The sequence below is a fragment of the Oncorhynchus tshawytscha genome, linkage group LG07 (genome assembly GCF_018296145.1).
Source record: "Oncorhynchus tshawytscha isolate Ot180627B linkage group LG07, Otsh_v2.0, whole genome shotgun sequence".
Lineage (NCBI taxonomy): Eukaryota > Metazoa > Chordata > Actinopteri > Salmoniformes > Salmonidae > Oncorhynchus > Oncorhynchus tshawytscha.
The window spans coordinates 15982606-16110723 of NC_056435.1; the positions used below are offsets into that span (position 1 = coordinate 15982606).

General features: G+C 41.5%; 1 protein-coding gene across 1 annotated transcript; it reads left to right on the top strand.

Annotated features, from left to right (window-relative positions):
* The first annotated feature begins 1540 nt into the window (after positions 1–1540).
* LOC112219913 (zinc finger protein 804A-like) lies at positions 1541–62277 on the top strand. The gene is made up of 5 exons (XM_042325001.1): positions 1541–1723; positions 50405–50548; positions 58745–58875; positions 59553–60619; positions 61982–62277. The coding sequence occupies exons 1-5, from the start codon at positions 1613–1615 to the stop codon at positions 62275–62277; spliced, it is 1749 nt and encodes a 582-aa protein (XP_042180935.1). The 5' UTR covers positions 1541–1612.
* Positions 62278–128118: the final 65841 nt, after the last annotated feature.

The window sequence follows — 128118 nt, forward strand, 5'->3', positions numbered from 1 at the left end:
CCACGCTGCCCGTTGGTCCAGTTAATTCGACAGCCGTGACACATCTGGAGAAATTGCAAAGAGCCACATCAAATAACAGAAATACTCATCCTAAACTTTGAAGAAAGATACATGTTTTACATAGAATTAAAGATAAACTTGTTCTTAATGCAACCGCTGTGTCAGATTTCAAAAAGCTTTACGGCAAAAGCACAATATTCATTAATCTGAGAACAGTGTTCAGCCACAAAAGCAAGCCTAACAGTTACCCGCCAAATTGGGGAGTCAACGGAAGTCATAAATAACATTATAAATCTTCACTTACCTTTGCTGATCTTCGTCGGAATGCACTCCCAGGACTCCCACTTCCAATCAATCCTTAGGGTATTTTTATAATAAATCTTCAATAATATTCCAACTGGAGCAGAATACCTCACCACTGTGATTGACCCAAACTTAAGGAAAGCTTTGACTATGTACAGACTCAGTGTATATAGCCTTGCTATATAGAAAAGCCGCCGCAGGCAAGAGAGAGAGAAGACAAGCTACTGCCCACAAAATGAGTTTGAAACTGAGCTGCACTTCCTAACCTCCTGCCAAACGTATGACCATATTAGAGACATATATTTCCCTCAGATTACACAGATCCACAACGAATTTGAAAACAATCCAAATTTGATAAACTCCCATATCTATTGGGTGAAATACCACAGTGTGCCATCACAGCAGAACGTTTTGTGACCTGTTGCCACAAGAAAAGGGCAACCAGTGAAGAACAAACACCATGGTAAATACAACCCATATTTATGTTTATTTTCCCTTTTGTACTTTAATTAAAACCTTTAACCATTTGCACACCCTTACAACACTGTATAAATACATAATGACATTTGAAATGTATTTATTATTTTGGAACTTCTGTGAGTGTAATGTTTACTGCTCATTTTTGTTTATTTCACTTTTCTATATTATCTACTTCATTTGCTTTGGCAATGTTAACATTTGTTTCCCATGCCAATAAAGCACCTTGAATTGATTTGAGAGATAGCACCTGATTGGCCGGGAAGCGCAGGCTGAGCTGGGAATGTAGGAGAGGTAGCTAGAGTGTGTGACGGCCCCTTCTCCTCCCAGCCCTGGCCATCAGAGTAGAGGGCTCTCAGCCATTGGCTCAGCTCAGCAACACCAAACGCTGTATAAAGGCATGCCTGTCGCCACAGTTTGTGGAAACATCCTCTCCCCAGCAGATGCTCGCCGACCGAGCCGGAGAATGAGCACCTCAGCAAGAGATGAATGAGGAAAAGAGAGCACGCTGCCGTAGAGAACATGAGAGAGAGAACAGAGAAATAAAGAGATAGTGTGTGAGAGGAACACAGAAGCCCAGAGTGTCTGATCCTTATGTTTTGATGGGCTGCAGAGTTTGGAGAGTCTCCCCTTGCTGTGACGAGAGAATCTGAAAAAGCCCTCCCACCCTCTCCATCCGCATCTGGACAGCCCTGACTCTCACGCCTTACTGAGTCCATCCTATGCGTTCTGTGATTAGTAAAGTTGTTTACATCCGCACACTTTACTTTACTTTTTTTCTCTCGCTTTACCAGACAGTGTGCATTTTGCACATGGAAGCCACTGGCCTCCAATGGCTTGTTACTACATTGTCATCAGCTCCACACACCTCAGCAATGGACACTTCAGGAACATCAAGGGAGTTTTCCGGGGTCCCCTCAATAAGAATGGCAGCAAGAACTTGGTAAGGCATGCACCATCTCATAAACCTCTGAACAAGACAACATTTAACATTTAACTAATGTTGCATTAGGTACCATATGTATGCATTTATGAAAATATGTGCTATATAGAATCCTGTTTGATTGTGGGCTGAGGAAGCAGGGTATTAGTAATGACAACAGTGATAAAGCGTTACATATTACAGAATATCAGCTCTGTAAAAGAGATGAAACACACACACACACACACACACACACACACACACACACACACAAGCCTCCCTGTGTCCAAACCACGGGCCACTTCTTTATCACAAATTATATTATACATGACAATGATAACAATGATACGGCAGCAGCCCTGCAGTGTAATTTAATTACAGTAAATTTGTGGATTCCTGGAAGGAAAAAGCCTTGCAAAGCTTTCAAGGCACTATTGAAAATGCACACATTCCCTTGTTCCGTTTCTTTCTCTCTCTAGTCCGGATTTATACCTTCGCTAAGGCACTCCGGGGGCTTTCCCGGCGGAGGAGCCTCCGCTCTAAAGAAGTGGAATCATATTAGATGAGATATTGATGCACTCACTGTGAGGCTATGAGAGACCACTGCTTAGTAGGAACCCTGTTCCCAGGGTTAAATAGACTAATGCAGTTGGTGTGTTGGGCCTCGTCGCCATCAAACAGCAATAGATTGTCTCCAGTCAACTGGAAAGCAAAAGGGTACCCAATCCTCCCTCAGCAGACTCACTCTATCCATTTGACAGCACCTTGTCCATATAACAGTAAGGATCCCAAATTTACCATATGCCAGTGGTTTCATTCTAAACATGTGGAATCAATGTGACTGCTAAGAAGCCACCTCAATGCGGTGGATAAGGACTCTGATTCTGAGCCACTCGGTAAGACTTAGTGATATATCCTGTAATTAGAGCTATGCTACTCTCACTTTGCTACCCTCGCTAAGAATCATCTCACTTACACTTCACTAGATTATGTATTTAGATATGCAAAGCAATAACTTCACTTGTTGCTCTAGCTGTGAATTATATTCTATCCAGGCTATTTATTTAACGGCCTGATTTGCAGATCCTACCTTGTATTTACCTTGTGTTTCATGCTACATTATAGTACATGTACGCTACATTATTTGAGTAGTGACATGTTAGTGACATGACTGCTATTCGGGTCAGGTCCCAAGTCCATCCGGATCCAGCCATATATACAGTTGAAGTCGAAAGTTGACATACAGGTTGGAGTCATTAAAAATCGTTTTTAAACCATTCTACAAATTTCTTGTTAACAAACTATAGTTTTGGCAAGTCGGTTAGGACATCTACATTGTGGATGACACAAGTCATTTTTCCAATAATTGTTTACAGACAAATTATTTCACTTATAATTCACTGTATCACAATTCCAGTGGGTCAGAAGTTTACATACACTAAGTTGACTGTGGCTTTAAACAGCTTGAAAATTCCATTAAATTATGTCATGGCTTTAGAAGCTTCTGATAGGCTAATTGACATCATTTGAGTCTATTGGAGGTGTACCTGTGGATTTATTTCAAGGCCTACCTTCAAACTCATTGCCTCTTTGCTTGACAAAAGAAATCAGCCAATACCTCAGAAAAAAATTGTAGACCTCCACATCCTTGGGAGCAATTTCCAAATGCCTGAAGGTACCACGTTCATCTGTACAAACAATAGTACGCAAGTATAAACACCATTGGGCCACGCTGCCGTCATACCACTCAGGAAGGAGACGCGTTCTGTCTCCTAGAGATGAACGTACTTTGGTGTGAAAAGTGCAAATCAATCCCATAACAACAGCAACGGAACTTGGGAAGACGCTGGAGGAAACAGGTACAAAAGTGTCTATATCCACAATAAAACGAGTCCTATATGAACATAACCAGAAAGGCCTCTCAGCAAGGTAGAAGCCACTGCTCCGAAACCGCCATAAAAAATCCAGACAACGGTTTGCAGCGTCACAAAGATCTTACTTTTTGGAGAAATTTCCTCTGGTCTGATGAAACAAATGTAGAACTGTTTGGCCATAACAACCATCGTTATGATTGAAGGAAAAGGGGGAGGCTTGCAGGCCGAAAACACCATCCTAACCGATTAAATGTCAGGAAGTGTGAAAAACTGAGTTGAAATGTATTTGGCTAAGGTGTATGTAAACTTTTGACTTCAACTGTAAATACTGCTAAAAAAAGCTACAGGTAAATTCATTCATTGTAGCTGAGATCAGACCAGTGCTAGTGCACCTTGCACTCTAAGGGAAAACTCAGTCTCAGCATCCCAGTGCAGCACCACTCTAAAGGCCCCAAACTGTTATCATTAACATAAAATTATATTTTATGCAGTGTAACTGCTGAGCTTCTGAACACTTACCAGAGTCTGTGCTCACAGAGAGTGGCTGAGGGGCACCTAACAGCTGATGTGAGAACTGTGTTCATGAGGAGCGGTGCTCCGTCGCACAGCTCTTTTCAATGTACAATCTCTACAAATAATGCAATTTATTTAACGCAAAATGGCTACAGGACTTGTTTTGGCTTTAGTGGTATACCATCGCTGCCTGAGGCTAAATTATTGATATGTATATTTCCTTTATATAACAGTTATTTCATTGACATATATGGCTTCCAATAATAAAAAACTAAGCTTCTCATATCAACAAATATAAACATTACTTGTGATTATGGTATTTTACTTGGTTCATAATAGGGTTGGGCGAAAGCTAGATTTTCACAGTCATTACCGTCCTTCTCTCATCCCGGGATTTATGGTATTACCGGCTTAGTACACAAGGGGGAGCCATTCAAATGTTTTAAGCCCATTGGGCGTCTATTACCGGAACAAAATTAGCTAAAGTAATAGCGAATTTCCATGGAGGCTGCTAGCTAAATATGCTAACTAGCGCAAACAGATTTGTTCAGTTGTTGCAAAGTCAGGCAGTCCAGCTCATAAAGTTATACATACAGTGCCTTGCGAAAGTATTCGGCCCCCTTGAACTTTGCGACCTTTTGTAACATTTCAGGCTTCAAACATAAAGATATAAAACTGTATTTTTTTGTGAAGAATCAACAACAAGTGGGACACAATCATGAAGTGGAACGACATTTATTGGATATTTCAAACTTTTTTAACAAATCAAAAACTGAAAAATTGGGCGTGCAAAATTATTTAGCCCCCTTAAGTTAATACTTTGTAGCGCCACCTTTTGCTGCGATTACAGCTGTAAGTCGCTTGGGGTATGTCTCTATCAGTTTTGCACATCGAGAGGCTGAAATTTTTTCCCATTCCTCCTTGCAAAACAGCTCGAGCTCAGTGAGGTTGGATGGAGAGCATTTGTGAACAGCAGTTTTCAGTTCTTTCCACAGATTCTCGATTGGATTCAGGTCTGGACTTTGACTTGGCCATTCTAACACCTGGATATGTTTATTTTTGAACCATTCCATTGTAGATTTTGCTTTATGTTTTGGATCATTGTCTTGTTGGAAGACAAATCTCCGTCCCAGTCTCAGGTCTTTTGCAGACTCCATCAGGTTTTCTTCCAGAATGGTCCTGTATTTGGCTCCATCCATCTTCCCATCAATTTTAACTATCTTCCCTGTCCCTGCTGAAGAAAAGCAGGTCCAAACCATGATGCTGCCACCACCATGTTTGACAGTGGGGATGTTGTGTTCAGGGTGATGGGCTGTGTTGCTTTTACGCCAAACATAACGTTTTGCATTGTTGCCAAAAAGTTCAATTTTGGTTTCATCTGACCAGAGCACCTTCTTCCACATGTTTGGTGTGTCTCCCAGGTGGCTTGTGGCAAACTTTAAACAACACTTTTTATGGATATCTTTAAGAAATGGCTTTCTTCTTGCCACTCTTCCATAAAGGCCAGATTTGTGCAATATACGACTGATTGTTGTCCTATGGACAGAGTCTCCCACCTCAGCTGTAGATCTCTGCAGTTCATCCAGAGTGATCATGGGCCTCTTGGGTGCATCTCTGATCAGTCTTCTCCTTGTATGAGCTGAAAGTTTAGAGGGACGGCCAGGTCTTGGTAGATTTGCAGTGGTCTGATACTCCTTCCATTTCATTATTATCGCTTGCACAGTGCTCCTTGGGATGTTTAAAGCTTGGGAAATCTTTTTGTATCCAAATCCGGCTTTAAACTTCTTCACAACAGTATCTCGGACCTGCCTGGTGTGTTCCTTGTTCTTCATGATGCTCTCTGCGCTTTTAACGGACCTCTGAGACTATCACAGTGCAGGTGCATTTATACGGAGACTTGATTACACACAGGTGGATTGTATTTATCATCATTAGTCATTTAGGTCAACATTGGATCATTCAGAGATCCTCACTGAACTTCTGGAGAGAGTTTGCTGCACTGAAAGTAAAGGGGCTGAATAATTTTGCACGCCCAATTTTTCAGTTTTTGATTTGTTAAAAAAGTTTGAAATATCCAATAAATGTCGTTCCACTTCATGATTGTGTCCCACTTGTTGTTGATTCTTCACAAAAAAATACAGTTTTATATCTTTATGTTTGAAGCCTGAAATGTGGCAAAAGGTCGCAAAGTTCAAGGGGGCCGAATACTTTCGCAAGGCACTGTATATAGGTAGGGGCTACCGAATGTAATTTTTGATGAGTTTTGACATTTACAAGCAAGTGTGAATGAGAGACATTGTTCAAATTAACATTATTGGCTCTGGAGCAGCATGTGTACACACGCTGTGTCTGTGTGGAGTCTGGAGTTGCTAGGGCAATTCACCTGCCTGTTCTGCTCAGAGAAGATGGGGGATGAGCAGTCGTGATCGAGATCTGAGAGGAGAAATCATAAGATGGCAGTAGCAACGGTACAGCTAACTCATTCAAAGGGCTTTGACTTCTCAAACATGTTGTAAACAGATCTAAAATGCTTCTTATTATAATTTCTGCTCGGCATCAGACAATTTTTGTGCACTAGTTGCACTTCTCCACTCTGAGAATTCACGAACTGGCATTCTATCAGCAGACAGCGCTCTGGCTGATGTGTAACTACTTTTCTAGGTGAAGCCCTACTTTTCTCAGGTAAAATACTAGATTAACTATGAGAAAAACATTAGAAAATGTAGCCGGCTACATTCTTTCTATGATAAACAGAAATATGATGGCCATGCATAGTTTTTTGCAAAAAATGCCTTGCTTTATCATTGTAAGATCATTTAGCTGCAAGCCAAATTGTGTTGTAAACTGATGAAAATTAAGCTATATTGGGACAAATGTGTTGCACTAATGTATTTTCTGTGAAGGAAAATTATAGTTGCACGTCCCTGATCACTCTATTGACGAAAAATAAAAACACTTGCCTTTCAATATAAACGCAAGTCTAAAACTTTGCACATACACTGCCTTCTAGTGGTCAAAATGTGTATTGCACCTGGGCTGGATTAATACATTATGCCCTTTCTCTTGCATTTCAAAGATGATGGTACAAAAAAAATAGAAAATAACGTTTTTTATATTATCTTTATATTATATTATATTATCTTTATATTATCTCCACAGACTTCAACGTGTTTCCTTTCAAATGGTACCAAGAATATGCATATCCTTGTTTCAAGGCCTGAGCTACAGGCAGTTAGATTTGAGTATGTCATTTCAGGCGAATATTTAAAAAAGGTGCAGATCCTTAAGAGAACAACACACAGGTCTTTCCGTCATTGTATGATTTTTTGTGTGAAAATGAACTCAAGCTTACAGACAATGTCAAATGTGATATAGCGAAGCACCTGATTGAGCTGGGTGCGCAATTATGCAGGTACTTTCCTGAAACGGATGACACAAACAACTGGATTCGTTATCCCTTTCATGCCCAGCCTCCAGTCCACTTACCGATATCTGAACAAGAAAGTCTCATCAAAATTGAAACAAGTGGTTCTGTGAAAATTGAATTTCAAATCAAATCAAAGTTTATTTGTCACGTGCGCCGAATACAACAGGTGTAGCCGAATACAACAAATCAACGCTACCTTACAATGTAATGCTTAGTTAATTTAATCAGAAGCCACTGCCAGATTTCTGGATAGGTCTGCGCTCAGTATCTTGCCTTTGCAAATCGCGCTGTTAAAAACCTCTTTGGGCTGCAATCCCGTTAACGGGATGATATGACAACAGCCAGTGAAAGTGCAGGGCGCCAAATTCAAAACAACAGAAATCTCATAATTAAAATTCCTCAAACATACATGTATCTCATACCGTTTTAAAGGTAGTCTTGCTGTTAATCCCACCACAGTGTCCGATTTCAAATAGGCTTTACGGTGAAAGCACCACAAACGATTATGTAAGGTCAGAGCCAAGTCACAGAAAAACAGCCAAAGAGAGGAGTCACAAAAAGCACAAATAGAGATAAAATTAATCACTAACCTTTGATTATCTTCATCAGATGACACTCATAGGACTTCATGTTACCCAATACATGTATGTTTTGTTTGATAAAGTTCATATTTATATAAAAAAATCTGAGTTTACATTGGTGCGTTACATTCACTTATTCCAAAAACATCCAGTGATTTTGCATAGCCACATCGATTCAACAGAAAAACTCATCATAAATGTTAATGATAATACAAATAGACATGGAATTATAGATATATCTCTCCTTAATGCAACCGCTGTGTCAGCTTTCAAAAAACTTTACGGAAAAAGCAAACCATGCAAGAATCTGAGACGGCGCTCAGAACAATAGTCAAATTAGCCGCCATGTTGGAGTCAACATAAACCATAAATTACATGATAAATGTTCCCTTACCTTTGACAATCTTCATCAGAATGCACTCCCAGGAATCCCAGGTCCACAATAAATGTTTGTTTTGTTCGATAATGTCAGTTATTTATGTCCAAATACCTCCTTTTGTTAGCGTGTTTGGTATACATATCCAAACGCTCGTTCTGGTCAAGCGTTACTTCGGATAAAAACTTTTAAAATGTATATTACAGGTCAAAGAAACATTTCAAACTAAGTACAAAATCAATCATTAGATGTTTTTATCATATCTTCAATAAAGTTCCTACCGGAGAATTCCTTTGTGTCTTGAGGAGCAACGGAAAGCAAGTGGAAATCATGTGGAATGCGCATGACCAGAAAATGGCTGACTGCCAGACACCTGTTCATTCTGTTCTTATTCAGTCCCACAACACAGTAGAAGCCTCATTCAAATTTCTATAGAAGGTTGACATCTAGTGGAAGCCCTAGGAAGTGCAACTTCATTCATATCTCAATGGGATTTCAATGGGAACTGTGTTGAAAACCGACCAACCTCAGATTTCTCACTTCCTGTTTGGATTCATCCTCAGGTTTTTGCCTGCCATATGAGTTATGTTATACTCACAGACATCATTCAAACAGTTTTAGAAACTTCAGAGTGTTTGCTACTATGCATATATTAGTAACTGGGACTGAGGAGCAAGCCATTTACTCTGGGAACCTTTCATCCAAGTTACTCAATATTGCCCCTGCAGCCATAAGAAGTTAAGACAATGATGCCCTTTGCAACCATGTACCTATGTGAGAGTGGATTCTCGACCCTCACTAGCATGAAAACTAAATACAGTTACAGACTGTGTGGAAAATGATTTAAGATAACTCTGCAATGTTGGGTTGTATTGGAGAGAGTCTATGTGCATCCTTTCAAGCACACCCTTCTCATTAACCTGTGGTGAGTTATTCACAATTTTTGATGAACAAATACATTTTTTTTGTAAGATGGCTAAAGAAAGAGCAACATTATTGATCATTATTATATTATTATTTGCGCCCTGTTCCTATAAGTGCTCTTTGTCACTTCCCACGAGACGGGTTGTGACAAAAACTCACACTCATTCTTATGTTTAATACATGTATTGTATAGTGTGTGTGTGGCAGACTTACAATGATGTCAAAAAACAGAGTGCGCTGACCCTGGTGCGAGAGGGGGTACACAGCTGGAACATTTGAAGGGGTATGGGACTATAAAAAGTTTGGGATTCACCGCCCTCTGTAATTTGTTGAGGAAACAGGACAGATTTTAGATACTTTCAATTTCTCTCTACACCTCCAGGGTTGTGTTAATAAAGCACCAAACAGAAGAAAACTGACTGAAACAGAGAGGGACTATTTGGATTTGTCCAATAAGAAATGATAATCCTCAGTTTCTTTTGTAATATGTTTTTTAAACGTTTTTAAACGATTTCATACCCCTAATTTAGAAAAAACTAAATTCAGCATCTCCAAGATGCAGTACCCCACCACAGATACGTGCTTTGGCTTTCCCTCTAGTCTAGAGCAACACAAAGTATAGCTACTGTAAGTATGTGTGTCCCGAGTGATGCAGCAGTTTAAGGGACTGCATCTGAGTGCAAGAGGTGTCACTACAGACCCTGGTTCGATTCCAGGCTGTATCACAACTCGCTGTGATGGGGAGTCCCATAGGGCGGTGCACAATTTGCCCAGCACCGTCATTGTAAATAAGATTTTATTCTTAACTAACTTGCCTAGTGAAATAAAAAATAAAAATGTATACCGGGGAACACTGTCTTGACATGCTGTCACGTTACCAGGGAAACTGAACGAGTGTGCGAGGTGCGAGTGGGCGTTCACACATCTCTCACCTCTGTCAAACCCCGGGGGTATTGTAGGAGGACGGCAAGCGAGCCACCATTGCCGCACAAGTCAATTAGCCTTCTCTCTCTTTCTCTTCCTCATCATTTCTGTGCTTCAGAGCCCCTGATTGCCACACTAATGAGCTAGGTCTGAGGATCACATTCAGCTTCACACTTTTTGAAGAGAGCGAGAACTCCCCTCTCCTCTCCAGAGAGGTGTTTGAAGTCTATATTGGCAGTGGTTAGTTATTCAAGTGTCCTCGCCTTCATTTCTGGGCAATATGCGACAGGTGGAGATCTCCTTCCACACATAATGACAGTTTTGATGTACCTTCAATAGAGGTGGGACTAGCCTTAATTTAGCTCTCAGCATCACTAGAGTGAAAACTATATTCTATATGTTTGGCCTTGTATAATGGAACACGCATTGGGATATAGGAGCTGATTAATGGTAATGGTTTTATTGAAGACACTACATATAATGTATACCAGAGTAAATGTGTGTACAGTTGAAGTCGGAAGTTTACATGCAATTAGGTTGGAGTCATTAAAACTAATTTTTCAACCACTCCACAAATTTTGTGTTAACAAACTATAGTTTTGGCAAGACGGTTAGGACATCTACATCTAGACATTTTTCCAACAATTGTTTACAGACAGATTAATTCACTGTATCACAATTCCAGTGTGTCAGACGTTTACCTAAGTTGACTGTGTCTTTAAACAGCTTGGAAAATTCCAGAAAATGATGTCATGGATTTAGAAGCTTCTGATAGGCTAATTGACATCATTTGAGTCAATTGAAGGTGTACCTGTGGATGTATTTTAAGGCCTACCTTTAAACACAGTGCCTCTTTGCTTGACATCATGGGAAAATCAAAAGCAATCAGCCAAGTCTGGTTCATCCTTGGGAGCAATTTCCAAACGCCTGAAGGTACCACGTTCATCTGTACAAACAATAGTACGCAAGTAAAAACACCATGGGACCACGAAGCCGTCATACTGCTCACGCAGCCGTTATACTATTCTGTCTCCTAGAGATGACCGTACCTTGGTGCGAAAAGTGCAAATCAATCCCAGAACAACAAAGGACCTTGTGAAGATGCTGGAGGAAACAGGTACAAACGTATCTACATCCACTGTAAAACGAGTCCTATATCGACGTAGCCTGAAAGGCCGCTCAGCAAGGGAGAAGCCACTGCTCCAAAACCGCCATTATAAAGCCAGACTACGGTTTTCAACTGCACATGGGGACAAAGATGGTACTTTTTGGAGAAATGTCCTCTGGTCTAATGAAACAAGAATAGAACTGTTTGGCCATAATGACCATCGTTATGTTTGGAGGGAAAAGGGGAGGCTTGCAAACCGAAGAACACCATCCCAACCGTGAAGCACGGGGTGGCAGCATCATGTTGTGGGGGTGCTTTGCTGCAGGAGGGACTGGTGCACTTCACAAAATAGATGGCTTCATGAGGAAGGAAAAGTATGTGGATATGTTGAAGCAACATCGCAAGACATCAGTCAGGAAGTTAAAACTTGGTCACAAATGGGTCTTCCAAATGGACAATGACCCCAAGCATACTTCCAAAGTTGTGGCAAAATGGCTTAAGGACAACAAAATCAAGATATTGGAGTAGCCATCACAAAGCCCTGACCTCAATCCCATAGAAAACTTGTGGGCAGAACTGAAAAGGTGTGCGTGAGCAATGAGGCCTACAAACCTGATTCCATAACACCAGCTCTGTCAGGAGGAATGGGCCAATTGTGGGAAGCTTGTGGAAGGCTACCCAAAACATTTAACCCAAGTTAAACAATTTAAATGCAATGCTACCAAATACTAATTGAGTGTATGTGTATGTGTTACGTTCTGACCTTTATTTCCTTTGTTTTGTCTTTATGTAGTATGGTCAGGTCGTGAGTTGGAGTGGGCAGTCTGTTTGTGTTTCTATGTTTTTTCTATTTCTGTGTTTGGCCTGATATGGTTCTCAATCAGAGGCAGCTGTTTATCGTTGTCCCTGATTGAGAACCATATTTAGGTCGCCTGGGTTTCACTGTTGTTTTGTGGGTGTATGTTTTCCGTGTGAGTGTTTGTCGCCACACGGTACTTTTTCAGTTGGGTTATTTCACGTATTCGTTTATTGTTTTTGTATTTCATAGTGTTCAGTGCTTTTCTTATTAAAATCATCATGAACACTTACCACGCCGCATCTTGGTCCGATCCTTACTCCTCTTCAGATGAAGAGGAGGAAATCTGCCGTTACAGTATGTAGTCTCCTGACCCACTGGGAATGTGATGAAAGAAATAAAAGCTGAAATAAATCATTCTCTTTACTATTATTCTGACATTTCACATTATTAAAATAAAGTGGTGATCCTAACTGACCTAAGACAGGGAATTTTTATTATGATTAAATGTCAGGAATTGTGAAAATCTTAGTTTAAATGTAGTTTGCTAAGGTGTATGAAAACTTCTGACTTCAACTACAGTATATATATATACATATTTGTCATGTAAATGCTGTATATAAAAGTACCACATATACTATTCAACATGTATCTATCAAAGCAAAAATGTGGGGTTAATATGTATTTAATTAAAATATATTCAAATTACTGCATTTACTGGCACTGGGAAAAAACTGACTGTTTTATACACTATTACACCACATTGTGTGGGTGCTGGCATAGGTGTATGCATGTGTGCTCCCATGCTTGTGTGTGTGTACATTTGTCTTTGTGTTTGTAATGATTATTGTATCGTTATGATCATTGGAGCAGTAGTCATAAAATTATTTATAGTGAAAAAAATTGGTTGAATGGTTAGGTGGTATGCAGATGTTTTTTAAACCACTTTTAAGCAACCAGAAAAATATATTTTCCTTGGTGTAATGTGTTTTATTTAACGTTGCTTCAACCAATATAAAATATTTGCCAGGCACGAAAAAGACATGATGCTGTTAGGAAAGTGATACTTTTATGTAACTTGAAACAGATTCAAACAGCAATGTTCTATCATTTGACATCCCATTATCATGACACAAGGCAAGACCCAGATGCAAACACAGGAGGCAGATGGTTGGAGTCTTACAATATTTGTTAATCCAATAGGGGAAAGCAAGAGAATGTTCATGGCCAGGCAAAAGGGTAAAAATCAGTTCAGAATCCAAAAGGTATCGAAGGGCAGGCAGAATCAAGGGCAGGCCAGGCAGGATGATCAGACAGGCGGGAAGGAAGTGCAGAGTCAGGCAGGGATCAAAACTAGGACTATCAAAAAGATAAGAGAAAAGGATTACAGTAAAAATATGCTGGTTGACTTGACTAACGTACTGGCACAGAGAGACAGGAAACACAGGGATAAATACACTGGGGAAAACAAGTGACACCTGGAGGGGGTGGAGACAATAACGAGGACAGGTAAAATTGATAGGGGTGTGACACCCATGGCAAATTCTGTGTTGCTGTGGTATGTCCCTTGCCTTTATAGATAGGTTGCTTCCCAAAATGGCACCCTATTCTCTACATAATGTATACTTTTGCACTATAATGGCAATAGCATACCATTCGGGATGCAACCGCATGTAGGGCATTGAGGAGTGATAACAGATCCTGAGCTTTGGTGACAAAATGGATGGCACTGTGATAGACTGCATCCAATTTGTTGAGTAGAGTGTTGGACGCTATTTTATAGATGACATCGCCAAAGTCGAGGATCGGTAGGATTACAGTTTTACTAACCAGACACCTAGGTATTTGTAGTTGTCCACGTATTCTCACGTATTCGTAGTCAGAGCCGTCCAGAGTAGTGATACTGGACGGGCAGGCAGGTGCAGCCAGTGATCGATTGAATAGCATGCATTTAGTTTTACTTGCATTTAAGAGCAGTTGGAGGCCATGGAAGGAGAGTTGTACGGCATTGAACCTCGTCTGGAGGTTAGTTAACACAGTCGTCTGCGTAGAGGTGGATCAGAGAATCACCAGCAGCAAGAGCGATATCATCGATGTATACAGAGAAGAGAGTCGGCCCGAGAATTGAACCCTGTGGCACCCCCATAGAGACTGCTAGAGGTCCAGACAACAGGCCCTCCGATTTGACACACCGAACTCTATCAAAGAAGTAGTTGGTAAATCAGGTGAGGCAATCATTTGAGAAACCAAGGCTGTCAAGTCTGCCAATAAGAATGTGGTGATTGACTCTGTCAATGGCCTTGGCCAGGTCGATGAATATGGCTGCACAGTAATGTCTCTTATCGATGGCGGTTATGGTGTCGTTTAGGACCTTGAGCGTGGCTGAGGTGCACCCATGACCTGCTCTGACACCAGATTGCATAGCGGAAAAGGTACAGTGGGATTCGAAATGGTTGGATATCTGTTTGTTAACTTGGCTTTCGAAAGACAGGGTAGGATATATATAAGTCTGTAGCAGTTTGGGTCTAGAGTGTCACCCCTTTTGAAGAGGTGGATGACCGCGGCAGCTTTCCAATCTTTGGGAATCTCAGACAATACGAAAGAGAGGTTGAACAGGCTAGTAATAGGGTTGCATCAATTTCTGCAGATAATTTTAGAATGAGAGGGTCCAGATTGTCTAGCCCTGCTGATTTGTAGGGGTCCAGATTTTGCAGCTCTTTCAGAACATCATCTATTTCGATTTGGGTGAAGGAGAAATGGTGGGGGCTTTGGCGGGTTGCTGCGGAGGGTGCCGGGCAGTTGACCGGGGTAGGGGGAGCCAGGTGGAAAGCATGGCCAGCCGTAGAGAAAGGCTTATTGAAATTCTCAATTATCTTGGATTTGTATGTGGTAACAGTGTTTCCTAGCCTCAGAGCAGTGGGCATCTGGGAGGAGGTGCTCTTATTCTCCATGGACTTCACAGTGTCCCACGGGTTTGTACTACAGGATGCAAATTTCTGTTTGAAAAAGCTAGCCTTAACTTTCCTAACTGCCTGTGTATATTTGTTCCTAACTTCCCTGAAAAGTTGCATATCACGGGGGATATTCGATGCTAATGCAGAACGCCACAGGGTGTTTTTGTGCTGGTCAAGGGCAGACAGGTCTGGAGTGAACCAAGGACTATATCTAGTTCTACATTTTTTGAATGGGGCATGCTTATTTAAGATGGTGAAGAAGGCACTTTTAAAGAATAACCAGGCATCATCTACTGATGGGATGAGGTCAATGTCATTCCAGGATACCCCGGCCAGGTTGATTTAGAAAGGCCTGCTCGCAGAAGTGTTTTAGGGAGCGTTTGACAGTGATGAGGGGTGGTCGTTTGGTCGCAGACCCATTGCGGATGCAGGCAATGAGGCTGTGATCGCTGAGATCTTGATTGAAAACCACAGAGGTGTATTTGGAAGGCAAGTTAGTTAGGATGATATCTATGAGGGTGCCCATGTTTACAGATTTGGGGTTGTACCTGGTAGGTTCATTGATCATTTGTGTGAGATTGAGGGCATCAAGCTTAGATTGTAGGATGGCCGGGGTGTTAAGCATGTCCCAGTTTAGGTCACCTAGTAGCACGAGCTCAGAAGATAGATGGGGGAAATCAATTCACATATGGTGTCGAGGGCACAGCTGGGGTTAGAGTGTGGTCTATAGCAAGTGGCAACAGTGAGAGACTTGTTTCTGGAAAGTTGAATGTTTAGAACTTTAAGCTCAAATTGTTTGGGTACAGACTTGGATAGTACTACAGAACTCTGCAGGCTATCTTTGCAGCAGATTGCAACACCTCCCCCTTTGGCAGTTCTATCTTGGTGGAAAATGGGTTTTTGGTGGTTTCCTAAGCCAGGATTCCGACACGGCTTAGACATCCGGGTTGGCAGGGTGTGCTAAAGCAGTAAGTAAAACAAACTTAGGGAGTAGGCTTCTAATGTTAACATGCATGAAACCAAGGCTTTTACGGTTACATAAGTCAACAAATGAGAGCACCTGGGGAGTGGGAGTGGAGCTAGGCACTGCAGGACCTGGATTAACCTCTACATCACCAGAGGAGAAGTAGGATAAGGGTACGGCTGAAGGCCATACGAACTTGCCTTCTAGCTCGTTCGGAACAGAGAGTAAAAGGAGCAAGCAAGAAGTTAGATGACCAGGGCTAGCAAGTTAGCAGAAGGACCTTTGGGGGATGGATAAATGGACCGGAGGAATAAAAAAAGGCAAAATATAGGTATTTTCTTAGTGCTATGACAGAATCTGCTGGTGATCCCTCTAAATTCTGGAAAACTGTTAACCTCTCTAGGGTGTGTAGCGTCCCAACTGGCTAACATCCGGTGAAATTGCAGAGCGCCAAATTCAAAAACAGAAACATTCATAATAAAAATTCATAAAACACACAAGTATTATACATCGGTTTAAAGATTAACTTTTTGTTAATCCAGCCGCTGTGTCAGATTTCAAAAAGGCTTTACGGCAAAAGTATACCATGCGATTATCTGAGGACAGCGCCCAGCACACAAAAGCATTTTCCAGCCAGGTAGAGGAGTCACAAAAGTCAGAAATAGCGATAAAATGAATCACTTACCTTTGATGATCTTCATATGGTTGCACTCACAAGACACACAGTTACATAGTAAATGTTTGTTTTGTTCGATAAAGTCACTCTTTATGTCCCAAAAACTCAATTTTGTTGGCGTGTTTTGTTCAGTAATCCAATTTCTCCAAGGCGGTGCACAGCAGGCAGACGGATACATACTAAATGTGCCGATAAAGTTCGTCAAAACATGTCAAACAATGTTTAGAATTAATCCTCAGGTTGTTTATTGTCTTTATAATCAATAATATTTCAACTGGACAATACTGTTTTCAATAAAAATGAAAAATAACAAACGGCGTGTTAATCAGGTCTGCAAAGTTCCTCTGTCCTCTGACCAAAATGTCTGTTTACTCGTCGTTTTTCAAAATAGAGGTCTGAAACCATGTCTAAAGACTGTTGACATCTAGTAGAAGCCATAGGAACTGCAATCAGATTCCTAACCCAATAGATTCCCTATAGGCATTGAGTTGAAAAACAGCCACATGAAAATGATTCCACTTCCTGGATGGATTTTTCTCAGGTTTCGCCTGCCATATCAGTTATGTTATACTCACATACATGATTTTAACAGTTTTGGAAACTTTATCCGGACCTACCAGTTATATGCATATCCTAGCTTCTGGGCCTGAGTAACAGGCAGTTTACTATGGACACGCTTTTCATCCGGAGGTGAAAATACTGCCCCCTACTCAAGAGAGGTTAACTCACTTAAACAAGGAAACTCCTTGACTTCCCTGCCGAAGCAAATGACATCAGAATCTGGGATCATCAGTGACCGAATTTAAATTTGTGATGTTTTTAATAAGCGCTTTATTTCTGCTGGTTTTCTTTTTGAAAGAAAAAGTCTATTGTTTAAGCCCCTCGGCCTTCAACTGATGCGGAAAAGAGTAAGCCAGTTTTTAATTTCCAAAAAGTCACAGAAGATGAGGTCTTATCTGCTATAGATTCTAAGAAATCTTTAGGCGCTGACAATCTGGATCCACGTTTACTCAAGTGTGCGGCACCTATCATTGCAAGGGCAGTGACCCATATTTTTAATCAAACATTAGTCATAGGAAAGATTCCTGTTTTACTTCTCCTCAAGGGACGTGATGGTAGTGAATTGGATAATTATCGGCCCATCTCTAAGCTCTCCTGTTTGGCTAAAATTCTAGAGTCATTGGTCTGTAGGCAACTACAATCATTTTTAACTGTTTAACAATACTCTTTCTAGCAATCAATCTGGCTTCAGACAGTACCACTATGGCTACGGTACGTGTTGTAAAGATATTACTAATACCATAGATAATAGAAAGTACTGTGCCACCTTTTTTATAGATTTGTCTAAGGCTTTTGACACTGTAGACCATGCAATGCTTTTGTGTAAGCTGTCGTTAATAGGACTGGGATCGGACGCCTGTCATTGGTTTCATGACTATCTAAAGGATAGAAGTGCGGCTATTAGAGTCAACGGCATCCAGTCGGAGTCATTGGAGTTGGTTAAAGTGGTCCCACAAGGTTCTATTCTTGGTCCATTACTATTCACTCTCTTCATAAACAATATCGGTGATGAGATAAGAACGTGTAAAATGAATCTATGTCCTGATTACACTGTCATGTACTCACTCTATTCTATTGCTTCAACAGCTGACCAAGCATTATCACAATTGGAGACAGATTTTAAGATATTACAAGGGTATTTTATAAAGCTTAAGATTGTTTTAAATTTAAAGAAAACACATTTAATGATGTGGGTTGGACTTCGCTGTCCATGAGACGAGAACAACATGCTCTCCTGTTTGTCTATAAAGCACTTCTGAATAAACGTCCTTCTTATTATCATCACTCATCAACATTAGGATTAGAATTCCTAAAACCAGGTCTCAAGCATGGATTACACTTGAGGCCCATGCGATCTCCACAGAGTTGGGTATAGCTGCCTTTTCCTGTTACTCTCCTTACTTATGGAATACCCTGCAGACCAAACTTAAACTTGAGACTTGTCCCTCTTGTCCCATTTTAAACATTTATTGAAGGATTGTTATTGTTGTATTGCTTGTAACTGCTTCGGGTAATGCAAGTTCTTGTGCTGTTAGGAGAAAAAACTGTGTGTAAATGTAACAATCTGCTGCTGTCTTTTTATAGCACTGATTGAACAGCACTGTGAGTGTTTTGTTTGTCTTGTGTAGTTTCTTAATCATTGTGCCTAAACGGTATGTGTAAACATGTATACGCAGGGCCCAGCTGTAAAAGAGACCTTGGTCCCAGTCTGTGTTCCTTGTTGAAATAAAGTTAGAATAATAAAAGGGCCACATTTTTCCTGTGCAAAGAAAGAAGAAGAAATGTCTCTGATTAGAGCTACTCTGCATTGTTCAGAACTGTCTGTTTTGCTGACACTGATTTATTTATATTATTAGACAAAATTATGACTATGCAATCTACTCATCACATTAGGAATAGTAGCATATTTTACATTAATCTGCAAACGCGATGATAGATGCATGCAATACCTTATTATAAAGGTGCTATTTTATGGTGAATAAATTGCTTCCCCAAACTTGAAACTCACAAGCCTATGGATGTCAGCATTTGAAGTCGGCCTTGCTGTGACATGATAGCTACATAACCCATCAATTTCACATGCACTGTATGTAAATGTGTCGATTTATGATGAGGTTGAGTAGTGGTTGACATTGTATATGCTGTTCCACAGACCTTCAAACCAAATATTGTGACGATATTTAATGTCTGGGGTCTTTTAAAAAATGTGGGTGTAAAAATACAGTGAATGAGCTTCAACTTCCAACTTCCAACCCCGTCCTCCACACACACTAACTTTGCTGTTCACCATTTTCACAAGACTGTATAGACACAATAAGCTTAAAGTAAGTGATGTCTTGGACGTCCTCATGTGAACTGATGTAATTGTCATGTTACAGTGACGTCTTGGACGTCCTCATGTGAATTGATGTAATTGTCATGTTATAACATGAGACTCCATCAGTAAGTCATATCATGTGATGAGCTCAAATATCCAAATGCAAATAGGGGTATATGGGTACAAAATGGTGTCCTTTTAAGGCATACCCCCCAGGATTAAAATTCTCCCATAGTAAAGCATAGATTTTTCCTCTATCTCCAGGCAGATCCCACAGAATGTACTGTAACTGTGGCTGGACTCACTTCATCTCAGCTTGAAACAGCTGAATAGCTAATAGCAGTGGAAGGAACCATGGGAAATGTGCATGGTCAGCTTGGCCGTGCTTTTGCTGGCTGGCTGTGTGAATTAAAGATTTCAATCTAGCTGAACGATACGTTAGATTAAAGAAGGGTTCTCTGGTGTTGTGTGTGTGTGTGTGTGTGTGTGTGTGTGTGTACTACAGTATTTTAGATTTCATCATCAATGACACCTCAGTTCGCCATTCTTCGCCACTTGCTTATTTTACATTCTTACATGACCTTTACCCTCCTAATGTAGTTCCTCGACATAGCTGTTCGATATAAGCTAAACTAACATACATTTTTGCCAAGCGGGTGAATGTTCTGAAGATTTTTTGTACAGCTAGGGGAAATGTATGGGAATCATATGTGATAAACTATGCTCTCTACCTCCTGCCATAAGCTTGATGGCTTATTATACTGTAACTCTCTGCCTGCTTAATGGTCTGTCTGGTGCTCCCAGCGCTGAGTCACTGCTGTAATGAGGGGTAGCGCTGTTCAGACAACCTCCCCCCAGCTCTGCCATCTAAAGTGATCAGACTGCAAGGGAAAAGGGAGGATGGAAAAGTTGGACAAGGAAATGGGAGGATGGAGCATTTGGTCAGAACTTCTTGCGACACTAACCTTTTGTGACTGACACCAACTCCTTGTGATGCTGAGGCTGTCCTAATAAGGACACTATACAGGGGGAAAGGATGGAGAGATTGGACAGGGGAGAAGGGAGGGTGGAGAAAATAGTATAGAAAGGTTGGACAGGGTAGGATGGAGAGATTGGACAGGTGTTTGGGAAAATGGAGATAGGGAAGACTATCTGAGTGGGGTCTCAATATATGGGACAGAGGGATCAATGAGTCTGCATCTTGATCAATGAGTCTGGACCTAAACTATAAAGAGAAGGGTTTGACTCCACACAATGCAGTAGACTGTCATGCATCCAACACAAGCAGGTCCTAAAACAAGTCCTCAGATATGACTTTATCAGAGCTTACCATCAGGGTTGGGGTCTAGTCCTTTTCAAGTCAGTCAAAACTGAAATTCTCCTATTTTCCACAATGCTTCTGAGAAGAAAATGGAATTGAAATTTAAATGTACTTGCTTAAAATGGAATTGACCGCAAACAAGATGGTTACAGAGATGACGATACCATCCAACGTGTAATCCCATCTAATCTTATCCAACTCAATCTCTCTCTCTCTCATCCTTAATGAACAGGAAGCTATAGGTTTATGTTACTACCGATCATCTCCTCCATTCTCCACCTTAGTCATTATGGCTGAAGGAGCCAGATCACTATTATTCATGATGCTTAAACTATCTTCGGAGGGCATTGATGTTTTGCGAGACAAAGGCCTAATTAAGCAGGTGCTTGTCAGTTTGGGTTTATCAAGGCAGAGGGCTGTGGGGGGAGGCATGTGGGCTGGCTGAGTTCAGGTCAGTGACTTGGCACCAAGGCCATGAGCACCTCAGCCCTCCTGTCAGCCTCTGGTCAGTCATGATACATTTACCCTGGCGAGGAATAGAGAGAGGGAGGTAGAGAGGGAGAGATGCAAGATTAAAATCACCTTGCCCACTGTATATTACTGCTGTTCATCACAGCATTATGAAGTCAAAAAACACCAAAACACATTGCAACATACAATATTCCAACTTAGCTTTAGAAGAGCTTATCCAACTTTGATACGCAGTGGATGGATGATTAGATTTTTGGGTCAGCCTCAGTCAGGTGTGAGTAGTATTTGGGCAATCTAACACCAATACGTGCATGTGCATGTGTGCATGCCTGCCAGCCTGTCACGTGTGTGCGTGTGTGTGTGTGTGTCTCTGTATGTGTACACACATGTGCATGTGTGTATGTGCGCACATGCTTTAGTGTGTGGGAAGGCCTTAGGGATTCAGTGCAGCACCTGGCTCTCTTCCAGGCCAGGCTCTGATGTCCTAATGGATAATTGCTGAGTGGTTTATTGCAGAGACAGCGCTAGCCCCATCCATCTTGTAGGAATGGAACAAGAAACATCAGCAAGCCTATAAACTGGTATCAGGCTTAAGTTCACAGATAAAAAGACATTAGATCATTTAGAGGAGATTTTCACAGATTTTGTGCTTTTTCCTGCGCCAGGCTTTGGGGGCACCCTTGGAAGAAAATAACAATGTTTTCTCTCTTCAGATAAGACCGACAATACCAAGTAAACAATAAAGTGCTATCAACAAGATTTCTTAGCCGAGATAAAAACCTGTTACGTCTCATAAACTCTCACAGCCCCTATATTTTTCATTGGCAATTACAATGCCTTGAACAAGATTCCTCTCAGAGGGTAGCCACGTCTGGTTATCAAGAGGGTGAGTACAATGTCTGGTGATCTTTTGTCTAGAATATATGAAACGTGTCAGCTTACAGATGGAGAAAAATATATATTTTTAATGAATGTGCACAGACAATGTCCCCTGTTTTGTTTTGATGATGCAGTCAGACTCTGAAACAGACGTGCAGAGCAGTAGAGTGCGTTGTGCACAGTGCTTCAGATGCTCTGCTGATAGAGGCAGTACCAATTATAGCCCAACCACCTCACATCTCTTATCCTTCTCTGATGTCAAGCTCCTTTCTGTCTCGCAATCATCGGCTGATCCAGTCCCCCATGCTCCCCCCTCAAACACACACACACACACACACACGCACACACAGAGCCCCGGAACTGTGGGTGCAGAGGTGTATACCCAGATGAGTTTCACCCTCTGGAGCTAATTAATGCAGAGATTGCCTGTACCTGACAGCCCCATACTGGATTGATCACACTACATATTGCAGCTGATTTGTGCATGGTTGGTATTTACAGTGCTATTCCATTCCTAGAGCTGAATGTATGGATTGAGACACTTTTCAGCACACAACAGTGTATTTCAAACCATGGCCGTAGGGTTGTAACACAAAACATACAGTGGGGCAAAAAAGTATTTAGTCAGCCACCAATTGTGCAAGTTCTCCCACTTAAAAAGATGAGAGAGGCCTGTCATTTTCATCATAGGTACACTTCAACTATGACAGACAAAATGAGAAAAAAAAATCCAGAAAATCACATTGTAGGATTTTTTATGAATTTATTTGCAAATTATGGTGGAGAAAAAAAATACTTATTTTCCACCATAATTTGCAAATAAATTCATCAAAAATCCTACAATGTGATTTTCTGGATTTTTTTTTTTCATTTTGTCTGTCATAGTTGAAGTGTACCTATGATGAAAATTACAGGCCTCTCTCATCTTTTTAAGTGGGAGAACTTGCACAATTGGTGGCTGACTAAATACTTTTTTGCCCCACTGTAAACACACCATTACTGGTTGAATCAGCAGATGTTCAATCAGTTCTATATACCTAAGGAACAAAAGTATTAATAAAAGCACTATAAACAGTCTCATATTGTGAAAAAATACGATCTGAAATGATACGTTTCAAGTAAAGAGTACATGCTTGACCCAGCTGGAATTAGCATATTCCTTCATATCCATTTGCTGAATTGCTTGGGGTATTGTTCATGCTGTCAAACCTTCACACGCTCAGCTCTCCCAAGATGCAATTGTGTGGGCTTGAAATTGTTAATGTACACAGAGCACTCCCTTTCTCACTGTCAGAAGGGTGGATATCAGGAAAGTGGAAATAGCTTTTCCAGTGACCAACTTGGCACCCAAAGTCTATCAATTCAGCCATATCACTTTGTACTTGCTGTAATGTTTCTAAATAATGTGTCTTATGTTCTTCCATCTTGGGAGAGAGAGGAAAAGCAATCCAGAAATCCTCCTGCAGTTGATCGTTTTTTGGCGCGACATTGTTCTCTCCCCCTCTTTCCTGGGATAGAGGGAGCTGTTATGGACTGCTTAAGCAGAACTAAGAGTGGTGCCATATGGGAACTGTGTTTAATAACAGCATGTTTCAGGGTCTCTCTCTGCATTCCCTTGCTCAAAATGACAAATGAGTGTATGAGGGAAAGAGAAGGCCACTGTGGGTATTGATTTATTTTGTGATGCCAATTAATTTTGCCACAACTGGCCATAGATTGGATATTGTCTCAGGGTGTTGGGTTTCCTTTAAGAGTCACCATTTGTCATTTGGTCTTCACGTCCTTTTTAAGTGCTTTTACAGATGGTTTTATGCCAGCCATTTCTTTAGGCCCCCACCAGCCAGACACCTAGTTAATGCAGCCTTGTTAGTTGTACTTATACATAGCATTAAGATCATTGTTAGAACCATCATGCCATTTTTAAATGGAGTTGTTTCCAAAGTGCTAGTGTTCCAAACCATTCGCAGGGCTGCCAATCACAAAGACAGTTTATACCTAGATTTTTTTTGTATCAATCATTGCAGAGAAGCACATTAAGAAGTGAAGCAATGACAAAGAAACCTTAATAGCAGACTTGACTTTTTTATACTGTGGTGAATATCTACATGTACAGCAGTAACAGTAGTAGTTTCAAGATGCATTTCAGTTGCCTAAATAACACAAGCACCTTAAAGATGTTCAAATCTGCAATTTTTGTATAAACTGTTTGCTGGTGTGGTATCAAACATATGTTCTCCCTTTGGCATGGGTTGTGTTCATGGTACAGTATGTTAAGCAATAAAGCATGAGAACCCGTGGATCATTGTGAATAACCCATGACAAAAAGGGCTGTTTTTATGTATGAGAAGTGGAGTGTTGGGAAACAGCCCTTATTAACAGTGCCTTTTGATTTTATAAAACACTTACCAACATATATATTTTTTTAAAGACGAACATGTTTTCATGTTTCAAAAACAGTTTAATGAGTAATCCTAGTCATTTGTTCTATATCTGAGGTTGCAAGCCAAAAGCACTGGTTATTTATTCTATTTGCAAGGTATTTGTATTTATTAAGGATTCCCATTAGCTGCTGCCAAGGCAGTAGCAACTCTTCCTGGGGTCCAGCAACATTAAGGCAGTTATATACAATGAAAAACTATTACATGACATTACATTTCATAACAATTTTCACAACACATTAAGTGTGTGCGCTCAGGCCACTACTCTACTACTACACATATTCCAATGTGTATGTGTGTGTAGAGTGCATGTGTATGCGTGTGCCTGTGTGTGTCTCTTCACAGTCCCCGCTCTTCCACGAATTAAAAAAATATCTGATTCTACTGCTTGCATCAGTTACCTGATGTGGAATATAGTTCCATTTAGCCATGTGCACCTCCCATAGTATTTTCTTTACTTGCGGATTGTGAGGAGACCTCTGGTGGTATGTCTTGCGGGGCATGAGTGGGTGTCCGAGCTGTGTGTTATTAGCTTATTTTACCTTTATTTAACTAGGCAAGTCAGTTAAGAACAAATTCTTATTTTCAATGACAGCCTAGGAACAGTGGGTTAACTGCCTGTTCAGGGGCAGAATGACAGATTTGTACTTTGTCAGCGCGGGGATTTGAACTTGCAACCTTCCGGTTACTAGTCCGACGGACAAAACTAGGGCCTGTAGGACCGGCCTTGTTGATAGTGTTGTTAGAAGGCAGAGCAGGACTTTTTTAATAGACAGTCTTCTCCCCATTTTAGCTACTGTTCTATCAACATGTTTGACCATGACAGTTTATAATCCATAGTTATTCCAAGCAGTTTAGTCAGCTCAACCTGCTGAATTTCCACATCATTCATTACAAGATTCAGTTGAGGTGTAGGGTTTAGTGAATGATTTGTCCCAAATACAATGCTTTTAGTTGTTGAAATATTTAGAACTAACTTACTTCTTGCTACCCATTCTGAAACTGACTGCAACTCTTTGTTAAGTGTTGCAGTGATTTCACTTGCTGTAGTAGCTGACGTGCTGAGTCATCTCTCAGCCAAACATCAGTAATTTGTGTAAGTGCCGTACATGTTGAATGCCCTTCCCTATAAGTGTGCTGGAAGTCTGTTTACTATCAAATTGCATTGTATCTGGTCAAACACAATTATTTCCAAAAGTTTACTAAGGGTTGGTTGTAGGCTGATTGGTCAGCTATGTAATGTGTACGCTTGGGAGTCGGGAAGCAAGTTCAGGGAGTGTATTTAATAACTAAATGAACATAGAACAAAACAAGAAACACGGGTAGCGTACAGACATGAACACTGGAACAGAAACAATAAACAATAACGCCTGGGGAAGGAACCAAAGGGAGTGACAGACATAGGGAAGGTAATCAAGAAGGTGATGAAGTCCAGGTGAGTCTGAGGAGGTGCTGGTGCACATAACGATGATGACGTGTGTGCGTAATAAAGAGCAGCCTGGTACCCCCTTCCTGATGCACGTCTCCAGCCGCAGGATGCCGACCAAGAGTGGACCGGTCGCCTCTGCTGAGACGTGGGAGCCTGACGAGCCGGCTGAGGCACTGGAACCTGACGAGCCGGCTGAGGCATGGAACTGTTAACAGGCGTTACCCATGGATAATCGTGAATAACTAACGGATATCAACCAATCAGCGTCCAGGATCAGACTTGACCATTAAAACATTCCTTGAGCACTACAGTATATTGTATTAATCAAGCGCTATTTGCATGTGAAAAAGAGAACGCATTAGCATCATTGTTTACATTTAGTTGATTGGTCAAATCTTTGATGGTAGCCTATGCAGATCTTGCAAACCATGAGACTAATCCTAACTTTAAATAGCATTTAAGAGATTTGCATGCCACTTTATGCTGGCCATACATTACATGATTTTAAACGGCGACTTTGCCATGATTTGGGATCCATCGCAAATCCTATCATCATAGGCTCCGACCAAAACGTTGTTGATCTCTTTAAGTGAGCGATTGAAAGACGTACGATTATGGGTCTTGCACTCTACCGATCCGTGTCCTAAGTCCCGATAATTTTTCTGACATTTTTGGTCATAACTTGTGTAGTGGGGGGAGTGCTACTATCCAAATTGCAACTTGTTCTCCATTGCTTGGCTACAGCCACAGAATAGGAGTCGGGCTACGACATATCTGGTAGTCGCAGGACATGGAGGGGTCTAGACAGGTCGCAATGTGACCAAACTCATGTAATGTGAACACACCGGTCACAGACTTCAGGATGACAAGATTATGCAAACAAATGTGCATAATGTAAGTGTTCCAACGATTAAAATATTTTTATCGTTGTCTGATGTATGCCTAGCTTTAGTTGTGCATACAGATCGCAAGTGGGGAATGCGTCCTCGGCGAGGTGAATTCTCGCTCCTTGTCTATGCCTAATTACTGTACCTTAATGATGTAAACATATTTTGAGCAGTTTGTATCAGTGGAATTAGTCAAGTGTCTTCATAAGCTTTATTTGGCAGTCATCAATAAATAACTAGAATAACAGAGACCACTGTGACTCATTGCAATTATCCATAATGAACCTCCTTTTTGGTTAATGTAAGCACATTTCAGAGCACTTCCCCCAATCTGGGTATAATTAACACTTCTAAATTTGGTACCCTTATAGAGTCAGGGATTCTGTAGAATCAATGAATGTTTCATCCTTCATTAGCTGCCGTTATATAAGATTAATTCTCAAGTTCTCCCATGGAGGCAACCTATGCATCCTTTTCATCTTCCAATCCTTATACTGCTGAATGAGAAATAATGAAATGGCTCTTGAAATGTCCAAGTTAAGCCGATCACAATGCCTGGAATATTTATTTTCTATCACGCTGAAAGATGTTGTTGTTGATGATGGTGGATTTCACTGTGTCAATTTTTATTATGAATGACATGCACAGTGCATAATACAGTATGTTTTCCAGTGAAATAAATATTTATTATAGTGTATGACACTACCATAAGATTCATAGCATGATTTGAAGAAAAAAGACAGGATGCTTCCAAGCACTTAAAAACTGTAAAAACAGTAGCCTACCTAAATATGAAGTACAAACATGGTAAACAAATGGTAATCAGGAAGTATAAATAAAATATGTGCCAGACAGCAGTGTAAACATAAACACAGCCAGAGGGAGAGATGGAGGGTCAGATAAGATATCAGGTGCTTAGAACTAGCACAATAATTTTGTGCACAAGGTTTTATGATTTACATCACAGGTTTTTAGTCTTTTAGGAGTCACTCTTGTTAGTGCAGACAGGGCATGAACAACATTTTAAATCATCCAAAATATAAGAGGCTTTATTAGCTGCTTAGGTTCGTAAGTGTGTGAATTGCACAAACATACTCAGTTAAAGCACTTCTTACAGGTGCTTAGAAGTATTGCTTGTCATGTGCATAAATACCCTAATAATTTGATTTCCTACTCATCTAATTTACCTTCTACCTATCTATAAAACATCAGAGTTCCTTATCTTTCACAAGATGACTTTATGAAAAAACTTCTGTAATCAGACACGTAATGCTGCATATTTTACCATCAGCTTGGTGAGCTTCAATCCAATGGGTCAGTGATCCAAATCCTAGAGGCAAATTACAGCTCAGGCCCCTGCTCCCATCCCTGGGGCTGTGTGGCTGGCTACAGGGCCCCATGTGCTGGCAATGGAGCCCAGCTGTCCCTGGTGGTGTCCTGAGCAGATGTGTCCCCTATGCCTGCCTTCCTCGCTCCACTGCCTTTGGGCTTCATCATTCACACAAAGAGTCCCCGCTGCTAATGTCACCTGACAGGGTCCTGATCACTGTACACATTTCTATTTTATTTATTTAACTTTTATTTAACTAGGCAAGTCAGTTAAGAACAAATTCTTATTTACAATGAAGGCCTACCCCGGCCAAACCCGGATGACGCAGGCCAATTGTGCGCCACTCTATGGGACTCCCAATCACGGCCGGTTATGATTCAGCCTGGAATCGAACCAGGGTCTGTAGTGATGCTTCTAGCACTGAGATGCAGTGCCTCAGACCGCTGTGCCACTTAGTCTAAGGCACTGGACCCTTAAAAGAAATACCGCCATGCCCTCAGATGAACCATCAAACAAGCAAAGCGTCAATACAGGAATAAGATTGAATCCTACTACGCTCGTCATATGTCGCAGGGCTTGAAACCTATTACGGACTGCAAAGGGAAACCCAGAAGCGAGCCTACCAGCGAGCCAACACTAAAGCATGCACAAGAGCACCAGCTGTTCTGGATGACAGTGTGATAATGCTCTCGGTAGCCGATGTGAACAAAACCTTATAACAGGTCAACATTCACAAAGCCGCTGGGCCAAACGGATTACCAGGACATGTACTCAAAGCATGCGTGGACCAACTGTCAGGTGTCTTCACTGATATTTTCAACCTCTCTCTGACCGAGTCTGTAATACTTACATGTTTCAAGCAGACCACCATAGTCCCTGTGCCCAAGGAAGCAAAGGTAACCTGCCTAAATGATTACCGCCCTGTGGCACTCATGTCGGTAGCCATGAAGTGCTTTGAAAGGCTGGTTATGGCTCACATCAACAGCATCCTCCCGGACACCCTAGACCCACTCCAGTTCGCATACCTCCCTAACAGATCCACAGATGATGCAACCTCAATCGCTCTCCACACCTATGTGAGAATGCTGTTCATCGACAGTGTTCAACACCATAGTGCTCATCACTAAGCTAAGGACTCTGGGACTAAACACCTCCCTCTGCAACTGGATCCTGGACTTCCTGACGGGCCGCCCCCAGGTGGTAAGAGTAGGCAACAACACGTCTGCCATGCTGATCCCCTCAGGGGTGTGTACTTAGTCCCCTCCTGTATTCCCTGTTCACCCACAACTGCTTGGCCAACACCATCATTAAGTTTGCTGAAGAAACCACAGTGGTGGGCCTGATCACCGATAACGAGGAGACAGCCTATAGGGAGGAGGTCAGAGAACTGACAGTGTGGTGTCAGGACAACAACGACTCCCTCAATATGAGCAAGACAAAGGAGCTGATTGTGGACTACAGGAAAAGGCTGGCCGAACAGGCCCCCATTAACATCGACGGGTCTGTAGTGGAGCGGGTCGAGAGTTTCAAGTTCCTTGGTGTCCACAACACCAACGAACTATCATGGTCCAAACATACCAAGACAGGCGTGAAGAGGGCACAACAAAACCTTTTCCCCTTTCAGGAGACTGAAAAGATTTGGCATGGGCCCCTAGATCCTGAAAAGGTTCTACAGCTGCACCATAGAGAGCATCCTAACTGGTTGCATCACCACCTGGTATGGCAACTGCTCGGCATCTGACCGTAAGGCGCTACGGAGTGCGTACGGCCCAGTACATCCCTGGACCAAGCTTCCTGCGATCCAGGACCTACATAATAGCTTGTGTCAGAGGAAACCGATAAAATTGTCAGAGACTCCAGTCACCCTATAGACTGTTTTCTCTGCTACTGCACGGCAAGCGGTACCAGAGCGCCAAGTCTAGGACCAAAAGGCTCCTCAACAGCTTCTACCCCCAAGCCATTAGACTGCTGAAACATTCATTAAAATCGCCACTAGATCATTTACATTGACACAAACCCTCTTGTACACTGCTGCTACTCGCTCTTTGTTTGTTACCTATGCATAGTCACTTCACCCCACCTACATGTACAGATTACCTCAACTAACCTGTACCCCTACACACTGACTCGGTACCGGTGCCCGCTGTATATAGCCTCGTTATTGTTATTCTTATTGTGTTACTTTTTATTATTACTTTTTATTTCAGCCTACTTAGTAAATATTTTCTTCTTCTTGAACTGCACTTTTGGTTAAGGGCTTGTAAGTAAGCATTTGACAGTAAAGTCTACACTTTGTAAAGTCTTTAAAGTTTGATTTGTTTTGCCCATGCAAACAACTGCTGTTGGGGCCAACCAGGCATGTCCTATTGGCCAGATATTCCCTTTGATGTGGGGATATAAAAAGTCTGTAACCATAATTGAATTTCCACAAGGGGTGTTCAATCTGGACGAAAGGGGTGCTAATAAATGCCATTTTCATTGGAATGGATTATAAGAAAGCATTTGGGGACTGTCCCAGTGTCTCTTCGGGTGTGTGTGCCAGAAGGCAGGTTGTTCTTTCACATTGGTTTTGTTTGTAATTATAGTGTGGACATTATTTTTAATGACCCATAACTGCAGGTGTGAGTGAGATCATCTCCCGCAGACATCCTCAGATGTCTCTGTAGCTCGTTAAAGGTTTCTACAGAAGCCTGTCTGCCCTGGGCTTCAATGAGGTATGCTACATGGCTGTATCCATCTTACTTTATGTCCAACAAACTCATCTGTATGTCTTTCTTGCCTCAGATGTCCAATTTTGACTTGAATTATGTCCCTTGACTCGTCAACATTATGACATTTACTTGTCAAATTGATGTATTCAGTGACACAATGAAACTGAATTGGAACACCAACATGTTTAAGGTTAGGGCTGTGGTTAGGAGAGAGGATAAAACTGAGAGAAAAAAACATACTTTCAAACAAACATTTGTTAGCCAGCTAACAGTCGGCTAAAACGAGCAGTATAAATGGATTTCTGATTCAAATAATATTACTACATCTAGATCATACACGTAACGATAGCTAGCGAGCCAGCAAGCCAAAATTTGTTAGCTAACTAACTGTATGCTTTACCTTGCAATAAAAACAATAAAAACTTTCTGACAAAATTAGAAACTCAAAATGTAGCTAGACTCTTACCCATATACAATACATGGATGAACACTTCACGGCAGACTCAAACCATGTAACTACATTTTGTTTGTAGCTACATCTTGTTTGGCCAGCGTTGTGTGAAGTCACTCCGGTTCACACTGACCATGGCGTGTGCAGAAAGTTGCCCGTAACTTTTTCCAACTGATTTGTCGATAGTGCCTGTTAAATTCAGATCATCAATGTGGTTGAGAAAAGTAGCAAAACATTTGTAGTTCTCGATGGCATAATTGTCCTGTGATGATCGGTAGGAGACTTGATCATTGTCCATTGATGTAACACAATAGGTTTGAAGTGCGCGCTGCAAGCCACTCTCCGAGGTAATAACTATAAACAATAACTGATGGCCCACTCTCCCGAGCACAACAGATAGCTCAGATGACAGATAACAGATACAGTGGACTTACGTTGATTAGTGGACACACACAATGTCTGGCTTAGACGGAGTTGGGGGAGAGAAAACAGCAAGGTCGGGCAGGGGTGATTTCTTCCTTTTAATGAGTTGAGATCTGTTGGACATTTCCACCTGACCTAATTAAAGCACTCTGGCCCAGCTGGCAAGTGGTCATGAATTAAAGGGCAATTTCACCAATTCCATGGGCCTTTTCCACAGCCACCACAATTGTGTTAAATTCCACACTCCTCAAAATGCTCATCCCTCCACATCCTTGGTCATCTCAGGGAGAGGAATTATTCGGGCAACTGGACTGGAAATACTGTATGTCCGGTTCTATAACCTGGATCTCCATTGATCTAACACAACCATCGATCCCAGGCATTGTATTGGTGATATGGCACATCGGCTAGAAATCTCGAGGCAGTTGAGTGTCCACTATCATTACTACTTTGCCAGTGTCCAGGCTGGCCATTTCTCTTCGCAATTTCCCTCTGCGCTGTAGGCTTGGTAGGTTATCCGAAATAAATTGGGCTCAGAAATGGTCTGCAGAGATCTGGCTGTGCCGCTACCAGTGTCTGTCAATGAGGTTGGCATCAGCATACATGGCTTAAGGAAATGAAGCTTCTAAGAGCTGCATAAAGAGCAGATTCGGTGTGACCGGATCTGGATCAGCGATCTCTGTAAAGATATATTCCAAAGGTTTGGAATTCAGTATTCCTTCCAGTTCTGTCAGGACGGTCCACAAGATGGTTTCAGTGACAGTTTGGTCTCACAGGACGACATGTAAGGCCGTATTCATCGATTTCATCTTTCGCTCAGAGTTCCAATGCGGCAATTGTTTGCTTGCAGAGGATTATAGGCTTGAAGTGGCTTCCATGATAATGCAGGTTGCCAGCCTATGTATGAAAGTCGTGAAAATGCAGACTCAAACCTTTACCTTTTCTATGCCCGTGGCTGGATGGTGTTCATGCATGTTAGATGCATGTCTTGTCGTTGTCATCTCCTGCCTCTCCTCCCCCATCTGGTAGCGGAGTCAAAAGAGCACAGCAAGAGGAGCATGGAAATCAACGATTTTCACATGTCACAAGCCATGGAAGCTGAAAACAGCAGTCTCCCGCAAAGCAGTCTACACTCTCAATGAGCGGCCAGGAGTGGAAACAAACAACAAATAATTTTGCCACCCTGATCTTCCTACACCTTTGTCGCTGTAGGTACCTGTGTCTGCGGCCACTGTGCCTACTCCTTCCCCTATGATTTTGAAGTCGACGTCGGCAACCCTCTGTCCCTGCTCTTTATCAAGTGGGTCTTCTCCATCTGTCGGAGCCTGCACCATCCTGTGAAGCGTGGGGGTGGCCACATTTCCTAGGTCTTCTCGCCACCTGTGACATTGGGCAGCTCCATGGTAAGAAGTGTGACTGTACTTGGTGCAAAAAAATAATTATCCTGGAGCTTGAGTAAATTACATTACTAAGCTGCTCTTGAACGTACTACACCAGCAAATGGACACAAATTCCCATGTGGGATTTAATGACACTATGAAGGGCAGCTCTGAACTGTTGAAACTGTGTTTCAAGGAGCTTATTGACTCTCTGCTAGGCACTAATAAAATACCCATCAGATCTGGCCCTGTATCCTTCCTGAATCATGGTATTGAAAGCTTTAGCAGGATTCTTTCTTTTCACAACTGGCTACGTGATTATTGCAGCTCAATGGGTGTAACTTTTGGAAACAAAACACATTTTATTAGGAGGATGGGATCCATCCAAATCATTTGGGTATCTAGATCCTTTCAAAGCATAATAAGAATGCCTTGAGAAAATTACTTATCAATGACCAAAGCCTAGCTCAGTTAATCCCGACCATTGTGTCACTGAGTCATCATAAGGCTTCAACAAATGTATGTTTTACCAGGGGCATTGATAGACACAATGTAAGTAATCTAATGTACAGTTGAAGTCGGAAGTTAACATACACCTTAGCCAGATACATTTAAACTCAGTTTTTCACCATTCCTGACATTTAATCAGAGTAAAAATTAGGATCAGTTAGGATCACCATTTCATTTTAAGAATGTGAAATATCACAATAATAGTAGAGAGAATAATTTATTTCAACTTTTATTTCTTTCATCACATTTCCCAGTGGGTCAGAAGTTTACATACACTCAATTAGTATTTGATAGCATTGCCTTTGAATTGTTTAACTTGGGTCAAATGTTTTGGGGAGCCTTCCACAAGCTTCCCACAATAAGTTGAGTGAATTTTGGCCCATTCCTCCTGACAGAGCTGGTTTGTAGGCGTCCTTGCTCGCACACACTTTTTCAGTTCTGCCCACACATTTTCTATGGGAGTGAGGTGAGGGCTTTGTGATGGCCACTCCAATACCTTGACTTTGTTGTCCTTAAGCCATTTTGCCACATCTTTGAAAGTATGCTTGGGGTCATTGTCCATCTATAAAATGTGCCATTATATTTGCCATCTGGGTCTTGTTTTAATAATAGAGAAATCAGACCTTCCTGCTGAGTACCTGACAGACTACCATTTCTATAGGAGTAGTTAAAACAATCTAACAGTGGAGCTTTTAGTATATCAAAAAATACTTGATATACCTCGGTATGCCATCAAGCCCTGGAGATTTTCCAGACTGAAAGGATTTAATAGCCTCAAAAAGTTATTCCTCTATAATTTGGCCTTCGCCCTGATTTTTCTGTACATTTGTTAATTTTCCATATCTATTCATTATGGCCATCGAAATACTAGCTATTAAAATCAGATCCAATAACAACATTAGAGGATTAGAAGTCCAAGGCTTGAAAAAAAGATGTCCATGTGTGCCGATGGCTCAAGTTTCATGTTAAGTCCGCAAGCTAGATCCCTGCAATGTCTCATTAACTTCTTGTGGGACGGTAGCGTCCTATCTGGCCAACATCCAGTGCGAAATTCAAAATGACCAAATTCAAATATTTAACTTTCTTGAAAATATATGTGTTATACATAAAAAAATAAAGCTTTACTTCTTGTTAATCCAGCCGCTGTGTCAGATTTCAAATAGGCTTTACGGCGAAAGCAAACATTGCGATTATCTGAGGACAGCGCCCCGCGTACAAACACATGAAAATCATATTTCAACCAGGCAGGTGAGCCACAAAAGTCAGAAATAGCGATATAATTCATGACTTACCTTTGAAGATCTTCTTCTGTTGGCACTCCAAAATGTCCCAGAAACATCACAAATGGTCCTTTTGTTTGATAAATTCCTTTTTTCTCAGATAAAAAAGAGCAAAGTTGTACATTTACCAAGGATTCAATAATTTTAGATACACAGTGAAGCCTTGAAATGGAGTGATAATTATTAAGATCACTACTATCCCCGCCCTTATGGAGTAGCAGCACAAGAGGTGATTTCCATACTTTTCAAAAATTTCCTGATCACAACGTTAAATAAAACATGTGGGTTATTGAGCCAACAATGATGGGCACTGCACACTTAAGTAGAACGGGATCCAATTGATCAGCCCCTGTGGAATTCTTGTTGTCTATTGCCAGCAAATCATCCAGAACATATTTTTCTGTAAGTAGCCTAAAAGGAAAGCTTTGACAGCAATGTATTTGATCATTCAGCAAGTGTCCCCTATCAGCATCCAGCCCAGTATCATTGTGAATAGGCGTCAAATTTCTTTGAAAGAGAGAGCCCACTGAAATAAAATGGTGAAGAAATGCCAATGATAGCATTTTTCCCGTATTGAGGTTAGAGTCTGAATTAATGTGTTGTGGCAGAGAGGAGGAAGTAGAAACCTTCAGGGATTTGTGAGTTTTCAAAACTTTTTCTGAATTCCCATTAAAATCTTGATTCCTCAGTTAATTAAAAGCTTGCCTGTTCAGGCCTAAGCCTGTGTTCCTGGCCTTGACCGAAGCATACATTATTTTATGAATGTCTTCTGATTATTCTGGCATTCCAGGCATTCAACCTGCCTTTAACCCTTAGTGTTTTGAAGGTAGCATGATTATCCATAGTATTATTGAAGACATCTACCAGCAGCATACCACCCTGCATCCCACTGCTGGCTTGCTTCTGAAGCTAAGCAGGTTTGGTCCTGGTCAGTACCTGGATGGGTGATCAGATGCTGCTGGAAGTGATGTTGAAGGGCCAGTAGGAAGCACTCTTTCCTCTGGTCTAAAAAAAGATCTCAATACCCGAGAGCAGTGATTGGGGACACTGCCCTGTGTAGGGTGCTGTCTTTTGGATGGGACGTTAAACGGGTTTCCTGACTCTCTGAGGTCATTAAAGATCCCATGGCACTTATTGTAGGGGTGTTAAGCGTGGTGTCCTGGCTAAATTCCCAATCTGACCATCATGGTCACCTAATCATCCCCAACTTATAATTGGCTCGTACATCCCCCTCCTCTCGCTGTAACTATTCCCCAGGTCATTGCTGTAAATGAGAATGTCTTCTCAGTCAACATACCTGGTAAAAAAAAATCTGTTGAAAGATAAATCAGGTTCAAGGAGAACTAAAATAGAATCAAGGTCACTAAAATAATGTTTAAAAAAAGCCTGCTCACTGAAGTTTTTAAAAGTTTGTCTATGTGATGATATGAGGCTTAGATTGCTGTATCTCAAACACAAACAACTGGGCAATGGTCACTAATATATTGGGAGAAGACACCAGTAGCAACATTAGAATAATTTGACTTTGAAGAATTTTTAGGGCTGGGCCATTTAGGCTTATTCACCAGCTGGGTTAGGTTTACATTATTACACATCATTTAGATTGTCTGAAGCCTGCTTTTCCCAATCATAATTTTGGTCACACAAGATAATAACTTCTGATTTAGTAAAAGAAGACAACAAACTTGTTAACTCCTCAAGTGAACAAAGGTTAGCTGGACGGTAGACCCTTATAATGTTATGACAAAAAAATCCCCAGACAAAGGTAGCTAAAAGAAATTTGCAAGGGAAATGGATTTCAGTAAAGAGACAGAAATGTTTTATTTTATAAAATGGCCAATCCACCACCTCTACTCTGTCTGTCAGCTCTAAACACATTGCAACCCTTAATATTAATATCAGGGCAAACATTGTGATGACCATCCCCATACTGGTTGACACAAGTGGACAGAGTGTGTTTGATGGCTTAGAACTCCATGTTGGAATGAGATATGAGGAAACTTCAACTCAACTTCAACTCAAATTTCAACCCAAGACCGCGGTCTTTCTCCTAATATTGAAACAAGTCATTTAAGATATGCTGGTGCTGAGAAATGCACAAAAGAGTCAAACGTGTGACAACCAACCCCGGTCTCCCTTACTTTGAATGGACCATCAGATATTTTTTCCTTTTACCATGTTATGAATGAAGATATGAATAAATATAAGAAATTCAGGCACAGGAAGAAGACAACATTTAATATTAAAGTTGAAATATCTCAGCCTTCAAATTTTGTCTCTGCTTTTACAGCTGCCAAAATGTGGAGCAGCTGGCATAATGTGTGTGTCAGGCAGCTGGCATGTATTTATCAACAAACTTACACATTTTTTCTTTAGCAGGGTTTGGGGGACACTCAAGCCGGGTAGAAGAAAATCTATGACACCAATCATTAATGCCTCAAGTCACCCCGCTTTTCAAACTTGGGCATGGTTATGACAGGATAGAAGAACAGTGTATTTGTATTTATTAAAGATCCCCATTAGCTAATGCCAAGGGAGTTCAGGGTAAATCCAAGCAGTTTAGTCACCTCAAGTTGCTCAATTTACACATTATTTATTACAAGATTTATTTGAGGTTTAGTGAGTGTTTTGTTCCAAATACAATGCTTTTAGAAATATTTAGGACTGACTTATTCCTTGCCACCCACTCTAAAACTAACTGCAATTCTTTGTTAAGTGTTGCAGTCATTTCAGTCGCAGCAGTAGCTGACGTGTATAGTATTGAGTCACCTGCATACATAGACACTCTGGCTTTCCTCAAAGCCAGTGGCATAGTAAAGATGACCTTTTTCAATGGGCCTAGACAGTTACCTGTGGAATTCTTGATTCTACCTGTATTATGTTGGAGAGGCTTCCAATTAAGAACACCCTCTTTGTTATGTTAGACAGGTGACTCTTTATCCACAATATAGCAAGGGGTGTAAAGCCATAACACATACACTTTGCCATCAGCAGACTATGATCGATAATGTCAAAGGCCACACTGAAGTCTAACAAAACAGCACCCACAATCTTTTTATCATCAATTTCTCTCAGCCAATCATCAGTCATTTGTGTAAGTGCCTGCCTATTGAATGTCCTTCTCTATAGGCGTGCTGAAAGTTTGTTGTCAATTTGTTTACTGTAAAATAGCATTGTGTTTGGTCGAACACAATTTTTTCCAAAAGTTTGCTAAGGGTTGGTAACAGGCTGATTGGTTGGCTGTTTGAGCCAGTAAAGGGGACTTTACTATTCTTAGGTAGCGGAATGACGTTTGCTTCCCTCCAAGCCTGAGGGCACACACTTTCTAGCAGGCTTAAACGGAAGATGTGGCAAATAGGAGTGGCAATATTGTCCGCTATTATCCTCAGTCATTTTCCATTCAAGTTGTCAGACCCGGGTGGCCTGTCATTGTTGATAGACAACAATAATTTTTGGTTTCATAGTGTAGTTCTTCTTTTTATTCAGTTTAGTCACATGATTTATCAATTTGCAATAAGTTTGCCAATCGGTTAACCATACAATTTTTAAATTCCTCATCAATCCACAGGGATTTAACAGTTTTTACAGTCATTTTCTTAACTCGAGTGACTCTCCATCCTGCATGCGGGACTGTAATCATCGCCTGACACTAATTAGCATAACGCAACGGACGTAAATATCCCTAGAAAATATTCCTATTCATGAAAATCACAAATGAAATATATTGAGACACAGCTTAGCCTTTTGTTAATCACCCTGTCATCTCAGATTTTCAAAATATGCTTTACAGCCAAAGCTAGACAAGCATTTGTGTAAGTTTATCGATAGCCTAGCATAGCATTTTGTCCAGCTAGCAGCAGGTAACTTGGTCACGGAAATCAGAAAAGCAATCAAATTAAATCGTTTACCTTTGATGAGCTTTGGATGTTTTCACTCACGAGACTCCCAGTTAGATAGCAAATGTTCCTTTTTTCCAAAAATATTATTTTTGTAGGCGAAATAGCTCCGTTTGTTCTTCACGTTTGGCTGAGAAATCGCCCGGAAATTGCAGTCACGAAAACGGCTAAAAATATTCCAAATTAGCTCCATAATATCGACAGAAACATGGCAAACGTTGTTTATAATCAATCATCAAGGTGTTTTTCAAATATCTATTCGATAATATATCCATCGGGACAATTCGTTTTTCAGTAGGACCGATTGGAGTAATGGCTACCTCTGTATTTTACGCGAGAATCTCTCTGGCAGCATCAGGTGACCACTTGCGCAATGTAGCCGCTTACAGGTATTCTTCAACATAAATGCGTAAAACTACATCACAATGCTGTAGACACCTTCGGGAATACGGAGAAAGAGTAATCTGGTTGATAGCCCATTCACTGCTCAATAGGGACTCATTGGAACGCAGCGCTTTCAAAACATGGGGCACTTCTGGATTGGATTTTTCTCAGGCTTTCGCCTGCAACATCAGTTCTGTTATACTCACAGACAATATTTTTACAGTTTTGGAAACGTTAGAGTGTTTTTATCCTAAGCTGTCAATTATATGCATATTCTAGCATCTTGTCCTGACAAAATATCCTGTTTACTACGGGAACGTTTTTTTTCCAAAAATGAAAATACTGCCCCCTACTCACAACAGGTTTGGGTGCATGCTTATTAGCAACTGGAATAAGCAATTTCATAAATGTATCAAGTGCAGTGTCTGTTTGCTCCTCATTACACACCACAGATCAGCAAATATTCTTTACATCAATAACATAGGAATCGCTACAAAACTTCTTGTATTACCTCTTATACACTATATTAGGTCAAGCCTTTTGAAACGTGGTTTTCCTAGATATGGCTACTATATTGTGATCACTACATCCGATGGATCTGGATACTGCTTTCAAGCTCATTTCTGCAGCATTAGTGAAGATGTGATCAATATATGTTGATGATTTCATTCCTCTGCTGTCTGTAACTACCCTGGTAGGTTGACTGATAACCTGAACCAGGTTGCAGGCACTGGTTACAGTTTGAAGCTTTTTCTTGAGTGGGCAGCTTGATGAAAACCAGTCAATATTTAAAAAGCACCCAGAAAATATACCTCTGTTGATATCACATACAATTTAAAGCATTTTTCCAGATACTGATGTTTAGCACTTGGTGGTCTATATCAGCTTCTCTCTAGAATTGGCTTTAGGTGAGGCAGATTAACCTGTAGTCATATTACTTCAATTGTACTTGACATGAGATCCACTCTAATCTTTACAGGAATGTGGTTCTGAATATAAAGAGCAACACCTCCACCATTGTCATTTCTATCTTTTCTATAAATGTTATAACCTTGAATTGCTTCTACTGTATTGTCAAAGGTGTTGTCTAATTGCATTTCAGAGATAATCAGAATATTATTGTCATCTGTTACTAGCAAAACATTGATTTCATTAACCTTGTTTCTTAAGCTACATATATAAATGTGGGCTAATTTTGAGCACTTTTCTTATGGGATGCTTACTTGCTTTCATTGCGTTACTGGGAAGCTTAGCAGCAGTAGATGTGCTCATGTTCTTTATGTTAGTGCAGAGTTAGCTGCTCACAGTGGACTTCCTACTAGGGCACACCGGCTTAGTGCTAACAGTATAAATCTGGTTCATAGGCACATGATTACTGCATACAATAGCTGTAGCATCAGTAGAGGCATTCAGGGCAAATTAGGTTACTTATATTGTTTCTACTGACGCCCCTGGTGTAATGTACAATTGCTGAAGCATTATGACAACTCTGCGTCACAATGGTAGGGATTAGCTGAGCTGGGCTTGAGTCATTGATAAATCATTGTCTCAACGCAGCCTTATAGTGTAGTGAGGATGTGTACAGATGCCGTATCTTAATTTGGTCATCCTGTTGTTTCAGGAATTTTCCTGCATAGAATGATTCTAAAGTTTGTAATTTCCACTTCAAAATGTCATATTTGATGCGTACATGCGTAAATGATTTTAGAACTGCCGGGCAAAATGACCCTAAGACAATATTTGTACTCTGGTGGTGTACAGGTTTTATGGGAATATTGACAATGGTAATGTTTCACTTTTTCTAATGTTGGGGTCACTCTAGGAAAAGTCATCAAATTTCAAGTAAAAAAATAAAACATTTTAGGGGGTTTCTCTGCTGTTATACATAGTGGCAGGTCATTTTTTTTTACCCTTAAGACAACACAAGGGTTAAGCACTCAGGAGAAGCCAGCACCTGAGTGATTTTTTTAAAGCTCTGTTCTCTTTAGCCCTTTCAGAGGAAAGCATTACAGTGGAGTGAAAGACCAGACATTATTGAGTTTGTAATACAATGTTCTCTCGGGGACGGAAGCTCTATTCAATTCCATCATGATCTTTTTCCCCGTGTAAGGGCTATAATAGAATACCAACACCTCAGTCACAAAATTCAACCACAATCTGATTGAGTGTGAGAGCAAAACAAATTGCCACACAGCCTACAAAAATTGATTCTGTGGTGTAGAACCACTTTACTATTGCCATTGTTGACAGGTTTCAATAGGTCTGCCATATGTGCTTGGAAAAAATGTCATTATTTCCAAACACAGAGGAGTAATTTTCGCTTACATTTTTCACTTACAGTACCACCAATTGAATTTTGCTCTGCCTAGAGTACTCCTGAAGTACCCCCTCATGTGCATTTTACCAGTAGGCCTCAGGTACAGTGCCTTGCGAAAGTATTCGGCCCCCTTGAACTTTGCGACCTTTTGCCACATTTCAGGCTTCAAACATAAAGATATAAAACTGTATTTTTTTGTGAAGAATCAACAACAAGTGGGACACAATCATGAAGTGGAACGACATTTATTGGATATTTCAAACTTTTTTATTAAATCAAAAACTGAAAAATTGGGCGTGCAAAATTATTATTGAGAATCTTCAGAATAGCCACCCTTTGCCTTGATGACAGCTTTGCACACTCTTGGCATTCTCTCAACCAGCTTCATGAGGTAGTCACCTGGAATGCATTTCAATTAGCACGTATGCCTTGTTAAAAATGAATTTGTGTAATTTCTTTCCTTCTTAGGATAGGGGACGGTTGCGTCCCACTTGGGCAAACACGGGGAAAATGCGGCACAGCAAATTTTAAAAAATGATATAAAAATCAAACTTTCATTAAATCACACATGTAAGATACTCAATTAAAGCTACACTCATTGTGAAACCAGCCAACATGTCCGATTTTTAAAAGGCTTTTTGGCGAAAGCATAAGAAGCTATTATCTGATGATAGCACAATAGTAAACAAAGAGGGTAGGATATTTCAACCCTGCAGGCACTACACAAAACGCAGAAATAAAATATAAAACATGCAATACCTTTGACGAGCTTCTTTTGTTGGCACTCCAATATGTCCCATAAACATCACAATTGGTCCTTTTGTTCGATTATATCCGTCCATATATATCCAAATGTCCATTTATTTGACGCGTTTGATCCAGAAAAAAACAGCTTCCAAAAAATGCAACGCCACTACAAAATATTTCACAAGTTGCCTATAAACTTTGCCAAAATATTTCAAACTACTTTTGAAATACAACTTTAGGTATTTTTAAATGTTAATGATCGATGAAATTGTAGACGGGTCTATCTGTGTTCAATACAGGAAGACAACAAACCATGCTACTTTTCACGTCTTGTGCACTCTCAACAGTGTTACCCAGTTCCTAGATGACCTACTTCTTCATTGCACAAATGAATAAGACTGGTGACATCCATTGGAAGCGGTAGGAACTGAAAACAGGTTCCTAAGAAATATCGTTTGCCAATGAGAACTGACTGAACAGGCAGAGACCTCAAAAAACAAATCTGAACGGTTAGTCCTCGGGGTTTTGCCTGCTACATAAGTTCTGTTATACTCGCAGACATTATTCAAACAGTTTTAGATACTTCAGAGTGTTTTCTATCGAAATCTACTAATAATATGCATATCTTATATTCCTGGCATGAGTAGCAGGAAGTTGAAATTGGGCACGCTATTTATCCAAAAGTGAAAATGCTGCCCCCTATACCTCAAGAAGTTAATGCGTTTGAGGCAATCAGTTGTGTTGTGACAAGGCAGGAGTGTTATACAGAAGATAGCCCTATTTGGTAAAAGATCAAGTCCATTTTATTGCAACTCAACAGCTCAAATAAGCAAAGAGAAAGGACAGTCCATCCTTAAGACATGAAGGTCAGTCAATGCGGAAATTGTAAAGAAATTTTAAAGTTTCTTCAAGTGCAGTCGCAAAAACCATCAAGCACTATGATGAAACTGGCTCTCATGAGGACCACCACAGGAATGGAAGACCCAGTGTTACCTCTGTAGAGGATAAATTCGTTAGAGTTACCAGCCTCATGAGAGTCCAAATGAATGTCTCAGAGTTCAAGTAAAGACACATCTCAACATTAACTGTTCAGAGGAGACTGCGTGAATCAGGCCTTCATGGTCAAATTTCTGCAAAGAAACCACTACTAAAATGACACCAATAAGAGACTTGCTTGGGCCAAGAAACACAAGCAATAGACATAGACCAGTGGAAATCTGTCTTTTGGTCGGATGAGTCCAAATTTGAGATTTTTGGTTTCAATCACCGTGTTTTTGTGAGATGTATCTTGACCAAGAACGAGTGCTGCATCAGATGACCTGGCCTCCACAAACACCTGACCTCAACCCAATTGAGATGGTTTGGGATGCGTTGGACAGCAGAGTGAAGGAAAAGCAGCCAACTAGTGCTCAAAAACTCCTTCAAGACGGTTGAAAATCATTCCAGGTGAAGCTGGTTGAGAGAATGCCAAGAATGTGCAAAGCTGTCATCAAGGCAAAGGGTGTCTACTTAGAAGAATTTCAAATATAAAATATACTTTGATTTGTTTAACACTTTTTTGTCCCCATGAATGACAGAACACTGAGCCAATCACAGCGCAACTAGAGAACATTACCAACCTCTACGCTCCATATATTCCGCTGGCTGCCCCACCACCACAGAAAGCACTGAGCTAGGTTGAAACACCTGCATTTTGAAGCTGTCTTACTCAAGAAAACAAAATAGAGACCATGTTTGTATGCTGCTTTATTGACTCAAATAACATTTAGCATTTTTACATGGTTTGTAAACTGATATGTGATATCTGCCCCACTTGCTCTGAATGAGGGGTCGCCACTGGTTATGACATGGTTAAATAAAGTGTTACCTGTCAACATAAGTGAGCCAGATAACAATAAAGGGACTTGGTTCTGACATTGATCTTCATTATAATGATGGACTGAGTTTCCCAGATCTCTGTCTGCAACATTCACCCCCCAATCACACTCCACGGTGACCCCAGCAGTTGAGCTGAGCGCAACTGTAGATCCAAGTCCACGTGTACAATTGTAAAGAACATTACACTGCTTGCTTAGTGAGGACCACTTCCCCATGATCTGGCACCTACAGTAACTGGTTTGAACTTGGGACATCTGCCTTGCAAACACATGATAACCCTCCTGAAGCTTTTCAACCCATCACACCACCAAATATTCATTTTTTAGTGGTGCAATCAGCGATAATTCAGGCTGAGGCTTGAGTTTCACAGATCCCCCCCATCTACTACACTAACAGTGGTAACAGTCTCTCCACTACAAATAATTAAAGACCAAAAAGAGGAACTAGGCCTAACCATTGTATAGTAATTGTCCAGTATAAACTTTTTTATTCAACTTTAAAATCAATGAGACATCTTTTCATTGCTGTTTTCAATATGTTAATTAATAAGGATTAGCTCTTAGTATCATACACAGATGGTGGAATCAGCCCAAACTTCAGTGGAATATGGGCTGTCCGGCCATGTTTGGAATGGTGAAGTTATAGCATGTAGCGGCATTTTCTTTACATGGCCATTTCCAACCGTCCACTAGGGACAACATGTTACCATCTAGTCGAGCTAGGGCATTGGGGATGGGTTTGGGGTTAAGCTTAAATCATGAGCTACAGCTCCTAGCATCGCAGGTTTAATCCCAATGCTTGGCTTTGTTTTAAGCCTATCCCAAACTTTATCCCTAACCATAACCTCTCTTAATGCCTAACCTTAAGTTTAACCCATCCCACTCTGAATTAACGCCTAAACTTATTTAAGTTTTGCACAGTTTGACTGACAACTAACAGACAGCAAAATACTCCGGAATTAAAACAGCAACACACTCCATAATCTAGAGACGGCACCACACTCCAAAACTAAAATGGCAACACACTCCATAATCTCTGTCGCCTGCAGTTTTGGCAAATGTATCAATTTGCTTTGGAGGTTGCATTGGGTCGGATAGATTTTTGGGCAACATCTTGTTGCAATTTCTCTGTCTAAATTAATTCTGTATTGATCAAAATTATGGGATTTGGCCAGACAATGTGTTAACGTTTGGTTTGGGGGTATACCATATTACATATTATTATTATATGTTGGGGTATTTGTAAATAGCCACGGGATGGTTTTTCCAATTAAACTGTTTATTTTAAAGTGTTTCAAGACATTTTCATATTAGGAGCTACTTTTAAGTAAATACCTGCAGTCAACTTGTGCAATACTTTAGGAGATAAAGCGTTCTCCATTTCACTTTGAACATTATTTTAACTTATAAAGCATACCAGAGTTCCCCAGAACAGTTGAGCCAGCCACATGTTTGTTTGTAAATAACATAAAGGGAGAAGGCGGGAGCAGGTCAGTCCAGCTGGGGTTGCATTTTATAATGAAAGTTAAGTGTTTTTTTGTTTTAATATAGTGATCAGGAACTTGCATCTACAGTTCTCTTTCACACAAAACACAGTAGAGCAACACATTCGGCAGAACATTTTAATCAGATGACAACAGAAGTGCAACACAATTTGGCTGGCAGCCACACAAGTAAATGAGCGTACATTGAAAAAGCAAGGTAGATAATTTATCATTTTACCGGAGAAAAATTGTCTGGATTGACCGAGAAAGTGGACCAGAGAAACGTAGCTACACATCAGTCTGCTAGTTGCCAGTTTCTGGTCCTTTATTAATCTGGATTGGATTCAATAAATGCAATACAATGAATGGTGAACCTCAATGCTGCACACAGTGCATACATCGCCTCAGAATCAAAACAGATAGCGTACATTCAAGGGATCTAAAAAATGAATTTGAAATAATACCATTACTCCAAAGTAATGATGAAAAAAAAGGCTACATTTTAAATCTCATTTGACTCAAAGTAACTTCTTCCATATGTTTGGGGAGTCTCCCACATGCCTTTTGGCAAACACCAAACGTCTTTGCTTATTTCTTTCTTTAAGCAATGGCTTTTTTCTCGACACTCTTCCGTAAAGTCCAGCTCTGTGGAGTGTACGGCTTAAAGTGGTCCTATGGACAGATACTGTGGAGCTTTGCAGCTCCTTCGGGGTTATCTTTGGTCTCTCTGATTAATGCCCTCCTTGCCTGGTCTGTGGGTTTTGGTGGGCGGTCCACTCTTGGCAGGTTTGTTGTTTTGCCATATTGTTTCCATTTTTTTTATAATGGATTTAATGGTGCTCCGTGGGATGTTCAAAGTTTCTGATATTTTTTTATAACCCAACCCTGATCAGTACTTCTCCACAACTTTTCTCCTGACCTGTTTGGAGAGCTCCTTGGTCTTCATGGTGCTGCTTGCTTGGTGGTGTCCCTTGCTTTGTGGTGTTGCAGACTCTGGGGATTTTCAGAACAGGCATATATATACTGAGATCATATGACAGATCATGTGACACTTAAATAAAGTCCACCTGTGTGCAATCTAACTAATTATATGACATCTGGAGGTATTTGGTTGCACCAGATCTTATTTAGGGGCTTCATAGAAAAGGGGGTGAATACATATGCCCACACCACTTTTCCATGTTTTATTTTTTTATATATATTTTTAAACCTTTTTAAACCTTCACCAATTTTGACTATTTTGTGTATGTCCATTACATGAAATCCAAATAAAAATCCATTTAAATTACAGGTTGTAATGCAACAAAGTAGATGACAATGACATTTTGCTTGTTAAAAATGTTTATACCATATGTAGTTTTGCACTCACGTGAGCACATACTGTACCTCTCCTCAGTAGAATCACTTGAAGATACTGTAGGCCAGAGCAATATACCAAAAAGCAATCGATACACTCACAATCCATGGATATGGTAAATAAAAACCAAATGAAAGGATTTAGATGAAATATATATAAGACAATATTAATACTTGTTACATAGGCATTATGCAATCTTTGGTTTGCAATAACTTTGAGCTAACGGAATCTAGCTGTAAAATCAATCATTTCAGTCATCTTTGAAATACAAGAGTCAAACATAATTCCTGTGTGCAAAGCTGTCTTCATAACATTCAACATATGGAAATCAGTAACTACTTCAAAAAGACCAAATATAATTACAACCACAAATTAAATAATGAATAAATAATGAATAGAATAGAATTATCTTTTCACAGTGTGAATACTACAAGGTTAAATGCCTCTAGTCTAAATTCCCTGATGGCAGAGAATAGATTAAAAGCAACCTGACATTTTAAATATTCTCCCGCCCAGAATGAAACATCCATACTTGAGTGACTTGTGATCTTATAAACTTCAAATGTTGTTTTTTCTGTCAGTACCACAACCACTTAAAACATTTACCTTCTGATGCATTGCTTTACTTCTCTTTTACTGAGTTAATTGAATTCTCTTTTACTGAGATAAATTATTCACTGATGATTCACTTTGATTCACTCTGAAACACTGATGTTTCAAAGTCATGTAAGATCATTCTTGAACTCTCAAACTTTCCAAATGTAGTGGTCCCACATGACCTTTTGTGAGTGTATAAAAGATTCTCTCTACTGCTTAGAGCCATGCTGGTCTATATATTGGTTTATCACAGCGTGAGAGTGTGGGTGGGTTGATGTACAGTAAGTGGTGTGGCAGGAGAAAGCTGATTGATCTACTGTTTGGGGCTGTCAGAGCAGACATGGTGTTTTCATAAATGACCAGGTCATCACCAGGTCCTCAACAAACAGAACCTTGACCCATTCAGCAAACGGTCTTATTCATGGCTGACCAACCTGGTCTCAGACTATTTCGTATTATTCTGTACGTAAACAAGCGACACACCATTCAGGGTGATATGTTATGTTTTGTATGGTATGTATTAATATGTGGATGTCCATCATCCATTTTGTATGATATGTTACGAATTTAGGGTTAAGGTTAGGAGTTAGGTTAAAGGGTTAAGGTTAGGGCAAGGGTTGGCTAACATGCTAAGTAGTTGCAAAGTAGCTATATAACATTGTAGGCTGCATGACCTGCACCAGCATCCCATGTTCTCTCCCAGAGTCATTGTTTGAACAAGGTGCTTAATTCCTGCTCATATAATACAATATGTACAGTACAGTACTACAGACAACACTCAAAAAGATTAGCTTACTGGAGTTACTTTAATTTATTTTCTCAAGAGAGCATAGCTACATCAATGGGCTTTTATGTTTTTCTGTAGTGTATAATGTGCGTTAGCCTATATATCATAGGCTATGTATTGGATAAGGGAACAATTATTTTGACTTTTTTGGGCTTGGCCTCATAAAATGTTTTTGATGTAGGGCTCATAAAACATATTTAATGTAAGGCTTATCAGGCTCAGGTAGCATGAGGGTTGAATTTTTATGCCGATCAAAGCTCTCGTCAAATCCAGACGTATTTATATGCGTTTGAATGACACTTCCAGTTTTCTGTGGGAAATACCAGTTAGACGTACTGCTTATTTTTTTAATATGAATAAATGGGCTCCAACACAAAGACAACGTTGTTAGTAGCCTGAAGTCAAATTAAAATGGAGATTGTTTAAATGAATTAGGCCCTCTCGAATTAGCCTACTTTTAGCACCATAATGATTTCCATCTTCGTGGCTGCCACTTCATAGTAATGTACGTTATGTAAATTACTCAAATATGGCTTATTGTGAGATCAATAACTCTGATAAATAGCTTCCTTATGGGCAACAAAACATACTGTTTTTATTAAAAATGAATTATAGCCGTAGCAAGCTTTTTATTGAACCTTTATTTAACTAGGCAAGTCAGTTAAGAACAAATTTTTATTTACAATGAAGGCCTACCCCAGCCAAACCCGGACGACACTGGGTCAATTGTGCACCGCCCTATGGGACTCCCAATCACAGCCGGATGTGATACAGCCTCGATTCGAACCAGGTACTGCGGTGACGTCTCTTGCACTGAGGTGCAGTGTCTTAGACCACCGGTCTCCTTCTTATCTCAAACTGAACAGGACATAAGTAGGCCTAGTCCACACAGATATTGCATTTTTTAATACAAATGTACTCACCTCCTGAAGTGCCACTGAACAGTCATTGTTTCGGCACTACACAAGGGTTCACATCAGCAAGAGCAGGGCGGGTCAGGGCTCATAATTGGGAATGCCTCTCATTGCAGTGTAATGCAATGTAGCCTAGTTTTTATACACACCATCCCAGCAGTGCTATATAGGCTATGGATAATTTTATTGAGACCACATTAGGTACACTTATATTGAGTGCCCAGCAGAGAATCAAGGATGGGGGGCATCATCGGGCACACATGAGATACTTAAATAAGCAACTGATTCTCAAACCCTGAGAAATATGACATGTAATCAATTACAAATTACATGACCCTCCCCTGGACAAAAAAAATAAATACTAAACCCTCCCACTGACTGAAATTGAAAAGCAGGACCCTCCTCCATTTTCCTCAGGGTAACTATTGTATAAATGTATATATTTCCATAATTATCTCATAATGTAGGTAACCTACATGTATCTGCGAGCTGTTGGCTAGAGCGCACGTGCCAAGACCAGAGTGTGCACATTTGCTATATAACGCAACAGTTTTTGTGACCAAACCATCAGCAGAGTTGAATGCGATGGAAACCCATTTAACTTGTATTTTTCATTTGTCACATTGGAATTTAACCACAAACATTATTGTCATGTGCACTATGTCATCACGGACACACTTTTTTCCCCAATAAGTCTGTTTGATGGAAACACATCTCTGGTGGAAAAAGGTGCATATTAGTTAATGCACATTTTTGAATATTCACTTGAAATTGGATGGAAACCTAGCTAGTGATATATTATTGAGTTTAGCATTTTTTCTAAAATTTCCCTGACCAGGATTACTCACAGAAGGAGAGGACTATGGCCGAGGCACTTGAGGACCTGAAGGCTAACTTCTACTGTGAGCTGTGTGACAAGCAGTACTACAAGCATCAGGAGTTTGACAACCACATCAACTCTTACGACCATGCTCACAAACAGGTATGGTGCACCTAATACCTCCTACCATGCAATTCATTCAGACTAGTTACATTTCAACGTTGCCAAATGCAAAAAAATTATAATCTACGAATGACAAAGAAAACACTGTCAACATAGCAATCTCCAAAAAAAAGGGCATATTTGATTTCAAAGTACATATCAGATGAATATGAGGGGATAAAAAGGTGTTTGTTCTTCCATACTACAGTATTTGCATGACTTGCTTAACCTGAGAAAAATCTTTGACCTGTGCCCTGAATGAGCATTTTCCCCATTTACTACAGTGTACACATTTATATCCCCGTGTTGCCCACAGCAGCTTTTCTCAAACCCTGTCCTGAGGACCCCAAGGGGAGCATGTTTTGGTTTTTGCCCTAGCACTACACAGCTTATTCAAATAATGAACCCATCATCAAGCTTTGATTATTTGAATCAGCAGTGTAGTGCTAGGGCAAAAAACTAAATGTGCATCCCTTGGGGTCCCCAGGACTGAGTTTGGGAAACACTGAACTACAATGAAAACATTATTCCACTAAAGGGGATTCTTGTTCATGCCTTCAACAAAGTTTGTGGTCCTTTGAAGCTCAGTTGGTAGAGCATGGCACTTGAAATGCCAGGGAAGTGGGTTTGAATCCCTGTGGGATGCAGAAACTGACATCTGTGCAACAATGTCTCTGGAAAACGTCCACATTATTTCAAGGATTAGCCGCTTCGATAACCGAGACAGCAGACCAGCTCGGCAGCAGAGAGACAAGCTAGGAAATGATAGGAAATGGCTACTTCTTCATTTCTCTAAGGAAAAACATCAACCAATTTCTACAGACTGACATCTAGTGGAAGCAATAGGAACTGCAAGCAGGTGCCTTAGAAATCTAGATTCATATAGAAAACAATTGAAAACACTGTCACCTCAACAACAACAAAAATCCTGGATGGTTTGTCCTCAGGGTTTTGTCTGCCAAATAAGTTCTGTTATTCTCACAGACGCAATCAGGTCAGTATGGAACAAGTGGGTGGACCGCCTTCCACGGTTTTACAACCCTGGGCCAACGTTACTGTTGATGAGCAGTTTATGCCATTTTGGGGCCGCTGCCCCTTCAGGCAGGACATACCGTCTAAACCGTCTAAACCTGCAAAATATGGAAACAAGATCTGGGATGCCTGTGATGATGCTTCATCATATGCGTGGAACTTGCAAGTGTACAGTTGAAGTCGGAAGTTTACATACACTTAGGTTGGAGTCATTAAAACTCGTTTTTCAACCACAGTTTTGGCAAGTCAGTTAGGACATTTACTTTGTACAAGTCATTTTTCCAACAATTGTTTCCAGACAAATTATTTCACTGTATCACAATTCCAGAAGTTAACATACACTAAGTTGACTGTGAATTTAAAAAGCTTGGAAAATTCCAGAAAATTATGTCATAGCTTTAGAAGCTGGATGTGTTCAAGGCCTACCTTCAAACTCAGTGCCTCTGCTTGACATCATGGGAAATCAAAAGAAATCAGCCAAGAACTCAGAAAACAATTGTAGACCTCCACAAGTCTGGTTCATTCTTGGGAGCAATTTACAAACACCTGAAGGTACCACGTTCATCTGCACAAACAATAGTACGCAAGTATAACCACCATGGGACCACGCAGCCGTCATACCGCTCAGGAAGGAGATGCATTCTGTCTCTGAGAGATCAACGTACTTTGGTGCAAAAAGTGCAAATCAATCCCAGAACAACAGCAAAGGACCTTGTGGAGATGCTGGAGGAAGCAGGTCTAAAAGTATCTATATCCACAGTAAAACGAGTCCTATATCGACATAATCTGAAAGGTCACTCAGCAAGGAAGAAGCCACTGCTCCAAAACCGCCATGAAAAAGCCAGACTACGGTTTGCAACTGCACATGGGGACAAAGATCGTACTTTTCATACAAAAGTACAAAAGTAATGACCATTGTTATGTTTGGAGGAAAAAGGGGGAGGTTTGCAAGCCGAAGAACACCATCCCAACCGTGAAGCACGGGGATGGCAGCACCATGTTGTGGGGGTGCTTTGCTGCAGGAGAGATTGGTGCACTTCACAAAATAGATGGCACAATGAGGTAGGAAAATTATGTGGATATATTGAAGCAACATCTCAAGACATCCGTAATGAAGTTAAAGCTTGGTCACAAACGGGCCTTCCAAATGGACATTGACCCCAAGCATACTGCCAAAGTTGTGGCAAAATGGCTTAAGGACAACAAAGTCAAGGTATTGACTCACAAAGCCCTGACCTCAATCCTAGAGAAGATTTGTGGGCAGAACTGAAAAAGAGTGTGTGAGCAAGGAGACCTACAAACCTGGTTCAGTTACACCAGCTCTGTCAGGAGAAATGGGTCAAAATTCACCCAAATTATTGTGGGAAGCTTGTGGAAGGCTACCCGAAACGTTTGACCCAAGTTAATCTAGCCACCGTTTCACATTTCAAAAAGGCTTTACGGCAAAAGCACCCCATCGAACAAACACATGACAATCACATTTCAACCCACCAGGCGCGACACAAAACTCAGAAATAATGATATAATTCATGCCTTATCTTTGAAGATCTTATTCTGTTGGCACTCCAATATTTCCATAAACATCATAAATGGTCCTTTTGTTCGATAAATTCCGTCGTCATATCTCCAAATTGTCCATTTATTTGGCGCGTTTGATTCAGAAAAACACCGGTTCCAACTCGCGCAACATGACTACAAAATATCTAATAAGTTACCTGTAATCTTTGTCCAAACATTTCCAACAACTTTCCTAATCCAACTTTGATTATATACGTTAAAAAAATACCTAATCAAATTTAAGACTGGATAAACAGCGTTCAATAGCATATAAAAACAAAGTGGAGCGAGCTTTCAGGTCGTGCGCCCCAACCACAACAGTACACTTTGCTATCCAACCAGATAGGAAATGGCTACTTCTTCATTTCTCTAAGGAAAAACATCAACCAATTTCTACAGACTGACATCTAGTGGAAGCAATAGGAACTGCAAGCAGGTGCCTTAGAAATCTAGATTCATATAGAAAACAATTGAAAACACTGTCACCTCAACAACAACAAAAATCCTGGATGGTTTGTCCTCAGGGTTTCGTCTGCCAAATAAGTTCTGTTATTCTCACAGACGTAATTTTAACAGTTTTAGAAACTTTATAATGTTTTCTATCCAAATCTACATAAGCATATCCTAGCTTCTGGGCCTGAGTAGCAGGCAGTTTACTTTGGGCACGCTTTTCATCCGGACGTGAAAATACCGCCCCCTAGCCCAAAGAGGTTAACAAAAAGTTAAGCTGTATTTTGGTGTATTGCACTTGTGATTGTATGAAAGTTAAATATTTTGAATAATTTTTTATTATTAGATTTCGCACTCTGTTGTCGAAACATTCCGCTAGCGGAACCCCTAGACGTAAAAGGTTACATAATTTAAAGGCAATGCTACCAAATACTAATTGAGTGTATGTACACATCTGACCCACTGGGAATGTGATGAATGAAATAAAAGCTGAAATAAATCGTTCTCTCTACTATTATTCTGACATGTCACATTCTTAAAATGAAGTGTTGATATTAACTGACCTAACACAGGGAATTCTTACTAGGATTAAATGTCAGGAATTGTGAAAAACCGAGTTTAAATGTATTTGGCTAAGGTGTATGTAAACTTCTGACTTCAACTGTATATGGGGAAGCCAGATGGAGGAGCCCCTGAGAAGAGCCAAGGGATGAAGGTTGTCCTTGGATGTGACACAGTGACTACGTGGCCACAACATCATGTGCAATAACTTTTTAACTTTGCACAAGCTGGGCCAGGAGTTCCTCAAGAGGAAGCTGACAATGGTAGGAAGAGTACGAAAAAACAAGCCAGAACTCATACCTCAGCTGTTGAATACAGCTATCAATTCCTGTAAGTTTGTGTTCACGGCCGACACGTCCCTAGACATAAATATGGCACTCATGAGTACACTGCATAGGGATGGGAGAGTCTGTGTCCAGGAACATTTAAAAAAACAGAAATCAATTCCTGAACTAAGTGTTTTCATCATTCTAGATTGCAGCCGGTAGCAACAACAAGAAGAAGCGCTGTGATATGTGTTTACCCAAGAAGGACAGGAAGACACAGTAAACATGCATCAAGTGCAAGAAATCCATTTGCAACACACAGAGTAAAACTCTGTCCCTCATGTGGTGTGTAGACCGGCCTTAATTTGTGTTCAATGGGGTTCATTTATCATTTCCGTAAAATACTGTATGTAAAATGTGTCCTTCCAATTTGTTCAGGTCAAAGCAATAAACATCAATAGTGATGAAAACCTTGTTTCATTTATATTTGTTCAAGATAAACATGATTTATTCCACCCATGTCTTGATTTTGTTTGCAAAAATCTTTTTTTTTTTTTTTTACAAATAGCTCTTTTATTGATAAATGTGATCTGGCAGAGGTAAATAGCAAATATAAAAGGATTTTTAAGTCTTGAAACATGGACTGTGTATGTATGCCATTTGAATGGTGAATGGGCAAGACATACGATTTAAGTGCCTTTCAATGGGCTTTGGTAGCAGGTGCCAGGCTGCTGGGTTTTTCACACATCAACAGTTTCCTGTGTGTATCAACAATGGTCCACCACCCAAAGGACATCCAGCCAACTTGACACAACTGTGGAAGAATTGGCGTCAACATGAGCCACCATCCCTGTGGAACGCTTTCGACACCTTGTTAGAATCCATTCCATGACAAATTGAGTCTGTTCTCAGAGCAAAATAGGGTGCAACTCAATGTTAGGAAGGTTTTCCTAATGTTTTGTACACTCCGTGTATGTTAAGGTTTTTGAGGTTTGATTAAATGTGACCAGATATCTCTATGAATGTCAAATTTAAGTGGTTCCCTTAATTTTTTATTTGATAAAAGTACAGACTCCGAGCTTCAAAATGGTACATACACTGTAGTTGGAGGAAACATGGGAAAGTTATGCTGCTTTGAAAGTTGATAAACTTGATATCCCACTTAGGAGACAAGCAGAAAATACCCTTGAAAGATTTTGATGAGGTTTTCACACTTGCTAAATAGGTTCTTTGTTTACTCCCATTCAGCATTGTTCACAACATCTTAATCATTAGTCCCATCCATCTCTTTAAGAATTCACGTGCAGATGCATGACCAACTGTCACCATAGTCAACCTCCATGATCTCAGCCAGTCTTTGTTAGCCAGGAAGTATCCTGTCTTTCTCCATATAAAGCTCAGCAATTCTCCTTGGCTAAACTAGGCTCATAATCATATTTACGGATCACATACAGGTTTGTAATTAAGGCCTAGAAAGTTCACATACACATGAAGGCATTTCTGGATTTTTCTTTTTCTTTCTTTCTTTCTTTCTTTCTTTCTTTCTTTCTTTCTTTCTTTCTTTCTTTCTTTCTTTCTTTCAAACAGCATTACTGTGAGGTAGGGACTATTGTCAAACGTCCCCGATTCTGTAACGAGTCACAAATGTAATTAATATTTGTTTAAAGATCACATGCTAACCTAAGCTGAACTGTATCTGCATTATTAATTTAGTATTAATATCCATTCTCACTTAACAAGCACAGGTCAATGAATAAACCAGTTTTCAGACATATACATAACACTGACAGAGCTAATTCCTCTAGCTGGCTGTGTTATCCTACACACAAGGAGTAGGGTGAAGTTTCCCTTAGATCTTGGGTCAGAATTGCATTGTCAGTATTGCAAGGTTAATATTGGGGGAGGGGAAGCTGATCCTAGACCTGTGCCTAGTGTAAACTACTTCCCGGAGCTGCCTACAACAGCATAGTTGGAACAGTCTAAATATCAGTTCCACTTTGACCTCAGCTAAAAAGCAGATTGATGAGAACCAAAAAGACCGTAGCCTGGTTTAGATCTACATGTGATTTAGCAAACTCCTGTGACCAGGGCAGTTGTAGCTAAAGCGTCACAGAGATCTAGTCTAGGCTAGCAGGTGAGTGTTTAAAGGTGTCAAAAATTAGAGTACTTCTGTGATGGTTCCCTCAACAGTATCCGTTAACAAAAAAAAGCGTTATTCTGCAAAACAATAACATGACAATGTCACATGCATTTCGTTGTGCATTGTGTATTTCCATGTAAGTGATAATGCCCTCGAAGCTGGTGTTTGGAGGATATATTGGCATGGGTGGTGTTAAATGTGCCAATATATCCTCCAAACACCGGCTTCGAGGGCGTTATCACTCTTATCCCTTTATTGCTAGCTAGCCAACTATGGCTAATTTACAGTCAGTCAAAGTGCAGCCAGATTAATAGCAAAGTAGCTGCATTTGTTTAAGCTGTTTTCTAGTGACATTTATTTGGATATCTCCATAATAATGAGCTAATGAGTTGCAATTTTGCTTTCTCGTAGGGACACGGTTGTAGCCAACAACACCGCTAATACAATCACTTCAAACTGAATCTGAAAAGACTGCAAACTAACTGACATTTTTTCAATTGACAATTCTTTGTATATATCCATAAAAATGATGCTAGCTGATTCATGATTTCGACTGGGTGGGAAACGTTGTCTGTCTGTTCCGACGCGTTCATTACTATGGGACAGCTGGAGATCGAATTTGAATATTGAAACAATGTTGCAAAAGTCGGAGAGACAGAGAGCAAGGTTTTTTCAAATCTCGGCTGTTGAAAACTAAATGTTAGTTCAAAAGGAATGTGAGATAATGTCTAGATGCTTTTGATAGTGGAGATCAAGTGTATAAAGTGCCTGGCTGTGCTGGATTGGATTGCACAGTCAGATGGAATAGAGTAAATAGGCATTTTAAAAGATTAAGCCGGTGGTAACTTGTGGAATAGACACAGGATGTAATGTGATTTTAACCAATCAGCATTCAGGATTAGACCCACCTGTTGTATAATATATTAATAAGTAATGTAAAGCCTATGACATTTGGCTGAATATCTGTCTGCATATACAGTCATTTATCTACATTACATTCTACCTTCGAGGGCAACATTTGCATCAATAGTCACTTGTACCTACACCTCACTTGTAGAATGAAAAGGCTAAACATTTTTGAGAGCCTGCAAGAAGTAGAAGCTCAATAACATGTGTCTATTGGACAGGCTCGTCCTATACTGTAAGCCCAGCACATTAACAATTGCCTGGCCCCTCTGCTTGATAATCCTGAGAGAAGAGGCTACTTAACATGACAAAATGATCTCGGATGCATACAAATAATCTTCTGGCTTTGTGACCCAGCCACTCTAAATGCAACCACCAGAGTACTTCAAAGAGGTAAGGTCACATAGCCTTGCTGAGTTGTGTGTAATACAAAAGAGCCTGTGTAGAATACATAAGGTGGAGCCATTCGTGGGTTTGGGTAATTATAGAGCCCTCTAGATGATCTATTCTATTAGGTGAAAAATAAAGATATATTATGGCAAATGTAGGGTTAGTTCACTCAAGGGTAACAACAGTTGTACACACAATAGTTGTGGCGAGTAACGCTGAACACTTATTTAAAGAACACTAGGTGCATAAACGCTAATTGCAAAATGTGCATAATCTGCATTTGTGTTAATGGTCCACCACATCCTTGGTTGTCACACAACAGTTGTGGGAAAAATGCATTGTATAACTTCTGTTCCACTGAGTGTGAACACAGTCCTAGGGTATGAGTCTATAATTAAACATGTTGTGAATTGTGAAGCAATGTGATCAATAAACCTCACTCCCAATCACTGCAATATTGTCTTGTTTTGATATGTGCTTCATTGAATTAAAAACAGTTGTAGGGTTAACTGTAAGGATATGGTAACCAATTAGTGAACGTTAGGATTGCTGATTTAGAATAAGTTGGATAAGGTTAGCCAACGTGAATGAATGAGATGTGAGTTGTTGTGGCATAAAATGTGTACATATAATATTCTTACAACACATGCCTCCAGAGATTTACAGCGGGTGGCTGTCTGATACTGTACAGTTAGTTTAAAACCTTCTCCATAGAGAAATGATATCTCCATTTGGTTCCAATGCCTTATATTGGAGAGGACCATCTAAGGAAATAAAAAATGATCTGAAAGAGTAATATCACTTAATTCAATTAGTTTGGCCGGAGTAAGCTAGTCCAATGGCTGACTCTGTACAGTAGATAATGAGTCTGGTGATATTTCTTCTCTCTGCCAGAGACTGAAAGAGCTGAAGCAGCGGGAGTTTGCCCGGAACGTGTCCTCCAAATCCAAGAAGGATGGCAGAAAGCAAGAGAGAGCACTAAGACGTTTACATGAGCTGGCCGAACAGCGGCTGGAGGGCCAACGGTGGGTGGAACAGCCAATGAACCAATATGTGTCCCTATATGACAGAATTGCAACAGGCTGTAAATTAGTTTTAGAACTAGTTGGAATTGTAATTTACGTAAGTTAAAATAACAATCAAAATAAATGTTAGATGTATTTCTTTTTGGGGGATGAATAAGACGATGAGCACGGTTACATGCACACAATGTGATTAGTGTGGATAGTCTAGTTAATATAATAGTTCATTTAGAACATGTCCATGCTTTGCAAGAAGAACAATTTCCCTAACAATTATGTTTACATGGACACATCTCAAATCTGGCTGCTGATGGGACTTTTGATAAATGCAGAAAATCGGCAATCAAAATAAACGTTCTACCACAGTGACCATGTTATTGTGTTATAATAACAATAACACTATTTGATTCTGAGTTCAGACATATACAGTTTGTATGAAAACCAGGTGTTTTAAATCTGTGTATGTTTACTTTGATTATAACCTTACACCGATTACGATAAGCAGAGTAAGGTGTTTGCATGACTAATGCCATACTCTGCCTTCTGCCATAATCAGTAAAATATACAATTATTATTGTGCATGTAAACATACTCATTGTGTCACCAGTTGTTTTTTGGTGTTGATTTTTGGATGTTGGCTGCTATCATACTGATTCTAGTGTCAACTCCTTTCTGTGCAGCGTACCTGGTAGTGGACCCATGTTCCGATCTACCACTGTGGCCGTGGAGGAAGGCTACAGGGGAGCGCATGGTGACAGAGCCAGCAGCCGGGCACAGAACAGCACCCAGGAACACACAATGTGTCCAAACATCACCTTAGACACACTTGCAGATAACACCAGCACCATTCAGGCCCAGCAAACTCCCAGCACTGTGACCGGAAAGTGTGGCCAAAAAATCTCTTTCTCCTTCCCTAAAAAGGCCTCTCTGAAGCTGGAGTCTTCGGCGGCGGTGTTCTGCCAGGCCGGGGAGGACGGGTCAAGCAGGCATGCATGTAGACAGAGGCTCAGTGTGCAGCTCAACTCCCCACAGCCTCCCACTGGCCTAGACTCCCCCAGCCCCACTGCCAGCGAGAAGGCTCTGCATAACAAGGGGAAGATTCACATTGCAGGCTCACAGGTTCAGGGGTTAACCAATGCACCATCGGGGTCAGACAGCTCGATGCCCCCAGCTGATTTGTGCACTATCCTCGTTTATTCTGAGGATGTGGCTTTTCCCTGCACAGTCCAATCTTCCATGTTTCTCTCCCATTCAAACACATTAGATGACTGTGAACTGGACATGGTGCAGGGAAGTCTAAAAAGCAACTTGGCTGAACAAAGACAGGAAACTGAGGTGGAACAAGGACAGAGGACAGAGCCTGACAAAATCATGTTAGCAGATAATGTCTCCCATAAGGGAGGACACCCATTGTTGAACTGCGCTAATCATTCAAATGAAGCAATTTACACTCAACCCCAAGACAAAGATCTAAGTGTGTCAGAGGATGAGAAATGGACAGTTGCAAGGCCATGTAAACCTTTCTACTCTATCCTCAGTAGAAATGGGAAAACGGTGCTCCAGTGGCCCTCTGAGATGTTGACATTCACCAGGACAAGTCCATCTATTTCCTTCAGCTGCAACCCACTCCATTTTGACTTCAGAGCCTCCACTAAAGACGCTGGCTGCAGAGTGGTGAAAAGAGCTGTCGAGAAATCAGCTGAATTAGCTAAGAAGTCCTACAGTGATCAAGCAACCCTGGAAACACGTGAGCTGTTTAAGAGCTTGCCAAGCCCAGAGCGCATCCTTGTTCAGGAGGATTGCGAGAGGCCTAAAAGTCATGGTTGCGAGGAGCCAAGCAACACACTCATCAGAAAGGATGAGCAGTGTTGCAATTATTCAGCACAGTTGGCAACCACAAGCTTGACACACACAGCTATGGCTGTGGACACACGCAGGTGTTGTAGCACAAGCCAGAGGAGGAGAAGGCGGCAGGGGCACAGATGGGTGACTCACCAGGGGGGTGACAGATATGAAGGGGCAACAGAAAGATTTGGTAATTGCCTGACACTTCCCAATCATTGTGAAAGACTTGATGACCAAATAAGTGATAGCAGTGCAAAACAATTTCAGCCAGACGAGCCCAAGCAATCACCCTCAATTGAGGGCAACGAGGGGAGAATTGAAGCTTACAGAGACACAGCAGGTGCTATGAGGCACGCATTGGCAGAGTGTGTGAATGGCCCCGCAGCTAGTCTGGCCCACTCTGATGAGGCTCTCCAGGGTCCAGGACAGATCAACGAGGGCAATATGCGCAATCAGCAGTCCAAACACATAAATGCCCTAGAACACACATCTCTCAACTGTGGATCTCTCCAGACCAACCCGGTCATCACAAGTGCAGACCAGACGAATAAAATAGATCCCACACTCTTAAAAAACCAGCCACTCCCCGAATCACTGTTACAGGAAGGTGGAAGATGTCGAAAAAGGACTATGGATGACCAAACTGTCGGTAGTACTTGTGTGAACTCTTTGCATAAACCAAACAAGAGGCGAAGAAGGAGGAGAAGGGCATGTGGAGCTCATCAGAGTTCAGTGGCTGACGTGAGCTGTGGAGAGAGATATGAGCAGAGTCAAGGAGCAAATGGCCTTAGCCCATGCACTGGCTCTGACTCCCCTGGACCTGAGGATAAATTGAACCCTGATGCACTTGAGAAGAGTATTGACAGTGTAAATGGCAGATCCAGCTGCAAAGGCCAGATCAATGGGTCAGATCTCAAGAGGTATATTTTTGATTCTGGAGCTAAGGGCTCAGATGTTATTGTTGCACATAAGTCTGTGATGAGCCCAGATCAGCCCAACTTTCACAGTAAGAGTGATGGCTCCTGTAAAGTATTTCTACCAATAGGCAATGGGAAAATGTCAGAGACCTTGAATGCTAGCTACACAAAATTAGAGCAGGAATCATTTAACTCAAAGGACTGTTACAGGTCCACACTGGACAGACTGGAAAAGCATTGCCTCCAACATCTCCAAGCCCACAGGAAGGCTATGGACTATCAAACGTTCCCTGACAAACTGAAACCAGTTTTAGCCAGCCCGCACATCCCTGTGTCCTCCCCCATAGTACTGCACCCTGTACAACTTCCTCTACCATTATCCACCTCCATCACCATCCACCAGACTTTCCTGCAGCACCATGCTAACTTCCTCCAGCCACAGCCCCTACTCATGTCACCTATCCTCCCCTTCACTCACCTGCCACTGGGGGCAGAGGTTTACCCACACAGTCACCCAATTTCGGTCATGGCACGACCGAGCCTGCACCCCCTGACTATGTCCTTTCACCCCCTGCCTCGCACTATGTTTCCTCATATGTTCCCACATCACCACACTGTCATCCCCCTACAACCTCTGTTTTAAGACTCCATTGTCCCCTATATAATTATAATTACTAGTGTAGCCCTCTTTGCTTTGTAAAGTTTGGTTTTGACGACATAGTATATACACTATATGTACACAAGTATATGGACACCCCTTCAATATGTGGTTTCGGCTATTTCAGCCACACCTGCTGCTGACAGGTGTATAAAAATAAGCACACACCCATGCAATCTCCATAGACAAACATTGGCAGTAGAATGGCCTTACTGAAGAGCTCAGTGACTTTCAATGTGGCATCGTCATAGGATGCCACCTTTCCAACAAGTCAGTTTGTCAAATGTCTGCACAGGTAGAGCTGCCCCGGTCAACTGTAAGTGATGTTATTGTGAAGTGGAAACATCTAGAAACAACAACGGCTCAGCCGAGAAGTGGCCACACAAGCTCACAGAACGGGACCACCAAGTGCTGAAGCATGTAAAAATCATCTGTCTTCGGTTGAAACACTCAATACAGAGTTCCAAACTGCCTCAGGATGAAACATCAGCACAATAACTGTTTGTCGGGAGCTTCATGAAATGGGTTTCCATGGCCGAGCAGCAGCACACAAGCCTAAGATCACCATGCGCAATGCCAAGCGTCGGCTGGAGTGGTGTAAAACTCACCACCATTGGACTCTGGAGCAATGGAAACGCGTTCTCTGGATCACGTTTCACCATCTGGCAGTCCGATGGATGAATCTGGGTTTGACGGATGCCAGGAGAACGCTATCTGCCTGAATGCATAGTGCCAACTGTAAAATTTGGTGGAAGAGAATAATGGTCGGGGGCTGTTTTTCATGGTTCGGGCTAAGCCCCGTAGTTCCAGTGAAGGGAAATCTTAACGCTACAGCATACAATGACATTCTAAATGATTCTGTGCTTCCAACTTTGTGGCAACAGTTTAGGGGAGGTCCTTTCCTGTTTCAGTGCCCCATGACAATGCCCCGGTGCACAAAACGAGGTCCATAGAGAAATGGTTTATCGAGATCAGTGTGGAAGAACTTGACTGGGCTGCACAGAGCCCTGACCTCAACCCTATCGAACACCTTTGGGATGAATTGGAATGCCGACTGCGAGCCTAATCACCCAACATCACTGCCCGACCTCACTAATGCCCATGGCTGAGTGGAAGCAAATCCCCATACCAATGTACCAACATCTAGTGGAAAGCCATCCCAGATGAGTGGAGGCTGTTATAGCAACAAAGGGACACCAACTCCATATTAATGCCCATGATTCTGGAATGAGATGTTCGACGAGCATATAGTGTACTGTGAGTGCTTTGTTAGAGCGTTAGAACGTTTATCTATTATTTTAGGGCAGCTCTCATTGTATTTATTTATCTGTTGTATATCAGCCAGCATAGCGTTCTGCGCGAAAATGTGTGAAGACAGCTTCTCTGTCGAAACATTGATTATTAAAATATTGCATAGGAGCTCTTAGATGCGGCTCTCCTTTTGTTTTCAAGTGTTCTACTCTGCTAGACAGCAACTCGCCTAAACAGATGCGTGTTTCCTTCGCCTCCGAAAAATCTATTTCCAGAAAGGGTTATCGAACACCCAAGTATTTGATAGAGGTTTCCAACACTTCTCCACTGTCAGTGTGTTTTCTTGTTTTGCATAGTTCCATTTTAAGGTTTTATCAGTGTCAGCTTGAGGTATGAGTTTTTAATAATTCACTATGGATTCTAATAGTGTTTACCATTATGTAATGGGAATATGTTTTAGAATTAATATATTGTGCTTAAATGTTATCGTTTTAATGATTCCTTTAAAATAGTTCAAATATAATTCCACTTGGGTGGAGGAAAGATATTCCATTGTGTCATCCATTATGTAGGTACAGTTGAAGTCGGAAGTAAACATACACCTTAGCCAAATACATTTAAACTCAGTTTTTCACAATTACTGACATTTAATCCTAATAAAAATTCCCTGTCTTAGGTCAGTTAGGATCACCACTTTATTTTAAGAATGGCAAATGTAAGAATAATAGTACAGAGAATTAATTATTTCAGTTTTTATTTTATTTCATCACATTCACAGTGGGTCAGAAGTGTACATACACTCAATTAGTATTTGGTAGCATTGCCTTTCAATAGTTTACCTTGGGTCAAACATTTTGGGTAGCCTTCCACAAGCTTACCACAATAAGTTGGGTGAATTTTGCGCCATTCCTCCTGACAGAGTTGGTGTAACTGAGTCAGATCACACGCTTTTTAAGTTCTGCCCACAAATTCTCTCAAGGATTGAGGTCAGGGCTTTGTGATGGCCACTCCAATACTTCGCCTTTTGTTTTCCTTAATTAAGCCATTTTGCCACAAATTTGGAAGTATGTTTGGGGTCATTGTCCATTTGGAAGTCCATTTGCGACCAAGCTTTAACATCCTGACTTGTGTCCTGAGATGTTGCTTCAATATATCCACATAATTTTCCTACCTCATGATGCTATCTATTTTGTGAAGTGCTCCAGTCCCTCCTGCAGCAAAGCACCCCCACAACATGATGCTGCCATCCCGTGCTTCACGACTGGGATGTTGTTCTTCGACTTGCAGCCTCCCCCTTTTTCCTCCAAACATAACGATGGTCATTATGGCCAAACAGTTTTATTTTTGTTTCATCAGACCAGAGGACATTTCTCCAAAAAGTACAATCTTTGTCCCCATGTGCAGTTGATTTTTAATGGCGGTTTTGGAGCAGTGGCTTCTTCCTTGCGGAGCAGCCTTTCAGGTTATGTCTATATAGGACTAGTTTATCTGTGGATATAGACAATTTTTTACCGGTTTCCTCCATCATCTTCACAAGGTCCATTGCTGTTGTTCTGGGATTGATTTGCCCTTTTCACACCAAAGTACATTCATCTCTAGGAGACAGGAAAATTGGAAAAAGGAGGAAAATTGCAGTTGGCTCAGAGAGCTAACATTAAATCAAATCAAAATCAAATCAAATTTATTTATATAGCCCTTCGTACATCAGCTGATATCTCAAAGTGCTGTACAGAAACCCAGCCTAAAACCCCAAACAGCAAGCAATGCAGGTGTAGAAGCACGGTGGCTAGGAAAAACTCCCTAGAAAGGCCAAAACCTAGGAAGAAACCTAGAGAGGAACCAGGCTATGTGGGGTGGCCAGTCCTCTTCTGGCTGTGCCGGGTGGAGATTATAACAGAACATGGCCAAGATGTTCAAATGTTCATAAATGACCAGCATGGTCGTATAATAATAAGGCAGAACAGTTGAAACTGGAGCAGCAGCACGGTCAGGTGGACTGCGGACAGCAAGGAGTCATCACGTCAGGTAGTCCTGGGGCATGGTCCTAGGGCTCAGGTCCTCCGAGAGAAAGAAAGAGAGAAGGAGAGAATTAGAGAACACACACTTAGATTCACACAGGACACCGAATAGGACAGGAGAAGTCCTCCAGATATAACAAACTGAGCCTAGCCCCCCGACACATAAACTACTGCAGCATAAATACTGGAGGATGAGACAGGAGGGGTCAGGAGACACTGTGACCCCATCCGAGGACACCCCCGGACAGGGCCAAACAGGAAGGATATAACCCCACCCACTTTGCCAAAGCACAGCCCCCACACCACTAGAGGGATATCTTCAACCACCAACTTACCATCCTGAGACAAGGCTGAGTATAGCCCACAAAGATCTCCGCCATGGCACAACCCAAGGGGGGGCACCAACCCAGACAGGATGACCACATCAGTGAATCAACCCACTCAGGTGACGCACCCCTTCCAGGGATGGCATGAGAGAGCCCCAGTAAGCCAGTGACTCAGCCCCTGTAATAGGGTTAGAGGCAGAGAATCCCAGTGGAAAGAGGGGAACCGGCCAGGCAGAGACAGCAAGGGCGGTTCGTTGCTCCAGAGCCTTTCCGTTCACCTTCCCACTCCTGGGCCAGACTACACTCAATCATATGACCCACTGAAGAGATAAGTCTTCAGTAAAGACTTAAAGGTTGAGACCGAGTTTGCGTCTCTGACATGGGTAGGCAGACCGTTCCATAAAAATGGAGCTCTATAGGAGAAAGCCCTGCCTCCAGCTGTTTGCTTAGATATTCTAGGGACAATGAGGCCTGCGTCTTGTGACCGTAGCGTACGTGTAGGTATGTACGGCAGGACCAAATCAGAGAGATAGGTAGGAGCAAGCCCATGTAATGCTTTGTAGGTTAGCAGTAAAACCTTGAAATCAGCCCTTGCTTTGACAGGAAGCCAGTGTAGAGAGGCTAGCACTGGAGTAATATGATCAAATGTTTTGGTTCTAGTCAGGATTCTAGCAGCCATATTTAGCACCAACTGAAGTTCATTTAGTGCTTTATCCGGGTAGCCGGAAAGTAGAGCATTGCAGTAGTCTAACCTAGAAGTGACAAAAGCATGGATTAATTTTTCTGCATCATTTTTGGACAGAAAGTTCCTGATTTTTGCAATGTTACGTAGATGGAAAAAAGCTGTCCTTGAAATGGTCTTGATATGTTCTTCAAAAGAGAGGTCAGGGTCCAGAGTAACGCCGAGGTCCTTCACAGTTTTATTTGAGACGACTGTACAACCATTAAGATTAATTGTCAGATTCAACAGAAGAGCTCTTTGTTTCTTGGGACCTAGAACAAGCATCTCTGTTTTGTCCGAGTTTAAAAGTAGAAAGTTTGCAGCCATCCACTTCCTTATGTCTGAAACACATGCTTCTAGCAACGGCAATTTTGGGGCTTCACCATGTTTCATTGAAATGTACAGCTGTGTGTCATCCGCATAGCAGTGAAAGTTAACATTATGTTTTTGAATAACATCCCCAAGAGGTAAAATATATAGTGAAAACAACAGTGGTCCTAAAACGGAACCTTGAGGAACACCGAAATTTACAGTTGATTTGTCAGAGGACAAACCATTCACAGAGACAAACTGATATCTTTCCGACAGATAAGATCTAAACCAGGCCAGAACTTGTCCGTGTAGACCAATTTGGGTTTCCAATCTCTCCAAAAGAATGTGGTGATCGATGGTATCAAAAGCAGCACTAAGGTCTAGGAGCACGAGGACAGATGCAGAGCCTCGGTCCGATGCCATTAAAATGTCATTTACCACCTTCACAAGTGCCGTCTCAGTGCTATGATGGGGTCTAAAACCAGACTGAAGCATTTTGTATACATTGTTTGTCTTCAGGAAGGCAGTAAGTTGCTGCGCAACAGCCTTTTCTAAGAAATTTGAGAGGAAAGGAAGATTCGATATAGGCCGATAGTTTTTTATATTTTCTGGGTCAAGGTTTGGCTTTTTCAAGAGAGGCTTTATTACTGCCACTTTTAGTGAGTTTGGTACACATCCGGTGGATAGAGAGACGTTTATTATGTTCAACATAGGAGGGCCAAGCACAGGAAGCAGCTCTTTCAGTAGTTTAGTTGGAATAGGGTCCAGTATGCAGCTTGATTATTTTCATCATTGTGTCAAGAGATATAGTACTAAAACACTTGAGCGTCTCTCTTGATCCTAGGTCCTGGGAGAGTTGTGCAGACTCAGGACAACTGAGCTTTGAAGAAATACGCAGATTTAAAGAGGAGTCCGTAATTTGCTTTCTAATAATCATAATCTTTTCCTCAAAGAAGTTCATGAATTTATCAATGCTAAAGTGAAAGTCATCCTCTCTTGGGGAATGCTGCTTTTTAGTTAGCTTTGCGACAGTATCAAAAAGGAATTTCGGATTGTTCTTATTTTCCTCAATTAAGTTAGAAAAATAGGATGGTCGAGCAGCAGTAAGGGCTTTTCGGTACTGCACGGTACTGTCTTTCCAAGCTAGTCGGAAGACTTCCAGTTTGGTGTGGCGCCATTTCCGTTCCAATTTTCTGGAAGCTTGCTTCAGAGCTCGGGTATTTTCTGTGTACCAGGGAGCTAGTTTCTTATGAGAAATGTTTTTAGTTTTTAGGGGTGCAACTGCATCTAGGGTATTGTGCAAGGTTAAATTGAGTTCCTCAGTTAGGTGGTTAACTGATGTTTGTCCTCTGGCGTCCTTGGGTAGACAGAGGGAATCTGGAAGGACATCAAGGAATCTTTGTGTTGTCTGTGGATTTATAGCACGACTTTTGATGTTCCTTGGTTGGGGTCTGAGCAGATTATTTGTTGCAATTGCAAACGTAATAAAATGGTGGTCCGATAGTCTAGGATTATGAGGAAAAACATTAAGATCCACAACATTTATTCCATGGGACAAAACTAGGTCCAGCGTATGACTGTGACAGTGAGTGGGTCTAGAGACATGTTGGACAAAACCCACTGAGTCGATGATGGCTCCGAAAGCCTTTTGGAGTGGGTCTGTGGACTTTTCCATGTGAATATTAAAGTCACCAAAGATTAGAATATTATCTGCTATGACTACAAGGTCCGATAGGAATTCAGGGAACTCAGTGAGGAACGCTGTATATGGCCCAGGAGGCCTGTAAACAGTAGCTATATTAATAATATTCATGTCAATCTCTCCTGGCTGAAAGTGGAGGAGAGATTGACTTCATCACTACTTGTATTTATGAGAGGTATTGACATGTTGAATGCACTGAGCGGTCTGTCTAAACTACTGGCACACAGTTCGGACACCCATGCATACCCCACAAGACAAGAGGTCTCTTCCCCTTTTCCAAGTCCAGAACAGACTATGGGAGGCACACAGTACTGTATAGAGCCATGACTACATGGAACTCTATTCCACATCAATTAACTGACGCAAGCAGTAAAATTTGATTTAAAAAAACAGATTAAAAAAACAACTTAAACACCTTCACAGCGGAGACTGTGAAGCAACACAAACATTGGCACAGACACATGCATACATAGACACACACAAACACGATAACAAACGCACTATACATACACATGGATTTAGTATTGTAGATGTTTGGTATTGGTGAAGTAGGGGCCTGAGGGTACACAGTGTGAAATCTGTGAATGTATTGTAATGTTTTTAAAATTATATAACTGCCTTAATTTTGCTGGCCCCCTGAAGAGTAGCTGCTGCCATAATAAATACAAATACAAATACAATGGTAGGGACTAACTGACCTGGTCTTGGGTCATTGATAAGTGATTGTTTCAACGCAGCCTTGAAATGCGTGGACAGAGCCCAGGAGCAAAGATGATTTTGATGGACTGCCTCATTCCTATAGAGTATCTTTAGAATTCAAGGCACACTTCCACATCATTCTGCAGCGATACGTCATCCCATCTGGTTTGCGCTTAGTTTGACTGTCATTTGTTTTTCAACAGGACACTGACCAAAACACACCTCCAGGCTTAGTAAGGGCTATTTAATCAAAAAGGAGAGTGATGGTGCTGCATCAGGTGACCTGGCCTCCAAAATCACCCGACATCAACCCAATTGAGATGGTTTGGGATGTGTTGGACAGCAGAGTGAAGGACAAGCATCCAACATGTGCTCTGCATATGTGGGAACTGTTTGGAAAGCATTCCAGGTGAAGCTGGTTGAGAGAATATCCTGGCAGTGTGGTGCCAGGATAACAATCTCTCCCTTAACATGACCAAGACAAAGGATATGATCGTGGACAACAGGAAAAGGAGGGCCGAGCATGCCCCCCATTCTCATCGATGGGGCTGTTGTGGAGCAGGTTGAGAGATTCAAATTTACCTTATTTGGCACAAAAAAAGATTGGCATGGGTCCTCAGATCCTCAGAAAGTTCTACAGCCACACTATCTAGAGCATCCTGACCGGTTGCATCACTGCCTGGTATGGCAACTGCTCGGCCTCCGACCGCAAGGCACTACAGAGGGTAGTGTGTATGGCCCAGTACATCACTGGGGCCAAGCTTCCTGCCATCCAGGACCTCTATACCAGAAGGTGTCAGAGGAAGGCCCTAAAAATGGCCAAAGACTCCAGCCACCCTAGTCATAGACTGTTCTCTCTACTACCGCACGGCAAGCGGTACCGGAGCGCCAAGTCTAGGTACAAAAGGCTGAAATACATCCACAGATTCCTGAACATTTAATCAAATGGCTTCCCAGACTATTTTAATTGACCCCCCCCCATTATCTATGCACACTCAATTTACCTCTACCTACATGTACATATTAGCTCAATTGCTTCGACTAACCTGTGGACCCACACATTGACTCTGTACCGGTACCCCTGTATATAGCCTTGCATCTGTTATTTTGTTGTTGCTTTTTAGTTATTTGATATATTTTTTTTTTTTCATTTTTTTTCATCTAATATTTAATACTCTTTATTATATATATACGGTTAAAGTCAGACGTTTACATACACTTAGGTTGTAGTCATTAAAACTCATTTTCAACCAATTAATTAGCCTATCAGAAGCTTCTACAGCCATCATTTTCTGGAATCTTCCAAGCTGTTTAAAGGCACAGTCAACTTAGTGTATGTAAACTTCTGACCCACTGGACTTGTGATACAGTGAATTAATCTGTCTGTAAATAATTGTTGGAAAAATTACTATATAATATAATAATATAATATAATATATAATAATATAATAATATAATATATAATATATAATTACTATTACTATATTACTATATATATATTGTTATATATATTGTTATATAGTTGCTATATAGTTGTTGTGTTACTTCAGTTTATTTTAGTAAATACTTAACACTTTCTGAACACTGCATGGTTGGTTAAGGGCTTGTAAGTAAGCAATTCACTATACTGTATACAATTTGATTTAGCATTTTATTTGATTGTATAACCAATGTGTATTTTTGCATGCTGTTGATGCAAAGTTTACAGCCTCAATACTTTATAGTGATTTGCATGTCAGTATAAAGATTCTGGAAGCATCTAAAAGGTTTGGAGGACGTTTCTAACTAGCGCTGAGCAAAATTGCTAACTAGCATTAGCGCAATGACTGGAAGTCTATGCTAGCAGAAACCCATAGACTTTCAATCATTGGGCTAAATGTAGTTATCATTGGCTCTCAAAACTATCTCTAACTTCCTTCATAATGGACACAGAGACATAACAGTGGTATCGACGAGTTCATCTGACTGGGGAAGTAAACTGACTTGCCTAGTTAAATAAAGGTTAAATAAATAAATACTGCTTGTCCCGCTCGGTAGTAAAGTGCAGCCAGGATCCATACAGAGAGCAAGTTTTCCACTTTCTCTCTGTTTATCATACTGGTGCGTGTGTGATGAAGTGTGTTTTGTTTGTGTGTGTTTGTCATTTCACTTTGTTTTGTTTTCGGGTGTGGGTGGTGTTTGAGTACTAATTTTAGCTCACAACAAGCCTGTAGCATGATGAATACTAGACATAAAATCTTTGCAAAGCTCAATGCGGAAGAGGAATATTATCAAGCACTACACTCATGAACTACTCGATCGACAAAAAGTTCTATAAAGATCTAATAGATTTGCAGGAAAATAACTTGAACTCTTTCCTCCAACCCTTTATGGATTCTACCAACAAAAAGATTTATCTGTTTAAGGATGTAATGGAATTTAAACATAGTTTGGAATTTAGGCAGTTGGAGGTGGAGGAACTAAAGGGAATGTCAAAAGCCAGACTACATTCTGAGCATTTTGCAATTTTCCAAACACTTGACAAGCACTCTTCCAAAAGGAGACTTCCTCGAAAATCAATCGAGGCACAATAGCATTTGAATCGATGGTTTTGAAGACTTGGCATAACACAGAAGTCAAGGCCAAGAAACTCCTGGCAGATAAACTCAAATTGAACACCAAACTCATCGAGGGTGCACAGGAATGGCACTTTGTTCTCCGATGGACGGCCCAGATCTATACTGGTGAAACTGCTCAGGTTCAAAGACAAGGAGGAGAGCGAAGTGCCAGAAGGTAACCAACATCTTCATCAATTAAGATTTGTCTGAAAAGGTATGCCTCAAAAGAAAGGAACTCCTGCCATGACTAAAAGTGAAGAATTGAAACAAGGCAACATCACATACTTATAGTGTGATCAGCTGGTCAATTCACCAGCCCACCCCACCTTTCTTAGGCCTATGGTAAGTGACTCCGCTATAATCAACTGATTTGACACACACACACCCACACATACACACACACATATTTATTCTACTTTGTTCACGTGTTTCACCTAACCTCTGAAGTCTTCAGTGGTGTTATGTGGACAGTGTCAATGTGCATTCCATAGGAAGTGCACGCCTATTGATAAAACTAAGACAAATGTTTGGTTGTATTAGACATGTAAGGCATGCAGTACTGTGTTTCCGTTCCATTCTCTGAATGATTCCGACTGTGTATCTCTCTTAGTTGGGCAGGATATCAACCCTGATAACATGGTCTTTAACCCATTAGATATTAATGAAGCAAACAATAAATATAATGATTGTGTCGATCCAGGTTCATATTTCCTGAGATTTACAAGAGATGAGTCTGTCACTTGTGATTACTATAATGTTAAGCAATTTAACAACCTGTATAGCCGTTTATCTATTTCCAAGACAAGCTTATTTTCTAGATTTCGTTTGAACGTTCACAGTCTTCCTCAAAATCATGACCTCCTTGTTCAGTATCTGTCTTCTCTCAGTCCTGAATTTTCCATTGTTACCCTTTCAGACTGAAGATACAACCATGCTTTATGACAAGGCTCCTTATAATGCTGTTCACCACTGTAGAACCTCAAGAATGGGAGGATTAGTGTCCATTTTTGTTCATTATTTGTATTTTATTTGTGAGAGAGGACCTTGTAATTACATCTGATAATATTGATGTTTCATCTCTTTTTACATAAATTCCCTTGTGTACATTTTTTGGTGGTAAGAAAATGGTAATTGGATGCATCTATCGGCCTCCCGATTCTGAAATTGGTCGTTCCATTGATATCCTTGCATCAACCTTGGATTTGTTTAATAATGAAGATAAAAATGTGTTTTCTACAACAAACAATTAAAAGTGAGAACTACTCACTGACATCTGACTTTTTGAAAACTTTATACAGCTATCTGTATCCCCTAATCTATAACCACACAAGAGCGACCCGTTCATCTTCCACCCTTACTGATATTTTTACACATTTTTTGAATAATGTGGCTAATACAGGTATACTTTATAATGACATTATTGACCACTTTCCAATGTTCCACTTCTCTTTGGCAGCTGGAAATGAACAAATGGGAGTAGAATATTTCACCAAAGTTCTGTAATTGTGAGCGCTTTAAAATATTTCATGGGAACATTTAAATAATCAGGCCTAAGTGGAGTCTGCTGACCAGACTTTTTTCACCACTGCTTTCCCTTAGTTAAACCACTTGAGAGAGCAGGAGATGGCTTCTGGAAATCTCTGTTTTTATTTATAGATTTTACATTTATTTAACTAGACAAGTCAGGGGCAGGACAACAGATTTGTACCTTGTCAACTCAGGGATTTGAACTTACAACCTTGTGGTTACTAGCCCAACACTCCAACCACTAGGCTACTCTCACTCCCCAGTTTAAAAAAAAAAAAAAAAAAAAAACCCAAGTGGTATAAAAAGTTACTCACAAATCCCTCTCCCCTGAATTCTGCAAATTTCCAAAAGTATGAGAACAAATTTTACTCACCTACTTCGGATATCTCAAAAAATACATTTTACAAACAAATTCCAATAATCCTTAAATAATATAAAGTCAACTTGGAAAATAATGAATCAACTGCTGGATATGAAAAAAGCATCGACAACTATCCAATCTCAATTTATTGTTGGAAATAAGACAGTGATCCTGATGTTATTCCATGTGAATGTATTAACTTTGTTCATGTGGGTTCCTCTCTGTCGAAGAAAATATAGAACTGATGGAAATCCCTTGGATTACATTAGGGACATTTCCCTTCTCTTACTCAGATTGATCCTCCTGATGTAATGGAGGTGATGGAGGTAATTGGTAAATTAAAGCTATTAGCAGCAGGTCATGATGAGATTGGTGCCCCTTTGGTGATATCAGTGTCTTTCTTCCTCAATTACTGAGCCTCTAATGTAAAGTCGAAAGTTCACATATACTTACGTTGGAGTCATTAAATCTCGTTTTTCAACCACTTCACAAGTTTCTTGTTAACAAACTATAGTTTTGGCAAGTTGGTTAGGAGATCTACTTTGAGCATGATACAAGTAATTTTCCTAAAAATGGTTTACAGACAGATTGTTTCACTTATAATTCACTGGATCAGAATTCCAGTGGGTAAGAAGTTTACATACACTAAGTTGACTGTGCCCTTAAACAGTTTGGAAAATTCCAGAAAATGATGTAATAGCTTTAGAAGCTTCTGATAGGCTAATTGACATCATTTGAGTCAATTGGAGGTGTACCTGTGGGTGTATTTTAATAAGAACTCAGTGCCTCTTTGCTTGAAATCATGGGAAAATCAAAGGAAATCAGCCAAGACCTCAGAAAATAATCCATGGGAGCATTTTCCAAATGCCTGAAGGTACCACGTTCATCTGTACAAACAATATTACGCAAGTATATACACCATGGGACCACGCAGCCGTCATACCGCTCAAGAAGGAGAAGCGTTCTGTCTCCTAGAGATGAGCGTACTTTGGTGCGAAAAGTGCAAATCAATCCCAGAACAGCAGCAAAGGACCTTGTGAAGATGCTGGAGGAAACAGGTACAAAAGTATTTATATCCACAATAAAACGAGTCCTATAACAACATTATCTGAAAGGCCACTCAGCAAGGAAGAAGCCACTGCTCCAAAAAATGACATAAAAAAAGCCAGACTACGGTTTGCAACTGCACATGGGGACAAAGATCATACTTTTTGGAGAAATGTCCTCTGGTCTGATGAAACAAAAATAAAACTGTTTGGCCATAATGACCATCATTATGTTTAGAGGGAAAAGGGGGAGGCTTGCAAGCCGAAGAACACCATCCCCAACTGTGAGGCACGGGGGTGGCAGCATCATGTTGTGGGGATGCTTTGCTGCGCGAAGGACTGGTGCACTTCACAAAATAGATGGTGTCATGAGGAGGGAAAATGATACGGATATATTGAAGCAACATCTCAAGACGTCAGTCAGGAAGTTAAAGCTTGGTCGCAAATGGGTCTTCCAAATGGACAATGACCTCAAGCATACTTCCGAAATTCTAAACTCAGCAAAAAAATAACTGTTGAATGTGTTTATTTTCAGCAAACTTTACATGTGTAAATATTTGTATGAACATAACAAGATTCAACAACTGAGACATACACTGAACATGTTTCACAGACATGTGACGAACAGAAATTGAATAATGTGTCCCTGAACAAAGGGGGGATCAAAATCAAAAGTAACAGTCAGCATCTGGTGTGGCCACCAGCTGCATTTAGAACTGCAGTGCGTCTCCTTCTCATGGACTGCACCAGTTTTGCCAGTTCATGCTATGAGATGTTACCGCACTCTTCCAGCAAGGCACCTGCAAGTTCCCGGACATTTCTGGGAGGAATGGCCCTACTAGCCCTCACCTTCTGATCCAACAGGTCCCATGCGTGCTCAATGGGATTGAGATCCGGGGCCTTCGCTGGCCATGGCAGAATACTGACACACCAGTCATGCAGGAAATCACGCACAGAACGAGCAGTATGGCTGGTGGCATTGTCATGCTGGAGGGTCATGTCAGGATGAGCCTGCAGGAAGGGTACCACATGAGGGAGGAGGATGTCTTCCCTGTAACAAACACAAGCTCAGTCCAATGACGCTGTGACACACCGACCCAGACCATGACAGACCCTCCACCTCCAAATCGTTCCCGCTCCAGAGTACAGGCCTCTGTGTAACGCTCATTCCTTTGATGATAAACGCAATTCCAACCATCACCCCCGGTGAGACAAAACCGTGACTCGTCATTGAAGAACACTTTTTGCCAGTCCTGTCTGGTCCAGCGACGGTGGGTTTGTGCTCATAGGCTACGTTGTTACCAGTGATGTTTGGTGAGGACCTGCCTTACAACAGGCCTACAAGCCCTCAGTCCAGCCTCTTTCAGCCTTTTGTGGACAGTCTGAGTACTGATGGAGGGATTGTGCATTCCTGGTGTAACTCGGGCAGTTGCTGTTGCCATTCTGTACCTGTCCCGCAGGTGTGATGTTCGGATGTACCAATCCTGTGCAGGTGTTGTTACACATGGTCTGCCACTGCGAGAATGTTCAGCTGTCCGTCCTGTTTCCCTGTAGCACTGTCTTAGGCATCTCACAGTACAGACATTGTTATTTATTGCCCTGACCACATCTGCAGTCCTCATGCCTCCTTGCAGCATGCCTAAGGCACGTTCTTGCAGATGAGCAGGGACCAGATGAGTAGGGACCCTGAGCATCTTTCTTTTGGTGTTTTCAGAGTCAGTAGAAAGGCCTCTTTAGTGTCCTAAGTTTTCATAACTGTGACCTTAATTGCCTACTGTCTGTAAGCTGTTAGTGTCATAATTACTGTTCTACAGGTGCATGTTCATTAATTGTTTATGGTTCATTGAAGAAGCATTGGAAACAGTGTATAAAACCTTTACAATGAAGATCTGTGAAGTTATTTGGATTTTATCGAATTATCTTTGAAAGACAGGGTCCTGAAAAAGGGCTGTTTCTTTTTCTGCTGAGTTTATGTAGCTTAAGAAACAAGGCTTATGAAAATCAATAATTTGCTAGTAACAGATGACATTCATATTCTGACATATTCTCTGAAACTCACTTAGATAATACCTGTGATGATACAGTGGTAGCAAGGATATAACATTTATAGAAAATATCGAAATACTGTATTTCCTGTATAGAAATGCTGTATTTCCACAGTCCTGTAAAAATTAGAGAGGATCTCATGTGTCAACTACTCTTGAAGTAATATGGCTACATATTACTGCCTTACCTAAAGCCCATTCTGCCTTACCTAAAGCCCATTCTGGTGGGAAGCTGCTATAGACCACCAAGCTCTAACAGTCAGTATCTGGATAACGTGTGAAATGCTTGATAATGTATGTGATATCAACAGCGAGGTATATTTTCTGGGTTATTTAATTATTGACTGGCTTTCGTCAAGCTCAAGAAAAAGCTTCCAACTGTATCCAGTGCCTGCAACCTGGTTCAGGTTATTAGTCAACCTACCAGGGTAGTTACACAGGAATAAAATCATCAACATGTACTGATCACGTCTTTACTAATGCTGAATAAATTTGCATGAAAGCAGTATCCATGTACATCGGATGTAGTGATCACAATATAGTAGCCATATCTAGGAAAAACAAAGGCCCAAAGGCTGGGCCTAATATTGTCATGCCTGCTCCCGCGCCACCCTGCACTCCTGCCACCATAATTTACCCATGCCTGCCTTCCCTCGTCACGTGCTTCAGCGATATTGGCATATATACTGCAAATTAAGACATAATGTGACTAAACTAAATTAAAATAAACTATTCTATGAAAAAAATATAAATTATATAAAGTGTGTGCCCTCAGGCTTGGAGGAAAGCAAAATTCATTCCGCCATTAAGAATAGCAAATACCCCTTTACTGGCTCAAATAGCCAACCAATCAACCTGTTACCAACCCTTAGTAAACTTTTGGAAAAAAATGTTTTCAGCAAGCACAGCACTTACACAAATGACTGATGTGTAAGTGTGGCCTTTGACATTATCGATCATAGTCTGCTGCTGTTATGGCTTCTCCAAACAGAATCTTTCCAGATCCTTGACATCCTTAGGACTACCCTCCACAATTCAAATCACAGGTTTTCATTGGGGTTCAAGTCCATAGACTGTGATGGCCATTGCAAAATGTTTATTCTGTTGTCAATTAACCTTTTCTTTGTGTATTCTGATGTGTCCTTGGGGTCATTGTCTTGCTGGAAGATTCATTTGCGGCCGACTTTAAGCCTCCTGGCAGAGGCAATCAAGTTTTGCCTAAAATGTCCTGGTACTTTGTAGATTTGATGATGCCATTGACCTTACCAAGGGCCCCAGGACCAGTGGAAGCAAAACAGACCCATAACATCAAAGATCCACCACCATATTTTACATACCGTATGCATATGCATCCTTCTTTCAAAGCCAAACCCACCACTGGTGTGCATGGCCAGAGCTCTATTTTCATCTCATCTGACCATAGCACCCGGTTCCAATCTAAGTGCCAATGCCGTTTCGCAAACTCCAGGAAATGACATGTGTTGGTTGCTCTCAATAATGTATTTTTTTATGGCAACCCTTTCAATTGGCATGGAGGTGCCTAATTGGGATATTTGGAGACTTGATCATCTCAAGTTGCAACTGTTACAGCCTTTGGTTTTTCCATTTATATTTTGAGGTGGGAGGTTAGCAAATGTGGCGAACCGATTGATGTTACCTCATCAACCTTTTCTGGATCGGTGTCCCTTCCACGGGACGGTTGAGCTAACGTAGGCTAATGCGATTAGCATGAGGTTGTAAGTAACAAAAACATTTCCCAGGACATAGACATATCTGACATCGGCACAAAGCTTAAATTCTTGGTAATCTAACTACACTGTCCAAATTACAGTAGCTGTTACAGTGAAATAATACCATGCTATTGTTTGAGGAGAGTGCACAATTTTGAACATGGAAAGTTATTAATAAACAAATTAGGCACATTTGGGCCGTCTTGATACAAAATTTTGAACAGAAATGCAATGGTTCATTAAATCAGTCTCAAACTTTGCACATACAATATAAAATCGAAATTGCACCTGGGATGGAATTAAACATTATGGCCTTTCTCTTGCATTTAAAGATGATGGTACAAATACAAAAGAACGGTTGGTATTTTCTTTAAAAAGTATGTGTTACACCTGTGCTGGCTTGTCCACCTTGTGATATTTAAGACTGGCTAGCCCAGTGCTCCAGTTATCTTGAGAGACGTGGAGGGTTAACACCTTTTAGTTGGCTATTCAATTTCCAGAAAAACAATCCTTTATCTGATCTTCCAAGTTTTCGTTTTGCTCCACTTTTTGGTTTGCTTCCTGTTTTTAAGTTTGGTGCAGGTTTTTATTTTGTTTTTCTATTCTTGGGCAAATTTAGTGAGCGCTAATGTTGGGTGTCTTTTAGGTTCCAGTTGTTATTGCTAGTCAACTTTCAGTGGACACCCCCATGACTGCCTTTCTGAACCCCTCCTAAAACCCCACCTATTTCATTTTATTAGTTCCCCCTTCTGTTTGTGACGTTATCAAATCTAATTTTATTTGTCACATACACATAGTTAGCAGATGTTAATGCGAGTGTAGCGAAAGGCTTGTGCTTCTAGTTCCGACAATTCAGTAATATCCAACGAGTAAACTAACAATTTCATAACAATTACCTTATACACACAAGTGGGGTGGCAGGGTAGCCTAGTGGTTAGAGCGTTGGACTAGTAACTGGAAGGTTGCAAGTTCAAACCCCTGAGCTGACAAGGTACAAATCTGTCGTTCTGCCCCTGAACAGGCAGTTAACCCACTGTTCCTAGGCCGTCATTGAAAATAAGAATTTGTTCTTAACTGACTTGCCTGGTTAAAAAAAGTGTAAAGGAATGAATAAGAATATGTACATAAACAAATATGAATGAGTGATGGTATAGAACGGCATAGGCAAGATGCAGTGCATGGTATAAGAGTACAGTATATACATATGAGTAAATGTAGGGTATGTAAGCATATAAAAGTGGCATTGTTTAAAGTGGATACATTACATCAAGATGGCAAGATGCAGTAGATGGTGTAGAGTACAGTATACACATATGAGATAACCTACATTACTTACTTACTGGCCTCACCTTCTGGATGATAGCGGGGTGAACAGTCAACCCTATCCACTACTGTGAACTTTCTACCCTCTCCACTACTGTCCTGTCGATGTGGATAGGGAGGTGCTCCCTCTGCTGTTTCCTGAAGTCCACGATCATCTCCTTTGTTTTGTTGATGTTGAGTGTGAGGTTATTTTCCTACTTTGTCTCTATACTGACACTTAGCTTGTTTGATTGCCTTGCGGAGGGAATTTGACAATGCAGGGGTGGCTTCGGGACAGGTCTCGGAATGTCCTTGAGTGGCCCAGCCAGAGCCAGGACTTGAACCCGATCGAACATCTCTGGAGAGACATGGACATAGCTGTGCAGCGACGCTTCCCATCCGACCTGACAGAGTTTGAGAGGATCTGCAGAGAAGAATGGGAGAAACTCCCCAAATATAGGTGTGCCAAGCTTTTAGCATCATACCCAAGAAGACTTAAGGTTGTTATCGCTGCCAAAGGTGGTTTAACATAGTACTGAATAAAGGGTCTGAATACTTAGGTAAATGTGATATTTAATATATATACATATTTATATATACACACACACATACATTTGCAAAAATGTCTAAACCTGTTTTTGCTTCATCATTATGGTGTATTGTGTGCAGATTGAGGGGGGGGATAATTTAACGTAACAAAACGTAACGTAACAAAATGTGAAAAAGTCAAGTGGTCTGAATTACTATCCAAATGCACTGTACATCCATCTCTCTTGTTAAAAGGCGGTACAAGACTTCTGTTTCGACCAAGATCAAACTCTTGTCTTGACTGGAGTGTTTCCAGATCTATCACTCTGACGAATGGCATGCTCACATTCCAAGTTCTTGTTGTTTGGCTGCATGCTCATTTTGTCTTTCCATGTGCTTCAACTTATTTGTTGCTCCAATCTCTCCTCACGTTCTTGAGATCTAATGCTAATTTCTATTGTTCCAACTTTGCCTGTAATTCTAACTCTCACAGTTGCACATTTTCATCAACCTCCCTCTTCAAAGGGATTTCCTCCTCTGCCAAAGCAGTACCGATCAACTGACTAATGTTTTTGGATTGCCAAAAGAGCATATTCACCTTTGTACATTTGTCTAGTGTTTTCCACAAATGCTTCCAACTTAAAGTCCATGGCTTTTTCAATTTGTAAGCCTTTGTTTATGAAACTTTCAAAATGATTCCGCCAATCTTATAACCACTCAAGGTGGATGTCTGTGACCAACTCTACTTCAAAAGTGTATTTTGAACACTCAAATATCTGGGCACAGCAGAGATTCTGAGTAGGTGACAAGAACGAGTACCATACTCATGGGAAACAAGATCTTGGCCGAGACCCCATTTTCTTACATTCCACAGCAAAAAGGTTGCTAAAAAATAAGAGGGAACTAACAGTCAATGACCAACATCTAAAACAAAACAGGTGTGGTTTTAGGATGTGTTCGGAAAGACACAAATGGGGCTGTCCACTGAGAGTTGGCAACAACAACTTCTAAGACACCCACAACATTTTACCCAAGAGGAAAACAAATGAAGACACCAAACTTAAAGACAGGAAGCAAACCAAAAAGGTGGAGCAAAACAAAATCAAGAAAATCCAATAAACGATTGTTTTTCCAGAAATAAAAATAGGGAGGGCCAAATAAAGCTGTTAACCCTTTGCATCTATCCAGACAACTGGAGCACTGGGCCAGCCACTCTTAAATAGCACTTAGGCCAGCACAGGTGAAACACCTTCCTACCATTGAGATGGCAACCAGCACAGTTGTAACCCATACTGACTAACGAGTTGACGCCAATCCGTGCACCCTACGTGCTAACATGCTACACGTGGAACATTTTCAGCACATTTTAGAGTGGCCTTCTATTGTGTACACAAGGTGCACCTGCGTAGTGATCATGCCGTTTAATCAGCTTCTTGATAGGCCACATCTGTCAAGTGGATGAATTATCTCGGCAAAGACAAAATGCTCACTAACGGACGTAAACAAATTTGTGCAGAGAAATAAGCTTTTTGTGTGAATCAAACAGGATTAACCAGGATCTTTTGTTCCAGCTCATGAAACATGCAACGCTTTACATGTTGTTTTTTAAAACCACGCCAGCCCAAGACCTCTACATCCGGATTCTTCATCTGCGGTATTGTGTAATGGGTTGGAGGGGGGTGCTGATGAGTATTTCTGTCTGTAATAAAGCCCTTTTGTGTGGAAAAACTTGTTCTGATTGGCTGGGCCTGTCTCCCAAGTCTGTGGGCCTATTCCCTCCCAGGCCCACTAATGGCTGCACCCCTGCTCAGTCATGTGAAAGACATATTAGGGCCTAATGAATTAATTTCAATTGACCAATTTACTTATATGAACTGTAACTAACTAAACTGTTGCAATTTATATTTTTGTTCAGTAGTTACCACAATAGTGAAGTATTTTTATACTGTAAGAAATCATTGCATTCAGGTGCCTGTCACTCATTGAGTTAGTGGAACGGTGTGTGTGTACAGTAAAATATGATAAAGGCATTTTCATTATAATTTTTAACCATGGTTGTGCAGCTTATCAGATTACATTCGTCTGTAGACTGCAGAACAACTCCCAGTTTGTTGGAGCCAGGTGATGAGTTCCTTGGGCATAACAATTGTTTTTGCGTGGATGTTTACTTGCAAGAATACATGTGTGCATATCTGAACAGAATACTGTTCTGTTTTGACAGCCTCGGATAACAACCTCTGGCAACTGGACAGAGATTCCAACCTAGTCCCCAAAATAGATTACTGATTTACATTTGTGGCATGGAAATATTCCGTGCCTCTTCACATCTATTGAAGGTCCTGATCTACACGATCGTAAACTGCTGAGAATAAAACAGTGACCAAACATTCTCCAACCTGAGGGTGTGTCTGTCAGCAAGCCTGTCTTTGAGCTGTTCTGTGAGTCAAACTTGTTCAGGGTCCCCAAAGGATGAGTGCTTCAGACAGTGATCGAAACAGCTCAGGTCCCCATGTTACAATGTTTAAGAGAAATTCACTCCCTGTGACTACACAGGTCATTCCCCAGGGACATATAGTCACGGCAAGCAGTCTAAACATAGTATGTCATTCCCACAATTGTCCTCTTCCCTCCCTCAGAAACGGTTATTGTCTAGATCATAGCTTTGATGCACAAGGACTTATTTGATTCAGGAGGACTCATAAGTCATAGCCTGCTCACTTATGACATTGTCTTCACCTTTTAACAGCACATGGGCTGTGTGCTGTTCTGTCAATGTGTTTCTTTGAGTGGAGTGTCTCATTGACTGCATGGGCACTGAGGGGTAATAGACCAACATTAACCCTTCCCCCTTCTCCTCTTCCTCTTCCTCTGCTCCACTGTTCTGGGGTAGTTCCAGAGCATCCGAACAGCCCTGAGGGAAATCAGCTCTTAAAATGATGGCATTTTGATTCCTAGCGCTTCTAGCCAATAGCTTATCAGCCATCTGGGCATTTATGGTCACTGAGCAAAGGAGAATTGCCTCCCATGTGTGTCCGCATCAACGTGCTTCTGACCTGGGGTGAAAAAACACCCTATGGCTCTTGCAGAGCATTTCCATAATCACAGTCATTTGTATGATCTGTACAGAACCTCATTTTGGGAGAGTAGTGTCAAGGCAGGCGAGGCAATTGGTCCAGAGCCTGATGCTCGGTTTTCCCTGCATGGTTAATGCAGTAAGCAGAATTTCTAATGCTCTCCTCCACTGATACGGCACCTTCCTGTTGCCTGGGAGCAAACAATTACAGTACCTATTGTTAGGTTCTTATTTTTCAGGGTAAATAACTCAGGGACAGTAGAGAAGCTTTAACCAAGTGTAATTCTTCCCAAAGGACCTGTACAGCTGTATTTCAGACAACCCAATATTTCTCCCATCACAGATATATACAGTGGGGAGAACAAGTATTTGATACATTGCCGATTTTGCAGGTTTTCCTACTTACAAAGCATGTAGAGGTCTGTAATTTTTTATCATAGGTACACTTCAACTGTGAGAGACGGAATCTAAAACAAAAATCCAGAAAATCACATTGTATGATTTTTAAGAAATTAATTTGCATTTTATTGCATGACACAAGTATTTGATTACCTACCAACCAGTAAGAATTCCAGCTCTCACAGACCTGTTAGTTTTTCTTTAAGAAGCCCTCCTGTTTTCCACTCATTACCTGTATTAACTGCACCTGTTTGAACTCGTTACCTGTATAAAAGACACCTGTCCACACTTTAATCAAACAGACTCAAACCTCTCCACAATGGCCAAGACCAGAGGGCTGTGTAAGGACATCAGGGATAAAATTGTAGACACATGGCTGGGATGGGATACAGGACAATAGGCAAGCAGCTTGGTGAGAAGGCAACAACTGTTGGCGCAATTATTAGAAAATGGAAGAAGTTCAAGATGACGGTCAATCACCCTCGGTCTGGTGCTCCATGCAAGATCTCACCTCGTGGGGCATCAATGATCATGAGGAAGGTGAGGGATCAGCCCAGAACTACACGGCAGGACCTGGTCAATGACCTGAAGAGAGCTAGGACCATAGTCTCAAAGAAAACCATTAGTAACACACTACGCCGTCATGGATTAAAATCCTGCAGCGCACGCAAGGTCCCCCTGCTCAAGCCAGCGCATGTCCAGGCCCATCTGAAGTTTGCCAATGACCATCTGGATGATCCAGAGGAGGAATGGGAGAAGGTCATGTGGTCTGATGAGACAAAAATAGAGCTTTTTGGTCTAAACTCCACTCGCCGTGTTTGGAGGAAGAAGAAGGATGAGTACAACCCCAAGATCACAATCCCAACCGTGAAGCATGGAGTTGGAAACATAATTCTTTGGGGATGTTTTTCTGCAAAGGGGACAGGACGACTGCACCGTATTGAGGGGAGGATAGATCCATCCTCCTTCCCTCAGTAAGAGCATTGAAGATGGGTCGTGGCTGGGTCTTCCAGCATGACAACGACCCGAAACACACAGCCAGGGCAACTAAGGAGTGTCTCCGTAAGAAGCATCTCAAGGTCCTGGTGTAACAGTATAACTTTAGACTGTGCCCTCACCCATACCCGGGCGCGAACCGGGGACCCTCTGCACACATCAACAACAGTCACCCACAAAGCATCGTTTACCCATCGCTCCACAAAAGCCACGGCTCTTGCAGAGCAAGGGGAACCACTACTTCAAGGTCTCAGAGCAAGTGACGTCACCGATTGAAACGCTATTTAGCGCGCACCACCACTAACTAAGCTAGCCGTTTCCCATCTGTTACACTGGAGTGGCCTATCCAGTCGCCAGACCTGAACCCAATAGAAAATCTTTGGAGGGAGCCGAAAGTCCGTATTGCCCAGCGACAGCCCCGAAACCTGAAGGATCTGGAGAAGGTCTGTATGGAGGAGTGGGCCAAAATCCCTGCTGCAGTGTGTGCAAACCTGGTCAAGAACTACAGGAAACGTATTATCTCTGTAATTGCAGGTTTCTGTACCAAATATTAAGTTCTGCTTTTCTGATGTATCAAATACTTATGTCATGCAATAAAATGCAAATTAATTACTTAAATTATACAATGTGATTTTCTGGATTTTTGTTTTAGATTCCGTCTCTCACAGTTGAAGTGTAACTATGATAAAAATGACAGACCTCTACATGCTTTGTAAATATCAAAACCTGCCAAATCGGCAGTGTTCTCCCCACTGCAAAAGTATTCGGCCCCCTTGAACTTTGCGACCTTTTGCCACATTTCAGGCTTCAAACATAAAGATATAAAACTGTATTTTTTTGTGAAGAATCAACAACAAGTGGGACACAATCATGAAGTGGAACGACATTTATTGGATATTTCAAACTTTTTTAACAAATCAAAAACTGAAAAATTGGGCGTGCCAAATTATTGAGCCCCTTTACTTTCAGTGCAGCAAACTCTCTCCAGAAGTTCAGTGAGGATCTCTGAATGATCCAATCTTGACCTAAATGACTAATGATGATAAATACAATCCACCTGTGTGTAATCAAGTCTCCGTATAAATGCACCTGCACTGTGATAGTCTCAGAGGTCCGTTAAAAGCCCAGAGAGCATCATGAAGAACAAGGAACACATATTTCATGTGGGTTGGGGTGGGGCGGCAGACACACGCATCTCACATTTCATGACATTACATGTTTATATATTGCTTCTAAAATAAATAAAGAAATCACAAATAATATTTTACATTATTAATTTCAAACAAGGGTTTCTTTCAGTCAATACGTCCCACGGAATGACCCATCAGGTTTGGTTGTGTTACAAACAAACCAGTTGATTGCAGTGAAACCAAACATGACTGGAAAAGTCACGTTCTGTGTGGGTATTTACCTCAAATGTGTCGTCGAAAATGGAATGAGACCCATGGAATTCATGACACAAGCGGTTCATAAAATGTTTTGTGTTAGGCTATGAAAACGGATTTTATCAAACAAAAGATCATTCATTGTGTAACAATGAGCATTGGGATTGCAAACAGACAAAGATAGTCAAAGGTAAACCATTTATTTTAATGCAGTTTGTGATTATGTTATGCCTGTGCTGGTTGAAATGGTTGTTTTTTATGGGGCTCTATACTCAGATAATCGCATCGTATTCTTTCACAGTAAATCCTTTTTTAAATCTGACAACGCAGTTGGATTAGCAAGATTCTAGGCTTTCAATACATGTGAGACACTTGTATTTTCATGAATGTTTAATATGACTATTTATGTAGCCATCACCGTATGTTGTGGAATTTCAGCCCGCTACTGGTTCCGTGCTCAGAGAGGTTAAAGTAGCTCCCAGACCCAACCCATCTGTATGTCTTACGGTGGAATCTAGTCTCTCTCTCTCGCTCTGCTTCCTCTGTCATGGTGTCTTCACTCACCCATTATGCAACTGTACCTCACGTCACCTGAGAACAATGGAAGGAGAGAAATGACAATCTTTACCACTGCAGGTACCGTACGGAGTAGTGTGTGTCCCAAACCAACGCTGTCCCAACACACCCGAAAGGTGTCTCTTGATGTACACTCAATGTCCAGAATTCAGCCCATGCCCTTGGTTATATCTCTGTTTTCAACTGAGGACATACACACTGCAACAAATGGGTCATTTCCTGACAACATAATTTGTGACATTTGAATAACCACATCCCCTGTCCCCACATCGGTCCTCCAGTTACCAGTTACCAATCCATGTGGCATGAGTCCTCATAAACTGATATCCCAACAATGCTACTAAAGTAACCACTGCTACTTCCAACATGGCCCAGGATTATAATACAATCACAATACCCCTCATTTGCGCAGAAGTCCAATTCCATGCTATCAATACAGCATTCTTCGCTACTAGTTCTAGTCCTTCAGTTACTGTCCCTATAGCGCCTGCCGTGAGAATACCTTCTGCATGTAATCTGTCAAATGTTCGCCGGCTGTTAGAAATTGGAGAAAAATTCATGAGAAGGGAATAGTATACAACCTAACAAAACTCAGAGTCACAGGTGTCCTAAAAGTTTACCATAGTGTCAGAAATGCCACCACTTTCTCCTCTACTCTCACCATGATCTAGGTATAGTTGAAAGCGAAAGTTTACATATACTTAGGTTGGAGTCATTAAAACTCATTTTTCAACCATTCCACAAATGTCTTGTTAAGTTCTTATGGCTGCAGGGGCACTATTGAGTAGCTTGGATGAAAGGTGCCCAGAGGTGCCCAGACTAAACGGCCCGCTCCTCAGTCTAATTTGCTAATATATGCATAGTATTATTAGTATTGGATAGAAAACACACGGAAGTTTCTGAAACTGTTTGAATGATGTCTGTGAGTATAACAGAACTCATATGGCAGGCAAAAACCTGAGAATGAATCCAAACAGGAAGTGAGAAATCTGAGGCTGGTATATTTTCAAACAATTCCCTTTTGAAATCCCTGTTAGATATGAATGAAGATTCACTTCCTAGGGCTTCCACTAAGATGTCAACCATCTATAGAAATTTGAATGAGGCTTCTGCTGTGATGTGGGGCTGAATAAGAACAGAATGCATCAGACTACTGGCAGAGAGCCAGTTCCAGGTCACGCGCAAAGCACATGATATCTTCCTGCGTTCTGTTCCTCCTCTAGACACAAAGGAATTCTCCGGTTGGAACTTTATTGAAGCTATATGTTAAAAACATCAAAATGATTGATTCTGTAGTTCATTTGAAATGTTTCTTCGACCTGTAATATAACTTTTTGAAGTTTTTGTCCAAAGAAACTGTTGACCAGCTCCAGCGTTTGGTTAGGTGTCCCAAACGCGCTAACAAAAGTAGCTAATTTGACATAAATAACGAACAAATCAAGCATTTATTGTATGCATCTATAGTTTTGGCAAGTCGGATAGGACATCTACTATGTGCATGACACAAGTATTTTTCCAACAATTGTTTACAGACAGATTATTTAACTTATAATTCACTGTATCACAATTCCAGTGGTTCAGAAGTTACCATACACTAAGTTAACTGTGCCCTTAAACAGCTTGGAAAATTCAAAAAAATGATGTCATGGCTTTACTAGCTACTGATAGGCTAATTGACATAATTTGAGTCAATTGGAGGTGTACCTGTGGATGTACGTCAAGGCCTACCTTCAAACTCAGTGCCTCTTTGCTTGACATCATGGGAAAAGAAATCAGCCAAGACCTCAGAAAAAAAAATTGTAGACCTCCACAAGTCTGGTTCATCCATGGTATGAATACCATGGGACCACGCAGCCGTCATACCGTTCAGGAAGGAGACGCGTTCTGTCTTCTAGAGTGGAACATACTTTGGTGCGACAAGTGCAAATCAATCCCAGAACAACAGCAAAGGACCTTGTGAAGATACTGGAGGAAACAGATACAAAAGTATCTATATCCACAATAAAACGAGTCCTATATCGACACAACCTGAAAGGCCGCTCAGCACTGCTCCAAAACCACCACATAAAAGCCAGACTGCGGTTGCAACTGCACATGGGGACAAAGATTGTACTTTTTGGAGAAATGTCCTCTGGTCTGCTGAAACAAAAATAGAACTGTTTGGCCATAATGATCATCATTATGTTTGGAGGAAAAAGGGGAGGCTTGCAAGCCGAAGAACACCATCCCAACTGTAAAGCACGGGGGTGACAGCATCATGTTATGGAGGTGCTTTGCTGCAGGAGGGCACTTCACAAAATAGATGGCCTCATAAGGGAGGACAATTATGTGGATGTATTGAAGCAACAACTAAAGCTTTGTCGCAAATGGGTCTTCTAATTGGACAATGTACCCATGCATACTTCCAACATTGTGGCAAAATGGCTTAAGGACAATAACGTCAAGGTATTGGAGTGGCCATCACAAAGCCCTGACCCCAATCCTAGAGAAAATGTGTGGGTAGAACTGAAAAAGCGTGTGCGAGCAAGGAGGCCTACAAACCTGACTCGGTTACACCATCTCTGTCAAGAGGAGTGGGCCAAAATTCACCCAACTTATTGTGGGAAGCTTGTGTGGAAAGGTACCCGAAAGTGGTGATCCTAACTGACCTAAGACAGAGAATTTTTACTAGGATTTAATGTCAGGAATTGTGAAAAAAGGAGTGAAAATGTATTTGGCTAAGGTGTATGTAAACTTCCGACTTACACTTTATATATTTTACAGAGCATTACAGTTCTGCTCCGTGCTTTTGCTAATTGCAACATTGTTCAACAATGCTGGGTAGATACAACAATTATGGCCTTACTGTAAAGCACATTCAAGCCCTTGGTAGCATTCAATCAGCTAGCTTCCAGTTAAAAGTTCTGGAAAAATAAATGAAAATTACATTTTAGGCAAAAATTCTGCAGTTCATCTTTAGGAAATAACTGCTATATTTTAGGGTCAAATCAGAATCAACTACAGTATAGCTCCTATCCTACCATTTTAAACATCTTGCAAGTTAATGTATTTTACATAACTTATTTGTGGCTGCAGTTTGAGTATCTGCTGCAAGTTCATTAAGAGGTTATCAATGCTTCCGGCGCCGACAGAGATGGCCGCCTCGCTTCGCGTTCCTAGGAAACTATGCAGTATTTTTTTTAACGTGTTATTTCTTACATTGGTACCCCAGGTAATCTTAGGTGTCATTACATACAGTCAGGAGGAACTACTGAACATAAGAGCAACGTCAACTCACCATCATTACGACCAGGAATATGACTCTCCCGAAGCGGATCCTATGTTTTGCCTTCCACCCAGGACAATGGATCGGATCCCAGCCGGCGACCCTAAACAACGATGCCGTAAAAGGGGCAAACGAAGCGGTCTTATGGTCAGGCTCCGGAGACGGGCACATCACGCAGCACTCCCTAGCATACTACTCACCAATGTCCAGTCCCTTGACAACAAGGTTGATGAAATCCGAGCAAGGGTAGCATTCCAGAGAGACATCAGAGACTAACGTTCTTTGCTTCACGGAAACATGGCTCACTCAAGAGACGCTAATGGAGTCGGTGCAGCCAGCTGGTTTCTTCACGCATCGCACCGACAGAGACAAGCATCTTTCTGGTAAGCAAGAGGGATTTTAACAAGGCTAATCTGAAAACAAGACTCCCTAAATTCTATCAGCATATCGATTGTGCTACCAGGGCTGGTAAAACCCTGGATCATTGTTATTCTAACTTCCGCGACGCATATAAGGCCCTCCCCCACCCTCCTTTCGGAGAAGATGACCACGACTCCATTTTGTTGCTTCCAGCCTACAGACAGAAACTAAAACAAGAAGCTCCCGCGCTCTGTTCAACGCTTGTCCGACCAATCTAATTCCACGCTTCAAGACTGCTTCGATCACGTGGATTTGGATATGTTCCGCATTGCGTCCAACAACAACATTGACGAATACGCTGATTCGGTGAGCGAGTTCATTAGAAAGTGCATCGGCGATGCTATACCCACAGCAACGATTAAAACATTCCCGAACCAGAAACCATGGGTTGATGGCAGCATTCGCGCGAAACTGAAAGCAGAAACAATTGCTTTTAACCGGGTCAAGGTGACCTGAAACGTGACCGGAAACGTGACCGAATACAAACAGTGCAGCTATTCCCTCCACAAGGCAATCAAACAAGCTAAGCGTCAGTATAGAGACAAAGTAGAGTCGCAATTCAACGGCTCAGACACAAGAGGTATGTGGCAGGGTCTACAGTCAATCACCGATTACAAAAAGAAAATCAGCCCTGTCGCGGACCAGGATGTCTTGCTCCCAGGCAGACGAAATAACTTTTTTGCTCGCATGGTGGACAATACAGTGCCACTGACACAGCCCGATACCAAAGCCTGCGGGCTCTCCTTCACTGCAGCCGATGTGAGTAAAACATTTAAGCATGTTAACCCTCGCAAGGCTGCAGGCCCAGACGGCATCCCCAGCCGCGTCCTCAGAGCATGCGCAGACCAGCTGGCTGGTGTGTTTACAGACATATTCAATCAATCCTTATCCCAGTCAGCTGTTCCCACATGCTTCAAGAGGGCCACCATTGTTCCTGTTCCAAAGAAAGCTAAGGTATGTGAGCTAAACAACTACCGCCCTGTAGCACTCACTTCCCTGGGTCTCGACCCCGCCCTGTGCAACTGGGTACTGGACTTCCTGACGGGCCGCACCCAGGTGGTGAGGGTAGGTAACAACATCTCCACCACGCTAATCCTCAACACTGGGGCCCCACAAGGGTGCACTCTGAGCCCTCTCCTGTACTCCCTGTTCACCCACGACTGCGTGGCCATGCACGTCTCCAACTCAATCATCAAGTTTGCGGATGACACTACAGTGGAAGGCTTGATTACCAGCAACGACGAGACGGCCTACAGGGAGGAGGTGAGGGCCCTCGGAGTGTGGTGTCAGGAAAATAACCTCACACTCAGCGTCAACAAAACAAAGGAGATGATTGTGTACTTCAGGAAACAGCAGATGGAGCACCCCCCTATCCACATCCACGGGACAGTAGTGGAGAGGGTAGTAAGTTTTAAGTTCCTCGGCGTACACATCACGGACAAACTGAATTGGTCCACCCACACAGACAGCGTTGTGAAGAAGTCGCAGCAGCGCCTCTTCAACCTCAGGAGGCTGAAGAAATTTGGCTTGTCACCAAAGGCACTCACAAACTTCTACAGATGCACAATCGAGAGCATCCTGTCGGGCTGTATCACCGCCTGGTACAGCAACTGCTCCGCCCACAACCGCCAGGCTCTCCAGAGGCATCACCGGGGGCAAACTACCTGCCCCCTAGGACACCTACACCACCCGATGTCACAGGAAGGCCATAAAGATCATCAAGGACAACAACCATCCGAGCCACTGCCTGTTCACCCCGCTATCATCCAGAAGGTGAGGTCTGATGTAAAAATGTATCACTAGCCACTTTAAACAATGCCACTTAATATAATGTTTACATACCCTACATTACTCATCTCATATGTATATATATATACTGTACTCATTTAAATTGTTGCATCTTGCTGCATCTACTGCATCTTGCTATCTTTATGTAATACATGTATCACTACCCACTTTAAACTATGCCACTTTATGTTTATATACCCTACATTACTCATCTCATATGTATATACTGTACTCTATACCATCTACTGCATCTTGTCTATGCCGTTCTGTACCATCACTCATTCATATATCTTTATGTACATATTCTTTATCCCTTTACACTTGTGTGTATAAGGTAGTAGTTGTGAAATTGTTAGGTTAGATTACTCGTTGGTTATTACTGCATTGTTGGAATTAGAAGCACAAGCATTTCGCTACACTCGCATTAACATCTGCTAACCATGTGTATGTGACAAATAAAATTTGATTTGAATGCAACAGATTTTTAACTCAATTACGTTTAGAAATGCTACTCTATAAGCAAACCTGATTAACTGCTGATGTCATTATTACAATGTTTTACGCAGAACTGAATGATCACAAATCGCAAAGGCATTGATTCACACAAACGCAGGCGTCAAAAACAAGGAGTTTCACAGGGAGGAGAAATCCTGCAATACAGTAAAGGACAGCATGTCCACCTGTATGTTTGAAGCATCCCAGAGTAGAAGTGCAGTAGAGGATCAGGTTTCCTTTGTCAATGTAATTGTATTAATTGTGATGTAAAAGGCAAAACTGATCCTAAATCAGTACTTCTACTCAGATTCTTACGGCCCCTGAAGGGGTCAGGGATCAGCCCTTCAGCACTTCAGGCAGTTCTTAATTTGAGTAGTATTTTTTTTAAGTTAACCTATATGCTTTTGTACCATAAATGTAGTGGCATTTCTCTTTTCCCAGCACTGTTTTACATCTGACCACTGTAATTGTTAGATAATCACATAACCGGACGCTACACATCATTCTGGGAAGTCCTTTTTGACCGACGTGAATACGCCAGACGCGCCAAACATGTCATGTCATTTATTCAATAATTTAAATTGAAAATGGCATCTATGGGAACACTGCAGCCCCACCACATTATGTTATCCATCATCAATATTTACCTTCACATCCGCATATTGAATGTTGTTTTTTATAACATTGTCTGGATTAGCCCAGCAGAACTGATTTACAAAATATGTCCAAGCCTCGAGCTTTGCATATAAATATGAGATGTTAATAATTCATGTTTATTTCCAGAATATGTCAATACTTGTATTTGACTTATTTGACGCAGTAATAATACACATGGATGTGATGCCACGGACCTTCTGTCTAATTTCCCTGCTTTTGCTTGTAATGTCACGTCACCTCCCTACTCACAGCTTCAAGGCCATGGCCACTGTCAGCAGAGTGACTGGAGGATATAGTCATTTCATATAATGGATGCTCAGCCAGCGGGTATGCATTAACCAAGGCCCTGGCAATGAATGGGCAGACACTAGTTCACATCCCTCCACCGGCCAATACATCACTACATTGACAGGTGAGTAACAGGCATTACTGGCCCTCCCACCCTGTGTCCCTCAGCAGTGACTCTGAGAATCGTATTCCTATGTTTGAAAAGAGGCATTAGAACTTTTATATGAAATGTATACTAAACCCAAGAGAAATTATTAATTGTCATGTCAACACAACAGTAATAGAAAATTAAACTGTTTGTGTTGCAACAAATTCCTGAATGGGTAGGTTATAACAAGTGTCTTTTTTCCCAGAATACTGTGGCTTGCTGAACAAAACATTCTTTCAGAGCTGGATAAGATTACAGTACTAGTTGCGTAAGTGTGCTTACAGCAATGGCAATTCCCTTGAATTGTGGTGTTTACCTGCTGAGGGTTTTTGGGCAGGTCAAACAGTTCTTTTACTATGAATTATGTTGGTAGCTGAATTTCATATACATTTTTTTTTTTTTGCAAGACATATTTCATGTTATCTACAGGATGCAGCTGTTGCTCTCAAATATGACATTCAGAAATGATAGAAAATATATATCCCTTTCCTGCAGTCAAATGACCATAGCGCCCCCCCCCTATGGAATGTAAATATTTTTCATTATTAATAAACATTTAAACAAATTAATCATAGAAAATCTGGTGTTTATTTCATACGGTTGTGTTATATTTACATTCAGGTTTTTTATTGTTGCTCCACAACAATAAAAAAACTATTTTCTAAAGGTAAATATAGCAGATAGGTAACACCTTTTCACAACTCTATAATTACATGGTCCTTTGTATCGAGAAACAAAATTATTCTGAATGTAGGTTATTCAATCAAAACATTTGTTTGTTTTAACAGTAGTGGATTATGGATGATCTATTTTAGCAACGGCTTTATAACTTCAGTCAGTGTGCTTTGTATAAATTCATAAGACGCATTTCAATCTCCAGTTAAGTATGAAGAAGACCTCACACAATGGAACGTTCCAAAATGCTGAGAAAGGATTTATTTTACCTTTATTTAACTAGGCAAGTCAGTTAAGAACAAATTCTTATTTTCAATGACAGCCTAGGAACAGTGGGTTATAACTACCTGTTCAGGGGCAGCAACGACAGATTTGTACCTTGTCAGCTCGGGGATTTGAACTTGCAAGCTTCCAGTTACTAGTCCAACGCTCTAACTACCCTGCCGATAACAATCACAAGGAGACCTAAACAATTAAGTACACTTTTGTTAAGGGAATTAAGCTGTTCAACAAAACATCTTTATATACAGTATTTCGATTTCTCTAATGCTACTAGTGTCAAATGATGACTTTGTTTTATAAAATCTAACCAATTTGCCTGATACAAATCTCTATCTCTGTGGTTTCAGCCAGAATTCCCCAAACAACTTCCAATTGAGAGAGAGAAAGAGAGATCCAACATTCTCTGCCAATTTGGCAAATTAAAATTGCTTGCCTCAGAGGAAAATGTTGCTTCACTTTGAGTTGGAGTTTATGATGTTGTTTGCAAGCTTTCCCTTGGGCAGTCATGTTAAAATTGACACAGGTTCTCTCGGATGTGGAGGTTTAAATCCCATAGATAATTTTCCTGTTTTAATCAGAGCTGCCCAATTGCATGGGGAGAGGTACTGTAAATGCTTGCTGCTGATAGCTGTATGAGGCTACGCGCTCCCAAAGGGACCACTTTAAATGGCAGGAGATAACAGTGCAGACAAGCAATATTCCCTGTGCATGTAATAACTGTCACATTGAAATTCCCCAAAGAATAGCCTCAGAACAAGTGTACAATATACACAATGCAATTTTACCCTCCTAATCGAGTGGGTGGTGCGAGCTGCGAGGCCTTTTGAAAATAACAGCATATGGGAAGTAGCAACAGTAATACAGTGTGTCATTTTAATACATACATTCAGCAGCTGCTGGGTAGGTACTTTGACTTGTTTTATAAGGATTTTTATTGCTAGCCAATGTTGAATTACCACATTTTTTTCAAGCTAACATTTGCTAGCTGAAGCTGACAAACCATTTCGGCCTGCTCTAAATTGCATAAATATCCTGCGATGGGACCTAGAAAAACATCACCCAGATAATTATTGACAGGAATGTTTTCACTATTACTAAAGAAAAATGGCTTGTTTCTATTGTTTCTAGCAGTTCAAAAGATATGACCCATATATTACCGGCACAATGTTGTTGTTTTTGTTTGCGGGGGTGTTGGTTGATGGTCAGCATTTTATACATACCGGAAGCTAAAGCCAAGGCGAATGACCAGTGCACAGGTGTTGTATCGAGCTGCATGCTGAACTAATGTGCAGTGGGCAGCTGTAACCTATTGCCTGCAGCAGCTAGTAACGGGGCAAATATTTTCCAGCCCAGGATTTTATTTCAAGTAGGGTGGTTACCTACACAGAGAACGACTAATGTTGGTAGCCATCTAGATGTCACCGTGATACAGTCTACCAGTCAATTTGGGAGAGCATGAAAGACCACACTGGGACACAGTGTCCTTTTCAACCACGTGTGATTCTGTTCACTCACTCTTAGCTGAGCGACATATTTCATCGTTTTGCAGGCCAGGGGTGTCTATATACCCTCTCCCCACTAACTATTTGTTTAATTTAAACATTGTTCTATATAATGTTATAGTATTAGTAAAACTGTTCACTTGACCAGTAATATGCAAACACTTGGTGGCATAGAAAGAAATGAAACTGAGTCTTGTAAAATAATCTGTGGTATTGTGAAGTTTTGAAGTAGGTGTATCCACCTGTCCTATTTGTATGTGTTCAATGCCTCAATTGATTTCACAAACTATATTGGATATATGCTGTAGGTTCAAATCAACCCAAGATGATGAGCCCTGAAGATGGGACAAAGTGCATGACAAGGTGGCACAGAGGAAGCCAACAGTTCTCAACCCCTACATTGCCCCATTCATCCAAGAGCTCACTGAGTTTGAATGAAGAAATCTAGTGAGGGAGCACACACACACACACACACACAACACCAGCTTGATATGTCCGTTGTCACCGGTCTTTTGTCACCGGTAACAGCCCTGGTGCTCTCTGTGTCTCATTCTATTCTTTATTTTTCTATGCTTGTCCTACGGGTGAGAAGATTTAACAAATCAGAATTGAAGATAGTTGTTACAGAGCCCCATGAGGAACACCTGATGCTGTTCTGACATCTCTCTTCTGGATGCTTTCTTGGCCAAACTGTTCCTCTGTGTGTTTCACCGCCTCTGAACCCCCTTACCCCGAATAGAACTGCCCAAGATCATAGCTCGAGGATGGTACCCAATCCCAATTTTAACATCCTCTCTTTCTCTTTGCCTCTCCCCTCCACAATCAATCAAATGTATTTATAAACCCCTTTTTACATCAGCCGATATCACAAAGTGCTGTACAGAAACCCAGCCTAAAACCCCAAACAGCAAGCACTGCAGATGTAGAAGCACAGTGGCTAGGAAAAACTCCCTAGAAAGTCCAGAACCTAGGAAGAAACCTAGAGAGGAACCAGGCTCTGAGGGGAGGGAAGTTCTCTTCTGGCTGTGCCGGGTGGAGATTATAACAGAACATGGCCAAGATGTTCAAACTTTCATCAATGACATGCAGGGTCAGATAATAATAACAGTGGTTGTAGAGGGTGCAACAGGACAACATCTCAGGAGTAAATGTCAGTTGGCTTTTCATAGCCGATCATACAGAGTTAGAGACAGCAGGTACGGTAGAGAGAGGGTCCAAAACCGTGGGTCCGGGACAGTTGAAACAGGAGCAGCAGCAGGTGGACGGACTGTGGACAAGAATATAGTTTTTAGATTAGTGTTGTTATGAGCTTGTTAGGTTACATACGGTTGAAGTAGGAAGTTTACATACACTTACGTTGGAGTCATTAAATCTCGTTTTTCAACCATTCCACACATTTCTTGTTAACAAACTGTAGTTTTGGCAAGTCGATTTGGACATCTACTCTGTCCATGACACAAGTAATTTTTCCAACAATTGTTTACAGACAGATTATTTCACTTATCATTCACTGTATCACAATTCCAGTGGGTCAGAAGTTTACATACTCTAAGTTGAATGTGCCTTTAAACAGCTTGGAAAATTCCAGAAAATGATGGCTTTAGAAGCTTCTGATAGGCTAATTGACATCATTTGAGTTATTTGTAGGTGTACCTGGGGATAAATTTCATGGCCTAGATTCAAACTCAGTGCCTCTTTGCTTGACATCATGGAAAATCAAAAGAAATCAGCCAAGACCTCAGAAAAAAAATTGTAGACCTCCACAAGTCTGGTTCATCCTTGGGAGCAATTTGAAGGTACCACGTTCATCTGTACAAACAATAGTACACAAGTATAAACACCATGGGACCACGCAGCCATCATACCGCTCAGGAAGGAGACACATTCTGTCTCCTAGAGATGAACGTATCTTGGTGCAAAAAGTGCAAATCAATCCCAGAACAACAGCAAATGACCTTGTGAAGATGCTGGAGGAAACAGGTACAAAAGTATCTATATCCACAGTAAAACGAGTCCTATATCAACATAACCTGAAAGGCCACTAAGCAAGTTAGAAGCCACTGCTCCAAAACCGCCTCTGGTCTGATGAAACAAAAATAGAACTGTTTGGCCATAATGACCATCGTTATGTTTGGAGGAAAACGGGGGAGGCGTGCAAGCCGAAGAACACCATCCCAACAGTGAAGCACAGGGGTGGCTGCATCATGTTGTGGGCTGCTTTGCTGCAGGAGGGACTGGTGCACTTCACAAAATAGATGGCATCATGAGGTAGGAAAATTATGTGGTTATATTGAAGCAACATATCAAGACATCAGTCAGGAAGTTTAAGCTTGGTTGCAAATGGGTCTTCCAAATGGACAATGACCCCAAGCATACTTCCAACGTTGTGGCAAAATGGCTTAAGGACAAAAAATTCAAGGTATTGGAGTGGCCATCACAAACCCTGACCTCAATCCTAGAGAAAATGTGTGGGCAGAACTGAAAAAGTGTGTGCGAGCAAGGAGGCCTACAAAGCTGACTCAGTTACACCAGCTCTGTCAGGATGAATGGGCTAAAATTCACCCAACTTATTGTGGGGAGCTTGTGGAAGCCTACCCGAAAAGTTTGACCCAAGTTAAACAATTTAAAGGCAATGCTACCAAATACTAATTGAGTGTATGTAAACTTTTGACCTACTGGGAATGTGATGAAAGAAGTAAAAGATGAAATAAATCCTTCGCTCTACTATTGTTCTGACATTTGACAATCTTAAAATAAATTGGTAATCCTAACTGACCTAAAACAGGGAATTTTTACTAGGATTAAATGTCAGGAATTGTGAAAAACTGAGCTTAAATGTACAGTGGGGCAAAAAAGTATTTAGTCAGAAACCAATATTGTACAAGTTCTCCCACTTAAAAAGATGAGAGAGGTCTGTAATTTTCATCATAGGTACACTTCAACTATGACAGGTCATTCACTAGGTCCCCCCGTGTGGTTCTGGGATTTTTGCTCACCGTTCTTGTGATCATTTTGACCCCACAGGGTGAGATCTTGCGTGGAGCCCCAGATCGAGGGAGATTATCAGTGGTCTTGTATGTCTTCCATTTCCTAATAATTGCTCCCACAGTTGATTTCTTCAAACCAAGCTGCTTACCTATTGCAGATTCAGTCTTCCCAGCCGGGTGCAGGTCTAGAATTTTGTTTCTGGTGTCCTTTGGACTTGGCCATAGTGGAGTTTGGAGTGTGACTGTTTGAGGTTGTGGACAGGTATCTTTTATACAGGCAGGGTAGCCTAGTGGTTAGAGCGTTGGGCTAGCAACCGTAAGGTTGCAAGTTCAAATCCTCGAGCTGACAAGTTACGAATCTGTCGTTCTGCCCCTGAACAGGCAGTTAACCCACTGTTCCTAGGCCATCATTGTAAATAAGAATTTGTTCTTAACTGACTTGCCTGGTTAAATAAAGGTAAAATATAAAATAAATACTGATAACAAGTTCAAACATGTGCCATTAATACAGGTGGAGGGCAAATAAATTCATTAAACTTCTGGATTTTCTTTTTCATTTTGTCTGTTATAGTTAAATTCTGTTCTTAATGTTGCTACCAATTTGAATAAATTATTTTATGTACAAATGCATTGTTTTTCTTACATTTAGTTTTCATGTAGAATTTCACTGGAAATGTACACCATTATCTTGGCACCAGGGTTGCCAGCTTAATACTGTAATTTTGCTTCACAGCGGCAATGCTGTAATATATGTCAAAGTATTATTTTCCTTAACGTAAAACATTACAGCATCCCTGTAATTTTGCAGCAGGGATGCTGTAATATGTTTTTACTTTAAGGAATATACATTTCTTATCAATGCCAAAATACTCATTTTCTAAAATAAATATAGCAATCAACAACAACAAATTGATAATATAATAGTGAATTGTTTTTCAATGATATGACAAATAGTTCAATGATATGACAAAAAGTTCAATGATATGACAAAAGTTCTTTGGGGCCCATTGAAGCTCGGTTCCTTGTGAGCTTCATTTTTGATTGCCTGTAGCAAAGGTATAAGAGCACTTCAATGAGTGAAAAGCTGTACTGTAAAAAGGAAAAGTACTGTAGTTAAGTAAAATATAAATACAAAGTTACAGTATTATTAATTGCACTTGAGGGACCATAATAATATTAATCATCTATCCAAAAATCTGTATCAAAATACTTAAATTGACAATGGGACCAATTTAGGAGGCATACGAGTGGACACAGCGTTAACACCAGCTGCACCCTGGCCTCTGGAAGTCGGGGGGGTATTATGTGGAGTAAATACCTAAATTGGATGAATAGGCTTTGCTAAAATGAGTGTCTATGGTCTGGGTCAGGAGCAATCACAATAGAAAGTGAGGCAGGAAGGGTAAGGGGCACAGGCCCCATGGAGACAGCTAGGTGCCAAGGAGGCAACAGGAGGCTGACCACACCTGGCATGTCACCATACCCTGAGAGGTCCTCACCCAACAGGTCACACAAACGCTAAAACCTGACCTCTGTAGATTTGGCATTTTAGGTCCAAAACATGTACAAACACAGTGTGTGGCTACAGAGAGTGACAAAGGGAGGGAGCTAGCAGATGGTCCAGAGCCACCAGGGTCAGAGTCTATATATAAACCACCTTTGTCCCTCCATCACACCTGCTATCAGTACAGGGAAGGCTGGCAGGCTTTCAAATTGCTCTAATTCACCACTTTTCTATTCACTCCTTTTCCTCATTCACACTCATGTTGCATTCTGGAGGCCTCCCTCTCTTTAGGGTTGCAGTGCAAAGTGGTAAGAGATTTTGTCAGAGGTGTTAAAGAGGCATCCTGGAATTCAAAAAACAAAAGCCACATCCCACCATTTTTTGGTAAACAGTTGAGGGATGGGGCTGGATGAATAAGCCACTTACATTTATAGACAGAGCTATTGATGAGATCTGATCACCCATGAGATAAAACAATTGATCGACTACGTTATTGGCACCCTTGATTAAGGTGATCAAAAAAGACAGTATAAAATAAATACAATACTGAGCTATACTGTATGCACACAAAAAAACACACAAATGCCCAGAGGAAAAGAAATAACAGGTCCTTGATATCCTTCATCTGCACTTATGGACTGCCCTCTTCAATTTTAAGGTTTTCAATGAGGTTCAAGTCCGGAGACTATTTTCTGTTGTTCAAGCTCAAATTATTGTTGCTCCAACTTTGCCTTTAATTCTAACTCCCTCAGTTGCACGTCTACGGGATGTATTCTATTACCCATAGTGCCCTTTTCATCAGCCTCTGATGATTTCTTACTCCACCAAAACAGTACCGCTCAACTCTTTGGCTACTGCTTTTGTATCGACAGATGCCACTTTGATGTCATAATAGTTTGCAATGATGAGAAGATTTTCCTCTGTACATTTATCTAACTTCTGCAACTTTCAAAATTATTCCACCAATCTTATAACCCCTCAAGGTGGATGTCATTGACATAAACTCTGCCACAATGGTCTTTTGAACACTCAAATATCTGGGCACACACAAGTAATTAGAACAACTAATATACTCATGGGAAAAAATATCCCGGATGAGCCCCTATTATGTTACGTTCCACAGCACGAAAATAAATGATCACTCAACCAGAAGGGACACTAACAAAGTCATTGACTTTGACTAAACAACCAAAACAGGTGGGGGTTCAGGAGAGGTTCTGAAAGACGCTCATGGGGACTGTCCACTGAAAGTTGACCAGCAACAACTGGAACTTAAAAGACACCCACCATGAGCTCCCACAAAATGTGCCCAAGGTGCCAACAAAAGAAAAACCCATACCAAACTTAAAGATAGGAAGCAAACCAAAAAGTGGAGCAAAACAAATACAGGGAAGATAAGATAAAGGATTGTTTGTCTAGATCTCAAACTAGGGAGAGCCAACTAAATGTGTTACCCTCCACATCTCTCAAGACACCTGGAGCACTGGGCCAGCCAATTTTAAATAACACCTGGCCACAGTGAAAAACTCCCACTAATGAGACGGCAACCTGCATAGGTGTAACACATACTGATTAACAAGATGACACCAATCGGTGCGCTCTACTTGCTAAATGTGCAGAAGTCCAACCTTGAAATATAAACGGAAAACCAAAATCTGTAACCCTGGTTGACACACCAAATGATTGACACAACAAGTAGCAAACGTCCCCTATACCATAAGAAGTTAAAAAAAGATAACAAAATATTTGAGACTATATTTAATGACGTTCTACTCAATATACTCTTTAAACTAATTCCCTGTATCCCTTTCTCCCTCATACTAGATCTCAGCCTCTCTCTTTCCCTCTGATGCTTTCCTATCACATTTAAGGACTTATTCAACTGGATGTGTCCCACTCTTAATCTTGTAAAAAAAATAGCCTCCTCTCTTCTGTCCCTTCCTGCAGTCCTCCCCTCCCTGACTTTCCTCTGTACTTGATTGAAATAAATGCCTGTACTTGGTATCTCTGCACCATTACTGTCCAGATCAGGCTTTTTTGCCTTGCTCATTGAAACTACAACATCAACATCCCCACATCTAAGTGCTTGTTTAGCCAGTACAACTACCTCATTCCCCTCCAACCCTACATGGGCTGGGACCCAAGTAAATCTTATCTGTATACCCATCTGTCTAATTCTGCCATGGGTTTGTAGCACCTCATAAAGCAGGTATTGTCTCCTACATGACCTAAAGGACTGGAGACTCATTAACACTGCACATGAATCAGAACAAATAACTACTCTGTCTTGCTTGACTTCTTCCACTCACTGCAAAGCCAACAGTATGGCCATCAGCTCCGCCGTATATGCAGCCAGATGATCTGATACCCTTATATACAGTCCCATCTCCTTTGCCTGGGTATTACCCACCCACCCAAAGCTCTGTTCTGTCTTCGCTCATGTTCCCAGCATGCCTGTAAAATCCCTTTTGTAGGATGAGACACCCCATGTCCCTGTAGGTTGACCCATTGGGGCGGCAGGGTAGCCTAGTGTTTAGAGCGGTGGACTAGTAACCGGAAGGTTGCAAGTTCAAACCCCCTGAACAGGCAGTTAACCCACTGTTCCTAGGCTGTCATTGAAAATAAGAATTTGTTCTTAACTGACTTGCCTAGTTAAATAAAGGTCAAATAAAATAAAATAAATTAATTCATTGCCAGCTGCCATCTTCTAATCGGCAATGGCATATCCCCCATGTCCACCTGTAGTCCAGCCACTGGGGACAACTGAAACGCCCAGAGCCGGGTGGCCCTATACACTCACTACGCAAGTTGTGTAGGATCCTGCAAATTACGCAAGGGCCCCGCCTCCCCTTCGTGTCAAAGCAGGTGTCAATGTTTACAACTTCGATGAGAGGATGAAGCGGAACTATCCCTTTGGTCACAAAAAGAGGGAAAAAAACACCATGAGAGTGAATTGCGGGAACAGCAATCAGATAAACTTGTGTTCTCTCTTCTCCAAGTTTGATGTCAGCAAATAACAGTAACGTTAAGTTGATGTGCTAGCTTGCAGTGCATCTAATATGTCTGTCTTGCTAACCTAGCTGGGCAGTGCATCTCTTAGTCTGTATGTGTCTTGCTTGCTTACCAGACACTTCCAGGGCTGTGTTCTGTGACTTTGTGCCTGACAAAAGTGAGAGTGAAATACAACTATTTATTACGTTTGATAAACACCAACGGGCAATGGTGTTTATAAACTGCAGCTCAGAAAAGATAACTGCGTAGCGGGTGAACATGCGTTCATATGCGCATGCACAAAATTAAACTTGCGCTTTCCAGCAGCAACCTCTGTTGGGACCAGTCCAGACAATATATGAGCGTGATGGCACTCATAGGCGCACGTGATTTTAAAACAAGACAATGATTATCTAGTCTCTCAGTCAAGGTTAAGTCACAACTTTCTTTTGCAAGATTGAAATGCAAGGTTGAACGCAATGGACTGACATTGACTATTTATTTATATGATGAATTTAAAATGTGGATTAGTTGGGCAACTGGGAAATATGGATGCACATCTCTCAGTAAATAATAACCATCAAGCATTCAACCAAGCCATAGTATAAATAGTATTTTATATTTGAAAATGTATAAAAGGAAATCTGGGGGAGCCAGTTTGAATGGGCCTGATGCAGCTCATAAAATGAATACTAGTATTGCTATCTAATTTACAGGTGCTATGCTTAAGTGTGTTAGTCGAGGAGATGCTGATCATCAGCCAGTACAAGCACAGACTCAGTTGATCCACATCCAGCCTCAGCAAGTACTAACACAGACCCAGAACAGCCGGCTTCAGCAAATACTAACACAGACCCAGTACTGGCAGCTTCAGCAAGTACTAACACAGACCCAGTACAGCTGGCTTCAACTAAAACAAACACAGACCCAATACAGTCGTCTTCAGCAAGTACAAACACAGACCCAGGTGAAGAACAGGCAACATCAGCCAGTACTAGCACAACCAGAGGTGTACAGCCAGCATCAGATACCAGCAGCTCAGACCCTAATAGAACAGTTGCTGCTCCACCAAATGACACAGCAGATTGGTCCCCAGTCTTAACATACTTTATGAGGGCTGAGTTAGTGTGCAGAGGTCCATTCAAACCAGGACTAGATGTTTCTTTCCTGAAGACAAGTCTAGAAGAGGTTTCTATTCAGGCTTATTACAGAGACAGCTGCCAAGTGGGGAAGAGATTACCAGAAGCTGGCTTTCGTAATCAAAAACAATGCTGTATATTGTTTTTGCTGTAAGCTCTTTTCTGCAACTTCCGGAGACAACTTCCGGCGCCGACAGAGATGGCCGCCTCGCTTCGCGTTCCTAGGAAACTATGCAGTTTTTTGTTTTTTTTACGTGTTATTTCTTACATTGGTACCCCAGGTCATCTTAGGTTTCATTACATACAGTCGAGAAGAACTACTGAACATAAGAGCAGCATCAACTCACCATCAGTACGACCAAGAATATTACTTTCGCGAAGCGGACCCTGTGTTCTGCCTTTCACCCAGGACAACAGAATTGATCCCAGCAGGCGACCCCAAAAAACGACTTTGAAAAAGGGGAAAACGAAGCGGTCTTCTGGTCAGACTCCGGAGACGGGCACATCGTGCACCACTCCCTCACATTCTCCTCGCCAATGTCCAGTCTCTTGACAACAAGGTTGATGAAATCCGAGCAAGGGTAGCATTCCAGAGGGACATCAGAGACTGTAACGTTCTTTGCTTCACGGAAACATGGCTCACTGGAGAGACGCTATCGGAGACGGTGCAGCCAGCTGGTTTCTCCACGCATCGCGCCGACAGAAACAAACATCTTTCTGGTAAGAAGAGGGGGGGGCGGGGGCGTATGCTTTATGGTTAACGTGACGTGGTGTGGCCAAAACAACATACAGGAACTCAAGTCCTTCTGTTCACCTGATTTAGAATTCCTCACAATCAAATGTAGACCGCATTATCTACCAAGGGAATTCTCTTCGATTATAATCACAGCCGTATATATTCCCCCCCAAGCAGACACATCGATGGCTCTGAACGAACTTTATTTGACTCTTTGCAAACTGGAATCCATATATCCGGAGGCTGCATTCATTGTAGCTGGGGATTTTAACGAGGGTAATCTGAAAACAAGACTCCCTAAATTTTATCAGCATATCGATTGCGCAACCAGGGCGGGAAAAACCTTGGATCATTGCTATTCCAACTTCCGCGACGCATATAAGGCCCTGCCCCGCCCTCCTTTCGGAAAAGCTGACCACGACTCCATTTTGTTGATCCCTGCCTACAGACAGAAACTAAAACAAGAAGCTCCCGCGCTGAGGTCTGTTCAACGCTGGTCCGACCAATCTGATTCCACACTCCAAGACTGCTTCCATCACGTGGACTGGGATATGTTTCGTATTGCGTCAGACGACAACATTGACGAATACGCTGATTCGGTGTGCGAGTTCATTAGAACGTGCGTTGAAGATGTCGTTCCCATAGCAACGATTAAAACATTCCCTAACCAGAAACCGTGGATTGATGGCAGCATTCGCGTGAAACTGAAAGCGCGAACCACTGCTTTTAATCAGGGCAAGGTGACTGGAAACATGACCGAATACAAACAGTGTAACTATTCCCTCCGCAAAGCAATCAAACAAGCTAAGCGTCAGTATAGAGACAAAGTAGAATCTCAATTCAACGGCTCAGACACAAGAGGTATGTGGCAGGGTCTACAGTCAATCACGGATTACAAAAAGAGAACCAGCACCGTCACGGACCATGATGTCTTGCTCCCAGGCAGACTAAATAACTTTTTTGCCCGCTTTGAGGACAATACAGTGCCACTGACACTGCCCGCAACTAAAACATGCAGACTCTCCTTCACTGCAGCCGACGTGGGGAAAACATTTAAACGTGTCAACCCTCGCAAGGCTGCAGGCCCAGACGGCATCCCCAGCCGCGCCCTCAGAGTATGCGCAGACCAGCTGGCTGGTGTGTTTACGGACATGTTCAATCAATCCCTATCCCAGTCTGTTGTTCCCACATGCTTCAAGAGGACCACCATTGTTCCTGTTCCCAAGAAAGCTAAGGTAACTGAGCTAAACGACTACCGCCCCGTAGCACTCACTTCCATCATCATGAAGTGCTTTGAGAGACTAGTCAAGGACCATATCACCTCCACCCTACCTGACACCCTAGACCCACTCCAATTTGCTTACCGCCCAAATAGGTCCACAGACGATGCAATCTCAACCACACTGCACACTGCCCTAACCCATCTGGACAAGAGGAATACCTATGTGAGAATGCTGTTCATCGACTACAGCTCGGCATTTAACACCATAGTGCCCTCCAAGCTCGTCATCAAGCTCGAGACCCTGGGTCTCGACCCCGCCCTGTGCAACTGGGTACTGGACTTCCTGACGGGCCGCCCCCAGGTGGTGAGGGTAGGCAACAACATCTCCAACCCGCTGATCCTCAACACTGGGGCCCCACAAGGGTGCGTTCTGAGCCCTCTCCTGTACTCCCTGTTCACCCACGACTGCGTGGCCACGCACGCCTCCAACTCAATCATCAAGTTTGCGGACGACAACAGTGGTAGGCTTGATTACCAACAACGATGAGACGGCCTACAGGGAGGAGGTGAGGGCCCTCGGAGTGTGGTGTCAGGAAAATAACTTCACACTCAATGTCAACAAAACTAAGGAGATGATTGTGGACTTCAGGAAACAGCAGAGGGAACACCCCCCTATCCACATCGATGGAACAGTAGTGGAGAGGGTAGTAAGTTTTAAGTTCCTCGGCGTACACATCACAGACAAACTGAATTGGTCCACCCACACAGACAGCATCGTGAAGAAGGCGCAGCAGCGCCTCTTCAACCTCAGGAGGCTGAAGAAATTCGGCTTATCACCAAAAGCACTCACAAACTTCTACAGATGCACAATCGAGAGCATCCTGTCGGGCTGTATCGCCGCCTGGTACGGCAACTGCTCCGCCCACAACCATAAGGCCCTCCAGAGGGTAGTGAGGTCTGCACAACGCATCACTGGGGGCAAACTACCTGCCCTCCAGGACACCTACACCACCCGATGTCACAGGAAGGCCATAAAGATCATCAAGGACAGCAACCACCCGAGCCACTGCCTGTTCACCCCGCTATCATCCAGAAGGCGAGGTCAGTACAGGTGCATCAAAGCTTGGACCGAGAGACTGAAAAACAGCTTCTATCTCAAGGCCATCAGACTGTTAAACAGCCACCACTAACATTGAGTGGCTGCTGCCAACACACTGACTCAACTCCAGCCACTTTAATAATGGGAATTGATGGGAAATTATGTAAAATATATCACTAGCCACTTTAAACAATGCTACCTACAGTTTTCTGGATTTTTGTTTTAGATTCCGTCTCTCACAGTGGAAATGTACCTGTGATAAATATTACAGACCTCTACATGCTTTGTAAGAAGGGAAAACCTGCAACATCGGTGTATCAAATACTTGTTCTCCCCACTGTATATGATGAACAGAGAGGAGCAGTAGCGTAAAAGAGGGTTTGGAGGGGCACACAATGCAAATAGTCTGGGTAGCCATTTGGTTACCTGTTCAGGAGTCTTATGGCTTGGGTGTAAAAACTGTTGAGAAGCCTTTTGTCCTTGACTTTGGCACTCCGGAACCGCTTGCCATGCTGTCGTTGAAAGAACAGTCTATGACTGGGGTGGCTGGGGTCTTTGACAATTTTGAGGGCCTTCCTCTGACATCGCCTGGTGTAGATGTCCTGAATGGCAGGCAGCTTAGCCCCAGTGATGTACTGGGCCATACGCACTACCCTCTGTAGCGCCTTGTGGTCGGAGGCCGAGCAATTACCATATCAGGTAGTGAGGCAACCAGTCAGTCATGCTCTTGATGTTGCAGCTGTAGAACCTTTTGATGATCTGAGGACCCAAATCTTTTTAGTTTCCTGAGGGGGAATAGGCTTTGTCGTGCCCTCTTCACGACTGTCTTGGTGTGTTTGGACATTTCCAGTTTGTTGGTGATGTGGACACCAAGGAACTTGAAGCTCTCCACCTGCTCCACTACAGCCTCGTCGATGAGAATGGGGACGTGCTTGGTACTCCTTTTCTTGTAGTCCACAATCATCTCCTTTGTCTTGGTTACGTTGAGGGATGGGTTGTTATTATGGCACCACCCGACCAGGTCTCCGACCTCCTCCCTATAAGCTGTCTCGTCATTATCGGTGATCAGGGCTACCACTGTTGTGTTGTCTGCTAACTTAAAACACTGTTTCCTAGCCTCAGTGCAGTGGGCAGCTGGGAGAAGGTGCTCTTATTCTCCATGGACTTTACAGTGTCCCAGAACGTTTTGGAGATTGCAGGATGCAGGATGCAAACTACTGTTTGAAAAAGCTAGCCATTGCTTTCTTAACTGCCTGTGTATATTGGTTCCTAACTTCCCTGAAAAGTTGCATATCGCGGGGGCTATTTGATGCTAATGCAGTACGCCACAGGATGTTTTTGTGCTGGTCAAGGGCAGTCAGGTCTGGAGTGAACCACGGGCTATATCTGGTTCTGGTTCTACATTTTTTGAATGGGGCATGCTTATTTAAAATGGTGAGGATAGCACTTTTAAAGAATAACCAGACATCCTCTACTAACGGAATGAGGTCAATATCCTTCCAGGATACCCAGGCCAGGTCGATTAGAAGGGCCTGCTCGCTGAAGTGTTTTAGGGAGCGTTTGACAGTGACAAGGGGTGGTCGTTTGACCGCAGACCCATTATGGACGCAGGCAATGAGGAGTAGGATAAGGGTATGGCTAAAGGCTATAAGAACTGGTCGTCTAGTACATTTGGAACAGAGAGTAAAAGTAGCAGGAGAACAGCAAGAGAATAGATTCAAGGCATTCAAGGCATAATGTACAGACAAAGGTATGGTAGGATGTGAATACAGTGGAAGTAAACCTAGTCATTGAGTGACGACGAGAGAGGTATTGTCTCTAGAGGCACCATTTAAACCAGGTGAGGTCACCGCATGTGTGGGAGCTGGAACCAAAGGATTAGCTAAGGCTTATTGAGCAGGGCTGGAGGCTCTACAGTGAAATAAGACAATAATCACTAACCAAAACAGCAATGGACAAGGCATATTGACGTTAGGGAGAGGCATGCGTAGCCGAGTGATCATAGGGTCCAGTGAGTAGCTAGGCGGGCTGGAGACACTGCTATTCAGACAGCTAACGGGCCGGGGCTAGCAGGCTAGCAGAAGGGCCTTAGAGGGACGTCGCGACGGAAGAAGTGTGTTGTAGCCCCCTCGTGCAGTCGTGATGGATCAGCAGGGTTCCGTGTAGTAAAAGGGTCCAGGCCAATTGGCAAAATAGGTATAGTAGCCCAAGAAATTGGCTGATGGACTTCTTCAGCTAACAGTCCGATCTGCTCTAGACAGTTAGCGGGCCGCGGCTAGCAGGCTAGCAGATGGGTATTCAGGGGACATCGCGATGGAGAAGCCTGTTGAAAAAAAAACTTGGGCGGATTACGCCGGTAGTCCAGTCGTGATGAATCGGCGGGGCTCCGTATCGGCAGTATAAGGGATGGACCTCTTCAGCTAGCCAGGAGATGGGCCAAGCATAGGCTAGCTCCAGGCTAATTGATTCTTGCTTTAGGACAGAGTCGTTAGCCAGGAGTTGCCACTCGGATAGCAGCTAGCTAGCTTCGATGATCCAGGTGAAAAGGTTCAGACCTTGCGGTAGGAATCCGGAGATATGGAGAAAAATAAGTCCGATATGCTCTGGATAGAATTGCGCTGAGCAGACTGGCAGTTGTCCAGGCTAAAGGTTAGCTGATGACCGCTAGCAGTGGCTAGCTGACTACTAGCTAGTAGCTAGTTAGCTGGCTAGCCCCTGTTGGGGGTTCTGGTTCTAAAGTTTAAAAAAATAGCAGATCCATACCACATTGGGTGAGGTGGGTTGCAAGGGAGTATGTTGAAGTTGAGGCTAAGAAAAATCAAAACAATATATGCGAAGAAAAAAGTTATAAAATTATATATACACGGGACACGACAAGACGAAGACAAATAAGCCTGAATGCTACGCCATCTTGGATACTTTCAATTCTGGTTAGAGACAGTTTGAGCTGTTCTGTAAAGGGAGTAGTACCCAGCGTTGTATGAAATCTTCAGTTTCTTAGCAATTTCTCACATGGAATAGCCTTCATTTTTCAGAACAAGAATAGACTGCCGAGTTTCAGAAGAAAGTTATTTTGAGCCTGTAATCTAAGCCACAAATGCTGATGTTCCAGATACTCAACTTGTCTAAAGAAGCCCCGTTTTATTGCTTCTTTAATGACAACAGTTTTCAGCTGTGCTAACATAATAGCAAAATCTAATGATAAATTAGACTTTTAAAATGATAAACTTGGATTAGCTAACACAACGTGCCACTGGAACACAGGAGTGGTGGTTGCTGATAATGGGCCTCTGTACGCCTATGTAGATATTCCATAAAAGAATCAGCTGTTTCCAACTACAATAGTCATTTACAAATATTAACAATGTCTACACTGTATTTCTGATCAATTTGATCATATTTTAACCTCTCTGGGATAGGCGGGATGCTTGCGTCCCACTTGGCCAATAGCCAGGGAAAATGCAGAGCGCCAAATTCAAATAAAATACTATAAAAATCAAACTTTCATTAAATCACACATGTAAGATACCAAATTAAAGCTACAAATTGAATCCAGCCGACATGTCAGATTTCAAAAAGGCTTTTCGGCGAAAGCATAAGATGCTATTATCTGATGATAGCACAACAGTAAACAAAGAGAGAGTAGCATATTTCAACCCTGCAGGCGCGACACAAAACGCAGAAATAAAATATAAATCATGCCTTACCTTTGACGAGCTTCTTTTGTTGGCACTCCAATATGTCCCATAAACATCACAAATGGTCCTTTTGTTCATTTAATTCCGTCGATATATATCCAAAATGTCCATTTATTTGGCGCGTTTGATCCAGAAAAACACAGCTTCCAACTTGCGCAACAAAATATCTCAAAAGTTACCAGTAAACTTTGCCAAAACATTTCAAACTACTTTTGTAATACAACTTCAGGTATTTTAAAATGTTAATAATCGGTCAAATTGAAGATGGGATGATCTGTGTTCGATACAGGAAGACAACAAACTGACGCTACTTTTCGAGTCATGCGCCTCCCTCAAAAAGTCCACATGAAGTGACACTCATTCAAGATGGCCATACTTCTTCATTACACAAAGGAATAACCTCAACCAATTTCTAAAGACTGGTGACATCCAGTGGACTCGGTAGGAACTGCAATCAAATCCCTTAGAAATCTGGTTTCCCAGATATTCTCATTGAATAGACAGTGACCTCAAAAAAATCTGAATGGTTTGTCCTCGGGATTTTGCCTGCTACATAAGTTCTGTTATACTCACAGACATGATTCAAACAATTTTAGAGACTTCAGAGTGTTTTCTATCCAAATCTACTACTAATATGCATATCTTATATTCTGGGGATGAGTAGCAGGAAGTTGAATTTGGGCACGCTATTTATCCAAAAGTGAAAATGCTGCCCCCTATACCAAAGAAGTTTTAATGGACCAAACATTTTGCTTTTCTTTCAAAAACAATGACATTTCTAAGTTACTTTTGAACGGTAGTGTACATGTGATGTTAAAGCTATTTGCCGATAGCTTGTTGGCATCATTGGGTCCTTCCCTGGTTTCCGGATTGGTACCACTACCGCCTTCTTCCAAATATCTCGTATTTTCCCCTGCTCCCACAACGAGTTGTACAACACCAAAACCTTATCAGGTGCATCATCACTAAGATGGGCCAACATAACATAGCACACCTCATCTTTCCAGGTGAGCTTAACTCAGCCCTACCTATTGCCATTTTACCTCTGCCATGGTAAATGGTGTATTCAACACATCATTTACATCCTCTCTGCTATCCAGCACTCCAGGATGCTCCTTTCTAGTTGTCTTTCTCTCCCTCTGCCCCTCCTCTGATAAATTTGCAGAGCTATGCACTTCTACAAACGCTTGGGGTATCATCTCTGCCTTCTCATCCCATACCTCCCACTCACAGATTCCTGCCATCACATCACTAGATACCAGTGTGAGGTCCAAGTCAGACTCCCTGTGGCTACATCAATCCTGGTCCATCATTCAGGCACACCAGATCTTTCATTTCTATCAGATTTTCCATCATTTGGACACTTCAAACCATCCCCCCAAAGCATGATGTGGGCATTAAAATCCCCACACCACATTATCATACTTCTATCCTGGCCCTCAACCCTCTCTAGCACGTCTAGGTCCAATATCTGACACGGATTATAGTAGTTCACTACCATTAGCACCCCTCTTCTCAACCACACCTCCACCACCACATTTTCCTGTTCAATACCTCTGCCTAGCATCCTGTAGGGAAGTTCTTGCTTTATAAACATGGCACATCCCCCATTCCTCCTACAGCTCTGTCCCTACAAACCACTACATATGTATGATAAACTCCACATTCGGTATGAGCCATGTTTCCTGCACACAAAATCACATCAGGCTTAGCTTGCATACTTACAATGAACTGCTTGAACTCCTGCCCATTAGCCAACAGGCTTTGAGCATTTCATTGCAGTACTACCGCCATAACTAAGATCCAGTAATACATGAATCCACCCTCAGCTGATTGAGGTCATCTTGAACTTCTTTCCATGTCAACCCTGTCATACTCAGATGTCTCCCAGCAGCTTTCACTATTAGCTGAATCCTCTCTCTTTTAGATTATACTTTAGCAGTGCAATTGATAGCTCCTGCTATGAATGTCATCAGCTTTCTCTATGTATACCATATCGCCTCCCACCTGCCCCGTAATCCTCGGTCTAGTTGAACCTGTATCTCCCTGGACCACCCTCACTGCCTCGACGTATGACACCTTTCTCTCCACTCTCACTTGTTGCACGTCCATTGACATAAGCCCTCACATAATAACTCATATATCCTATGGTTACTTTATTTGGCAGTACCCGGTCCTTGAAGTGTAATAGAATAGTCGGGTTATCTACCCTAATTCCACCCCTTGTTACTTGCAGAACTAAATTGTCGCTTACCTCTTTATTGCTCACACTCACAGGTACTCCTGATATCACACCTTTAATCCACTGCTCCCTGATTGATCAATCCAATTGCTCCACAACCCCTTACACTTCCCTATTTGCTTCACTCTGAAAGCGGTTTCCCTCTGTGCCATGTCCTTACAGCACACCAACAAGTTCCCATCTCTTAACACTTTAGCATTGACAACTTCCCCAATCAACTCTTTTATCACAGACATCAACCTTATCGGACTCATTACCCCAACTCCCCCTTCCTCCCTAAACTTAAGAATCACTTTATGCTGCTCCTCAACTCCATGCTTGCCTCGCATCTTATCTTGCCCTTCCTCTGCACTTTTTACCTCCAAACTGCCGCTAGCGTTGGAAACTATGTTGCTCTCCTCATTCTTCCTTTTCTGCCTCTTCTGTGCCTCCGTAGGCCTCTCGCCCTTTAAATCCCTACTCCCTTTCTCTCCTGCTTTCTTTTTCTTTTGCTTACTCCCTCCTTTATTTGTACCACTATGCTCCATACTTGCTTCACTTTCTTCTCCATCACTATCTCCTACCATCTCTGACCCTGTCACAGCACAGCAATGCCGAACCTCCGCCACAAAGAGTCAAGTTTGATTGATTGTTTTATCAACGATTGATCGCTAGCCACAGCTTTCCAAACAGTGGTCACTGGTCCACAAAAACAAATCAGCCCTCCCGAATATGTGATTACAAATCTGACGAATCAGTTCCCTGCAGCAGGGCAAAGTGTCTTCCTGAAGAGAGCAGGAGCAGTACTGGACAATGACATTATTGTCCACATTCTAGACAAACACAGTGCAGAAAGTAGGACTGAAAAGAAGATGTCAGAATAAAAAAAATGTAAGTGATGAGAAGAATTACAGAAAACATATGGCCACCCTGTTGTTGGTTTGCAACAGGCATCCTGTCCAACTAATGAGAATCATCAAACAGGAAACAAAGTGGACTAGTAGTAGAGTGGAATGAGTGCAGAGTGGAAAGAACCTGGAGTTGTTGTTGGCCAAGATGACATGGAGAAAAATGCGGGCACCTATGTCCGGGTGCACCACACAAGACTACACAAGGGGAGTAGTGTGATCAAAATAATCTTATTGGTGTAAGCATCTCAGTTCAACCAATATGTGACAGAGTCTCTCCGTTGGTAGGTCAGAGTAATGTTCTTTAATGACTTTGCACTTCCATTCCCAGAATAATTTGCAGGCTCTGCTAGCCAGGCTGTTGTGGTATCACTTAGTCAGGGACAGCTGGTACAGACACTTTTTTCTGTTCCAGCTCTAGGTTCAAATTATGTTATTTCTAGCTCCTCCATTAATGACACGTAAAGGCACATCCAAATGTATCACTTAATACAGTTTTTTAAACTTTCTATTTTTTTTATTTTACAATTTTGTGATCTTACATTTTTTTCATAAAGCAGATGTATAAGACAGGAGCATATAATAGCATCATGAATGGTAAACTGGCTTAATCATGACTAGATAAAAACATGCATGTTGGTATAAAAGTAGTGTGATGTATCACTTGCCTGATTACATACAGTTGGCTCATTGATGACTAAAACAATTTCTCGAATTATTAGTAGCATGTATTAACAGAAGCATGTATTGTGGTCCATTAAATGGGAATCAAGAATGAATGAATGCTGTTCTAATTTAAGTAATCACATAGAGCTGTTTTTAAGTGCTACAGAGACTGTCTAGCACAGGGGTATCCAACCTTTTCTAGCATTAAACTCAATCATGTATTTTTATTTTTACTAGCTTTCAAAAAAGCATGTTCTTTTCTCCACTGCAACTATTCCCCAGGTCCTTGCTATAAAATATATGTGTTTTCTGTCAAAATAATGGTTAATAAACAACTCTAATGGGGGCCTTATACTTGTTATTTTTCCTGGGGGGTTTTCTTATTCTTTTTCCTTCAGTTTTCACTCAATAAAAAAGTAAATTTTTTTAGAGTGACACTCAGAGTCCATGTCAATGCATAAATCACATAAGAATACTATTTGAGGTCTGGGAAAAAAAACTTACAAATTTAGATTTTTTGGTGCAATTCCTCTTTAATTGCACACCTAGCGGGAATGTGTTTGGCTTGCATTGTTTCTATACTGCACATCATGGCAGGGTTTGCAAAACAAATGTGTGCCTGATTCAATACAAATAATCATGATCTGTAATGTAGGCCGACTTTGCAGTTAACATTTAATTAAAGGTTTTTGGGAAAGCCTTTCTGTCTACCAACAAGACGGTTATCATTAGCACCACTAACTGGCTACACAAACTGATAGACACAATATTGCTTGAAATGACTTTGCAGATATTGTGTTAAGTTTGACTTTTCAAGCCAAATTGTGAGATTTGTTCATGACAGTTTGCGGTGGAACATGTGATGTACTTTCAGAAATGTTTGGAGAGCTGCTCATAGGTGGGCTGGCTGTGAGCTACTGGTAGCTCGCGATTTACATGTTGGAGACCCCAAGACTAGCAGCAGGGTTGGGGTCAATTCCATTTCAAATCCAGTCAGTTCAGGAAGTACACTAAAATTCCATTTCCAATTCTCTTCAATGAGGAAAAATTAGAATTTAACTTCAAGTTTAGTTCACTTTCTGAATTGACCAGAATTTAAATGTAATTCAAATCAAACTTTATTTGTCACATGCGCCGAATGCAACAAGTGTAGACCTTACCATGAAATTCTTACTTACAAGCCCTTAACCAACACTGCAGTTCAAGAAGAGTTCAAAAATATTTATCAAATAAACTAAAGTAAAAAATTATAAAAAGTAACACAATAACATAACAATAAGGAGGCTATATACAGGGGGTACCGGTACCGAGTCAGTGTGCGGGGGTACAGGTTAGAGGTAATTTGTACATGTAGGTAGGGGTGAAGTGACTATGCGTAGATAATAAACAGCGAGTAGCAGCAGTGTACAAAACAAATGGAGGGGGGTGTATGTAATAGTCCGGTGGCCATTTGATTAGCTGTTCAGCAGTCTTATGGCTTGGGGGTAGAAGCTTTTAAGGAGCCTTTTGGTCCTAGACTTGCTGCTCCGGTACCGCTTGCCGTGCAGTAGCAGAGAACTGTCTATGACTTGGGTGACTGGAGGCTCTGACAATTTTATGGGCTTTCCTCTGATACCACCTGGATTGCAGGAAACTTGACCCCAGTGATGTACTGGGCCGTACGCACTACCCTCTGTAGCGCCTTACGGTCAGATGCCAAGCAGTTGCCAAACCAGGCGGTGATACAACCGGTCAGGTGTCTCCTGTCTAGCAGTCTACAATTATGTTGTTTTCATCCCGCAAGTATTTTTCGGTGATAGAAGAATTTCATTGCTGTTTAAATTGGATTCCATAATCAGAATTTTGAATAACTGAAAACTGTGGCATAATTTCTTGGAACTACTTAGAAAAAGTACTATGAGGAAAATGCACAGTTGTCAGGCCTAGGGTTGGTTTGTTATTCTATGAATCACACAATGCATCTCTGATCCTTCTGCACATCAAATTTTACCCCTCCCCCCTATTTTTGTAGAGTAAACACAGTACTGCTGAGCATGTGGCAAAAGGCTATCCACCCATGAAGCCTAACCCAACCACATGCTGGACATTAGACCGCCACATTATTCAACATACTTGTGTATTTAACACAGTAAGTGAAGACTTCAAGACATTTTGATATGACTAAGTCTTTTTGGATAAGAGCATCAGCTAAATAGCCTAAATGTAATTTATGTTTGAGCCGACATCCTTGGAATTTTCTGCAAATCAAGTGCAGGGCGATGTTGACACAAGTTGATTTGAATCCCAGTCCTACATATCTTTTTCTAATCATATCCAAGCATGTATACTCTCATTGTTCGACTCAATTGATTAAATGAAACAAATCAGGTTTCATCTCTCAAGGGGAAAGGAACTAACATAGTCAGGGTGTAAAAGCTGGTAGCAGGACATTTCTGGTTCTCACTGCCTTGGGCTACAGGCAAAGTTTCCATTACACCCCAAAAGGCCAAGCATGTCTGGAAGCACAAAACCTGTAGCAATAGACAGTCTTAATTGGTTCATGAAAACTTGCCCAACCTCCCTTATACTTCTCCCCTTACAGTCTTAACACAGGGTAAAGCTGCCGTATCCAACTCATTACCTTCATAAAAGCATTTGGCACATTGATGAATGGGCAGTACTTAACCCTGTCTACAGTATCACTCTTTCCAGATACATCTGGATGTGAATTATTAATAGCAGTCCCAAATCTTACATGTTGATTATTCATGATGTTGAAGATCCAGTTTGCCATTGTATAGTGTGGGTCTAGGTCAATGTGCACAATAGAACATGGTTGCTGTCATATTTCCAAAAAGATGGATGTAAGTGGTAATATGCTGTGAGCCACTGTTCACACATTTCATAATGTCAAGATCTTTCCCATGTTCATGTAAAACTCCCTTACCACATCTTCTATGCTCCTCTACCAAAGCTTTATAGCCATTCCTCTGGCACTTTCATCCACAATGAAACAATTGTTATTCTGAAAGTGAGAGAGAGAGTGGCTGAAATAAGACCCGCCCGGAGTGCTAAATGCACATATTTTCTCATTCAAACTACATTTTTGGAGGTATAATTCATGAGGGGCGAATGACAGGGTAGCATATGGTGCGCTTGGCATACAGTGAAATATTAAAAAGCTTTGTCAGCACAGAGGCCAGCGTCCCCGCAGGGCACAGGGATCTGCCGGACAAAGACAACACGCCATGACAACCAGTCAGCCATCCTCCACACACAGACGTCCTCTACATACACGGCCAAAGACAAAGACAGAGAGATGACCCAATCCCACTGTATGTAGTACCAAGGCTACAGCGACGGGCCCCGACTCAGGATCAAATAGTGTCATTTAGAATTGGCATCATATGAGTGTGTTTAGATCACATTTTGTTTCAGGGATGCTCTGGTTGAACACATGAACCTGCTTTATCTTGCACATTGGTTGTATCTTTCCAACCTGTGACATTTGTCACCCAAACAGGCCTGCATCATTGAGGGACTACACATAGGCCTACAATAAAGTGAGCAGACCTATTACCATATAATGTGCTATCTCTGTGGCTGGTTAAATATCAACCTGGGCTTTACAGTAAGGCCGGGCTACTGTAAAACACTTTGTGAGAACAGTTGATGCAAAAAGGGTTTTATAAACGCATTTGATTAATGATGCAATTATTAAAGAGTAATTCCACAACAGCAATGAGAATCCTGACCTAGTGTCTGGATTGGTGTTCTCATGAGACAGAAAGTGAGAGTCAAAGATAGTAAAAAAAAAAAGAAAAGTCTCCAATCCAAGATTCTCCAATGCAAGCTGCTAAATCCCCGTCACCCCCCACAGCAACCCAGAACAGGACCGTCAATTCCCACGCGTTAGTCTCATCTTTCAATACCAATGTTAATGACACCTCCCCACACTTTGACTTTCAGAGCATTTGCTCGTGTTTCGACAACCAGGGTCTCACAGGTGGTACTTCTCCATAATTACGCTCAAAAACCCTACAGATGCTGACCTTGTCGAAGGTCAGTCTCCCGGTTAGGGCTCTACGGTGGCTGCTCGACCAGAATATAGGGGAAAATGTCATCAGCTCTTCACCACAAGAAGGAAACACTCACCATACCTTCACTAATTGGTCATGTAATGAATGCTTGGTTACAAATCTTTAGAATCTCCAGCACAGAGATGTAGTCTCCTGCAGAGAAAAAATACAACATGTAAAGGCCACACAGCAGTACAACATTGTATAGTATCTCTCATGTCCCTAAGGCGATTTCAGCACACACCGGCATGGTTCCTCCTGGCACTAGAGGGCGGCAGAGACCCCCCTAGAGACTTTTATTGGTCTCAGGTGTCTTATTATTTCATGATTGTGTCCCTCAATCATATGAAGAAAAAAATATATACATTTACAAAATAACATAGGTAACTATTTACACACTTTCAATATTTGGAAGACCCTCAGTCCTCTATCAAATAAAAAAATATATATATATAGAGTACAGGGAACATAAGGTTGAATATATTATTATAGACCTGCTAGATCTCCTGTCTCTTTTATATTATGACATTTCAGCTAGATCTACTGTCTCTATTATATTATGACAGACCAGCTAGATCTACTGTCTTTATTATATTACAACAGAGCAGCTGTATCTACTGTCTCCATTTCACTTTGGCCATTGTTGTGGGCCTGCCCTCCCCTCAACAGCCTCAAATAGGCTATTTCATGTGGGTTGGGGTGGGGCGGCAGACACATTTCATCACTTTTCATTACATAATTTCATCACATTACATTTTTATATATTGCTTATGAAAAAAATTTAAATCACAAATAATATTTTATATTATTAATTTTAAACAAGGGCAATAGCATGAGAAGAACTTACCAGTCCAAAACGGTGACATTGTTCCTCTTCTGCAGGCACCATTACAGATTATACACAGTGGCAACAATGGTGTCCTCTCTGTTAAAAAAATATTCCTCCACTTGGGAATCACTAAATGAATCGTCCTACAACAATCTCTGTCTCGCTTTTCCGATCAATTTCTTCTAAAATTGTGTGTACATCCGTATATTTAGACTTAGATTTAGCTTTCCCTGACTTAGTCGCCATACTGATTGATATATAAACAGCTGAATCTGCGTGTTTACCAAAACAATGCTGTGCGTAAAATGCGTAGCTCCTTCCGGAATAAAACTTCAATAGAGAATGACTCTCTTTACGCCGGAATTTACTACATGGGTTGGTCTTCCAACACACAACCATTGCATATTGCCGTTTACCTCAGCTCATTGGATACCCAGCTAGATTTCAAGACGATCAGTGGTCATTGGGTTAAAATACAGTCAATCAACGAAACAGTGGTCATATCAGTGGTGCACAGTGATGTCATTACTTGTTGTCTTCAAATTGGTTTCTTTCAGTCAATACGTCCAGCAAAATGACCCATCAGGTTTGGTTGTGTTACAAACAAACCAGTTGATTGCAATGAAACCAAACATGACTGGAAAAGTCATGTTTTGTGTGGGTTATTTACCTGGAATATGTCGTCGAAAATGGAATGAGATGGAATTCACGACACAAGCGGTTCACAAAATGTTTCGTGTTAGGCTATAAAAACGGATTTTATCAAACAAAAGATCATTCATTGTGTAACAATGAGCATTGGGATTGCAAACAGACGAAGATCGTCAAAGGTAAACAATTTATTTTAATGCAGTTTGTGATTTTGTTACGCCTGTGCTGGTTGAAATAGTTGTTTTTTATGGGGCTCTATCCTCAGATAATCGCATCGTATTCTTTCGCAGTAAATCCATTTTTTAAATCTGACAACGCAGTTGGAGTAGCAAGATTCTAGGCTTTCGATACATGTGAGACACTTGTATTTTCATGAATGTTTAATATGACTATTTATGTAGCGATCACCGTATGTTGTGGAATTTCAGCCCGCTACCGGTTCCGTGCTCAGAGAGGTTAATGGCAAAAGTTCTTAATATGAATTTCCCAAGTAAAAATGAAGGGAAACACCTGGGGGACATGACACAATTCTTAGTGTCAGTTAAAAAATAAGATTTTTTAATAATAAAGTTTAAATTAATGCTGTATTTATTTTAATTAATTATACTGAACATTTCAATTTATATACAAAATCTATTTTATTTTGGTGACCCAATACTTCAGAGGGACTGAAATATTACTTGAGCCCAAGAATGACCTGTATCTTTGTGCATTCAAGTTGCCATTTGCAAAATGCAATTGTGTTCGTTGTGCGTAGCTTATGTGTTACGGTTTTCTTCCGTCGAAGGAGAGTCGGACCAAAATGCAGCGTGGTAATTTTCATACATGTTTAATAAACAAATAAACACGATAATACAAAAACAAGAAACGGAACGTGAAAACCTATACAGCCTATCTGGTGACAGGAACAATCACCCACGAAACACTCAAAGAATATGGCTGCCTAAATATGGTTCCCAATCAGAGACAACGATAAACACCTGCCTCTGAGAACCACTCCAGACAGCCATAGACCATGCTAGAACACCCCACTAAGCCACAATCCCAATACCTACGAAAACCCCAAGACAAAACACACCACATAAATAAACCCATGTCACACCCTGGCCTGACCAAAATAATAAAGAAAACACAGAATACTAAGACCAGGGCGTGACATTATGTCTGCCCATACCATAACCCCACCTCCACTATGGGGCACTCTGTGCACAATGTTGACATCAGCAAACCACCGTACACGTGGTCTGCGTTCGTGAGGCCGGTTGGACGTCCTGCCAAATTCTCTAAAACGATGTTAGTAGAGAAATGAACATTCAATTATCTGGCAACAGCTCTCGTGTACATTCCTGCAGTCAGCATGTCAATGTTATGCTCCCTCAAAACTTTAGACATCTGTGGGATTGCGTTGTGTGACAAAACGACACGTTAGTGGCCTTTTAATGTCCCCAGCACAAGGTGCACCCATGTAATGATCATGCTGTTTTTATCAGCTTCTTGATAGCCACACCTGTCAGATGGATGGATTATCTTGGAAAAGGAGAAATGCTCACTAACAGGGATGTAAACAAATTTGTGCTTAACATTTTAGAGAAATAAGCTTTTTGTGCATATGGAACATTTCTGGGATCTTTTATTTTAGCTCATGAAACATGGGACCAACACTTTACATGTTGCGTTTAAATATTTGTTTCAGGGTATATATTTGTGATGGGATGTATAGACAGTATCTGATTCTTCAACCGCAGGGGGGCGCTGTGATACCATTCCATTGCGGACAGTCCCCTTTGAAATGAATAACATCTGGTGCAACGCAGCGTACTGCTCAGATGTAATGTGAGTCAGAGGGTGATATCTCATTCTCAGAAAGAATGCACCCCAAAACATTAAGGCCCCCCCATCTGAGGGGGATTATATACCTCGAAACATGAGGTATATACTTAATATACATTTTACAATTGTGACAATGGTACAGTTAGATTACCCATGTGTAACTCTGTTGTTGTTTTTGTCGCGCTGCATTGCTTTATCTTGGCCAGGTCACAGCTGTAAATGAGAACTTGTTCTCAACTGGCCTACCTGATTAAATAAAGGTGAAATAAAATAATAATAAATAAAATAAATAAAAAGAACATACAAGCTGATGTACCTGGATACAGCCCACAAATTAAGCCTTCAACAGGACCCTAACATGGGGGTCGGCGTCCCTGATGGCTCACCAGAAGCGATGGATAAACCCCAGAGGTGCATTATTACTATCATAAACTGGATTCCAACGTAATTAGAACAGTAAAAAAAATGTTTGTCATACCCGTGGTATTTCAGCCAATCAGCATTCAGGGCTAGAACACCCGATTTATAATCCTAAATGATCAATTACAACTGTGTGCGGCCCCTTTTGCCATGGTTTCTGCTAGGGTTCTATCTACCCTTTGTGTATGTTAAATGAAGAGCGAACAGCTTTCGAGTGGCACAGCTGTCTAAGGCACTGCATCTCAGTGCAAGAGGTATCACTGCTGTCCCTAGTTCAAATCCAGGCTGCATCACATCCGGCAGTGATTGGGAGTCATATAGGGTGGTGCACAGTTGTCTGGTTTTGGCCGGGGTAGGCTGTCGTGGTAAATAAGAATTTGTTCTTAACTGACTTCCCTAGTTAAATAAAGGTTACATTTGAAAAAGAGGAGAGAAAAAAATAAAGTTTCTCTTAATAAGGAATGTGCTGGTTACTACGCAGAGAAAAATAAAACCATGGGTATGTGGCTGCCTTAATGAAGGGAAGAAATCACGGTGTTGCCTAATTTCTTCCAGAATACAACAAAGTAAATACTGTTGTTTTAAAATTGTGACGTGCAGACAGTGTAAGCAGGGTAGGCAGTAAAAAAGCTTGTCTGTAAAGCAAAATAATATTGAATTAAAAATATATATTTTCTCCTGCGTAAAAAAGATATTGGCCAAAGACATCCACTTGGTGTGCTCTGCTTGCCTTGGGCTGCAACATGCCCAGGAAAACTTAGCCTCCCCTGGCTCCTGTCCACACTGTGCCCTCTTCACTATGAAGAGCCTCCTTTGCATGCTAGCACGCCAACCTAGCCTGAGTCAACAGGACCCTAACATGGGGGCCGGCGTCCCCAATGGCTCACCAGAGGCGATGGATATCCCCATAGGGAATCGTGGAGCGACGGCTAGCTGGGGCGACCAGACAACGCCTTTGCCCCACTGTTGGAGGACTCCAGCAACGAACTCGCGGCCTCCCTGCTGGGCTTCCTGATTGGAGACGATAACGACTCCACAGGGTTTTCCGATAGCCTCCTCAACATCCCAAATGCTATATAGTCCTAAATAGCATCATTGAGGATATATGAATGATAAAGTATGGTTACATTTAATTTGCTCTGTTAAACCTACCCTTTGGGATGACTTTGATAGCAACAGTGAATCTCTCAACCATCATTATGATAGTGTAATGGATGTGAAACGGCTAGCTTAGTTAGCGGTGCACGCTAAATAGCGTTTCAATCGGTGACGTCACTTGCTCTGAGACCTTGAAGTAGTAGTTCCCCTTGCTCTGCAAGGGCCGCGGCTTTTGTGGAGTGATGGGTAACGATGCTTCGTGGGTGACTGTTGTTGATGTGTGCAGAGGGTCCGTGGTTCGCTCCCAGCTGTCATCTAGCCTTTTACTGAGGAGTGACTTCCGTCTGGCCATTCTACCAGAAAAGGTCTGATTGGTGGAGTGCTGCAGAGATGGTCGTCTTTCTGGAAGGTTCTCCCATTTCCACAGGGGAACTCTAGAGCTTTGTCAGAGTGACCATTGGGTTCTTGATCACCTCCCTGACCCTTCTTCCCCGATTGCTCAGTTTGGCCGGGCTGCCAGCTCTAGGAAGAGTCTTAGTGGTTCCAAACATCTTCCATTTAAGAATGATAGAGGCCACTGTGTTCCTGTGGACCTTCAATGCTGAATAAATGTTTTGGTACCCTTTCCCTGATCTGTGCCTCGACACAATCCTGTCTTAGAGCTCTATGGACAATTCATTCGACTTCATAGAATGATTTTTGCTATGACATGCACTGTCAACTGCGGGACCTTATTCTTAAGGCTAGGGGCAGTATCCTGAATTTCCGGCTGACTGACTTGCCCAAAGTAAACTGCCTGGTACTCAAGCCCAGAAGCTAGGATATGCATATAATTGGTAGCATTGGATGGAAAACACTCTGAAGTTTCTAAAACTGTTAAGATAATGTCTGTGAGAATAACAGAACTCATGTCAGGCGAAAACCCAAGGAAAATCCATCCGGAAATATATTTATTTGGAGGTCACAGGTCTTTTCAATGCAAGCCTATAGGATATACAAAGAAAATGCTTCCAGATTGCAGTTCCTATGGCTTCCACTAGATGCCAACAATCTTTATACAGGGTTTCAGCCTTGTTTCTTGAAAAACGAACAAGTAATTGTAGTTTTTCCAAGGTGTGCTCATCAGGAAAGATAGGCTTTTGGCAGGCGTGAATGATGGCGCACTCTTCGTTATTTTCCTTTTCTATTGAACATTTCCGTCTGAAATATTCTCATTTATTTACATATTAGGGTACCTGAGGATTTGATTAGAAACATTGTTTGACTTGTTTGGACAAAGTTTACCTGTAGCTTTATGGATTCCTTTGTATGCATGTTGAAGGAGTGGATTACTGAAATCAATGGTGCCAACTAAACTGACTTTTTTTGGATACTAAGGACTTTATCGAACAAAACAAACATTCATTGTGTAGGTGGGACCCTTGGGATTGCAAACAGAGGAACCTCTATTGTCAGGTCTCTCCACTCTGCCTGCAGGAAAGCAAACAAGGTTCCCCAGGTGAAGACCCTGACGAGCTTCCCATAAATGTTGGAGACTGGGTGAAACTCAGAGACCACAAGCAAAAATGGAACCATCCACGATGAATGGGTCCATTCCAGGTAACCATGGTAATACCAACAGCCCTGCGAGTGGCGAGAGGTCTGGCTGGCATCATCTCTCCCACCGCAAGCACCTCCCAGAGTGGAAGCCATGGACGAGCGACTGGAGGGAGGGAGAGCAGGGCCACAAGAACATCTGAAGAAGGAAGAAGGTCTGAGCCAAAGGACAGAAGCAGAGGGCCCAGACCAAAAGGCCAGAAAGAAAGATGAAGAAGAAGGCTCTAGCCAACGAGCAGAAGAAGGAGACATCATTTCACACTCACACTCAGGTTCTATAACTAGGAAACAGAGACTACACCGGGTCTGATGGTTTGTTCTCCCCATCATCCTTTCCATGGGTCTCCTTTTTGGCGCAGCCACGGGACACCCTGGGGGATCTGAGAAAAACAACAAATGGATACAAATGGTGAGAAAAATTGGAAATCAGACTAAGAGGCCAGGAACCCAGGTTTTGCTATTTAGAAAGCCTACATCAACCACTGAGCTGTTCGGGAGTCAGGTTGAGCCTATGAGAAGGATGGAGTTTGGAGTTTTTACACTTTATGCAGAGCGGTAATGAGAAACAACCTACTAGGTGAAGGGAGTACACAGGACATTTCTTTGGGAGAAGAACTGAGAGGTTAGCCGGGGATCATGGGACACATGTATGTTAGGGTGGTCACAAGAAGGGAGCAAACTTACCTAATGTGGTAGAAGGAAGCAGGCAGATCCCTCTATGGCCTAGAACTCACCTCAGGAGAGGTGAGAACTACCTTCTGTCTTCACGTTGAGAACTACCCATTCTTTACGGTGTAATTATCCCAGCAGGCACCCATGAATAGAATTGTTAAGAAATGGAAGCTTGAGTATCAATCCCATACTGACCTCCCTAAACCCGAAGTCAACCCCTGCCCTGTGTCTTTGTAATGATATGAAGGAAGGTATGGGAGATACTAGAGCTTGTCGTGTATATATGGGTCAACTGAGAGAAGAGTATAGTGATAGGGGAAACTATGCTAAAGGGGATTTTAGTGTTAGACTTACAGCAAAAGATGACAGGTGTAAACCTTTCCAGGATAGAGGAAGGCATGAGAGCACCTTTTGGATGGATGTGGGTATGCAGTGACAAGGGGTACCTCACTTTACCTCCTGGATGGGGAGGGTGTTGTTATTTGGGGAGATCAGAAATGTACATGTTAAGAATTCCGGTCACCGACCTTTTCAATGAGACAGGTCAAGCCAACTCTGGGGAACTGAAGCGTGCCAAAAGACTCATCCCAGACAATCAGGAAGCCTATGGTCATGTCCTACACTCGGGTGAGATTTTTTGGTATGTCAATCATACCCTCCTGGGGTGTGGCTGTCCTGGGAAAGTGGGTAAACAATTGAACCTACTCTTTACAGGCCCATTTAATGATCCAAGGATTTAGCCAACTCTCATTAGATGTCCAGAATCTGAAAACAGTCATCGGCCGCCATGAGTTGGCTTTAGATTACATTTCCCAGAACATAGACATATCGGATATGTATGAATAAACCAATTAGGCACATTTGGGCGGTATTGATACAATATTTTTAATGGATATGCAATAGTTAATTGGATCAGTCAAACTTTGCACATACACTGCTGCCATCTGGTGGCCAAAGTCTAAATTGTGCGTAGGCTAGAATAATTCATCATGACCTTTCTCTTGCATTTCAAAGATGGTACAAACAAACAAAAAACTAATGTTTTTTTCTTTGTATTATCTTTTACCAGATCTAATGTGTTAAATTCTCCAACATTAATTTCACATTTCCACAAACTTCAAAGTGTTTCCTTTCAAAGGGTATCAAGAATATGCACATCCTTGATTCAGGTCCTGAGCGAAAGGGAGTTAGATTTGGGTATGTCATTTTAGGCGAAAATTGGAAAAGAAGGGTGGATCTTTCAGAGATTTTTAAGGAACTTGAGAACAAAACAATTTTCTTGTTATTTTGTTACTTTAACAGAACATTTCTTAAAATTTCAAACATGGTTACATTTAAATTAAAACATAAGTAATGTTCTAGGAACATTCTCAAACTGGTTTGACAT

Coding starts and splice junctions, on each gene's coding strand:
- LOC112219913 (XM_042325001.1), top strand. CDS start 1,613: ATGGCTTGTTACTACATTGTCATCAGCTCCACACACCTCAGCAATGGA. Junction 50,549..58,744: donor ACGACCATGCTCACAAACAG/GTATGGTGCACC, acceptor TCTCTCTGCCAG/AGACTGAAAGAGCTGAAGCA. Junction 58,876..59,552: donor CAGCGGCTGGAGGGCCAACG/GTGGGTGGAACA, acceptor CTTTCTGTGCAG/CGTACCTGGTAGTGGACCCA.